Source organism: Heteronotia binoei, chromosome 8 (genome assembly GCF_032191835.1).
Source record: "Heteronotia binoei isolate CCM8104 ecotype False Entrance Well chromosome 8, APGP_CSIRO_Hbin_v1, whole genome shotgun sequence".
NCBI classification, from domain to species: Eukaryota; Metazoa; Chordata; class Lepidosauria; order Squamata; family Gekkonidae; genus Heteronotia; species Heteronotia binoei.
The window spans coordinates 60,938,588-61,082,766 of record NC_083230.1 but is presented as its reverse complement, the minus strand read 5'-3'; the positions used below and the strand labels follow the sequence as shown (position 1 = coordinate 61,082,766).

Genomic DNA, 144,179 nt, shown 5'->3' with positions numbered 1-144,179 from the left:
ACAAGAGGAATACAGAGATTAGCTGAATAAGCATGGATGGGGGAAGGTGATACAATACCTAGATCTTGTAGGGTAGGCTGAGTCAGAAGAAATGCAAGGCCTCTGGAGGGAGATTTCTCTTGAGAAGGAGGGGGAGGGTTGAGGGTAGGAAGGGGTGGAGAGAGGCGAGGATGGAGGAATTCCCTTTTCTTTTCTTTCCTTTTTTTCCCCTTTCCTTCTCTCTTCTCTAACCTGACAGGTAGGGCTGCCTGCTTTCTAGGGTAAATTACGTCACATTAAGTGATTCAATTACCCAATGAGGAGGCAGAGTGTCACACCAATGGAAAATCAGAGTGTCAAATGTGGAATATCCAATCAGGGATCATTCGTGTCATAGATCCATACTCCAACATAGGAATTTTAATTACACTGGCCAAATGACTTTTTATGGCCCTGTTTTCCCAAACTGATTCCTTTGAAGCTCCCCAAAAGTGATAGATTTCTCCCTTATTGTCAAACATGGATAGGCATCCATCAAGTGTTCAGGAGACTGGTTGACTTTGATGGCCTTAGCAGTAATTAAAGAAAAATAGAAACTTTGTTAAAAGTCAAAAATGTGAGATCAGTTTACAGGTATACCACACATTCACAACAAGATGAGCACTTAACCTTTAACCTTTGTGTTTCTGCTGTCTTGCCCCGAAGAATAACAGAACGAATATATATACATATATATATATATATATATATATATATATATATATATATATATATATATACACACACCGTTCAGCATTTGGCCACCATGTCCAGCCTGTGAATCAGACTTGACATCATTCCAGCCTGCCTGGGGCCAAGAAGGAATTGGATTTTTCTCCCTTATGTGCAAGAAAGACCATTCCAATTCAAATGGGCATTGCTGTGTCATATTAATATTCTAGGGTTACATTGCAATATCACATTCCAGGGGTGCATGGCTTGGGAATCAGTACAGCGTCTTTCTGGATATCAGTGGGGCCTGGAGCTCTCCAGGAATTGCAACTGATCTCCAGGTGACAGAGATCAGTTCACCTGGAGAAGATGGCCACTTGAAGTCCCTCCCCATACCCAGTCATCCTAAGGCTCCACCCCCCCCCCCCAAATCTCCAGGTATTTCCCTACCCAGAACTGGCAACCCTATTTGTTCTGCAGCAAGGGTGAACTGGGAGAATAGACTAGCTCTGAAGCAAACCAAGCTGGGCTGTTTGGCTGAGTACTGGCCAGTGATGGTGATGATGACCATGGATGCAGGCTTATTTTCTGCTTCTTCCCTTCATGGGGATTGGCTCAGACCAATATATTAATATATATAAAACTAGTGTGTATATATATATATATATATATAAAGCTAGTCAATTCAGCTGTGGAAGAAAAGGGTAAGGAATCACTATCCTCCTTGTCAAATGAATTCTGCCAATCTACTGCTTGAAGGTAGTTAAAACATTTGTGGAAAGATTATTTGACTGGCAGCAACTTTTTAAAAAGAATTTCACTAGCTCAAAGGACTGGAATGTTTGTCTGCATTTCTAAAGATGTTAGGAGCAGATGAGGCAGATGAGAAAAAGACAAGGCCATCATTTAGCACATAGAACTGCAATGTGTCACACTTTGATATGTTTCAGACATGTTCACTATCTCAAAATGTGTAAAAAGTAATAGATGCTTAAAGCCACTTGAAATCACTATAATGTTAAAAAGTGTACTGAAGTTCTTATTCAGAATCGCATTCTACCATCTTCTAATCTGATAAAAAAAATTTCCTGGTCCAGTCCTTGAATTTGGAAGGTGGTTTCATAAAGCAACAGATGGCCTCATTTTCTTCTAGTAAGTGAACAACTAGCACCTATGTACGCTCCTTTTGAGAAACCAGTTAAGTACTGCAACCACGACATGTGACTTAATGGAGAAATGGAGAAGTACCATTCATACGGAGTTCTTACTAAATAATAATAATAATAAAAAAAACCCCTTTTTGAACCCAGCCAATACCCAGGTGCTGTAAAGCCCACTCTTGAGATACGTCTGGACCAATACTCCCTCTAAGCTATGGAGTCTTGTGAGCAAAAATTCAACTTTGTGAGCTACTGGCATTATAGTTGTGAGCTACTGCATAAATTAGCTTGCTCTGGGGCCATTTTTCCTGAGCTAAGACAAAAATGAGTGAGCCAGAGGATATCCCCCCCCCCCCGCAAGTTAGTTCACACTACCTCAGCTTAGAGGGAACACTGGTCTGGACCCCAGCCTTGTAGCAGGAGGGGGGGATGTGTGCTTCCTGCATTGGGATATATATACAAGTGAGACTTGTATCCAAAGGCCCCACACCATCCCTGGCTAGTTACTAAAGGTAAAGGTAAAAGGTAAAGGTAGTCCCCTGTGCAAGCACGAGTCGTTTTCGACTCTGGGGTGACGTTGCTTTTCCAACGTTTTCATGGCAGACTTTTTACAGGGTGGTTTGCCATTGCCTTCCCCAGTCATCTACACTCCCCCCCCCCCCCCCACACACCAGCAAGCTGGGTACTCATTTTACCAACCTCGGAAGGATGGAAGGCTGAGTCAACCTCGAGCCGGCAACCTGAACCAGCTTTCACTGGGATCGAACTCAGGTTGTGAGCAGAAGGCTCCGACTGCAGTACTGCAGCTTTACCACTCTGTGCCATGGGGCTGGTTACTAGAGAGAGCTAGTTTGGTATAGTGGTTAAGTGTGGAGACTCTTATCTGGGAGAACCGGGTTTGATTCCTCACTCCTCCACTTGCACCTGCTGGAATGGCCTTGGGTTAGTCATAGCTCTGGCAGAGGTTGTCCTTGAAAGGGCAGCTGCTGTGAGAGCACTCTCAGCCCCCACCCACCTCACAGGGTGTCTGTTGTGGGGGGAGAAGATATAGGAGATTGTAAGCTGCTCTGATTCAGAGAGAAGGACGGGGTATAAATCTGCAATTCTTCTTTCCTGCTTCTAATGTATTTGAAGAAAATTTTATTATTGGGTTTTATGTTTTTTACATTATGCTCCTCATAGTCCCTTTTTGCCTGCCTGATCACAGATTTGCATTTGATTTGCCACAGCCTGTGTTCCCTTTTATTAACCTCACTTGGACTAGTTTTCCACCACTAGAATCCTTCTTACCTTTTACAGCTTCCAACAAACTTTGTTAACCATGTGGGCTTTTAAAAATACCTATTTGTGGCTTTCCTGACTTGCGGTATATATTTTATCTGAGCTTCTTGGATTGTAGTTTTAAATAGCCTCCAAACTTCCTCAAAGGTTTGGACCCTGTTTACCTTTCCTTTCAATTTCCTCTTCACATGCTTTCTCATCTCAGAGAATTGACCCCTTTTAAAGTTAAAAGTGGCTGTGTTGGTCTTTTGGAGCAACTCCCTATTTATACAAATGGTGAAATCAACAACATTATGATCACTGCTACCAAACAGTGCAATCACTTTTACATTTCTCACCAGATCTTGGGCATTACTTAGGACTAAGTCCAGAATTGCCCCACCCCTGGTAGGTTCTGCTCCATAGCACAGTCATTGTCTAGAAACTCAATCTCTTTCTCCTGACCAGAACAAATATTGCCGCAATCAATGTGTGGGTAGTTAAAATCACCTATTATGACACAGTTTTTACAGTTAGCTGCTATCTTTAATTCTTTCATCATTTTATAATCTTTTGATCTGGTGGGCGATAACTAACTCCCAAAGTTAAACTTCCTTTTATATGTCCCAGTGTTCAGTTTTTCCTCCTTTCCTCTCCTTGGCAGCCTCTTCCTGGTAAAACTCTGTGCAGTGATGGCTGCAGGGTCCAGTTGCATGATGGAGAACCCACAATGACTTATGCGGCCACCTTACTTTCTCCAGATTTCAGATTCCAGAAACCTTTATTGGCATAACACCTTACTTTCTCATGCTTCACAGTCCCCTCTCTATTCCTTGTTTTTTTCTCCTACCAACACCCAGATCTTTACTTTTCCATGCTTGCTTTTCTCTCTCTCACCCACCAGCTAATCATTTATGTGTCCCTCCATCTTCAACAATTTTTATTATTAATTTTATACTTGCCTTTCTCTACAATGGAGACCTAATGCATCTTATATCATTCTCCTCTCCTTCACAACAACCCATGGTGGAGTAAGGATGCAAACCTGAGTCTCCAGAGCCTAGTCCAGCTCTAACCACTATACATCACTGGCTTTCATAGGGTGGCTACTGTTGAACAATCACCAACATCTAGGCCTGGGTAAGTCATGCAAGTTGTGTGGTAGCTAGTTGTCTGGGGTTGCTGATGGATCTAGCCCTCATGAGTAGTCCATCAAAGGACAAAATAGCCTGGAAAAGTCTCTACCCCACAACCTGCCTTTTACTGACAGAAACCAAGGCTGGAGGACTGGCAATAATCTTATGGTTGCCTAGCAATGGCCACTGAGGGCATTCATTTCTTAAAGCTGCTTCCACTGTGTTTAAGGGTGATAATCCTACAAAGGTTTTTTTTTTATTTATTTCAGATTTTTTGCATACCTTGCACATTTTTCAGGATTGTAGAAAGATTTTTCTTGTCTGTTCATGGCTCCAGTCATCTGATTTAAGTATCCATAGATTTTGCCATGTTGAGAATTAGATACATCAATAATAGATATATACATACTTTAATGCACCTTAAATATATACTGTAACAGCATGGTGTAGTAGTTAAGAGCTGCAGACTCTAATCTAGAGAACCAAGCATGATTCTCCACTTGCCCATGTGAACCCCACTGGGTGATCTTGGGCCATTCACAGTTCTCAGAACTCTTTCAGCTACACCTACCTCACAAGGTGCCTGCTGTGGGGAAAGGAAAGCAATGTGATTGTAAGATGCTTTGAGATTCCTTAAGGCAGAGACTTCTTAAGGTAAAGTGGGGTATAAAACAGGGGCATAGGCAGGATTTTTTTAGGTTGAGGGGGCTTTTTAAAAAAGGCGGGCACTCTTTTTTTTTTTTAAACCACCTAAAAATTCCTGGCTAGGCCTCTGAGAGGCCTACCACCTCTCACTCTCCCATCCTGCTTGGCTGAGCAGGAGGAGACAGAGAGTTTGGGTCAGCAGGCTGGTTCTCTATGCTTGCAGCCAGCCGGCTGCAAGAAGCATGGAGAACTGCTGCCTCTTGCTCTCTCATTCTGCTCAGCCAAAAAGGAGGGGAGAGAAAGTGGGGCTGGCAGGGCCTCAACAGGAAGTCAAGCTGGGGGCCTCAAGGGGAAATCGGGGGTGGGGCCACCAGGGGCCCCCGCATAGCTATGGGCCTGGTATAAAAACCTACTCTCCTTCTGTTATATAAAAAGCATCTGTTGTTTTAATTTCCAAGCAGCAAATATCTGCATTTCTTATCGTGTTGTTCAGTCTTCAGTATTCTAATATTCACAGTTTTCAAACTCATTGTCCTTTCCTTTACATGTCACTCATAAGTTTCTATAAGTTCAGCTGGACTCACCAAGCAATTGTGCATAGGTTGCAGGCTTTAATACTATAGTCAGTGACTGGATCCTGCACTCCTCATGACCATTATGTTGAAGCTAAGATTACCTCACTGATCCAGAGCAAGCAGATTCCCCCTTATAGGATTTCTCTAACCAGACTGTCCCAGTGATTACAGGGCATTTCTCAACTATGTGGATATGAGTTTGAGCCAAGCATAGCAAACATTTCTAAGGCAATGAATCCACATTGATTCTCTTACTAACAGTGAGTGTTCCCCCAGTTCCTACCATAAAAACTCTGAATCCATTCTACAGGAAGTACTGAAATATTAAACAGAATTGATAGGATTTATAAATTGGTTCCCAGCCATGAGATGACATCCACCAGGTAGTTTTATGCAATGAGTTCACCATCACATGTGGGATATTGAACGTATTAGCATTAGTTTCTGTGATGAGTGGCTAACTAATGTTGAGCCCCCGAATCAGTTTCTGAAAAGTTGTAAGATTCTGGAATTCTTTTCTTCTATAACAAGCATATTTTTCTCTGGCTGCACAAACCTGTGAGAGAAGAATGCATGCAGATTATTTTCCTTAATTCTTCAGAACCAGCCCTCTCATATCTAAGATCCTCCTTGCCATATGTGGTGTTGTCTGAATTCCAGCACCATTTTAGAAATTAAGTGTAGCACCCATTCAAATATTACTACATTCTTTAATGTCTGTTTTTTAAAAAATGTTCAATTGGTTAAGTGAGACAGTTCAATCAAAAAGATATCTAGGCTTGCAGCTGCTTAAAGTATCTTTTCCAAAATTGTATTCTACCTTTGGGTAAAAGTATATGTATTTTAAAGATGGTTGTTCTCTTCTTCTGATAAAGATAGAAACATAAAATAAATCTTGTACAATAGGAACCAAAGGCAGTAGATAGAAGGGCCTCAGTCCCTGGTATCTCCAGTTGAAGTCCTACAACATCAAGCAACTGGAGAGCACTCTACTGTGACCTTTCAGATATGCATGTCCACCATTTTGTATGAATAGTGCAATGAATGGGTCATTCTCCACCTTTGGTATAAATACATAAAAAGGTAAAGTTAGTCCCCTTGTATGTAGTCTAAAAAATCTAGGTTTCTTATTACCTATCCATACAGAATGGTGGTTGTGCATATCTGAAGGGTCACAGTAGTGTGCTTCAACTGGAGATGCCAGGGACTGAACCACTGAACCAGAGGCTTTTCTGTCTACTGCCTTTGGTTCATATTGCACAAGATTTACATGAGGTCAGAGTGCCAAATCATAATAACTGAACAACGGGACACAAAAGATCTGAAGCAACAGGAGCTGAGAGTGTCTGAGTCTCTGGAAAGCCATTGCCTAACAGAAGACACAATACTACATAGGCTAATGTTCTGTATATAAGGCAGCATTATATAGTCTTACACAGTGCTTTTTTTGGTAGAAGCCCAGCAGGAACTCATTTGCATATTAGGCCATACCCCCTCACATCACTATTGTTTCACACAGGGCTTTTTTTCCCTGACTGTATACAAGGCAGCATAATATAATCTTATACAGGGCTTTTTTTGGTAGGAAAAGCCCAGCAGGTACTCATTACCTTATTAGGCCACACCCCCTGATGCCAAGCCATCCAGAACTGAGTTCCTGTGCATTCCTACTTTTTAAAAAAATCCTGGTCTTATATATACCAGACAGCCAGTATGGTATAGTGGTTAAGAATGCTGGACTAGTATCTGGGAAACTCTGCCATGGAAGCTTGCTGGGTGATGTTGAGTCAATCACAGCTTCTCAGCCTAAGCTGCCTCACAGGACTGTTATGAGTAGGGTTGCCAAGTCCAGTTTAAGAAATATCTGGGGACTTTGGGGGTGGAGCCAGGAGACTTTGGGGGTGGAGCCAGGAGACATTAGGGGTGGAGCCAAGATCAAGGCTGTGACAAGCATAATTGAACTCCAAAGGGAGTTCTGGCCATCACATTTAAAGGGACAGCACACCTTTTCAATGCCTTCCTTCCATAGGAAATAATGAAGGATAGGGGCACCTTCTTATGGGGCTCATAGAATTGGACCCCCTGGTCCAATCTTTTTGAAACTTGGGGGGTATTTTGGGGACAGGCACTAGATGCTATACTGAAAATTTGGTGCCTCTACCCCAAAAAACAGCCCCCCCAGAGCCCCAGATACCCACAGATCAATTCTCCATGATTTTCTATGGGAATAAATCTCCATAGGGAATAACAGAGTTTCCAGCAGACATTTCCCTCCCCTCCCCCCGTTTTCTGATGACCCTGAAGCGGGGGGAGGGCCTCCAAACCGGGGGATCCCCTGCCCCCACCTGGGGATTGGCAACCCTAGTTATGAGGGTAAAATGGAGGAGAGGAGAATGATATATGTTGCTTTGAGTCTTCACTGGGGAAATGAAGTAAATAAATACCCAAGGTGTTCTGTTAATCACAATGTTTAAATTAAGAAACAGCACAATTTTAAAGAATTCTTGCATGTATACAACATTGAAAGAGCAGTGTGTCTAAAAAGAAAGGTTTCCTGACCAGATTTACTCCAGTGGACTGTATTTTTCCTATATAGATGGATGTGAATCACCCACATCATTTATATATAGTAACATTTCACTTCTAACATTCATCTGCCTTTCTTATTATTAAAGTTGAAATGCTACAAAGATGTAATTAGGCTTCCCAACACTCCCGCCCTGGCTGGGGACCCCAGGATTTCCACCCTCTTCCCCCGCCCCCCCCAATGCAAGCGGGGGGAAGGGGGGAGGGGGGAAACGGCACCAAGGAGCTCGCTTGGCTTCTGGAGGCGGCGGCGAAGGGGCCATGGCGGCTACCGAGATTGCGCGCCAGGTGGTGAGTGCCAGGCAGGCGGGAGGGCGCGCACGGGACCGGGGTGGGCCTCCCTTGGGTGGCTGAGCTCGGCCATCTCGCCTCCTCCGTTGTCTACCTCACCAAGGCTGCCGGAGCCGGGGCAGCCTGGCATGCGTCCGCCTGGCAAGCAAGGGGAGGCAACGGCAGATGATGCCTGCTCTCCAGCGGGCAAGCGAGGAGGAGGTGGCTGGAATGTGCGGGGATGAGGCTGGGTGGGCTGCTCCGAGGGCGCGGGGCTTCGCCTTTCGGAGCCGGGAGGAGGGGGGATGGGGCAGCCTCTGGGCACCCTGCAAGGACCCCGCGAGGACCTAGCTGTCCAGAATGAATGCCCATGTCCTCAACACACACTTCCTAGGTCACACTGTGACAGTTCCCCCCTCCCCGTTCTTAGGATATGGCTGAGAAGTGTTTCAATAACACTTCCTTTGAAAAATAATCCATCCCACTCTGTTTTTTTTTTAAAACTGGGCTGTGGACAGAACAGGAAGAAGTTAATTACTGTCCAGGGGTGTGTGGTTGTGAGTTCCCAAAAGTTTGAAAAAAATGTTTAATTTTTCATGAAAGAGAAAAGGGCTCTGATCTCCATTGGAATCCCTCCCTGTTTACACAGAGAGTTTCTATTAGCAGAGTCAACAGCGAGACTCCTGATAGCTCCCTGTCTCTGGGGGAGCTGTTTTTTGAGGTAGAGGCACCAAATTTTTAATATAGTATCTAGTGTCTCTCCTCAAAGTACCCCCCAAGTTTCAAAACGATTGGAGCAGGGGGTCCAATTCTATGAGCCCCAAAAGAAGGTGCCCCTATCCATTATTTTCTATGGAAGGAAGACATTTAAAAAAGTGTGCTGTCCCTTTAAATGTGATGGCCAGAACTGATTGGAGTTCAATTATGCTTGTCACACCCTTGTTCCTGGCTCCGCCCCCAGTGTCTCCTGGCTCCACCCCCAAAGTCCCCAGATATTTCTTGAATTGGACTTGGCAACCCTAGATGTAATAGGTATTTCTACTGTGTTGAAACATACCCTGTATTCCTTTCAGAGAGCCAGTGAACATAAGTAATAATGTGCAACCTAGAAGAATAAGAACAGTTGTTTCTATATATCCCACTTTTCTCTACTCTAAGGAGTCTCAGTGGCTTACAGTAGGCTTCCCTTCCTCTTCTCTTAGCAAGCACTTTGTGAAGTAGGTGGGGCTGAGAGAACCCTGACTGTCCATAGTGTTAGGAAATTCTGTTTGAAATTCTATTTCTTTATCTCAAACAGTGCCATGGATCACTGGATCAAATAATCATTGAGAGGAATTTAACATGAAAAAGCAAAAACATATTTATTTCTACAGGGAAAAGGCACTGGGAGGTGAAAATAACAAACACTAAAGAACTACATGCTTACACAAGAAGATCATGTGTTTAATGGAGACTACTTCCTCCTTCTTCTTGACCTCTCTGCCTGAACAAAGGAAGTCACCTGACTAACTGACCAAACAAACAAAACAGGATTTCCCGCTTCTAGACCTTGATTGACAGCAGTCAGTATCTTCTTCCTAGGTCATGCAGACAATAGGGAATCAGGCACAGTGTTAACCCTATAATGACTGGAACTTTAGAACATTGCAAAGGACATGCAGAATAGATACATATTTCCAACACATAAGTCACCCAATGGGCTTTGTGTGGAGGAGTAGGTAATCAAACCCAGTTCTTCAGGTTAGAGTCTTCAGCTCTTAACAACTGCAGCACACTGGCTCCCTAGTCTACCCATCTACCCATAATATGCTATGGAATCTACACTGTATAACAAAATGTGCTTACGCATTTCACATTTTGTTTACACACAGATGGACAGATAGATAGAACACTGATGTTCATGGTTGCAGTCTCATATTGTTAAGTAAAAAAGAAGATAAAAATGTGTAGTTATGGTTCCTGAGAAACATATGAAAAGCAACTTTTCAATGAGCTTAGGCAGAAAACATTGTGTTGAACTGCCATTGGATACAAAACTGACCCCCCCTTTATTTATTTATTGGATTTATAACCCACCCTCCCTAGCATAACAGGACTTAGGGCAGGTAACAAGAATAAATTAGGTTAAAAACCTTTAACAATAAATTAGGTTAAAAACTGACCCCCCCCCTTTATTTATTTATTGGATTTATAACCCACCCTCCCTAGCATAACAGGACTCAGGGCAGGTAACAAGAATAAATTAGGTTAAAAACCTTTAACACATATTTAAGTCAATTGTAAAATTTACAACAATTAATAAGCTGGTACATAGACAGAGCACAGATAGTGCCTCATTTCCTGGCAGTAAGGAGGCGGGAGGAGGAAAGGAAGATGGAAGGGGAAAGGGAAGAGAAGGAAGTCAGCCTAGCTAGAAATTATCACTGTCCTCAGCCATAGGCCAGGTAGAACATCTTCTTGCAGGCCCTACAGAATTGCATCGGGTGGTTTAAAAATATTTAAAAGTTTGATGTTCTTTCACCAGTGCTGGAGCATGAGTTTATATCTGCCCAAATGCACCATATTGTTGTTATCAGCAGTTGTTATCAGCAGAAGCAAGGCAGTTTATCAAGGGCAAGCTAGCATATCAAGTAGCTGCCATTTTGCATTCTGAGTCCTATCTTGTCATGCCAAAGACAGAAGAAAAGAGAATTAGGATTCACAGAAGGAGATTTCTTAATATCAATCTGCTAATTATCAGGGAATGTTACTATCAATGTTACTATCAGCATGAAAAGGTTCAGCTACCCATTTTTGCATACTAAACCTCTGTTAAAAGGACAGTATTTTTTCTTGGCCAGCTGGCAACTCTGTGTGAGTGAAAAAATAATTGGGTGAATTAGGTGGAAAGAAAAGCTAGATATTTCTTTATTGGGGTGGGCAGAGGAAAAATTAGTGATTATAAGATTAATTAATGGAAAATTAATTTGGGAGGAATCTGGTTACAAAACAAATTTAGGATTTAGCTGAAATGGATTTTGGATCAGACTACCTTTGTCTGAATGGGCTTGTCATTTAGCTGCACTTGTTCCCATCCTGTAAAATAGACGTTGCAGAACAAGTCTTGGAATCAAAGGAGTGTCTGGGGGTCAGTCCCTGCTGCTTTGTAGAGGCATAGTCAGAATTTTGGGGTCCTGGAACAAGGCACATTACCTGCCTTCAGCTCTCCTTTTTGAATGGGTACAAACCTAGTACATTATTTCATAATAAATGCATGCACAACTAGTACATTGTTCCAAAAATAACTCAGAATTGTTTTTGCCAAACAGGCTGAATTGTAGAATGTAAGTTAGCAGAAAGGGAGAATCTGTTTGGTGTGGAACTATGGGCTAATCAATTTGTATAAGGTAATTAGATAACTACGTGAGTAAAAAGATAATTAGAAATGGGGACAACTATAATTAATACTATTGTTGTAATTATATTATTTTAGAGCTATGTCTCCCAAGCAGACTGTACTCTGGTTTCTGCAATGTCCAATTTGTTAAAACCCAATACAAGATGAGCACATTGGAAAAATCCAGCATTTAAGTGTCTGGATAAGTTGAACTTCACCAATTTCAACTATAATCTACTTTCAGATAAACATAAATCGGATCAGAGTAATATGGATTGATTGGAAGTATATCGTGTTCAACAAGGTAAGTAACTATAATTGCAGTCATGAACCTTTAAAAATATTATACCGTTTTATCGACATATTACGTTTGTGGTAAAAAAAATTGGTTCACCACAAAAATATATTCAAATAGGTAGCCGTGCTGGTCTGAAGCAATAGAACAAAGTTTGAGTCCAGTGGCACCTTTAAGACCAACAAAGTTGAATTCTGAGAAATTGATTTGCTTTGCAAGTTCTGTTTCTGATAAAACCTATGCATACATAGGTTATACAATGGACCCTCATCATTGGTGGGGGTTTGTTCCTGAGATCACCTCCAATGGTGCAATCTGCAAATACTGGGAGGCAGCAGTCTGCAGCAGTCTCCCAGTAGCAAAGCAACCATATTTCATGTAAAAGATAAAATGATTAAGCTGAGGGTGTGATATGTGTAAAATCATGCTGATTGCATCATGTCATCAGATCTCAGACTGCAAGTAAGTGAAATCACATGTCACAAATCCATGGATGATGATGATCTACTGTATTAATATAACTAAATATATCCACAGTACATACTATACAATACTTACACTTCTGGTGTGCAGTGATGTCTTTTCTGCACCCCAGATACATAACCTGATCTAGGTCTCAGAATGTAAGCCTGTGTTTCCAGGATCTGCCTTAGTTACTCCACCAGACCTATTTGCTGTTGCTCCTGCTTTGAGGATCACCTCTGCTTTCTAAGACAGTCAGGGCTGGACCTAAAGTTTGGGTCCCTAACTTTTCCTTTAGTGGAAAACATGCTACCAGAACACTGCTGCTATAATCAAGGAAGGATTACCCTAAGAAACCTAGATTCAGGTGGGGTAGCTGTCTTGGTCTGAAGCAGCAGAACAAAGTTTGAGTCCAGTGACACCTCATTAAGATCAACAAAGTTTTATTCACGGTATAAGCTGGAGTCGGATTCAAACTTTGTCCTAAGAAACCTACTTCAACAGTGGGCAGCAAAATGCTTCGGCAACTGCCATGCTAGGGAGAGGCCTAGGAAGATGTGGTTGGTGTATCCTGGCAGGTGCCTGGAATGTGTACCACTTTCTATTTAATAAACACAAAGGTAGGTGCAACTATGGTAAAAAAGGGTAACTTAGGGTTGCTAAGTCTTATCTTGGCTCTGGCAGGGGATGAATTTCACACACACAAAGTGAGCGTGGTATGATGACATCACCCAGAAGTGACATCGTGCTGGGCATATTCTGCCAGGGATGCTCTAGCATTTGAGGTAAAAACTCTATAGTACCATAGAGTTTTGTTGTTGTGTGATGTGCCCAGTGCAATGATGTCACCCGAAAGTGTTGTCCTTGCTCTGGGCACGTCATGCCAGGGACATTCTAGCATTCAGGTAAAAACTCTATGGTACCATAGAGTTTTAACCTGAATGCTAGACTGTCCCTGGCATGACATGCCCAGAGCAATGACATCACTTTTGGGTGACATCATTGTATTGGAGCAGTTTGGGGATGGGGATCCCCCAGTGGCCCACTCCATGATGCCAGGTTGGGGGCCTCCAAACTAGGGGAAAACCCACCCCTGGCAGGAGCTTGGCAGCCCTAGGGTATCCAGTCATACAGGTAATTTACGGGCACAACACAGCAATTTTAAAATGTAAGAAACCAATGAATAAAATATACAAACATGCAACTAAAGTGTTTCTATATTTATCCCAAATCACTTTAAAAAGGCCTAAAATACATTTTTGTAATACATTTATGAAATATTGAAAAACACCAAAACTTTAGATGAATATCCAAACAGAAAAACAGTTTGAACCTAGGATTCACCCAGCTTGACTTTTTGGTTCCTCTTTACTCAGCCATAATATTCTTAGTGCAACTCAAAATTATACCTAACATCTTATCACTTTTAGAAATCCTTAGAAGAAAAAGAGTTGGTTTTTATACCCTGCTTTTCTCTACATTATGGAGTCTCAAAGAGGCTTACGATCACCTTCCCTTCCTTTCCCCACAACAGGCACCTTGAGAGGCAGGTGGGGCTGGGAGAACTGTGACTGGCCTAGGATCACCCAGCAGGCTTCATGTGGACAAGTGGGGAATCAATTCTCCAGATAAGAGTCTGCTGATCTTAATCACTACATCAAGCTGGCTCTCTTAAGTGTGTTGTCATTCAATGTTCAACTGAATTGCTTTATGTAGCAATGAAATCAAAACAATCAGCTTTGGAATTAGCTGATACATTTAGTTGGTCACCATCATGAGTCAGGTTTTATTTTGAAATTATATTAGTTGCCATTCATAGAAGGTCTGCTTAATAGTTTACTTTGTGTTAATTTAGTAGCATCTAAATTCAGGAACTCTTCATGTGATTTATAATCTTTGATGAATTTCAAGTTTTCTATTTAAATTGTCTATGAAGTCTAAATAAGATTTTGATAGGCAAACAGCATTGTATCCTTTATCAACATGATTTTCCCATCTGAAATGCTAGGGGAAGTTCTTTTTTAAAAGTACAGGGACAAGTTCTAAACAACAAAAGGTCTTAACTGTGTTTCTATAGTAAATGGCTAAGAAATCTGGCTCCTTCTGGATTGCAAATAACAGCTGAGAGGTGTAAAGTGTTACCATTTCTTGTAGGAAAACTTCTGTAATCTTTTTTCCTCTCTTTTAATCTCAGTAACACATGAAAAGAAACCTTTGATTTTTTCCATCTGTAGCTTTTATAGGGTATAAGGTAGATGTGGGCTGTATGCATACCTTTAACTCTTATATAAACCATGTGTACATCTACAACTGAATGAGCATGGAGAATTACTTAAGAACTGATCCAAATGCATGTAAAGTTCTGTAAAAATTTAAATTAACATCATTGCTACAGGGCAAGCCTGAAGGCCAGATCCATTCAACACAGTGCCAACATAGAAGCGGTCAGGTTGAGGTCCAGTGACCACTTCTTCAGTTCAATGTCATGAATTGAGGCACTGGAAAAGGTTGGGTTGGCACTATTTTACTGGCACATTTGTTATTGCCATATATGGTGTTTGACACTTCCCTTCCCAAAGAAGTGAGACATCCAAAGCAACCTCTGCAACATCAGACTCTTTTTGAGAAGAGAACATCTGAAGGGAGAATATTTGAGACTACGTGTTTCTTTGTAATAACATTTTCAAGTACAATCACATTGGTTGAACATTGTGCCCCAGAAATAAGCACATGAGCCAGGCTGCCAAGAGCCATCAAGGGCCCTCAAATAAAGACACATTTTGGTGACAAGATTCAGCACCCCTCATGTTCAGAAAAAAGCTCACAATTATGCAACAACCTCCCCAGGGAGGTGACCTAGCTGGCCCCCTTATTGTTGACCTTCAGGAGGTAATTGGAGTAGGCTACACATTTGATTAGCAGCCCTGTGGTGCAGAGTGGGAAGCTGCAGTACCTAAGTTTGATCTCAGCGGAAGCTGGATTCAGGTAGCTAGCTCAAGGTTGACTCAGCCTTCCATCCTTCCGAGGTCAGTAAAATGAGTACCCAGCTTGCTGGGGGGAAAGTGCAGATGACTGGGGAAAGCAATGGCAAACCACCTCGTAAAAAGTCTGCCATGAAAATGTTGTGATGCAATGTCACCCCAGAATCAGAAACAAATGGTGCTTGCATAGGGGACTATCTTTACCTTCTTCTTTTTTTTTTTTTTTTACAAATTTGACAGTTTTATTTATTAGCAGTCCCAACTAAAATTTTAAAATTGTGAATTTGCATGGGTTTTTATAATTGTTTTGTTTATATTGTTACTGTTCTCTTTTTATTATTGTTTTATTTATATTGTGATCTGCCTTGAGTTCCACGTGGCAGAAAGGTAGCTAATAAACATTTTAAACAAATAAAGATGTTTGATTAGAAGAGGTATGTTGCTAATATTCCCTGAGTTACTCTGCACAGCTCCCAGATTAAAAGGCAACCAGAGCTCCTGGAATGTATTCAATGCCTCCAGCCTAGCACACAGGTAGCAATATCCAGTTTTCTCCACAACCCAAATCATTTCGTCCCAACCGGCCTGCAGCCTTGCTGTCAGGCTGGAGGGACACATTTGCCACCCTTTGGGGGAGGAGGAAGATTGACAGCTTGGGACCGGAGCTCGCTGCGTTGGCAGCATGCTCTCCTCACTTGTGCCAGTCCTTGTCACACGATCGGCCCTCCCTCTCACCCTGATTGGTATGTAGGCTTTTGCTGGTTGCCTCCTTTGTTGAGGGGCCAGGTAGGAATTTTTTGACCCCCAGCAGATTGGCTGAAATGTTGGGGTGTTTTTTCGCCTACCCTGCATAACTGTTCAGTGGAATGGGGATTTGGCTAAAGGGAGGTGCTGTTAAATAGGTTGGTCACTTTGGTTATGGCAGGTTTTGTGGTTAAGGGGAGGGCCAGAAAGCATCCCCCATTGTGGGGTTAGGGATCTGTCATGATCAACCTTTGGGTTTGCCGGCCCGGGGTGGGAGAATGCAGACCAGCCTTTGGGGCTTACCTGGAAGGTTCCTCTCACTGAGTTGCCCGGCTCGTGGGTGGACTTTCCAGGCTTTGCCTGTTTGTTGAGCTGGCCTGGTTGGAGCTACGGTGTGCAACTCTGGCCAGGGGCTTGGGCTCTCGCTCATTAAATGGCAGGGGAGGTGTCTGTTGAGACCCCTGGCCCTGACCAGGCCACTTGCGATATGTAGCCCTTGCCGATTTTGAGTTAAATTCAATAAAGTGGCCCTTAGTTTTATCCAATTTATTGTGTCTGACTCTTCATTCCAACTTTGGGGGACAAACAGAAACACTTCAAACAGGCTTAGACATCCTGATCTCTCTTTCCGTCTGACAGATCAGGTAAAATTGGTTTCCAGGCTCTCTCCCAGACCAGAGTGGGTGATCAATATTTCAAATAGTAGTAGAGAAAGAACACTGAGCCACGTTGAGGCTAGGAAGATAATATGGCAATATGGCCCACAATATTTCTTGACATGGCGTAGCAATAGCAGGGTGTCAAGGCTGACCCACCTTGGTCTAAGAGTTTTGTTTCCTATCTTTGACCTGAGACCCTGGAAAAAGCTCCTTTGAGGAAGCATAGCCAAGTGTACCTCGAGTTTGGCCTGGCAACTCACAGCAAGACACCTTAGAGTAAAAAAGAATTTTATTAAGGAAGTTAACAAAAATATTTTAGAAACAATATAGTTCCGGTGGTCATTTCAAGTACGCAAAAATTAAGAAAACTATATTCCTAGATATACTTGCAAATCTTAGCAACATAGGTTGTAACTTCTCAGAGCATTAGGAAATTCTGTTCCTAGCAAACAGTGTACTTCCTTATAAGTGTAGCATAAGGCAAAGCAGGTAACACAGATAGGAGAGGGGAGATGGAATAGGGATAAGGGTTGTAGCCTACCAGCATAGACTATATTTTATCAAAATACAAGCCATAGACCTCCTGACCCTTTTCAATCTATCATTGGACTGGCTCTGAGGTAGATTCTGGATGACAGCAAACTCTCTTCCCCTCCCAACCATATTTTAGGCTTTCCAGCCCCCAGGTCTTGGTGGGGGATCTCCTGGTTTTGCAGGCTCCTCCCTGCCACTAGCTGGCGGGTTGGCAGGGGGAAGCCCTGCTCCCAACAGCCATGATGTGCCTTTCCATCTCAGCAAGTTTAGAAACTTGCAAACTGCTTGTGTTCTGGAAGGTGCCTTTAAATCTCAGCAAGGCTAAAGCTGTGGGGAGGGGAGAGCAGGCAGAGTCACATGACTCTTCCCAGTGAGTGTGAGAGAGAGGTAGAGAGAGCCTAGCCCTCTGTTGGTTTTGTATTCCCTTCAGAAGTCATTTGCATAGTAAAATGGATAGTAAAGAGTTAACTAGAACCTGATTATGGGATGGAGGAAAACTCCACCCCCTAGACTGCTCTACTCAGTACTTTCATTTTCCTGTGTTAGTCTGAAGATGGTTGAAATACAGCAGAGTGCTACATTCAGCAACTCCCATGAGTAAATTGCCCCAGTGAGATCACAGAGTGTGGGCTTACAAACTGTTTATTTTGGCTGCTTTGTGAATGTGTATGTGTGTGTTCATTTTCATTTAATGCAAGTACAACTGCTGGGGAACCCATTGAAGGCAAAAAAGAGGAGGAGGAAATGAAGACTCTATTCAGGGGAACTGAATATTTATTTGGAATGGGAAGGTCTTCCTGCTCCACTCCCAAAGTCCCCAGATATTTCTTGAATTGAACCTGGCAACCATACCACATCTAGCTGATTCAAGTGAGAGGATTAGTAAGGTCTGAGAAATGTATTTGGACAACTGATGGGGGGTGTGTGGGCGGGGAGGAATGATGCCTGTTGCTAATGTACCAGAGGGGGAAAAATAAGTCGAACTTTCCTCTGATGGCTTCTCTTTTGACATATGGGATAACAGAAACAAAAAAGGGACAATTTCTCTATGTATCTAAATGTATTTTGTATACTCTCTCTCACACACAACCAATTTCAAATAGTTATGTAAGATTCTGAGACTATTCTTAGGGGAATTTTTTGCAATGAATTTCATCCAGAAAACACAAGCTCCAGAAAAATGAGAAACATGCATTGTAGCAAGCCTGAGAAATCTCCTGTGAATATTTTCAAGGCTAAAATAAGAAATGTTTTTAACTATTATAAAAAAATGGGATTATGAAAAAATTGATTCAATTCTTTTATTGTTTAAAATTCTTGATTTATATTTGTTAACATCAAAATCAAAGCTAGTCATTATGTTAGGGAATCACTCTGTTTGTTCCAAGTGGTCAATAAAAAAATACATTCCTGGGTGTAATTACCAGCTCCCATTTGTGACGACATTCTCAGGGAATCTACCTCTTACTTTAGGAATCTATCCTGCCAAGCTGCAGTTATATTGGAGATAGTAAACTGTTTCTATTGCACAGTCCATTAACATTTTCTCCTGTAGATCAGGCACAGGAAAGTATAACAATATTGGTATGTTAGTAAATCAGTAATTCCTCTTTTCCTAGAATGTTAATGTGATGGGATTAATAAATCGGTTTTTAAACAATGATACAGTATTTAAGGCAGTTAAACTTTGAGCTCCCTAAATCTTATCTTTTGAGAGGGTTTATTTATTTATTTATTACTTCTGCTTTACATGTGAAGCGGGGAGGGGGGGATTTGTGTTGAATCAAGCCTTTTCAAATGCTGCAGTTGTGTGGGCCTAGCCACTGTAAGCTTACCAACTGTACATGTCAGGAATATAAGCTATCCACAATCCTCTTGATATGTGCAGCAGTTGCCATGTCCTGTGGACAGGAAAATACATGCCATACATGCACAATCATGGCAACTGAATGTATTGTCAGGGTGTACACAGTTGATAAGCTCTCAATAAGCATCACTATAGCATTTATAAAGTGCCAGTAAACTACTTTTAAATATGAAAACGATTTCTACATTTGGTTTCTTAGTTATTGGTTCTCAGTCACACACACACAGATGATCTAATCATTCTTCATTACTCATCTCATATATCTTCTGAGTGATTGTGTGTTTTATTCTCACATGAGAAAGTCATAAATGGCTGCATCTATCCCAGATTCATTTGCAGGACAGGGAGGTTGTATAAGGCCAGGATTAGGGAAGTGAAACCTTCGTATCTTTCCTTCAAGGGACAGGTAGCTTGCCTGTCTATCATGGGAAGGAATCCTTAGCAACTGCTTTCCTCATCCAGTATGGTGAAGAGAGAGTCTACTTCTGTTTTCCCCATGTACCATTCTTTCTGGTTTAACATTTTTATTAAGTTTCATTCAGGAGGGAAGGGGATAAGGAGAAAGGGGAAAAGTTTATGGGAAAGGGAAATAAAAATATACATTTCAGTTTCTTTGTTTCTCCATTAAAATGTCAATTTAACACACATAGTTTAATCCTTAATTCCATTAATAATCTCTATCCTAATATAGACATTATACCATTCTTGTTTGTATGTACAAGCAAATCCTTTGACTTCATCTAGCACCCATAAACCCAGAGAACAAAGCAGTTCTCATAAATACAGAACCAGGAAGACTTCCCAGTTTCTGAGATGGTGCAACAACTGGCAATCTAGGAATGCTGTAGGGGGGAAAACTCTCCCATCTAGTTTTGTATCCGCATCTCTGTTGAATTGAAATTAAAAGAGAGAATGTGAGAGTTGTGGGGCCAGAGCGCAGCATTCTAGCTCAGTGCTCATAGTTGTTTTCTCATAACTTTCAGTAGAAATTCTATGATGTGGCTGCTATTATAATAGTCAGGTCAAAGCCACATGATTCCATTTTCCTGTGAAAAAGATTAAACACATGATACTGGATGGCTGATTACAGACCGGCACTTTGGGCTGACTCAGAGACAGCTCTGAAGTCGGCCCAAAAAATCCCTCCATACGCAAACATCTGCCAGGCGTCCCCGTCCCACACTCACCCCGTCCTTCCGGCCAGTCCACCTGGCTAAAAAAGCTACCACTTTGAAAGTGGTAGCAAATATTTGAGCCGGCCGTCAGTCGCCAGATTGCCGTCTGGACGGGGAAGGGCGCATGCCAGGCAACTTGGCAGTCTGGAGCTGTCAAGCTGCCCCAAGCTGTCCCAGTTTTTTTTTTAACTGAAACCAAGCAGAGTGCCCCCCTCCCCCCCGGGGAAACAAAGGAATCCGGCTTCCGGGTCACCTCCCTGTGTGGCAGCGCCCAGCCACCCCATGGACGGGATGCCAGCTGCATGTGGGTGAGTGTGGGGAGGCTCTGGGATGGCTCTTTTTGGACTGTCCTACTTCGGGACGCCTTCCTGCCACCCCAAAATGCCCATCTGTTCTCAGCCTAAAAGACTTTGAATTGTTCTTGCACCATTTCTGCCCCTTGCATATGGACTGGATAAGTGGGTGGAAAATAGAAGAGAGCCATTTTAAATCCCAATTATTCATCCTAGTCAATTAAGGTTTTGAATTCAGTTTTGAGATGAAAATCATCATCAACAACATCCCTTTGGATTACATTTATAAAAAATGCCAAATCTATATGGGTTTTTGCAGCCAATTCACCTTTCAAAAAGCAAGGCAGGAACTGTAGTCATTGAGCAAAGGATATGCCATTCGGCACACCAAATGAAGCCAATGGCAGTGTTCTTGAAAAATACATCCATGAAGGGCCACTAGAATATTCCTGGAAGTGCTGGACAAAATATTATGAATCTGTAATGTGATGCAGCTGCTGGTACAATGAAAAACAAATGGCAGGAACCAGGTGGAATTTATTGGGACTGGAAAGTGCATTTTGGAGGCAGAGCCTTCCACATGTAAAAAATCAGATGGGTGACTGAGGAGTAGGTAGGCTTAGTTTCCAAAACCATTCTGCTAATCAGAATTCATTTATAATACAATCCTTAGGACTACACTGTTAGTCACAGAGTTTAGCTAACATTTTGCCTTTTACAACTGAAATTACATGACAGGCCTATGAAGGTACAATGCTTTCCCTGGTTAATTTATGGCTGTTGTGACAGGCTGCACTTTTAAAAGCTTAGAAATGTGGTGTAAAGAGAAAAGGAACTGTAAAGGGTTAATTTTTCACAGAGTCAGAGAGCCTTGAATGACAAACTATTCCAAGAGATCTGATTGGTTAGCATCAGCTGAGCAGAGAAAGACTTCTAAACTAGATGCTGAGGGGCAGGACCATTGCATCCCAGTAGGCCAGGTAGGTGGCTAGCTAGGGTGCCATTGGGCACAGGGGTGGGCAGCAGGTGCCCCCTCCTCTCCCCGTGCATGTCATGCCAGCAGGGAAAGAGACCAAGTTCCAAGCAGGGGTCTGAGTTGAAAAGCAGAAAGGGAACCACCAGGGCAAGTCCAAAGCACAGAGTCCAAATCCAGTCCGAGGTCAGAATCAATAGAGCAGAATAGGAACCAATAAAAAGCAAAACACAAACCAAGAGCAGAGTCGTTTGTAGCCAGAAGTCAGGGAACCGAAGGATCAGGTTTCAAAGCCAGCCGAGGTGGACGCACATAACAAGATAGATGCGTTGCTTCCATGGAGACCCCAGGCCTGAGCAGGGACTAAATGGGCCTCCTGTGGTGCTCCAATTAACTGCAGAGAAGCTCCTGCTAATACTCAGGGCTCATCGAATGCCTTCCACTTTGGTATGCATCCTTTCTCCTAGCTACTAAGTCACGGTGCAGCCATTCCCTTAATTGCAACACTGGCAGGGGAGAGTCAACTGGGCTCCTTGCTTGCAGCTGTGTTTGCTCCTCCTCCTCCTCTGCTGCTGGATTAGGGGTGGGGGCTAGCAGGCTCTCAGCCTCCTCCTTGAGGAGCCAGTCATAAGCTCTGATGCCAGCCCATCCTCATCTCCCATAACTGTGCACATCCCATCTTCCCTGGTGCCCCTTTCCTGCTACCATCATGCTTGCCCTTGCCTCCTGCCTCTCTGCTACCCTCCTCTGCCTCACTGTCTACCAAGAGTGCTGCCAGTGGGCAGGTGGCAGCGGGGAAGGGGCACCAGGAGTGGTGCAGCAGGGGATGCACTTTGATGGAAGTACAGACCTGGGAAGGCTGAGCAGGAGTGGCACAGTGGCAGGAGCGCTCAGAGGTGCTCAGACCTTGCTGTGCTGCCCTGCTGCTGTTGCACTTGTCCTCACTGCCACATGCATGGGTGGTGGTGGGGGGCTGGGAGCCTAATGTGCCAAAAAACCCAGTGCTGGTCCTGCTGAGGGAAGAGGCAATCATATTTCAGCCTTAGCTGAGAAGAGTCAAGTACTGACAGTTTTGGAATGACTGACACCAGTTTTAGCACAGACAGGAGAACTGGGGGGAAGTTGGCAAGGAAGTTTGAGAAATAGACAAAAACTTCCATTTGGAACGAAATGGGATAGATCTTCTAGAGAGAGAAGAAAATTCCCTACCCAGTCAAACAGAGAGTTTGCTCTGAAGAGTGCAGAGATTCCTGATCTGGTGTGATTAGAAACTGCCTGTAGTCAGTTAAGTACTCAAGATGAGTACTGGTGTTTCAAGAGAAGGGGTATGGGTACTAGAAAGAGTGTACCAGCCTTCTAGAAACAAAAACAGTCAGACAATGCTCAAAGAAAGTCTACTAGAAATACTGGAGGAAAAGCCTCTCAAGATAAGGATTCTAAGTGGCTCTGAATAGCTTTAAAAACTCTCATTAGTTTGAAACATAAGAACTAAAGTCAGTTCATGTACTGATTTTACCTAATTGTTATCTATATTGAATCACCATAGAAATTTTACCCTGATTTCATCAGACCTTTCCCTTCTATGTTGAATAAAATATTTTATTAATTTGAAATATAAAAACTTCTCAAGTGCTATTTAAGTTGTAAAGGGGGCTCCCATTGCTTCCCTTGGGTTCCTAAGCTGAGCAAACAGTCATAATATTATACTGTGACAGAACGGAACAGCCAGAATTCTTCAGGAAATAAAAAAAACAGACAACTAAGGTGGCTCAGTCACAAAAGGAGAAGAAAAATGGAGGGAAAATTTTGCCTCTGAGCAAGGCTGTAGCCAGGATTTTAAAAGTTGGGGGGCTCTTTAAAAAGTCAGTGGGCACCCTTTCCCATCCACTGCAGGGCTTGCTGCTTCTCAGAAGCATTCGGGGCGGGGGTGGTGGAAACTGAAGGCTTGGAAATTGGCCAAGTCAAGGCAGCCAACCCTAAAAATTTGGGGTCAAGAAGGGACTGCACCTTGTGTGCAAGCAGGGGGGTTTCCTTCCACCTCCCTCTCCCCCACCCTGACATGTTGCAGCCAGCAGCTCCATCCAACCCCTTCCCCAGCCCATTCTACATGACTTCCTCCATCTCCCACTCCTCTGCCTCCCTCCTCTCTGCCTGCTACCTTTGCTGCTACAGTGCACTGTGCCCTGCTCAGCTCTCCCTGCTCTGGCTGCTGTTGATGGTACTTCACCAGCTCAGCCCTGGCAAAAAAGGGGGGGGAGGAAAGCAGGCTGCCCCCCAGAAGACCCCTTGGAAGTCAGGGGGCCTTGCCTGGAAGTCAGTAGCAGTGCCCACACAAGCCCCCCCCCCCCTATGGCTACAGGCCTGCCTCTGAAGGAGGGAAGTGGATGGGCTGTTGTTATCATAGCTATCTTATAGCTGAATGTCATTTGTATGAGTACAAAATAACATACAATAAAGGGCAAATGTGGATATGTGTGATACTGGTATTGTATAACTGAAAGCTTTGCAGATTACCTGTTGCCTTCACCAAACTTAAGAGCCCTGATGAATCAAACCAGAGGTCCATCTAGCCCAGTATCCTGTCTTACACAGTGGCCAACCAATTCTTCTGGAAAGCCAGTAAGAGGGCATAGAGGCAAAGACCTTCCCCTGAAGTTGACTCCTAGCACTGAAGGTTACCATGGCTAGTACTGAAATTAGCAGCAAATTGTTTTAATTTAATGTTTAACTTACCAAATGTTTTATTGTTTTTATTATGAATTGTGAACTGCTCTGAGCCTGCTTCAGTGGGGAGGGTGGGATATAAATCAAATAAACCTAAACCTAGTAGCTACTGGTAGACTTATCCTCCATGAATCTGTCTAACCCCCAATTAAAACTGTCTATTTCTGTGGCGATCACTATATCCTCTGGCAGCAAATTCCACATTTTAAACTTTCTATGTTACCAATTTCTCACTAGTGTTTTCCCCCAGCACAAGAGGTCAATTTTCTACCAGTTGGTCATGGGCACTGTGATGGACTGCAAGGCTTTAGCTAAGCAGCAAGGAATCAAGAGCGCTGCTAGGTCACATGACTAAGAGTTGTGATGTCAGACTGTTTAGAATTCTGAGGAAATAAAAGAAGAAGAAGCAGACAGTTTATTGAGTTGGTCAGACAGAGTGTTCAGACCTAGAGAGCAGATCTGTGAAGAAGCAGCCAGTTTGAGGGAAACTGTTGCTAGAGTCTGAATTCTTCTGGTTAGAAATAGAGGGTAGTTAAATAAAAAGAGCCTCAAACAGGAAAGCTCCTTGGTGTCAAAAGAGTCACTCACACGTCTCAGAAAAAGTTTTTACCTTGTTGAAAAAAAGACTAGGAGTCTGGAAAGGCAGCTTGCCAAAGGGCCTGGGTAGAGGCAAGTCTCATAGGCCAGTCGAAACTGAGGTAATTCTCATGATATAGAACAGGGATGGCCAACAGTAGCTCTCAAGATGTTTTTTACCTACAACTCCCATCAGTCCCAGCCATTGGCCATGCTGGCTGGGGCTGATGGGAGTTATAGGCAAAAAAATCTGGAGAGCTACCATTGACCATCCCTGGTATAGAGATTACTAGGAAGTCCAGACTAAGGAACAACAAGAGATATTAGCAGGAGAAGTGGAATAACATCTCAAACCAACCAAGAAAGTAACTGCATAAGCCATACCAGTGTAGCATCTGCCTAGAGTGAATTAAAGTGAAGCATTTTGAACTAAACAAGAAGTCTATCCTGTGTAAATATCCCAACCTCACCTCTGTTTGTGTGAATAAAAATCTGTTCTGTTTGCTGTTCAAAAGCTGTGGTGCCTGAATTTCTGAGGAGAATTTATGAACTATAGACATCAACCCACACAGAAACAGTGCCAACCCCAAAAGGGTATAAGCCAGCCTGAAGGAATTTTGAAATAAAGCTTTGTTTTTATTTTGGCAGTGAGCTACCACAAAATAGTCCAATCCAGAGAACCACCATGTAGCTGCGTTCGAATGCAGAACTAGTGTAGGCGGACGCAGTCGGCTTCCAAAGGGGAGATGTGGAGGGGGAGCAGCGGACCGATGAGCGAGAGAGAACTCGCCACCATGGTGATTCCACCCATGTGCATGCCATTGGCCAAGGCAGGGGAAGCACAGGCTTGCGTGGGATCATGGGATTGGCCAGCCTGTTGCATGTGACCGGGAGAGGGGGTGGAAAGCCCACACCTGAGAGGCTGTCAATCCCCTCACACCCTCCTGCTGTCAGAGACTCTGCCAATGGCAGACAGATGGGCAGAGGCATGCACAGACAAACAAGAACCACAAAATGCAGGAGTTAGCTGCCCTAAACAGTGGCTGAAATCTGTGTCTGAGAGCAGGCAGACCACCAAGTCCAAAAGACACCCCCACCACCACCTAGAGCCCCCCCCCCCGGTGTTGCCCTGCCACCACCCCCCGCTATGTGCAAGGAACACCTCCCCTGAGGGCCACAGAATTCAGAGTGAGAGCCACTGGGCATGCATCCATTTCATCAGCCCCCCCCCTGTACCCTGTAGGGTCATACAACAGCCCTGTGGGGTTGGGAAGGCCGTCAGCCCGAGCAGGCTGAGGAGTGGCACCCCTCTTCCCCTGTCCAGCCATGCGAGAGCAGCATGCTGGCTCATAGCCCGCTCCCCCCCCCCAAGAACCAAATCTGCCTACCCTCCCAGGCATTCCCTCAGAGAGGCCATTGACAGAGTGGGGGGGAGGTTGCCCAGGGAACATGCAGCGGATGCCAAACAGGAGAGACAGAAGAGGGCACAGCTCAGACTTTATTTTTCCGGAACAAAGTGCAACAGTTTCCCTGGTGCGTGCTGGGCAGTCTCGCCGTGGGCGGGGCTCCATTCAGAGTGGCAGGCAGAAACAGCTGAGGGAGTGGAGGGGAGGTGGAGCAACAGACACGGAAGTCTCTGTGTTGGATTCCCACCTGTAAAACGGAGACAGAGATCAAGAGCACCTGAAGGGGTGGCAGCTGGAGGAGCAGGCTGCCGGAGCCCACTGCCTGGTTCAAGTGCCAGAGACACTCGCACACTGAGTGGTCCAGGGTGAGGGGAGGGGGAGGACAGTGGAGGTGCACAGTGGAACTTACCCAGCCATGGCTGACAGTCCTCACATGCAGAGCCTCTGGGAGCCCGGAACCTGTGGAAACCTGGAAACAAGAGCAGTTAGCCCCAGGGAAGAGACCTCATTCCCCCCCTTGCAAGTCAAAGATACTGTCAAAGCAACCACGCAGTGAAAAACCTGTCACCAATGTGCCTGCCTGTCCCTCGCTCTAAGTCCATATGGCAGGGAGCTCCCCGGCAGAACTTCCCGCCATGCGAAGCTGTCCCTAACAACTGAGTTGTGCGAGGTCAGAGCGGAAGTATTTCTAGGAGGGGGGGACTGTGATTGGGTGCTGGAGAGGGGGCTCATCAGCTCGAGGCACAAGGGGATTGGTGAGGCATTCACACTGCTCTCTAAGAGGTTTGCGAGCTTCCACAGCGGTGGAGTCGACCTTTGTGTTTGGTTTCAATGAGTGCCTATGGGACATGCTGCTGTTTTTGCAGATGTAATGTTGCACCTTTCGGGGGTGTGTGTCATGGCCCAAACTACTCAGGGAGCCACCTAAGCCTGGCCATGCCCCCAACTCCAGCCCCTCACTTCCACCAACGCTTGGGTGTAGCTCTCAGGCGCCGCTGCTCTTGGGCGGAGTGGTGCTCTGGCAGCCCCATGCTCACGTAACTCCCCTCCACTGTGGCGGAGCCGGCCGTATGTGGGCACAAGTGCTTCTTGCACCCACGTAGCAGATTGTCTGCTCCCAAAAGACTTTTCGCCCCCCCCCTTAGGATTGTGCTCTTAGTCTCATTCACTACATCTACAGTACAGCTGAAGGAAAGAGGTGGGGAAAAGAAAGTGGATGTCACTGTAAAAAAGGCAGTCAGGAAACCAGACAAACACTGACCAAGTCTTTAATCAGGAAACGGTCAACATCATAGGCACATTTTGAGGCACAGCTCCCTCCAGTTCCCCTTGCAGTTTCTTAATTCTTAAAAGACAGCATCACAAAACCGCGGGGAGAGCTGGAGGGAGCCACGCATCAAAATACTCACACGGAACAACTGGTGGAAAATCGATTGCTTGTACCGAGGAAAACAGAAGCCTAGGAGCAGAGCAAAGCTAGTGAGAAACAAGCGTGAGTAAAGAAGTATTTCCTTTTATCTGTCCTGAATCTATTGCCCAACAGCTTAATTTGCTGCCCTCAAGTTGTAGGATTTTGAGAGAGGGAGAAAAAAAATTAATTAAATTGGCAGAACTAATTTAAATTTGGGTGATAGTTACCTTTAATTCACAATACTAGCAGAATGATTCTCTCAGTAGTACAGCAAATGAGTAAAGAAATGGAAAGATATGTATGGCTAAAAAATGAGCTAAGTTCATTGTTAAAATATGAATCCTGTTCCTTGTGTTCAACACCAAGCTAATATAAAATGGACACTAATTATATCTGCAAAATGCACAGAGTCAAAGATCATACATTTATAAGATTAATGAGATAGTTCTGGAATTGCAACAGTCTTGAATATTCAGACAGAGGCCAGTACTTAAATCACAGCCCTTTTTATTGAGGCTCATAAGGTCATTTACCATTCCCCATTTGCAGGCTAAAGATTATAGTCCCTTTCAGATAAGCAATCCACCATTTCTGAATGTGTGTGGGAGGGTGGGAAGGCATGCAATTGTAGTGGCAGGATGCTCCCTGATCTACATGTGTGCAGCTACAAACAGCATGCATATACAGGCTGTAGTACACTTTGTCAGGAATGCAGCACAAAACTAGTATGTTGCTCAAGTGGCCAAGCCTATGTGTATACAATTTGTATATATCTCTATTGAAAGCTGCCTTGAGTGCTGCAAGGTAGAAAGGTGGCCAATAAATATTTTAAATAAAATATATGTAAGGCTTGTTTTGAATCAGCTAAGCACATGTAGATGGGGATGGGGCATGCTGCTGAATTCCTTTGCTCCCCTTTATTGTACATTCAGTATTCATGGATTGATTGCCCCCCTACCCTTGGCACTCCACTACCCCCTACTCTCTCCTTTGGATAGTAGACCACACCCCCTGAAATCACCATTGTTTAACACAGGGCTTTTCTGAAGAAAAAGCCCAGCATGAACACATTTGCATATTAGGCCACATCCCTGATGCAAAGCCAGCTGGAACTGCATTCCTGCTCCAAAAAAGCCCTGTCTATTCCCATCTACCCCCCAGTCTTGACACTCTACTACTCCCTCCATCTTGGCATTCTTTCATTCCTCACCTTTGCTCTCTTCCCACCTACCCTGCATCCTTAGCATTCCACTATGCCTGCACTCTTGACATTCATTCACCCCACCCTTGGTCTCTTCCCACCTACCCCCACACATTCTTGTTGCTCTCCCCACCTACCTTCCAGCAAACCAGCAGTAGGCTGCTGACTTCGGGGTGTGTGTGAAAGTCTCAGGAGGAGGAGCAGAGGAGCATTCTGGCTCAGCAGTGCTGACAGAGGAAACCAGCTGCTGCTCCAACCTGGCCATAGAGGACATCAACTGCTGTGGTGACAAAGGACATCAGCTGCTGCTCCAATCCATCCACAGAGGATGCCAGCTGGCCCAGGGCAGCAGCCGGTATGCTCCGCCACCGTGTCCAGACCTGAAGCAGCAGCTAGCGTGTTCTGCTGTTGTGGCTGGACCCACTGCATCTAGGTCAGAGCTGCCACCAGGGCTACTTGGCTGAGCCACCACTGAACTCAGCATGGCCTACTAACAAGGTAAGTATTACTTTAAATTTAAAGCCCCCTGTATTCTTTTTAATTTTCAGATTTTTCTATGCAACTGGGGAGTGCCCCAGGCATGCAGAAAAACCTTTTTAGCCTCCACATGGCCCTGATCTGCAGATTTAGATATCTGCAGATTGCAGCCATGGGTGGCTAAATAGTATATACATGCTGCCTGCCCAGATATCTGCTTGATTTAGCTCACAGATTTTTTTAAAAAAAAGTCTTTAAAAAATCATAACGTAGCTGCATAAGAATTATAAATCATAAACAAGCTCTAAACATGAGTCAGACTAAAACAATATTCACAAAACAGTCCTCAGGCTAAAAGTTTTTAAAAGATGAAACCTCTGAGTTTGCAGACATGGAATAAAGAAGTCTAAATTCTGTGATTAATACAAGTTTTAAACTTGTATACTGTAGTCAGCAGGGCTTTGTTTGTAGAACAAGCCCATCAGGAACTCATTTGCATATTAGGCCACACCCCCTGACATCACCATTGTTTTGCATGGGGCTTTTTTGTACAAAAATCCCAGCAGGGACCAATTTGCATATTAGGCCATACTCCCTGACACCAAGCCAGCCAGAACTGCATTCCTGTGCATTTCTGCTTTAAAAAAGCCCTGGTCGTCAGTCACAAAGGATCAATAGCATGGGAGTTCAGGGTGTATCTTATTGTGGGAATTTGGGTCAGTTCTGAGTTATATCAAAGCAAAGGAACCATCTCATGACAAAAAATAATTTTTGCCAGATGCACTGGCAGGCAAATAATAAGATGCAGATTGAAAAAGCAGATTGGCTGCATTTAACTGACAATGACAAAGTTCATAGTAGTAAAGGGGACTGTTTCCAGAAACTTCTCATTGGAAAACCTACATGTAAATCTTCCAAATATAATCATTGTAGATGCAGGACAGAGATCCTTCTCACTTAAGACATGGAGAAAGGATGTTGGATCAATGGAACATCCATCTTTGAAAATATCATGAAAGTCATGCATAGCACTCTATTGTTTGTTTCATTAAGCTGAAAGAGCCTCCTTTTTCATTTCTGATTTGACAGTGCAGGACATATGTAGGCTGTGCTCTAAATAGAGGTTGCCAATTTTAACCTTATTCTTTCCCTTTTTTCCTTTTTGCACTTATCCTCCCTATTTTCTTTTTTGCTGCATTTCCTTGAATATTTGTGAACTATATCACAGTTTAGCAGTATCTTGTGTTTGTGCGGGTTGATCACCACTGTCCTTCACCAGTTTCACAGATAACAAATTGGCATTCTCAATAGGCTGCTGAAGATTCAGACAAAATGTAGATGTATTACCCATAGTCCCTTCACAGAAGAGGATAAAAACCTACCTAGAATTAGCTGGCAGAATGGTTAGTTGGGGCTGAAGATACAGTGGAAAATATGATACAAGCAAGAGGCATTACAATTGATATTCACAGACACTTTCACACTTTGGGTCATTTTTTAAATTTAATTTTAATATTTAATATTGCAATGGCATTTGATTAATCAAGTTTATAATGCATGATAAACATTTAAACCTGTAACTTCCTTTTCCCCATTGGAATAAAAATCTTAGGAATTGTTCAAGGGATTCTCCTTCCCAAATTTCAGGCAAATAGGACAAAGCATTCCTATTCTAAGGGCAATGAAAGGTATGGCACATTACTGGGGCTAATGCTCCCTGCTCTCATTTACTTAGGATAAATTTTTCAGTCTTTTCCTGACAATCCTTCCAACCAAACTGGAGACAGAAGAAAGAGACCCTCAGCACTATAGGATCTTAATGTTCTCTCTTACAAAGTAAGCGCCCAGACACAAAGTTTCCTTCATCCTTTCTCACTGCTGGAATCCTGATATAGGCAGGGAATGGTGATCAGAGCCTACTTTTTTAGAAATGATGAGGGGATGAACAAGGAAAACTGCTTAAGTCATTGTTTCAGAAAGAAGTCAACCATTGCTGTTTAAAAACAAACAGCAAATTGCAAATGGTTAACTATATGCTATAGTTCCATCTATAAATGGAAAAGATCATTTAATTTTTGCTCAGTTCAGTGCTGGTGACGCCTGCTCTCTAACAGTAATTTAGTTACCCAGCTGAAGTTAATTAATGGTGTATATTTGGATCAGTTTTTTGACTAGTTACATTCCAAATGCACATGTGTAATTGCATCTATTGTGAGTGGTTTACCAACAAGGACAGTACGACAGCATGCCCAGGTGGCAGTGTGCATGCCGGTTTTAGAAAGTTGGGACCACAATGTGGAAATTTATATAGCAACCATATCAAGGAAAGCATGATGGCTGAGGGTTCCCTGGTTGCCTCTGAAATGTCCTGAGACAGATTCCAGAATATAAAAACCTGAATGGGAGAGAAATAGGACATGGATGTTTTTAAAGGGCTGATTTGATCACACTTCTAGTACAGTCATTCACATGTCAGGATATTTCTACTGAATATGTATCTAAGAACTGAGAAGGAAAGAAGGGGGAACATATTAGAGAATTTGGGTTGTGAGATTACTATTTCTTGCAGCTAGGGAGGAAAATTAGCGCTTTTAAAATTACATAGGAAGTGACAAGCAGCAACCATTTAAAATTATAATGCTTCCCAGGGTTGAAAGAGGTAAGATTTATTCTTTGATTATTCAGTGCTGCAGTGGTCCTGGTCTTATTAACACCATCTAGGAGGCAGCCATGAATGCTATGACAAAAAAAAAAAAATTCCAATAAGGGATGTGTAGCACTTTCCTGATAAACTATCTTTTGTTTTATCAAAAACTGGACAAACTAGTTCAGCAGTCTCATAGTGCTTTGGTTTGTTAAATAGCAATACCCATGCTGAACCCTGCCCTCAGTATCTAGGGGCTATGGGGTTCAGGGGATACCCTCACCCTAACACCATGCTTCTTAAAATGGGTCACTGACCATCTCTAATGAACTATAGTCATCCAAATGCTGTCTAAAACTGCTAAAGCCTTGCAAAAGAGAAGGAAAGAATTCTCAGGAGATAAAATTTTGATCTAGAGAACTTCATCTTTCTTTAATAATGGGTTCATTTTCTTAGAGTAGCATTTTCCTCTCTCTCTTCCTCACAATAACCATACAGTAGGGCAAGTTTCCAAGTTTGTTGACTATAGCAAATGGTGACCTCTACTGGTAGTTTTTTTTTTTGTTCAATTCTGAAATGTAGTACGTTCATGTACATAGTTATAACTGTTTGAACAAGAGAGATTTTTTTCAGCCTAATTCTAGTTAGAAGCAATCTGTTTTAGCCAAATGCTAAAATGCAAACAAAACAATCTCCTTTAAAAATGTCACCATAAGGCACTATTTGTATGTGTATGGGTAATCTCTTCTATCAGAGAAAACACAAACATTATCATTAACTAGTGATGTCTCCAAAATGTGTAATTACATTGTTCAGCATACAATTTTCTCTGGTTTACAGTGTTTGCCTGTGTCATAAATTCAGTGCCACTTCCACAAAAAACATAGAATCTTAAATGAAATTCTGTAGTGAATGTTCAATAGACCAGACTCTCAAATTATTTTGCACTTGGGTACACATAAATTCTCTAATGCTCATGATTTATTCTGGATTAATCTCTTCTTGATTCCTTTTAAGTAAATGCTCAGACCATCCGGGAAACATGTCTTTTGTTTCTTGAGCTCTGCAGGTTAGCTGAACCATTTTAAAAATATTTCTTACAACTAAGGAGTCATGACAAATCTGTTTTCAGAGACAAACATGGCTTGCATGCCAGGCTCATATGCTCCCCTCCATCCTCCTTTCTATCCCGTGAGAAACATAAATGAAAGCTTCCTGGACTGGAAACCTGTCAAAGAGCAGAGGTTATGACATCAGTCTCCTTTTCTCCTTGGCACTTCACAGTGCCAAACCTGTGGTGCTTGAGGCCCAGAAGAATTTTCATATACAGGAAACTTTAAATCCAGTACCAACTGAGATTTCTCTTTGTTACTGTTTTCCAGTAGTTACTTGTTTGTGCAAATTTCCACTAAATGTGGAAGAAATGTGTATTGTTTAATCTACTACACCTGCAATTTCCTAGTTTTACAGAGTTTGCTAAGTTTGAGGATAATGCCATTGAATGTCCATTTTAAAAATATTTTCCTAGTTTCTAAACCTACTGAGAATGTAAACTTCATAAATAAATATACAAACAATGTAAATGATTTCATGGTCAAAATCCTTATGCCAGGTTTTCATGGATCCCATTTCAGGTTTACAATATTGTTCTAATACAAAGATAAAGGTAGTGCTCAGTGCAAGCACCAGTCATTTCTGACTCTGGGATGACATTGCATCATGACATTTTCATGGCAGACTTTTTATGGGGTGGTTTGCTATTGCCTTTCCCAGTCATCTACTCTTTGCCCCCAGCAAGCTGGGTACTTATTTTACTGACCTCAGAAGGACAGAATGCTGAGTCAACCTTGAGCCAGCTAGCTACCTGAACCCAGCTTCCACCAGAATCTAATTCAGGTTGTGAGCAGAGTTTGGACAGCCGTACCGCAACTTACCACTCTGTGCCATGGGGCTGTGTAATTTTTCTAATAGTACATAGTAAATACTTGAAGTTAGCCCCTTATTTTTTTACTCATCAACATTTTTCCAAGTTCATTAGAGATCTTAATTTTTTTTCTTTTTGCATTTGGACAATTCAATAACTTTTCTGTCACAGATCTTGGTAGACAGTCTCATATGAAGCAGATGTATTACTAACCACGATTATATTTTGAGCATACAATTCACCCGTCCTGTTTTAAAACGGGGTGGATCCAACTATCTTCCAAAGAGCCTTCTTCCAACTTTGAGGAAGGAGTACTGAAGCTGAAGCCCTTTGGTTAGGTTGGGTTCTCATTGTGCCTCACCTGTGCATTTATGATGGCCAGCTGGGCTGCAGGGGCATGATTGACAAAACTTTGCCTTCCAGCCAAATCTCTACAGGCCAGTTGAGCCATAGGAAAAGCACCAACCTCTGGCTTTTGTCATGTTGGCAGTGTCTCTGATGCTCTGGGATGGTCCACTGGATGTTGGTCCACATCAGTGGCATCCCTATGGTTAAGTGGGGGGCATCAACTGGGATGGGTGGAGTGTCTTGCCTGCTCCTGGACATCTCTGTATTTAATGTGGATTTTAAGTTGAATTAGATACCATCAATTGAATCACAATGTTTTTGGAAATTGGTTATAGAAAACTGCAGACGACCACTATTCACCTCCATGGTTCTGAACTTGTCAAAATTCTTGACACACTCAACAGCATCATTGGATAACACTGTGCAGACACAAATAATTTTTTTTCCTGCCATCACAGTCATACTTGTCAGCCCTAGCAATACTGAAGCTGTCAGAAAACCTTTTGGATTCTTACCTTACATATCACTTCCTGGTAATATTTTATTTGGTTCAAGCCTTATCATGTACGTTATATGTTGGCATCAATGCAGTTGCTTTAAACTCATTCATTACCATATCATCATCTCCAGGGGTCACTTTGTAGAAAAATAGGTGGTGGATCTCATCCAGGGATTGTTATGCAGCTGCACATACTATTCAATGGACAAGGAGGTGGAACTCTCAGGAGGAGGAGGTGAAAGTCTCAGAAAGGTCCAGGAGCTATGCTCCTGTGAGCTCCCACTAAATCCGAGGCCTGATCATCTTCTATTCATAACATAAAATTAAGAACATGTCTTGCTACATGTGTACCGTGCCATGCTAACCAAGGCAGATTCATGGTAGTCATGAAATCCCAAACGCTGTCTGACTGTACAATCTCAGTCTTTGTATGAGTGTCAAAGTTCCCCAGCACGATTCACCTAAGGACCTCCAACATCAGTGCTGGACATACTCAGTGTGTTGGTTCACTAAAGATACTGCAATGGGGATACAAAAACTGCCCTTTCCCATTGGACTGCTTACTGCAAGGATTACTGCAGTAACGTGAAATGCTTTTAAACAATATAAATTGCTGAATTATTATCATTATTCTTAATTAAAGAGTGTACAAAGATCATGTATGAAGACCATAGGGGGAAAAACCCCTGTAATTTCAAGACAGAATAGTCTGCCCACTGTAACACATTGATTATTGTGAAAACTGTAACATGAAATGAATGCCTACAGAAAAAATATTGCTATTTCCTTTTTTTCTACTTATCTCTTTATATTATTTTTCCAGAAAAATAAATGAGAATGATTCATTACTGAGAGACAGGGGCTGTCTTCAAAATACTAATTTTAATCCTGCTTTATTTGGGCCAGATAAAAAAAATTATGATATGGAAAATTATTCTAATAAAATGTCAGAACTACAAATATAGCAAATGAGTGCTAAAGTTCAAATGCATTAAGACTGAGAGAGAATTTATTGTTTCACCTGCATAAAACATTCTGAAAGCTCCCCACAAAAATATATCCTCTATACTAAAGGAAATTTAAGTGTTCTAACAGGTACATCATGTATCATTAAATAGTTCAGATATTGAAAGAATTAAATTCAGTTGAATGTGTGGAAAACTGGAACAAGTTATATCCTGGCACAGTATATTGCACGAGGAGTCTCGACTGGAAAACAAAGTCCTGAGTTTTACCTCAGAAGCTGAGTGGATTCGGTACATTTTCATTTTCCTTACTGTTTTGTTCTAAATAAGCACAGTTCCTAACTCAAGAAAAAACAAAGAAAAAGCTTAGTAAAACCAAGATGATGTCTAAACTAATTTGCAATCAGGAATAAAGCAATCCAAATCACACTAAAGAATTCATACAATCCCACAAAGTCAGTAGAACCTCCATATTAATTTGTACAATCTAGTTTTGGGGGTGGGAGGGTAGAGTCCTGAAAAAGATATTTTGTTGACGTCAGGGTTCATGTTATTTATATGAAAAAGGTAGTGTGGAGGGCAAAACACAGAGAAACATTTGGCATAATTGCTTCGGCTACTTCTTGCTTGCCTTTGTTACTGTACTCTTTCTGTCCGTGAAGAAGTCTCTCATCATCACTTGATAGACTAGCCTTAAACTTTAGCCTGGAAAAGGTGCCTGCACCAGATGCTAATTGGCTTAATTAACTTCAAGTCATTCTCTAACAAAAGCACTCCCTATCTCTGTGATTTGCATTTGAACTCTGTGCAGCAGATACTTAGTTTATGAAAAAGGTTAATGGTCCATGCATCTTGTGCTCACAAATCAGGTACTGGTATACGGAGACCAACAAGGAACTCAACAGAAGAAAATAAGAGATTTTGTTACTAATTTCATATTAAATCTAGACTAACGCTGATCCAAACTCCGTGATTTAGAATTGTGCAACTCAAAAATGACGGGATCCTGAGGCTCCCTGGAACCAACCTTGAGCCGTACAGCTTAGGTCACCCCAGGGATGCCCTACACCCCAAAGGTGCGTTGCCATGGGAGCTCACCAATACCCCAAAAGAACATGTTACCAACAGTAAAACTGCCACAGACAGGGTCAAGCCTCAGCTTAGGCCCCTGACCCCACTAAACGAGAACATGTTCCAGCCCCACCCGTAAATCAGCCAAAAAAGCCTCATTGCCCTCTATCAAAAGATGCACCCCATCAGGCCTATACAAATTAGCACAACTGGCTCTGATGGATGGGTGGGGCACATAAACACCCAATCCCGACTCCATAGCAATACACAAGGCTCTGTTAGCCTTCTTACAGGCCCACTCCAAGCCTGCTGGATCCCAAGCTGCCCGCCACTTATGGCACGGCAGCATGGCTGACCACAGGACAAGGACACCTGGCCATCTCTTTCTGATCAAAGTGATATCATCCCGGGCCTGAAGTGAAAGGGCCTTACGCTTCGTTAAGCCCAAATCATTCTCCCCCAGATGAATCACCAAGATGTGCGGCGCCGAGCCCCTCCTTTCCTTAAACAAAAGCGAAAGGAGTCCCACCCATTTCATACCACGTCGGCCTTGCCATTCAATGGCGGCCCACTCACTCAGGCCCAACTGAGTTCCGACTGGCATCCGACTGGCCTGATGTGCCGCCTAGAAAACAATACTGTGGCCGCAGATGAGGATCCTCCTCCTTTCTGAGCCAGCCACAGCATCTAAAAAAGAGAAACCATTAGAACTTATAACTTGTAATAACAATAATACAAAAAAACAGGAAGCTTACCACTGCTACCCCTTTAAGTTGGCAGAGGCCGTATATAAGTCTGAAAAACCCTAGACTTCCAACGACCTACACGGCGAATAGCATTGCCCTCGTATCCCATTGCTGCCGCTGTGGACGCAGCACCTATACAAAAAGAATGGGTGCCGAACTTTACACCCCCAAGTCCCAACTTTTCAAGGGCCCGACAGGTAACTGCCCAAAATTGAAACTTGGACAGCGGGGATGAGTCCTCATGTCTTCCGATGGCTCCCACATATCCAAATAGTTCACAAGGGCTTGCACTGGACATAACCCCTTATCAGAGCAGGGGCCCAAAGTAATTGAGCAACCCCTCTGACTTTGATCCGTCTTGGACCGACGTACATGAATGACAGCTTGCCCGTTCACCAACTTAACGTCCCTAACCTGAAGGGCCCTATCAGAATCGTCATTACGGTAAAGTACCACTAACTCAGACACCCTTAACGCCCCAAAAAACGCCGTCAACGCAGCAGCATGAAATAATGCCTGCTCAAAACTAGAAGCACAAACTGAGGCCCAGGTGTCATGAAGCCCACATAGGATGGAAGGAGAAATAGGGCATCTACCGTCAACCTGTCGCCCAGCCTCCCGCGACCAACCCTCCAACATCTTAGAAATTCGGAAATCCTTGGTCACTTCCGAATACCCCTTGGCCTTACTAACAAAAGACAACCCAGCTAACTGACCCTTAATAGATTTAACAGAGAGGCCTCGTTTCCTTTGCCACACACAAAATTCCTGCAAATGCTCTACCGGAACAATGCTCTACCGCAAATGCTCTGTCGTCCATGTAAAAACTCCCTTCAAAACAAAAACCCAACAATTCAAAATCATCGGGGTGCACGGGAAGCAAGCGAAAAGCTGACTTAATGTCACATTTCGCAAGCTCCGCACCTACCCCACAGTTGTGCACTATTCTCACAGCCCGGTCAAAAGATGTATACTTAACAGAGCTCAATTCAACAGGAATGACGTAATTAATGGACCTACCCCTCGGATACGATAAATGGTGGATCAATCGGTACTCCCCCACTGCTTTTTTAGGCACTACCCCCAAAGGGGAGACCAGCAAATTAGGCACTGGAGGCACCGCAAAGGGGCCTAAAACTTGACCTTCCGCACATTCCTTTTTTATTTTATCCCTCATGACCTGCTCTAACCCTTTCACTGACTTCAGGTTGGAACACTCAAACGGGATCCGCGGACCCTGGTAAGGAATCCTAAACCCAAACGCAAACCCCTCTAACAAAAAACTCTTATCCTCGCAACGCGGATAAAAATGTAACAAATCTCTAAGTACCATCATTTTGATGGGGCTGGGGCCCTTTGCCAAGTTGTTGGTTAGAGCCGCTGGTCCGCTTGATACCCCCTTTTGGCCTCGACCTATTGCATGATGTAAAGGCATGAGGGCCCCCACACAACGGGCATTCATGCTTGTATCGACAAGCTTTTCTGGCACATGCTCCTTGGGAGGCACTGTATGCGCGATAAATAATATTGCAGTATTGAAAAAGGGGGGCGGCCCTCCAAGGCTGTGCTCTAGCAATTACGCCAGCATATATGAGGAACCCCGGCAACCAATTTGACCAGGATCTATCCACCTTTCTCTTCCTGAGCTTTTCTTTATCCTTTTTGTCCATTTCCTCCTTGGGCTTTTTTTTCAACTCCCTGTATAACAAACTGAATACGTCAACGTATTCGCCCTTCAAAATCTTTTCCCTGGTTGCAGCCGTAAGATGGTCACCCAACGGCATAGCTGGATCACCAAATGGGATGGCATGAAAAGCCACTGAACTAAACGGAACCGTTGGGTGTGGCAGGAACCCCCAACAACCCCACTGTTGCGGGGACCATGATGTAGGCAAAGAAGCCTGCTGAAGTCCCCAAGGGAGCCCACCACCAACCATGGGATTCGCTGCCCCACCTGCATTACCAGACTGTCCAACTACTGAAGAAGAGGAAGACCATGGTGGCCATGTCCCCATCTGCCCCGACATAGCGGGTAGCATAGGTGGCCATCCAGCCAGAGCCTGCTGACTCATAGGCATGCCACCAACTGCATAATGGGAACCCATCGACTGAGATGATCCAGTTGCGCCCAAACCGGGTCCCACAATCGGGCCCCAAGGCCACACTGTCCCCCACTGCTGAACAGATGACTTACCTTCCTGATCCTGGGGCACCATGACAACCTCCTCAGGCTCCTGCCTGTGTTCTTCCTCCAGCGTCACCGAGTCTGACGCATTGCCGTCTGCCCCGCCCTGTAAGGCAGAAAGGCGCGCAAGAACCTCTTTTTGAAATGCAATAGTGGCGGCCCTACTGGCATCCGTGAGCCCCGTGACTCTACGTGAAGGGCCAGCCACCCCTCTTTTGCCCTCCAAAGCCGCCAATCGATCCAAAATGGCTTGGCGAGTGCCAGCGTCATCCCACTCCTCCACAGGAGGCTCAGCAGGAGTGGGCCTCTTGACGGGTTTTTTAGCTGGCTGTTTGCCTTTTGAAGGGCCCTGACCTTTCTTCGGACCCATGGCTGTTAAATTACTTGGTGGGAGGTTGGCCACAAAGCACTCCTACCCTATTCAGGCACCAAACAAGGACCAAAGCGAACAAGCCTGTTCACTTAACCAAACCCTCAATTCAGCACACCCAAGCACCCACAGAGCAGCCAACAAAACTGGCTCAACAAAACTGCCCCTTGTTTACCACCTGCCTGTCAAACAGGCCACCAATGTGTGGAAGATGAGAGGGGAGGGGGTAAACAACCCCCACCCTCTGTGCTCAGCCCACCCTATGACCCCAACAAAAAACATTCCCCTGGGCAACAGGGCTCCGCAGCCAAATAAACAAGAAAAACAAAGAAAGCGGCAGCAGCCGCCAAACCACGCACAAATGGCCGACGCCCAGCAACGCTCCAATCAGGATGCCTCCAAGCCGTCACTCTCCCGAAGCCCCGAGACTCGGTCAGTCAGCCTCGCAAGGCCCACACAGCTCGCCGCTCAGCTGTAACAGCCGAGCTGCACCATCCGAAGACCCTGAATTCAAGCTGCAACACAAGGGGCTGGGCTAGCCTATATAAGGCCGCCCAGCCCCCGCAGCTCAGGAACAATCCATTGTCTCTTTTCCAGCAGGGGAGGCAATGGACGGCCCCCAGCCTAAGGTGGCCAATCGGCCGCTCGGCTGGGTGGGGCCGAATAGTTGTTGGTAGTAATTTTGAGGGGTTCTGCATTATTTAAAAAGGAACAGAATAAAATACTAATAATAATTTAGAGACATCATTAGAAAAACCTCAGTTTAGCATTTACTGGCATATATAATGTTGAAAGATGACCAAGTGAATGAGCCTGAGATGGTGTATTTAATGCTGTTAGATCCAGTGATGGTGTTGTCTGAGTATATGTGGCAACAAAGTTGGCACTTGGGTTTGTTGCAAACTGTGGTACCAGTTTCCATGCTCAGATGAGATATTGTATTGTTGTAGGTGAGGAGTTGCTTGAGATTAGGGGGCTATCTGTGTGCAAGAAAAGGTTTACCCCCTAATGTTTTTGAAAGAGAGCTGTCACTATCCAACAGATAGATCCAAGTGGGCAGCATGTTGGTCTGAAGTAATAGTTGCACCTTTAAGACCAACAAAATTTTATTCAGAATATAAGCTTTTGTGCGCTAGAAGCACACTTCATCAGACAAGAGGATGGAATGGCAAACATTCCTAAATATAGAGAAAGTGGGCAGTGAATTAGTACGCAAAATCATGGAAATGTTTGTTAGCAGATTAAAAGAATCACAATTTGGGGTCTGGTGATTGTTAATTTATGTTAACTGGGCTGCATCAACAAGGGGATAATATAGGTCAGAATAGCAGATTGGTGTCTATGTCATTAGGTGTGAAATGCCATAAATAAGAGTCTGTTGTAAGGTTACCTCTTATCATTGAAGTAATCCATTTTGAAAACTGTTGTGAGGATATTCTGCTGCCACGATTGGGGTTGCCGTAAGCAATAAAAAGTCTTTGATCCTTGCGGCAGGAATGAGCCCTGTCCAAATAGTAAGCAAGGGCACGTTGAACATCCAGAGTATGCAACGTCTGTTGCACAGAATCTGTAGGGTGAGGATAGAAGGTCAGCAATACCGTAGGTTGTGGAAGATGAAAGGGTGAGACAACTTTAGGCAAAAAGGCAGGGTCTGGGCATAGAACAATCTTGTTCTTATGGAAAATTGTGTACAGGGAGTCAGAGCGAAATGCACAAATTTTACTGACTCTTTTAGCTGATGTTATAGCCACTAGAAAAGCCATTTTCCAGGTGAGCAAATGCAAGTTAGTAGTTGTTAAAGGTTCGGATGGTTTGCCCGTTAATTGTGAGAGCGCTAATGAGAGTTTCCAAGATGGAATGAAGGGTTTGATTGAAGGTTTTAAGTTCAGCATTCCCTTCAGAAAGGCCTTGGACATTGGGTGAGAGAAAATGGTAGTAGAATCAATCATCGAGTGGAACAATGAAATTGCAGACAGGTGCTCTTTTAAGGATGCTGTGCTAATACCTAAGTCTGATAAGGAAAGAAGGTAAGATAAGATGACTTGCAAAGGTGCCATGAAGGGGTTTAGAGAGCGTTCGTTGGCATAAATAGAAAAACATTTCCATTTTGACAGGTAAGTATGATGTGTGGAAACTTTCTTAAGTGTGAAGGATTACATTCTGGACACCAGGTGAAAAGTCCAAAGTGGTCAAGTGGAAGAGACTCGGATTGTGGTGGAGAACTGCTCTTTCCTGTTGAGTCAGAATGTCGATCTCTAATGAGATATGTCTGTATGAACTTTGAGACAAGAGAAGGAGAGTGGCCAGCCAGGGCTGGCATGGCCACCAAGGTGTTACAAGAATGCAAGAAGTCTGATCTTGTCAAATTTTCTGGATTGTTTGAGCTATCAAGGGAAAGGGAGGGAACATGTAAAACATTGTTCCTGATCAATGGCGGAAAAAGGCGTCTCCCAGTGACCCCTGGGTCAGAGATCCCCGACTGAAAAATATGCGGCATTTCGTGTTGAGTTGTGTCACAAAGGCATCGATGTGTGGACATCCCCATAGTAATAAAAATAGGTTCCAGGTAGACTGATTTCAAAGACCACTCATGGTTGTTTGTCCTGGTCTGGCTGAGTCCGGCTGAGTGTGTCTGAGTGTCTGAGTCAAAGGGACTGCTTCAATTGGGGAGAAGGACATTTTGATTGTTATGGCTTTGACTTAGAATTATAAAAGGTCTTTGAAGAAGAGAAAGAAGACTTCCGCTTTCAAGAGTCGGAAATACAAGGGAGGTATGGTTTGCGCTGCCTGGAAGTTGACCATTGGCGAGGTTTGTATGGTCTATTTGTGGTATTGGTATTCACCCCTAAACATTTCACTTTCTTTTGACTATCATTGACCAAAGAAAGGACTTGGTCCATTGTTGAATGGAATAAGCCCTCTGCATCAGAAGGCAAATCTTCAATTTTTGATGCAAGGTCTTGTTGTAGGGTGGTTGTGCACAACCAAGAATGCCAATGTAAAGCCACAGATGTGGCCATTGCTCTTGAGAAACATGAAATTAATCTGTTGTCTTGCCAGGTGAGACATCTCTTGGACAATTGCATTTACTTGCTGTTGTGCTGAATCAGGAAGCTGTGGTACTAAGATAATAAAGTGATTCGCTAGGCTGTGTAAGCTGCAAAATAAGCCAAATAATTGTGTAGCTAAGTTAAGGTCGTTACAGTAGAATAAAATTTCCTCCCCAGAGTGTCGAGCTTGTAGCCTTCATGGTCTGGGGGGGGGGGGGGGGCGGGGGCGGATGTCATGATGGTTTAGATTTGGTGATGGATTGTACAATCATTGAGTTGGTGCTGGATGTGCAAAGAGAAATTTTGCATCAGATGACTGAACTCTATAAAGTGATTCTAGCCGACGAGGTGTTGGCGGAATGGAAGCGGGCTTGTCCCAGGCTTCTTTTAAGGTTGCTAAATGAACCGGGACCATGGGGAGCAAAGTAGATGGGGGTAATTCAGATTGTACAAGTTGGTATACAAAATCAGTGATTTCTAGTGTGTCGGTGTTTATAGGAATGTTACAAGCATCTGACATTCTATTGATCAGCTCAAAACAGGTATTCGCCCCTTCTGATGGTGAGAGTGCTCCTGGTGGTGTAAGATCCGGAGTAGGATCAGGAATTAGTGGATCTTCTTGCTCAGAGTCAAAAGCTGGTGACCCTGAAGATGATGGATCTGGAGATTTTGAAGCTTTGTTTGCAGTACGTGGAAAGGGGTCCTCAGGCATGTAGAGAGGTGCATCTTGTTCTAAAGGCAATTGGCTAGGTGCACCAGCTGCAGCTGAAGATTTTGATGAAGAGCCCTGAAGAGAGATGTTTGGTAGTCTCACAGAGGCAAGAGGAGCTGATGGACCGGAGGCATTAGCAGAAGGTTGATGTTGAGTCAGAGCCTGAACATCCTCTCGATTAGAAAGAGAATAATGTAATTGTTGGTACCAGCGTTCATACGTTCTTGGTGAAGGAGATCTAGAGCCGTATGAAGAATGGTGCCACTTCCATCATATATGCCTAGAAGGGGATGGTGAATAGGAAGAGGTAGTAGGGTAGTGATGGGATCACGAATGGCTTCGACGATAAGACCAACTATGGTGATGCCTAGATGAACTACGGCGACGAGAACGACTTCTGTGTTGCCTAGAGGAACTACGGCATCGAGAGTGACTCCTGCATTTTGAATGGGACCGAGACTGGCTACAACATTGAGATTGGCTGTGTCGTGCAGAGTGAGAACAAGATTGATGCCTAGAATGAGACGTACTGCGGTGATGGGATTGCGAATGGCGAGAATGATGAGATCGACTTTGATGAACAAGTGTACGAGGTTGAACAATATCCAAAGGTCGGGAGGAATCTACAGGGCGAGATGGAGTCTGTCTTAGAAGAGGAGATTGTCGTTGAAGATTCGGAGGTGGAACCATGGAACCATGTAGAACCATGGAACCATGGAATGGTCACCGGTATTATCTCTAGTGTTTTGTGCCAATTGAGAAGTTGTCGAACGATTGTCGAAGACACAATCTAACAGCAGATGGATCAAAAAGGTCAGTATCCAGGACGATGATCACCGTCAAAGTTGAGGAATCCAAAAGTGCAATTATGTTAGTTGTAGATGTTAACAAAGAGGAAGTAGGTGCCAAAGTCGAAGATGGTTCTTGTTGGGACATGAGTGGCAGTGTCTGCTGCTGCAAATGAGGAGCAGGCATAGATGTAACTGCTGTTGACGTCAAAGAGGCTGAGAGAGGTCTCGGTGACGATAGGGAGGATTGCATTCCAGTAGACTTAGAAGTCGAGGAGTTTGATGAGTCAGAAGGCATCATTTGTCGATGTTTCTTTTTGTCAGACTTGTGCTTTTTCTTATTCAAAGCTGCTGATGAAGCCGAATCTCCCTACTCTTTATGGGGAGGAGGCAGCGAAAGTCTCAGAGGTTCCGAATAGGGTATAAGCGAAGACTTGATGAGGTAACATCACAATCGAGCGGCCCTATTCTTCCTGGTCTGCTTTCCAAATTCTTAGCAGTGGACACAGGAATCTACTTTGTGGCCCTCACCCAAGCAAAATAAGCAATGGGAATGGCCATCAGAGGAAGGAAGTTTTGTGCAACAGTGTAAACATCTTTTTAAAAAGATTTCTCTTTTCCCTTTCCCACCAGGATTTTTTTTTGGGGAGGGGGGTAAGAAAGAAGGAAAGATAGAAAGTAACTCACAAAAGTCTTTTTTTTTTTAAAGACAGACGAGAAGAATCCAAAGAGGTTGTAGAAATTCTGAAGATTTGAAGAGGAAATAACGGCGAAGAAAAGCTGAGGTAAGTAAGGAGGAAATGCAACAAGATTCCGACAGGGTGTCAGTAAAGCAGAAACTGAATGTGAGCGGAACTTTCCTCTCAGTTCTAGGCATGCTTAGTAGCTGCCTGCTCCACAAAACTGGGAGAAAAGCCCGCTCAAAAAAACTCTGATGCTGCTATAGGAGTCTCCGAGGCTGGATTCAAGCAGGGCTCAGAACCCAAGTGTGGGACTGCACAGGGACCATGAAGAAGATCTTGTAGACACAGTAGGTTTAGAACAGATTCTTCATCCAAAGGATAATTAACATGTGGAATTCACTGCTGCAGGAAGTGGTGGTGATTACAAGCATAGACAGCTTCAAAAGGGGACTGGGTAAACATACAGAGCAGTGTTCCATCAGTAGCTATTAGCCACAAGGTATAAATGGAATGCTATCTGGGGCCATCAGTGATGCTCCATATTCCTGGCATTTGGGGTGTGCAGGAGGGCTTCTAGAGTTCTAGCCCTGCCGGTGGACCTCCTGATGGCACCTGGGTTTTCGTCACAGTGTGGCATTGAGTGTTGGACTGGATGGGCCATGTTTTTTTTCCCAACATGGCTTCTTTTATGTTCTCTTCCCCTCCAGCTGGAAATGGAACTATCCTTATATTCTGCTTCTTTCTCTTCTATGCACCCACCTTTTACCTGCTCCCTTGTAACCAGCCCACCTTGCTTCACTATGGGGACCCAAAACTTACAAGATTTTCCTTTCTTCCATTTTATCCTCAGAATAGGTTTGCTGGTGGGGCAATCCTTGGTCCTCTCCAGGATTTTCTGCTATGCACACAAAGCACGCAGGGCACAATGGCATCATTCTGAAGTGATATCATCATGATGCCAATGTCAGGGGTGATGCTCTAGGTTTTGGACAAAACTCTATGATTTGCAGCCAATTTTACCAGAGAGTTTTGCCCAGAAACTAGAGCATTGGTGATGTGATGATGATACTTCTGGGTAATGTTGCCTTTCAGCCAGTGTGGGGGTGAGATTTCCCGCTGCTGTTCAGCTGGCCAGCAGTGGGGAAGTGCCCTACAAAAGCAGGGGTTCACCTACTCCCGGTGGGAGTCTGGCAGAACAATCTTGCAATCAGAGAAATAAAACACTCTGGAAAAGGGCCCCTCCCCCAGCCTACCCTGGTCCACCCTCCCAAAGGAGGGAGAAAGAGGCAGCAAATAGCCAGGCCTATGTTAGTCACATGAGGCATGGTAGCAAGCTATTGGTGGTTGCTGCTGAGCCTGGCCCCAATGAGTCCTCCTTCAAAGGCCCTCTCCCTTCCACCTGCCTTTTACTGACATAAACCAAGCCTGTTGTGGTCACCCAGCAACAGCACTGAGGGAATCCATTTCTTAAAGCCACAGGCACTCCGATTATTATTTTGGGTTTTATAACTTCCTTTTCTGCAGATCTGGGATGCTTTTCAGGTTTGTAGAAAGATCTGTCTTAACCATTCATGGGCCCACTCTCTGGATTTAAGTATTCTCAGATTTAGCCCATTTGACTATTAGAATATAGAATGATATGATACTGTATAATAAATAACCTTACTTTGGGTCATTATACAAAAAACACTGTACAGTGTTCTCATCTGAAAGCATTTCTACTCCTAGAAGAGAGAATTTCTGTATTCAGCAATTAAAGGCAAAGTATATATAAGGGTTGTGAAAATTCTATATAAGGAATAGTCTTTGCTAACAAGTAATTGAAACCTCTAATACCGATGTAGGGGGCATGAAGTTTTTCAATTGGAAAAGAACAGCAAAGAAAACACAGTGCATGTGTAGAATTTCTAGCAAGCAGATTCATTAACTGGTAGTGATTATCATTTTTATTCTCTTCCCCCTCCCCCCCAAACCAGTTATGGTCACTGCTGGCATTTTTTCCCAATGGTTGCCATCTGGTTTGCATTAATTAATTATATTGGCTCTGCTATTGTTCTCTGCTCTTGTTAAGTTTAACATTATTGCAGTGTTTCCAAAACATCTCTCAGTACATCAAATCCACTATGGTTTTGGCTATTTTTCATATGTGTGGGAATACTTATGCATCACTGCAACTATTTTCTGTATTTGCGTCACACTCTTTCTTCAGTATAATATCAAAGTTTCCCTTAGTTATTAGAACAATATATAAAAAGGCACATGACCTTATTGCAGGTATCTATGGGCAGAATCAGTGCACGTGTTGAGAACCATATACTGGAAAAATGGGCATGTGGTTCAAACTTTGCATCTACAGAATCCCAATACGGTCTTTTTGCACTTTTAATGGGAAGTATAATAATTAATTACCCCATCAAGCAAACTGTTTGGGCACATGAACGATAATGGGGGAAGCCTACACTGCTTGGAACAGATCCCCTAGAGATTTTCAATAAGGAGAGCTGACTCAGTTGTCCACTGGAATGGGGTGACTTGAATAAGAGATGCAATATATGCAAGGCATACAGAAGTTGCCACTTAGGGATGGGGGAATAAATTCTTAATAACTCGAAACATCAGTGTGCTTTTTAGTTTAATAGTAATCTTGGCTGAGCCATTTATTTTAAACTCTGGGATTTTGTGGCTGATCACTTAAATTCACATTGCAGTATTATTCTGTGTTCATTGTAGCCAATGCAAAGCAGAAATAACAGAAAGAGTATGTGGAACAATGCTCACTTGCTCACATTCAGGTTCTTTGTGTATTAGCATTTTAACACCATTTTTGTTTTGTTTTCCCAATTATCTAAATAAATCAGCATATACTCACATAAGTTGTAAAACAGAATATTAAAGCTGTGCAACACCTCCCTTTAGATCTATTGTCAAAAAACTTCAAAATATAGTTTATTGGAGACAGGAAAGCACATGCGAATTAAGCATGAAAGATAATAGACTTTTAAAAAGGGGAGCCACTGGAAGGAAATAATTGTGATTTACAACCCTTAAGTGAATCTTCCTCCATTAAGAACCCACAGTTTGGTTGGTTTGGTTCTTTTTAAAGATATACTGCCATAATCCACTAAACTTTCTTTACTCCTTTATTTGTTGTATTATTAAAATATTTATAACTTGCCTTTTCTCATGGCTCAAGGAACACAACACAAGAGCTCAACCCAATCAGCTAGGTCTGAAGATGTTAGAAGCTAGAGGGCTCTTTTTTTTTGTAGCAGGAACTCCTTTACATATTAGGTTTCACCCCCTTGATGTAACGAATCCTCCAAGAACTTACAGGGCTCTTCTTACAGGGCCTACTGTAAGCTCTTGGAGGAGTGGCTACATCAGGGGGGTGTAGCCTAATATGCAAAGGAGTTCCTGCTACAATAAAAGCCTTGAGAAGCTGTGTAAAGAATTGTAAACTGCTCCATCTCCTTTCAGCTTCCAAAAACTGCAGACAGTTCATTTGCACTGAGGGTGGAAAGGTGCTCTAGAAATGCTAAATACACAAAATTAATAAGCCTCCTTTCAACAGCCATGCACATGCTGTTGCACATTACACTAGGAATAACTTCCAAAGTTTAAAGGGAGGAAGGATCTTAGGATTTAACTTTAGCTGGCTATTTCCTATATCCAGTTCCCAAGATTTGCCATCCAATGAATGTCTCATGTCTTTTTACACTTTAACATCTTTACCATATCCAAAACACTTCATGTGCATCAGATCAATAATCCTTATAGGTAAGCATTCACCAGAATTACTCAGATACATGTTAACAATGGCAAGAACACAGTTTTCATCTATTTGGAAGACAGAAGATTGTCCAACAAGAGAAGCCTGATGTGACAAACTACCTGAATATGCTATAATGGCAAAGTTAACTAATCTAGTAAATAAAAGAACAATTGAAGAATTTCAGCAGAAATTGAAAAAAAACACCCTTTTATTATGGTCAAGGTTAATAACTGATTACTAGTGTGTACTATTTGATACAAAAAATTGTCACTTCCTGGAATAATCATAGAAAGAGGGAGAAATTATAAATTATACTCACTATTAATGTACAATGTTTTCTTAATAGTTGTGTGTGTGTATAAAACCAAGTAAGCAATATGCAGAGTATATTTTAAGAAAAAAGAATCATACTTGTTACTTTGAAATCCTTCTTTTAATCTGTTAATAATTTGACATGCTTGGGTATTCTTTAAAAAAAAACTCCAAGAAATTATTGTTGAGAAATTAAGTTGAAAAGATATTAGACCTTTGTTATATGCAACAATATCAGAACTGTGTCCTCAGCAAAGGCAGAATGTAATAACTGTTGATGATTAATGACTTTCTGATCTCAATACCCCCCTCTCCTCCCTGTATCCTATTACCTATATATTAACAACAACAACATTCAGTTAGCAAAAAAAAAGATAAGTCAGCATTTTATCATAATACAAATGTGATGGGAAGATTGAAGCTGAGAGAAAACGTAACAAAGACAACTCAACCTTCCTAGTTCACAGCTCACCTTCTCAAATCACCTGTGTTATACATGGTATTGGGACATAATGAATTATCCCTTTTGATAAAGTATAACCTATTACATCATTATTTAGAGCAGGAGTGGCCAAACTTGCTTAACATAAGAACCACACAGAATAAACATCAGATGTTTGAGAGCCGCAAGACATGAACATCAAATATTTGAGAGCTGCAAGGAAGGAAGGAAGGAAAATAGATGAGGGAGGAGGGAGAGGTGGAAAGAAAGCAACTTTAAATTTAAATGCATTCTCCAAGCCACCAACTGGCTTGACTTGGAGAAGTGGTTTAAAAAGAGAAATGTCTTCTCCAATCTGTCTGATGAGGTGGTGGTGGCTTTGAGAGACACACAAAATGTGTGAAAGAGCCACATATGGCTCCTGAGGTGCAGTTTGGCCACTGCTGTTCTAGATAATCCTGAAGATCCAAGGTTGCCTACTGGATTATTGGTCCTGGCTGGATTTATTGATCTTCCTAAAGGCAAGCATCCACAAGTGGTGATGAGGATTGCCAGTGTATCCAATCATGGCAGTGCAGTAAAGCCAAACCAAAAGGTGGCAGACCTGTTTGAAGCTGTTTCTGTGGAAACAAGTAGACTTAGACCTCCTGAGTTAAAATTGGACCTAGATGTAATTGACTTTGAGGATTCACTCATTCCTGAGGCATGGAAGGAACACCTGAGGCTGAAACTCTGCCACAGAACCCAGGTATTCTCACTTCATGAATGGGATCTTGGGAAGTCAGTGGTGAGAACACCGATTTAGAGTAATCAAACTTTTAGTGCAAGCAGCTAAGCAAATGAAAGCAACAGTTTCCACTAGAGCTCTTTGATTGCACAGTCCATGATGGCACATTAAGCATGATCAGCTTTCCCTAGCTTCAAGATCACCAATTCAGAAATAATTCTATTATTCATTGTCTACATGGAAGGGTCCCATGTTCCAGAACTGTGTTGGCATAGAAATTGAACAGCTGATGTACACTTGCAAACCCCTCATATTTTCAGGCAGATTCTTTTTATTTCCTATCTTTAAGGCATGAACAACAAATACACATTACAAATGCATCTCAGCCAGACTGAAAAGGGAGGGAAAAACTAAGCTGAGTTTTGCCAAGGATATTAAAAGGGCTCTGATCAACAATGGAAAAAAATACTAGATGAAATCTACCTTTGTGTACAGCTGTTGTAGATAATTGATTTTGATTGCTGCAAACTAAAATACACCAATATAATAAAAAGATCCTGTTTGCTTCATTCTGCCAATCTGAAATATTGTTTTCATTGTTCCAACATTTCCCTGAAAACTTGCCCTCTGGTCTGTAACATTCAAGTCTCAATGGAAATAATTTTCAGTGAGCCAATCTTTCAGAAATATTTTCCATGGCAATCTCTTCTGAGCTATGCTATCTAAAATGGAATTTTAAAATTAATCAAAATTTATGGGTCATATTCTATATTTATGACTTTTGGACTGAATTTCTATACAGTGCATAAAGTAGGCATTATTTAATGTATTTTTCTTTATAACAATAATGTAACACAAAGAAAATACAATATATATTGTGTTCTAACAGCTGACAGAGTTAGTTACATGTGGTAGAAAACACAGCATTGATATAAACTGGAACTCAGTTCTGTTTTATTATGTTTGACAATATGCCTGCTGCACTCAGTATAAACTGTATGAAAAGAAGCCTGACAAAAAGACTTATTATGTGGCATAGAAGAAGTACCCTTTACAAACTAAAGAAAGGGAGGTGCTTTGTGTCATCTGCAAGGCCATTTTCAGTGAGGGCAAAGTTAATGTTGCAATTAATGTACTCCAATCCAACTGACATGTGTAGGACTCAGTAAAAAATATTTTGAATAGCGTCAGTATCCATGCACAGAATCTTCTGGATAGCATCAGTATCTGTGTAGACGTTATCTAATGCATTCATTATTATCAGGGCTTTTTTTCTAGCAGGAACTCCTTTGCATATTAGGCCATACACCCTTGATGCAGCCAGCCCTCCAAAAGCTTACAGGGAGGCCCGGTGCATCCATTGTGCCGCAGTAGGCAGCTGCCGGGAGTGCCAAGCTGGGGAGAGGGCGCTGAAATAGTCTGTTTAGAAGCAAAAGTGAGGCTCCTGGTGTCAGTATGCATGCTGCCACTGCCCACCATCGCTCTGCCTCTCACATCACAGATGCAAGAGACAGAGCATAAAGACAGAGCATTTCTCACAATACAAGAACTCATGAACATTCAATGAAATTGCTGAGCAGTCAGGTTAAAACGGATAAAAGGAAGTACTTCTTTACCCAAAGGGTGATTAACATGTGGAATTCACTGCCACAGGAGGTGGTGGCGGCTGCAAGCATAGCCGGCTTTAAGGGGATTGGATAAAAATATGGAGCAGAGGTCCATCAGTGTCTATTAGCCACAGTATATATGTGTATGTGTGTATATGTATGTATGTGTGTGTGTGTGTTCTAGCGCCACTGCTGCTTACAGAGCTTAGTACAGGGCCTACTGTAAGCTCCAGGAGGATTGGCTACATCAGGAGTTTGCAGCCTAATATGCAAAGGAGTTCCTGCTACCAAAAAACCCCCCTAATTATACTTTTTAATCTTGCCCTTCATCCACAGAGCTCAGGTCAGTTGATATAATTTTTAAGGTTCTAAGAGAAGTCCAAGCAAACCAATATGCTTGTTGAAGTCAGTGGATGTAGAAGGATGTAACCCAGTTTAGGACTGTACTGTTAAGCATTGTAATCTAATTTCTAATTTAATCTAATTGAAATCTGCAATTAGATTACAATTCTCCTGTACTGTACTGTATTGTATCCATGAAAAACTCACTTGAATGGAAACAAATTCAAGTCTGTATGTTACATGCACTTCAAGACCTCAGATTCTCTTATTTGAACAAGGGAGTTAATGATTTATGGTCAAACAACATCTTGCTGTCAGCTTTCATTCATGATATCAAGAAAGACAAACTCCTGAACAATGTAGGGTTAACACATTTATATTTTACAAGGCTTCAAGACATCAACAACTGCATCTTATGATTTGGAATTTCCTCTCTGGATGCTTAATAATAAGTGCCATTAAGTCACAACTGATTTACGGCACCCCTTTATGGGGCAAGAGATTAGCAGAGGTGGTTTGCTATTACATAGCAACCCAGGTCTTCCTTGGTGGTCTCCCATCCAAATATTAACCGTGGTCAGTTCTGGAAAGCTATGCAGGAGTTGCCTTGATTAGTACTTGGTTATGAAGCAGGTAACTCATACCAATTCTTCTTAGACTCATGGAAGAGATAACACTTGGAATTAAAACAACTACAGTATAAATAGTTGACTAGTTGTATCACATCTTGGTTTTTTTTTTCTTGAGAAACCTTGAGCAATCCGAAATTGTACCACTTATTTTTTTTCCTTGAGAAATTCCATGAAAAGGAAGGATTAGTTAATTCTGTATTCACTAATAAAGTATCTGGGAAAGCAGAAAAGCTTTTGGGAGCACCACAATTTTAGTTGTAATCTAGAAAGACAGGTTGCTTACCTGTAACTGTAGATCTTCAAGTGCTCATCTGTGCATTCACACTCATGGGATAGAGTGCCTGCGCCGATCCCCGAATCGGCACCTAAAAAGCCCGGGATTTTTTCGCACTCAGCACCAACGGGCATGCGCAGGCGTCCCAGTGCGCATGCTCACTGGCGCCAGCGCGAGGATCCCGCCAGTTCCTTCCTGACCGCTGGAAGCCCTTACTGGAGGGAGACTGTCAGCAGTGGGGAAAAAGAGCGGGTAGTGTGAATGCACAGATGACCACTCGAAGATCTACAGTTACAGGTAAGCAACCTGTCTATCTTCTTCGTGGTCTCTGTGCTTCACACTCATGGGAGATTGACAAGCAAGACATTCCTGGAGGTGGGAAGATGGTCAACCAGAAGAAACAGCTTGCAGCACCGCAGCTCCCAGAGAGTCGTCTGCTGAGCATGCACATCCAGCGTGTAGTGCTTCATAAAGGCATGCGGAGAGGACCAGGTGGCAGCCTTGCAAACGTCCATCAGGGAAATGCCTTTCAGGAATGCCACCGATGTCGCCATCGCTCTTGTAGAGTGTCCGCGAATAGGCCCAGGTAACGGCTTCTTTGCCAACAAATAACACAGTTTAATAGTCCCAGTGAGCCATTTTGAAAGCCGCTGAGACGAGATTCTGGAACCTAACTTAGGAGTAACATAAGACACAAAAAGATGCTGGTCCTTACGAAAAGTCTTGGAGCGACTCAAATAAAACAATAAGGCACGCTTAACATCTAGAGCATGCAACCGACGTTCCTCATCCGAGGAAGGTGTAGGATAAAACATGGGCAACCGAACTTCTAAGTTAAGATGGAACTGAGAAACCACCTTGGGGAGAAAGGAAATATCAGGAGCTAAGGACACTCCAGACTCCTGAAAAGCTAGATATGGGTAGTCACAATGCATAGCTGTGAGGTCCCCTGCACGGCGTGCTAATGTGATGGCGACCAAAAAAGCAGTCTTCCAAGATAGAAGCTGTAACAAGCATGTGGCCATTGGCTCAAAAGGACGCCGAGTCAGCCTGTCCAACACTAAAGTCAAATCCTACAACTGTGGGGGTGATCTCGATGGAGGATGAAGCCTAAGCAAACCCTTCAAAAATCTCTTAGAATGAGGGTGTGCAAAAACTGAATGCCCCTCAACTGGTTCATGGAACGCAGATATTGCTGCCAGATAAACTTTAATGGAAGAAAAAACAAGGCCAGCATCCACCAGAGATAACAAAAATTCAAAAATCACTGATAGTCCCACCCTTTGGGGTGAAACTGTAGCATCAACTAAAAACTGAAGAAACTTTCGCCACTTCCTATCATAGGAAGCGCAGGTAGACAGCTTCCTGCTATTCAGGAAAACGTATTGGACTCTGCTGGAGAACTCACAGGGTCGATGAACCACGCTGTCAGCTTCAGGTGGGGCACGTTGTGATGGAATACATGACCATCCTGAGCTGACAGAAGGTCCGGTTCTGCCGGAAACTGGTAGAAAACCCCCCTCGCCAGTTGGAGCAAGATCGGGAACCAGTTCTGCCGAGGCCATCAGGGAGTCACCAGGATGCAGCATCGTCTCTCTCTTGCGATCTTGTTGACAACTCTTGTCAACAGTGGCAGAGGTGGGAACAGATATAGGAACCGACCTTCCCACGGGAACAGTAGACCGTCTCCCAACGACTCTGGATCCATGCCCCCTCTGGAACAAAACAGAGGACACTTCTGGTTCTCGGCTGCGGCAAACACGTTTACCTGAGGATACCCCCAGAGCTGAAACATGGGTTGAAGAAAGCGCCACTGTATCTCCCACTCGTGCGGGGAAGCTGCACCCCTGCTCAGCGAGTCTGCTTGCAGACTGAGCACCCCTGGGAGGTGCGCAGCCTTCACAAAGATGTCATGGTCCAGGAACTCCGACCACAGTTCCAGTGCCAGCACACAGAGCCTTCAAGAGACTGTCCCACCCTGCCTGTTGATGTAACACAGGGCAGTAGTATTGTTTGTTAGCAGAGCAACAACTTTCCCCGCCACCATGGGGCGGAAGGATCGAAGAGCAAAGTGAACTGCCAGCAGTTCCAGGTAATTTATATGACAGTGAGTCAATGGTGAAGGCCAAGGGCCCCCCACACACAGAGCGTCCATGTGAGCCCCCCAACCCCACAAAGATGCATCTGTTGTGATTGTCACTGTTGGTGCAGGTAGGTGGAAGGGAGCTCCCTGACAAATGTTGTCCTTTGATTTCCACCACTGCAGTGTTTGAAGTGTCACAGGTGGAATTACAAACCTCTTTTGAGGTGAGTCTCTTAATGACCGAAACTGATGAAGAAACCAAAGTTACAACTACAGGCCTCTCATCCTCAACTTCGCAAAGAGCAGCACGCTTGTAGTCGCTGCCATCAGCCCCAGCATCCGCTGCAGCTGCTGTGCCGTGCCCCACTTTCGACTTTGTAGAAGTTTGACAAGGTTGACAATGTCCACCGCTCTCTGCTGAGGCAGAAAAGCGCGATGAAGGTTCATATCCAGCAAAGCCCCTATGAACTGAACTGTCCGTGATGGAGTGAGATGTGATTTCTCCAAATTGACCTTCAGACCTAAGGTGTGAAGAAGACAAAGAGTGGTGGCAATATGGTCTGACAAACTCTCTTTCGACTCCACCACAAGGAGCCAATCGTCGATGTATGGAAAAACGACTATCCCTTGAATCCAGAGGTGAGCAGCCACAATGCTTATCATCTTTGTGAACACCCGAGGTGCAATGGACAGACCGAACGGAAGGGCTTTGAACTGGAAGTGTTGAGAATCTACTGCAAACTGAAGGAAACGTCTGAATGCAGGATGGATGCTGACATGGAAGTAGGCATCCTTGAGGTCCAGCATTGCCATCCAGTCCCCTCGGTTGATGAGGGGCAGAATTGTTTGCAGAGTGGACATTCTGAAATTCTGGTACAGAATAAACTTGTTCAGATTTCGAAGGTCCATGATGGGTCTCAGACCCCCATCCCGCTTGGGAACCAGGAAGTAACGAGAGTAGAAGCCTCCCGTCCTGGCCTCCACCAGGACTCGTTCTATGGCTTGTTTCTGCAGGAGGTTGCTCACCTCCGCCAGCAGAGGTGGGGAAGAGGGTGTGGTGATTACCACAGATTGGTTCGGAATCTGAGCGAAGTCTATTTTGTAGCCTTCCGCGACGATGGAAAGTGCCCACCTGTCCGTAGAGATGGACTCCCAGGCCGACAGGAATGGGCAGAGGCGGATAGACGAAAAAGTGGGGATGGTGACGTGTGCTACTAGAAAGTCAAAGGCCCTGCTTTTGGGGGCGAGCGCCCTTGGACTTGCCAGTGGTCTGTGCTGAAGCGTATCATTTTCTATTGTTCCCCCTGTATGGGGACCTACTCTCAGGTTGGGCAGAGCAAGGTCTCCACTGCTGTTCCGGGGAGAACTTTTGATATGGTTTCTTGGACCAAGGTTTGTGCCACTGTTTTGGTTTAACAGTTCTGGAAGACGCCGGGACACCCAGGTTCCCGGAAGTTTTTATGCTCTTATCCATTTCCTGGAGAGCATTGTCAGTGGTCGAGCTGAAGAGGCCTTTGCCCTCGAAGGGCAGATCTTCCACGAAAGCCCAGGTATCTTGCTGGAGGGCCGTTGACCTAAGCCAGGAGTGGCGGCGGAGGCAGACGGCTGATGTGATCGTCTTTGCTGACACATCTACCATGTGCTTTGCTGCAGCCAGTTGTTGCTTGGCTACAGCAAAGCCTTCCTTCTGCAGCTTCTTCAAAGCAGACCTCTTCTCCTCGCTCAGGAAAGACAGGAGGGGGGTGAGTTGTTCCCACACCGAGTATTGGTATCTAGCCATGCAAGCAGCATAGTTAGATACCTTTACCCCTAGCGCTCCGGCAGAGTAAAACTTCCTCCCCACTTTGTCCAACTTCTTTCCCTCCTTTTCTGGTGGGGAAGAGTGAGTTTTGCGGGCCTTTGATGAGGAGGATATGACCACCGAATTTGGCTTCGGGTGCGTGAAAAGGAATTCGGCACCAGCCTCTTGGACACGGTACATGTGGTCCAATCTTCTGCAAAATCACAAGGAGGGTACCATTGGTACGGCGGGTAAGGGTAAGCGTAGGGAGAGGGCCACTGACGCTGATCCCACGGTGGCAGCGGTGGGAAGTGGTGAGCTATGGTAGATGGCTCCAGCTCTCTTCAACCCCTTGCCTGATCCAGTGGTGCCGATGGCTCCATTGGTGCTGACACCTCTACCTCCGCTCTCACTCCGATGCCTCGACCCGGAAGAGTGAGATCGCTGAGTAAGGTCGATCTCTTGCTCCGATGCTGGTAGATGCAACTGCTGCGAAGCACTGCCTCTCGACGCCGAAGGGCTACGATGCAGGGACACTAGGTGGAGTGGCCGACATCAATGTCGAGGCATCCTGAGAAGGGGAAGGAGTGCAGGACGATCTCTTCTTCCACTTCACCTTGGACTTTACCTTCTTCGGTGTGGATGATCGGGTCCCCGAGTCATCCCGATGCTTCTTAGCTGGGGTGTCCACTGACCCTTCAGATGGTCGTTTTGTGGAATGCCCGCGCTCGACCAGCATCTCGGTCCTGATCGGCAATGTATCGGCCGATGTGACCGTCGGGGCTGTGGCCTCTCCCATCGGTACCGATGGGCCTGATGCCATCTTCTGAGGATGATGTGCCGATTCCACCAACGCGGCCGAAAGTCTCGCCGCACGATTCTTGCGCGTTTGTTTGGAGAAACTCAGGCAGCAAGAATCGACATGATGGCCCTTGCCCAAACAGAGGAGACAGAGGGAGTGGCCATCAGGAGGGGCAATTTTCTTTCCACAGGAACGGCACCTCTTAAAAAAACCCCAAAGCCTTTCCATAGACGCCAAGGAAAAACCCACGCAGGAATAACTAACTACACTAAGAAGACAACAAACGGGCTATATACAACAAGAATAATAATCCGAAGATTACTTTACCGACCGGGGACACGAAAGGAGATCCTCTCAGCGCTGATCCCCGAATCGGTACCTAAAAAGCCCAGGATTTTTTTGAGCTCGGCACCAATGGGCATGCGCGGGCGTCCAGTGCGCATGCTTGCCGGCGCCAGCATGAGGATCCCGCCAGTTCCTTTCTGACCACTGCACTGCGAGGATCTCCTTTCATGTCCCCAGTCAGTAAAGTAATTCTTCTTGTTGTATATAGCCCGTTTGTTGTTTTCTTAGTGTAGTTAGTTAGTTGTTAGTGTTGTTAAAAAAAAATTGTTGGACTTTTGCCTGGTGCTGGCGAGCATGCGCACTGGGACGCCCGCACATGCCTGTTGGTGCCGAGCTCGAAAAAATCCTGTGCTTTTTAGGTACTGATTCGGGGATCGGCGCAGGCGCTCTATCCCATGAGTGTGAAGCACAGAGACCACGAAGAAGATTGCCAAATATTCCATACTCTGAATTTCTGAAAATATTTTTTCCTCAGCTGCTGTGTCATGGAATTGTAAAACTTCAAATTGAAATCCCTTGAGTTTAGACAGCAGTTTTGGATTTGGCACAAAAAATGAGTTAAGAGAAAACAGAAGGGGAGAGCTAAACATTAGCCGCTTCTATTTAAACTGCTGAAAAATGGTATGGTAGAACTAGACACAAGGACCGTATCAATTTATATAGAACTGGTGTTTGATGAGGATCCCCAAAAAGAAATGTTTTGTGTTATGCAACACCTCCTTAATTCTACTTTGGCTATTCCCACAAATCATTGCCTCTTGAAGTGAAAGAGCAGAAAAGCCTAGAGTACTCCATTTTAATTGGCTTAAACTATATCTCACAAAACTACTGAGCAGAGAAAGAAAGCTTGCACCTGTAAATTTCATTATTTCCTGCTCTCTCTCAAAGGATCTGAACTTAACCATTTCTTCTTTTTGCTAAAGTGACAAAGTAGATAAAGAGAACATTTCTAATATCTTAACAAACAGCGACATCTGTTCTCTCTTCATTCCCTCTATAGCAGGGGTGGCCAAACTTGCTTAATGTAAGAGCCACAAAGAACAAATGTCAGATGCTTGAGAGCCACAAGACATAAACATCAGATATTTGAGAGCAGGCAGGCAGGCAGGCAGGCAAATAAATAGATGGGGGAGGGAGGTGGAGGTGTTAAGGAAGCAACTTTAAGTTTAAATGCTGGCCTACAGAATGGTGGGGGCTTCGAGAACCACACAATATGTGTGAAAGAGCCACATGTCACTCCCGAGCCACAGTTTGGTCACCTTTGCCCTATAGCGAATCTGGTTCCTGGGCCAAACAGTAAAGCCCATAAAGTAAGATCAGACACGGATAAGGTAGGGGTTTCTGTATACTCACTGGGTTCATAGGTATACATTAAAATATTACTACATATCTATGTGGTATACATTAAAATATTACTACATATTCCCACCCACCCCCAGCCTTCTCTGTGCAACATTATCCCAAGAACACAGGCTAGACAGTGACAAAGGTTAGGGAAAGGAACTGGTCCTGTTCAACAAAGGCAACATACGGGTATTATCAGAGAAAGCAAGGTAGAAGGGGTGACTGTATTGTTCAGATTGAAGTCTTATACATACTTCCTTTCCTGACAGTACTTTAATGGATCACATTTTAAGCTTGCGGTAGAATATGGTATTGCTTCCGTGGAAAAGAGAAGCTGTCTCCCTGTCAAGTCCTGGGCAGTCGTTTATTCCTGCCTATGAATGCTTCTGCCTTGATTTTCTTCTTGCCTTAAGAATCAGAACTATAGAGTGGGAATGGGCTTTCATTCTGGGACCTCTCACAATCTGGTTTAGTTAATTTCTGAGCACATATAATTGAAACCATGACAAAAGAATCTACAATCAATCTAGTGGAAAAATATATATTTTTTTAATTTAAGAAAATTCAATATATGCTATTAGAAGGTCTGATTGTTCTTGATAAGTATAGTTCTTAGGATTAATACAATTCAGTAAATAAATGGAATTAGATAGCAATGTATTGCACAGAAAGCTACTGTAAAAAATTGGAAACTATCACACAAACAGTAATGATTTCTACCAAGTTACTTACATTACTTTCTAATAATTCATGCTTCTGTTATACATGCTATTATTATAATAGGTATCATAAGCTTAATGTATGGGAGCACAGCATTCTTGATCCACATAATATCCTGAAAAATTCTAAAAGTCAGTACAATCTAAAATACCAGCCTCTCAATTACTTCCCATTGACAGAACATCTGCAGATATAATGAGGCAACACATAAAAATAAATACATCAACAAAAATCCTCTGCCATGTAGCCAGTAGCAACAGCCTTTGCCACCTACAGGTTCTGGGGACATTTAAAGCTAGACATAAAGCTCACTCCCTAGTCCCTACCAGTTTTGCATGAAATTATGACTTGCAGTACTGTTACAAGTCCCAATCTGTTTCCGTGCAGGATGCCATGCTGGACAGTGAAGATACATAAAGTTGAAACTCCTTTGCTCAGAGCTGCCCTATGGAATAAGTAATACTTGATGCCCAAAATACATTGATTTTTAAAAAGCCCACAGTTTAACCAAAAAGGGTTGCAAACAGCGGACTGATAGGTATTCATTCCTTGGGATGGCTTGTGTTAATGTGGTAGCACATGCATTAGCTCCATTTACAAGAACTGCTGCTATGGATTAACATTCTCTACATGACCATACTACATGAATGGTTTTTGAACATATTAACCATCCCCTCCCCTACCCAGAATGAAGTACTTGCTACAAAGAGGCCCTTGAAAAATCCAATTTGTTTCAGTAGTTGTGCAGGAAGCATTTCTAGTAGAATGAGACCAGTTTCTTACATAAAACAGATAGACATTTCTTCTTCTTTTTACTCTTTTGTTCATTTGTATAGCACTACAGCAATAACAAATGTTTCCTTCAATACATTACTGAAGTGTCAGGATACTTCAAGAACTATTCAGATTCCAAACTTTTTTCATGCTGTGCAGTGACATGGTTCTTGAAGAGTGTCAGCCAATTTTATAACGGCAATAACTGACAAAATAAACTCTAACAGTTCCCAATGACAGTCACCAGCCCAAAGATAATCCCAGCATAATTCAAGCCTGAATGTAATTACAGACCAACCTGCCAATTTAATATCTCTCAGCATTTTATGAAATAACATTGAAGTCAATATTTTAAAAATATTTTACTTCAAAGTGTCATATAAATCCAGGCAAAAAGAAATTATTCCATACATGGTATCAAAAGCCATAGCCATTAGGATGATTTGAGATATATAAAAGCAGAGTGAAGTAAATGAAACAAGAAAAGACTACTGTGCATCATTTCTTAAATTATGACATCAAAGAATGCATTAGGTTAATGTGAAGGAAAAAAACCATTTTATATGTACATGGAAAGAATAAAATGAGCTGTTTACATTTCTGCCATAAACTTATGCCTACCTACTACAGTTGAACTTGGCCACAGTTCCCTGCTATAAATATATGATTAGTATAACACATATTATGTTAATCACTTTTGGAACATCCTTCTTCCAAGAAACTCAGTGCAACACTCACAAGAACCCTACGAGACAGAAGAAGTTGACAAAGGCTGGATATAATAAACAAACTACAGGTATGCACTTATTATGCCACTGATTCAAGACATACTGAGCAGCTGTGACTGGCCTTTGATGAGATCATAAACGAGGGAGTAACATAATGCATCACTAAAGCTTTGCCAGCCTACCGTCCCTTTCTCTAGTATCCCCTGCTGTGCCTCCAGTCCCTTGTGGCCCAGCATGTGCTCGTGTGTTAAGGAGAACAAAAGACACCATGACTCCTGTTTTTCCTCATAAATCAACACTGTCATTTGAAAAAAATAATAATTTTGCAGCAGGCCACATTAAACACTAGTCCCTGTCTGTTTAGTGTTGAAAAGCCAGACGGGGTGGCGGTGATCTGCCTCCCAAGAGGTCAAAAGGTGGCACCATCCTAAGCAGTTACACTCTTTTAAGTCCACTGATTTCAGCGGGTGTTGGTATAAAGTGTGACTGTGGGGTTTTCAAGGCAAGAGACAAACAGAAGTGGTTTGCCATTGCCTGCTGCTGTGTGGCAAGCATGGACTTTCATGATGGTTTCCTGTCCAAGTACTAACTAGAGCTAACCCTGCTTAGCTTCCAAGATCTTGATCAGATAGGGCTAGGCTAGCCAGGACCCTCCAGGTCAAGGTTCAATGGATTTAGGATATAATTTTGATGGCCACAAACCTAAATTCTCAATGAAAATCACCTGTTTTGTGGCTCTTGAGCTGAGGTTTGTGTGGTCTTAGCTGCAACAAACCTCCCATGACCCTTCATGTAGTCTTCGGAGGTTCAGGCAGTTTGTGGTGGTGGTGTCCATGCAGACACAGATCAGTTACAATCATCAAAGCAATGGGGGTCACTTCTGCTGCTCTGGAAACACCAATAGTGGCCCTCCAAAACTCAACAGGTAGTGCTGCCCACCAATATGAGAGCCCCCATTTTGCTCTATCGGCAGAGGCAGAGAGGGTAGGGAATTGGAAGTCATTCCTCAGTGTGAAAATAGTGGGGCTGGGAGTGTTTAGTGCTTATTCAGGGCTCTCAGATACCTGTCCTTCTGCTCATGCCAAGCAGGAGGGCTTACATTCATTGTTTCCTCGGCTTTGTGACAAACACTTTCCTGGGGGCACCTAAATTACAGACCCCCTAAATCCAATTCTCACCAAACTTGGAGGGCTGATAGAGGAGAGTCAGCTGGAGACTTGCTGCAAGTTTGGTGTCTCTAGTACACAGGTTCTACCACATCATGAAACTCACAAAGCATACCAATTTGGTAAATGGGAAGGTTTGTGTGGTCCCACAAACCAAAACAAACCTTGATTTTCTCAGTATGTGCCCATCCCTAATTGTAAGTTTGCTCCTTTTATGAGGAAGTAATGAAACCCAATCAAGTTATCCTAGGAAGAAGGCAAAAGGACTGACAGTTTGTATTTTATTTTTCTGATTCATCTACCATGATTAACTTAACATATCAATGGAATGCTTAATAACCATAAAACTGAACAGAATGTAAAGTACAGCAGCAGCAGTTCAGAGTTTTGCTAGCAATTTAGTTGTGTGTGAAATGTCTGTTTCTTCATAGCCACAACTGCATAGCACCTGGGGGATTTTATGGGATCAAATAACTTCACCAGTCCAAACCAGGCAAGGTTGTCCTATAAAACAATATACAAACAGATTAAAACATTTGACCCAAAATCTCTGAATCTGCAGTATGTTTGAATTTTGTAATTTTAAAATACCCCAACTTTCTGCAGTTATATGTAATAAATAAAAGAACTATTCTTCAGGCTCATGCAACTGTCCATCTATTGTATTTGATCACTATCACTAACTGATCACTATCTCCATATGGAGAGATCTTGTTTCACCAGTTTCTAACCAGTAGCCCAGCAACCAAGAATTCCTTTTCCCTGCCCTGCCTCATCTATTTTTCCTTGTGAATATGATATGAACAGGTACTTTTTGGTTTTTTGTAAATAATCTATTCAAATAGTATTTTTAATGCCAACTAGCTTTAAATCATGACTCTTACAACTGAATGACCCCTTTCAGCAAGTGCATATATGAGCATGCTGTTCCAGCAGCAAATTATAGAACTTCTAATGTGTGTTTGGTAGGCAGAAAGGATTTGTACATTACCTTCCATTACCTTCCCAGATAGTCCAAAGAATGATAGCATTAAGTAGGTGAGGTAACACCTGCATTTTTGAAAAAGGCAACAAAACTGGAAATTCTTCCGTTCTACTTTTACATTTTTAATACCATGGGAAGAATAATTTGTGCTTTGGGGCCTAAAATGCATTGGGATAGCTGTGATAGAAGGATGTGGTATAGCATTAAGTACACCAGCACAACAGATCAAAAATGTTATAAAAGCATCATAGGCCAGAATTCTAAAATTACTGCTTAATGTCAGGGATACACAGTTTTCAGTTGGACAAATAACAAAGATAAGTGCAGAACCCCCCTCCCCCTTTTGGAAATCCTGAAAATCCCTGGGCACAATTCAGACAACTGTATAGTGAACACTCCATGTGCAATGAGGCTTATGACTTATCCTTTTTCTCCTGCTCCACTTGATACTCCACCTTTGAAATCGGGGGTGGGGGGGAGGAGAAAACAGTCAGAAGTCCTGCTGTGTCCATGAGCAAGACCTTGCACTTGCTGAAAGGTTCATGACTTAAAGACAGCTTTTAAAAATACTATTTGAATAGATGATTTTACAAAGACCAAAGGGTACTTTATTATATATCATTTATTCCAATTTGACTTTAGATAGAATAAAGGATTTTTCTTTCCTCCTTTCAGAAAAAAATTGAATCCTTCAGATATAAATATCAGGAGTGCAAAAAAGCCATTCGCATCAATGGGTTCAGTATGAAAAAGGCTGTAAAACTGGTTTCAACTTCAGCCCAGAAAGGGGGATGAAAAATCACTTAAAAATGTTACTTGATCATTAATTCCATGTCAATATTGATACATTCTGCATAGGCTCACTACAATCAACTTTACATGCATGATGTTTCCATGGATGGAAGAGTGCAAAACAAGTGCCTGGGTTGCAAGAGGACTACTCTCCATTCAGTGTAAGAATCCCTGATCAGTGTGTGCTGTTTCAAAGTGCAGTAGATTTCCCATTCAATACCTTTTCTATGAACAAGTAGGTTTGCTTACATTGCATAAATTCATTCCTCCCCCCCCCCCCCTTTTAAAGTGCATACCATTTTTGGTGCAGGGTTGTATATGTGGTCAGCAACTGGGACACTGAGGGATTGTAAAGTTTTCTAAAATAATCCTGCATACTCTCCCGGACATTGATATGGGCAGTGTATGTGTGTGTGGGGGGAGGGGGGTCATCACCAAATACATGAACACAGACAATACTTAGAATTATTTTCAGGTATCTCCTTTTGTTGGATCACAACTGATAGCTATCTTTATATATTTAATTAAGATATTTCCAACTCCTATTTCCAAAAGGTCAAGGAAATCAACAATAAACAGATAAAATCACATTTTCACAACAAAAAATGAATCCAGAGAAAAACAACCTATTTAACTAATATAACACCACATGTAGAAAGTTTGAATAACTACTTTTCTGCCCACTTGTACATTCCCAGGCTTCCTCAGAAACAGCACATGTGCAATGTGTGAAGCAAATAATTGTGGAGATAGACAGCAGTATGGATAATGAAGCATTGATTCTCCAATCAATCTGGATCACATTTTTTTTCTGCCCACATGGTTAGGAAGGATTGGGTGGTTAAACACTATGCCAACAACACCTCCTCTCTATTGGATATGGATTATCAGCATGGTGTTTATGCAGACAATGTCTTAACCACATGGACGCGGATGTAAATGTTATTCCAAGCAATGTTGGAGTGATCATTGTGCTGAAAGTAAAGTGTATCCTAGGCAACATTTATCTTTAAGTATACCTGAGAAAGGCACAGACTATTGCTCATGCTTATACCAGACAAAATGATTTTGCATTGAACAAAACAGGCAGATTATAATATCAAAGTTACCAATAACACCTTTAAACACAATTCAAAACTAACAGTATATGAAATGTTTTGTAAGTGTGAATGTGTGGCCTTACTGAAAGCAGTAGTCAGCACAATGTGAAGGTTGTTTAGCACTTCAAGTATTAACAATTAAAATATCAGTTGGGGCTATGCAGTTTCTTTATTACTAGTAATTTACCAGGCAATTAAAAGAACATAAAAACTTTACTGCAACAGATTTGCCCAAAGTAAAAACATCTGCTGAACAATGTTTGGAGTGATTAAACATTTTAAAACTTTGGCTAATATATGTGATCTCTTTTAAAAAATGAAACCTAGACTAAAGAAGAAATGACTTTATCTGCTATTGAGTGAACAATTTACAGTATACCCATACAGTTTACATCACCTCACTCTAGTATCATACATCCAAGAATTACCTGTTCTGTGAGATAGCACAGACGATCCAGAAGTATCAATGCCTCTATGCAAGGTCCCAGAACAACTTTCAACTAAAAAAAAGGTTTAAACACCTATTAGGTCTAATGAAACTAATGCATTTTGCTATTGAAAATTGGTAAAAAAAAAAAAAGCCCTCTATCTCAAATCTTGGTTTCATTTTTTAAAATCTAGCTGAAACAGAAAGTTTACTTGAAAAGACAAATTATACAAACTGCAAATTTATTTTATCTTTAATGTCTCAATATTTTTAGTGGCACAAGAAAGTACATGGGCAACACTGCCCAATTCCTCTCTTGACTTCAGACTTATTCTGGGTTTTGGTCACCATGTGTATCCAGGATAGTTTTTTTTAGAGTCAAAAAGAACCATGCCTTTTATCTTATGCGGGCAGAACCATATGGTAAGACCAGGGCTTTTTTCCTAGGGGAACACAGCAGAACAGAGTTCTGGAATCTCTTCATGGAAACAAAATTCTCAAAAAACAAAATGTTTAGAAGATCATGAGGGGCATCCATATGTTTCTCCTTCATTTCCCTCTTGAGAGTTCTGGCACCACTTTTTCCAGAAAAAAAGCCCTGAGTAAGACTGAATTTGTTCATAATACACTGATGCAAATGTGATGCAAATCAAGTTATAATGTATCTATTAGCTACATTTTTTTGTCTCAAGATAGGTTTCCAGAGTGGCTCTTGGCACTGATACTGTATTATAGGGCAGACACTTTTCAGTTGTTTTTCACAAAAAGCAATTAAAGAAGTGGGTCATATTCTTGAGGAAAAACCAGCCCTTGCCAATTCTACTCTACTGGACATCTTCAGAAAATTAAGACAATAAAGATCAAAGATCAAAGACAGGGCAGCTATTACTCAGTAGCTTTGAGGTAGAACACAGAATGTAATACACATTACAAGTGGCAGAAGTCTTGTTAAAAAGGAATTAACAATGGAAGGTATTAAAAAGAACACTGGCAAAATAAATGCACAGAGACCAATATGGGTTCAAAAGAAGCCCGACATTTCCTCCAACATTTATTATATTTGAAAAATGGAACTCTGTATGTTCAATTTTTTATTTTACTGACACCTCATATAATTCTGAAGAGTATGCTCTGAATTCAGCTTTCATTTCTTTCTATTGAGAATATACCTCAACATAAACTGATCCACCCCTTCACAAGAGGTTTAACTTGGTTCAACTGTGGCCTAACATCAACATAAAGAACAACTCTTCCTGTGACTGTGGTTTTTACCATATTAAAAGCTTCCAGCTCATTCATTCTGTGCTTGTATTTTCCAAAGTACTCCATTATGAGGCTGTCAGAAATCTGCAACAGCAAGAAAATTGATGACAGCAATTACAACGTACCTGAGGCAAATGCTGGAATTATATTTCTATAATTAAAAAATACTTCAAAACTAACACATTTCATTTCACAATCAATATTTTTCTAAGTTACTGTAATGACTTTCAGTATAAATGTATTCACTTCAAAAATTGTTCATTTCTTACTTAACCTATGGTTTCTCTAGCTATATGTCTACTAAAAGCATGGCAAGCCCAAGAACTCTACTCAGTGAGACACACTACTCAATAAACATGTTTGAAATCAAACTATAAAAACATACAGAAGGTAAAATGGAGAATCTAGGCTATCTTCCTAGATTAGAGAACTTTTTATATCTGCTAAGGAGTTACACTGAAGACGCTTCCAATTTAGGCTAATATTTAGGCTGCTGGGATTGAGGCACAGAGTCCTATTTAAGTTCCAAAACTATAATGAAGCCTGCATGTTGTGGTTATTCCCAATGTTAAGACTCCCAGCTCATGTGGCATACTGGTTAGATTGTCAAGCAATGGCTTGGGATACCTGGGCTTTGGGCCTATCCAGGCCTTGACAAATCTTTGGATCTAGGAGCCAGCCCAAAAATTGAAGAACCAGATTTATTTTCACCAACCAAGACATTACCAGGTCTCTCTCCCTAATGTCACTAGAGCCCACCTTGTACTGGGTGAAAGTTTTTTCTGGAATTGCTGAGGTCTGTGAGTTCATTTTCATACTTGATTCCAACTTCCAGCCAGTGTTCTCCCTCAACTTTGTACTTAACTTCTCTTTCACGTATAATATGAATAAATGTTCCAAATAAAAAGTTGCAGGCTGCAATTCTATGCATATTTACCTCTGGGCTCAGTAACCTCCAAGTAAACAAGCAAATGATTGCTCTGGCAAGTCAAAAGAGGCTGGGGGTTGGGAGAATCCCTTCTGGCAGTGCAACCATATAGAGAGATACTTGAGTCTGATGCCATTAACTTCAGCAGACTTAGACTGGAGCAATTCTGCACAGGAATGTACTGTAAGCATCCTATATCTTCTGGAAATGTTCTAACCAAAGAAATCAGCTTTTTAAAAAACCTTTGCATGTTAAAAAGGTAGGCCCTCCCACTGGAAATATAAAAGCTGATAATTGGTTAAACTGCTGTCTTTCCTGACATCAGAGTTCACGGGTCACTTTTAGAAGGACTTTGTTGTCTCTGCGTTTGTCCTCTATTATTCATTTAGTGCATTTTATCCCACCGTTTTCTCTGAAGAATGCAAGGTCACATACATTTTTCCCTTCCTCCATGTTATCCTCATAACAAGGCTGCAAAGGAAATCAAACTGAGAGAGACCTACTCTCTACACATGCCTTCTACTCCTTTCAGTAGGGCTGCAAACACAGAGGTTTGGTACACATAGAAAATCTAGCAGCAACAGTCCAGTCTTCAGTCCTCTGGAGGGGGAGAAATGATGTTTTTGTCCCCTTTCCTCTTCCCCAATGCAGCTTCCCGACCAAGGAAAGGACTGTTTCCTCCAGCTCTCTGAATGCTGAAGGCTGCATGATCAATGAGCTCTTGGATGATAAAAAAACTCTTCAGGGCTTTTGATAATCAAGAGCTAAATGATCAGGAAGTTCCAGGCCTGTCAACTAAGGCTGAGCCTGCTGATTCGCCCACTTGCCCAGCAGATCTTTTAGTTGCCAGACTGCTGGGGGGGACATCCAAGCGGGAGCCAGAAGACATTTTCAAGCCACAATTGCAACCTGGTCAAGGCTTAGGCTAATCACTCTTTTTTTCAGCCTAAGCTACCACACAGGGCTGTTGTGAAGATAAAATGGAAGAGAAAACCCAGTATCTCACCTTCACATCCTTGGTAAGGGCAGGATTAAAATATGAGAGGAAGATAAATAGATACCACAGGATCAAGTGAAACTTCCTTATACTGAGTCAGACCACAGATCTATCAAGGTCAGTAATGCCTGCTCTGACTGGAAGTGGCTTTCCAAGGTCTCAGGTCAAGATCTTTCCACATCACTGTTTCTTTTAGTTAGAGATTAAACCTGAGACCTTCTGAATGCAAAACAGATGCTCTATCACTAAACCCTGGCTTAACAAGCAACAGACAAATATAGGCAGCTGGTGGGACATCACTCCTCTGAATGAAATGCAGAGTCTTAGAGAGAAGGGTAAGGGCTGGGAGCATGTGTAGATGTCTGTGTGTCCAGATCTCAAAACTTCTTTACAATGAAGATCATTTTAATGAAACTTTAAAAAGCAGAATACATGTTGGTTATCCAAGGAAAGGAAGGTTTCTAGTAGTCCTGCAACCACTTAAGTGCAACTGAAGGAGACTCATTCCCCTAAATTCTGACATCTTTAGAACACAGATACTTCTGAATATCTTGATCACAGTCTGGCAATGCAATGCTCACAGAAAAGAGGCTGCGGAAAATTGACTCTGACAGTGATGAAATGCCTGAAACAAAATCCCATATTTGACTCTGTATGCTTATCTGCCAGAGATGTTTTCCATCTCTTCCAACACCTTGATGATGCTGGGGATTTTCTGTTTGCTTATTCTAAAAAGCAGTCTGTAGTTTGTCAGGTGATTCTTGCAGACTTTACAGCTGTTAAAACTCCTTGTCAGATTAAACTGGAATTTGGCACTGTCATCACGCAAATTGTAGGTTGGTTTATATTTAAAGTACAGTTATCCTTTAAAGACAGCATTAATATACATGTTTATATAGCTATCATCATTAGCTTTGTGTAATCCCATTTTGACATCTGAACTGTATCTGCCTTTTTGCAGTTGGCTGGCAAATGTTCTTACTGCTTGATAATGCTTAAGATGGAGCTAACCATTTTCAAGTTAATAAAAAGTGGTGAAACTGAACCTTGAACAAAAAAAAATCCGACTGAAGTGTACAGTTTCTTTGGAATAGGCCTCAATGAACAAGGTAAGACTTACGTATGAGTCTCTGCTTTCACTTTTAAGAGCTTTCACCAATACAAATGGCATAATTCCCATCCACAAATTTGTTTCTGGTTCATTAATTGAGCAAATGTGTCAGATGACTTGAAATAAATGAGGCAGACGCTGCATGCACAGAACTACTTGATCAAAGTAATTAATGGTTCCATGTGTAGTTCTGTCCCAGCTGCAGGGACAGTAGCAGATGCAGTTAATCAGGTATCCACCTAAAGGCAACTGTCACTTCTCCACAAGAGCACATGCCAACAAAAGGTCACTTTCTTCTAAATTTTGAGTTTAGTGTCACCTTTAAGACCAAGGTATGAATAATCATACCTTGAATAAAACTTTTGCAGTCTTAAAGGTGCCACTGAACTCAAACTTTGTTCTATTGCTCCAGACCAACATGGCTGCCCACCTGGATCTTTCTTCTAAATTGTCTGCTTTCCTTAAATGCTCCTTTTCCAGCTTGGAAACTAAATCAAATTGTCCCCAAACTTTCAAGTGAAGCCCTACTTTATGTTTTTATCTCTCAAATTCTTCAGCAACCTACCTTAAACTTTGTTTATAAGAACATAAGAGAAGCCATTTTGGACCAGCTCTATGGCCCATCCAATCCAATACTCTGTGTTGCACAGCAGCCAAAACTCAGGCACTGTCAGGAGGTCCACCAGGAGAGAGAGTTCTATTTACTCCATTTTAGTAGCCTTCATCACTTCCTTATTATTTTAGCTGTTAAGTTGCCTTTTATAGTCTTAATTATTTTACTGCTTAACTTTGCTAGCATCTTCTGAGTGGTGCTGAATCAGTGGGATGGATCCAACCATCTTCCAAAGAGCTCTCCTCCAACCTGCGGCTCTCCCTTCAAGAGAAGAGCCACTTAGGTTGGAAGAAGGCTCCTGAGGCTGTAGAACCATGGCGAAAGGCAGGACATAAATGTTTTAATAAACAATAGAAGTAAATAAATAGAAGGCTTTGCACTTTGCTCAGTGGAGTGGTAGGATGGAGGTAGGATCCACCCAACTGTTTCTGATACATATCCAATGCAAGTCTTTGTTTTTAAATAGCCTTTTAGGTGCTCCTTTTTAGTTTCCATATAACTAGTCCCTTAATTTTTTAAAGTAACTTCTCTACACAAATTAAATTGGCTTATATCCAAGCTCACTCTGTGAAGTGGTTTTCAGATCACAACCACTGGGCTTCCTTCTATGTAAAAGTAAACTGATTAAAAGAATAACTCTTGCATATTTCTTTAGAAATGGAAGCTGGTTAAAACAAAATGCCAGCACTAACAAGCACACATATAGTCACAATACAAATAGGAAGATATTCTATATTAGTCAAAAAAGTGGAAAGAATATAAAGATACATTTCAGACAACAGGATGATCTAGTGTGAGAACCAGTGTGGTGTGGTGTAATGGTTAGAAGTGCTGGACTAGTATCTGGGAGATTTGGGTTCAAATCCCCACTTGTGCCATGGAAGTTTGCTGGGTGACCTTGGGTCAGTTATACTCTCTCATCCTAACCTACCTCAGAGGGTTGTTGTGAAGATAAAATGGAGGCAAAGAGAACAGTGTAGGCCGTTGTGGATCCTCATTGGGGAGAAAGGTGGGGTACAAATGAAGAAAATAAATAAATAATCCCCAGATCTCCCTACAGCATTACCTGTGAAAATCAGCTGAGTTTTATTTTTCAGAAATGAAATATTTTGGAGAACAGCAAGGTTACATAATCAATTACATCTGTCCTTGACCCCTTCCAGTCCAGCTTCCGCCCGGGTCACAGGACGGAGACTACCCTGGTCACCCTCACAGATGACCTCAAAAGACACCTGGATCAAGGCAGGTCAGTGCTGCTAATAATTTAGATCTTTCAGCAGCATTTGACACGGTCAATTACGATCTAATGACCCACCACCTTGCCAACGCTAGAGTCCAGGGGGTGGCCTTACAGTGGTTTTCCTCCTTTCTCCATGGTCGGGAACAAAGGGTGGCAGTCGGTGAGCAGACCTCCCTGCATCATCTTCTAGAGCGTGGTGTGCCGCAGGGAGCTGGTCTCTCAACAACAAAGTTTAACATCTATATGTGCCCCCTTGGCCAGATTGCCAGAGGTTTTGGGCTGGGTTGTCACCAGTATGCAGATGACACCCAGCTCTACCTGTTGATGGATGGCCACCCAGACTCTACCCCAGATCTTCTAACCAGGGCGTTGGAAGCAGTGGCTTGTTGGTTGCAACTGAGCCGGCTGAAGCTTAATCCAACCAAGACGGAGGTCCTGTACATGAACAGTGGGGGGCTAAGATCGGGCATCCGGCTCCCCACCCTGGATGCTGCATCTCTTGTGCCAGCCCAGGAGGTGAGGAATTTGGGTGTGATACTGGATGCCTCCCTCTCTATGGAGGCCCAGATCACAGCTACTGCATGATCCGCCTTTTACCATCTTTGGCAGGTCAAGCAACTAGCACTCTATCTGGCTCCTTGGGACTTCGCTACAGTGATCCATGCAACAGTCACTTCCAGGCTGGACTTCTGTAACTCGCTCTACGAAGGCTTGCCCTTGAGGCTGACCCAGAAACTTCAGCTGGGGCAGAATGCGGCAGCACAATTGCTGACTGAATCGCCTGTATGGGCAAGCAGTCAGCTGATGTTGTGCAGTTTTCACTGGCTACCAATTGAGTACTGGATCCACTTCAAGGTTTTAGTATTGACATTCGAAGCCTTGTGCAGCCTGGGACCAACATACCTGCGGGACTGTCTCTCCCCATATGAGCCCCGGAGGCCATTACGATTGGCCAGCCAATACCTTCTGACCATCCCTGGCCCAAAGGACGTCCGTTTTGCCTTGATCAGGGCCAGGGCTTTTTTGGCCCTGGCCCCACCCTGGTGGAACCAGCTCCCTATAGAGGTTCAGGCTGTGCTGGATCTGTTAGCATTCCGGAGGGCCTGTAAGACAGAGCTGTTCCGCCAGGCCTATGGCTGAGGCAGGCGGATGTCCTTATCTTATCTTATTATACCATCAAACTGGCCTCCCAGCACTGCTTTTTAAATCGGGCCAATGCAGTTGACATCTTTGGACACCTAAAATTGCACTTAAATGATGTGTCCACACCATTCCATGCCTCTCTAAATCTAAATCTACCCTGAGCTAATGGCTTAACAAGTTTAAATTTTAATCTGTTTTAATTGTTTGATTGCTCTACTATTTATTTGTTGGCTGTTTTACTGTTGGTTTGATTGTTTTATTGTGCTGGAACCCGCCCTGATCCCATTACGGGAAAGGGAAAGCTATAAATTAACAGAAATAAATAAATAAATTTACCTAATGAAGGCAACAGTGCTAATTATGTGTTCACACCATTAAACAGCGCAACATTTAAGGATGCTTACACAGTGTCATGATATCTAGCATACCAAGTATACTTGGAAATTGTGAAAACCTGGTTCTGTTTTATAATGCAAATCTATGCTGGATTATTACATTTAAACAGGGCTTTCTTTGTAGAAAAAGCCCAGCAGGAACTAATTTGCATATTAGACCACACCCACTGACATCATCATTGTTTCCCAAGGGGTTTTTTGGTAGTAAAAGCCCAACAGGAACTCATTTGTATATCAAGCCACACACCCTGCTACCAAGCCAGCCGGAACTGCGTTTCTGTGTATTCCTGCTCAAAAAAAGCCCTGTATTTTAAAAAGAATCTCTTTCCAATGATAAAATGCAAATTAATCTAACAAAAGATACACATTACCTATTCTGCAAACAAGAGATGAGATCAGATCAATCAAAAAGAAATAAAATTAGATTAAAGCAAGGAGTTAGATTCCCAGAGATCATAGTAAAATTGGCATGTTAGGTCAAACATACTAGTAGATCAGATTGTGAACTGCTACAAACTGCCTTTTTAAACTCCAGTTTGCACAGGAATATGTAATCAGAGCATAGAGGCGCTACCCTATTGTTGGTTTCCCTTCACAACTGGTAATTCAGAGGTACAACATGCCAATGAGAGACAAACTGTGCTGAATCAGACAGAGCATGTTGTACAGCCCACCTGCAGGTCTATAAAGAGGCAGTGATGAAAGTGGCAGAGGAGAAAGTTTTCTTCACCACATCAGCAGAGTCTCATCCAGCAAAATTGTTCAGGGTGGTTTGAGGTCAGTAAAGATGTAGATGCAAAACACTGGATGATGACAAGAATTCTGATCGTCATTGTGATGCTTTAGCTACATTAACTGCTGATTTGTCCTGGTTCAGTGTTTCAGGTATTGGGCGCTTACTGTTGCCAGTATTGTTTGGACAGGTTATGACTGCTTTCTCTAGACTGATGTAGATATGGTTTGCGGTACTGTGAGCCCTTAAATCGAAAAACAGATTCGTTCACTTCCAGGCTACATTGGGATTGTCAGTATCTTGGCAGGGGAATTTCCCTAAACTCAAGTTTGTGATAATAAAACCTTTATTTAAAAAGCTTTCCCTTGTAAAGGATGATTTGGCCAGTTACACATTGAAATTAAACCTATAATTGTACGGCAAGGTCATGAACTGGATAGTGGCAGAACAACTCAAGGTATACCATCTCCCTTGGACCTTTTTCATTCTGGCTTTAAGCCTGATTAAGGGATGGTGATAGCATTAGTCACACCTAACAAGGATCTCAGAACACAGATGGACAAGGTCCTATCCTGTCAATTTTCTTAGGTCAGTCAATGGCCTTTGGCATCTGTGGACCCATCCATTTTATTACACTGATTTAAGAAGAGGACAGGGATTACATCCATTGTACTCTGATGATTTCGATTTTTCTTTTTATCTTTTAGGACATAGTTTATATTGGAGATGCAAAACCAGTTGCCTTTAGTAGGGGAGTGATCTTGTTGTTAATGGTCTGAAATTGTCAATGCCTGAGCATGTAAAAAAGGCTTGGTTTGTTTTCAGACCCCCTGTTGTATTCTTACACTTTTATATCTATTACACTGAACTGGTTACAGGTCTGCTTCTGGATTCAGTTCAAGGTTTCTATAACTTGTGGTCTGCATATCTAAAGTGCAACCTCTCTTAGTATGATCTCATGTGTTGTCTTACATTTGGCCATCAAACCTTTACAACTGTCCCACTATCAAGGGTAGTCCAAGTAGAATAAATCAGAAATCAGACAATTTTCAGTAGCTGCTCTCTCATTATGGAACAGCACCTGATATTGTCATATCTCTTAAATTCTGGCCTTGTTAAGAGTCTTGTAAGGATCAGTTATTTTGGATGGGTTTTTCTTAAATTATTACTGGAAAATCTCTGGATATTGTTGAAATTTTCTTGTTTCAGCAACAGAGCTCCATTAGCAAATAATCCGTTCAAATGTATGTGTAGTTTACAAATATGAGTTATATGGATCAATATATGTTGAGCAATCAGCTACATACCTTTAACTCATCAAGTTCAAGCTTTTTTAAGGATTTTCTAACATAATCAAGGAACGAAGATGATTTAGAAAATACTTTTCCAATATTTCGGTCACTGAAACAATAAATAAATCTTGTTATAGTAAATGACTAAAAATATTAACAGCTCACAGAACACATATCTTCCAAAAGACATTAGTGACAAGTTGAGGCCATAAGATAACTTTTACTTAACATTTATAAATTATTTCATTATGTTTTAGCACAAATCAAATAAGATACACACAATAAACACCCAAAGCTGAAAACATAGTAGACATGTTTTACCTAAATATTATATTTGCATTTTGAAAATATATGATCAAATAATACGCTGATGTGTTTTGAAAAAGTTGTACATCTATAAATGCTCTTTCCAATTACCATTTTTCAAATTATCAAGTTTATATATCACATTTCTGCTAAGTAACATCTTAGACAGCTTTCAAGACAAAAAAGCCAATATAGAAACATAAACAGCAATGAAAAGCAGTAGCAATTGAAACAGTAATTAAACTAAAACTAGGAAGAACTGCAGCACAGGGTGAACATGGAAGGAAGCATAGGTACCAGGGGCTTAGGGAGATAAGAAGACTGCCAGAGAGGAATGCCCTGTTTCAAAGTAAATGTCATCTAACTGACAAAGCCAAAAAAACCACCTGGAAAAGGAACTCCAATCATTATCTTGACTAGGGAGCAAGCTCACATGGAACATGATAGTCCTTCAGATACCAGGGTCACATAATGTTCAGGGCTTCAAAAGGTCAAACTTTGAATTGTTTTCACAAACTAGAAGCTGATGAAGAACAGATACCAAAGTGCAGGATTTCCAGCATTACTTTCTGGAATTAATCTGCGCAGTAGGAGTGTACCTAGTTCTCAATCTGGACAGGAAGATATCCTGTTTTAGCTGAGGGCCTCCTCTCACAAGCTGAATGCTTGTGAGAGGAGGCCCTACAGAGACGGGTAAAAAGGTAAAGGTAGTCCCCTGTGCAAGCATCAGTTGTTTCCAACTCTGGAATGACGTTGCTCTCACAACGTTTTCACAGCAGACTTTTTATGGGGTGGTTTGCCACTGCCTTCCCCAGTCATCTACACTTTCCCCCCAGCAAGGTGGGTACTCATTTTACTGACCTTGGAAGGAAGGTTGAGTCAACCTGAGCCGGCCACCTGAAACCAGTTTCTGCCGGGATCGAACTCAGGTCATGAGCAGAGCTTAGGACTGCAGTACTGCAGCTTTACCACACTGCGCCACGGGGCTCTTAACAGAGACCGGTAGCCAGAGAAAATGTATAGCTTAGATTACACAAATGTCATATATACTTGGGTGCATTTGTATCTGAATTAAAGTGAATAGAAAGAGCTGAGGATTGGTAGATCTAGCAGAGGTCTGTGCCAAGTCTACCTCAGACATGAAATACTTTGGTGATTTTGTCTAAGTCTCTTTCTCTCCAACATAATTCTTTGTTTACAACAAACGAACAATAATGACGTATCTTACTATTGCAAAGAAATACATTAACTGCTGTTATCATTTATATGAAGATGACACCCAGCTCTATCTGCTGATGAATGGCTGCCTGGATTCGGCCCCAAAGGAACTGGGTAGGACATTGCAAGCCGTGGCCGGTTGGTTGTAACAGAGCTGGCTGAAATTGAATCCATCGAAGACGGAGGTTCTGTGCCTAGGTTACAGTGGGCTGGGATCAGAGATCAGGCTCCCATCCTTTGATGGCGCTCCATTGAAGCCCACGTTGAGGGTGAAGAGCTTGGGGGTATTTCTGGATGCCTCTCTGACTATGGAGGCCCAGGTTACCACCACTGCCAGATCGGCCTTCTTCCATCTAAGGTGGGTCAGACAGTTGGTTCCGTATCTTGCCCCCCATGACCTGTCCACAGTGACCCATGCGATGGTCACTTCCAGGCTAGATTATTGTAACTCTCTCTATGTGGGGCTGCCCTTGACCCTCCTCTGGAAACTCCAGCTGGTGCAGAATGCTGTGCAGATGTTGACATTGTCACCTATATGGGCATGGATCTATTCTGTGCTGCATGAACTGCACTGGCTACCCACTGAGTACTGGATCCAGTTCAAAGTGTTGGTAGTTACATTTAAAGCCTTATACGGCCAGTGGCCAGAATACCCACGTGACCGCTTCTCCCTGGATGAGCCCCGTAGATCTTTATGATCAGCAACCCAAGAACTTCAGATGATACCCAGCCCCAGGGACATCCATATGGGCTTGATGAGGGCCAGGTAGAATGAGCTCCCCCAGGAGATCCAGGCCCTGCGGGATCTGTTTCAATTCCACAGAGCGTGTAAAACAGAGCTCTTTTGGCAGGCTTTCAGCTGAGGCAGTGGACGTCACTTGTTACCGGCCTCCCCCCTTCATTCCATCCCAGTGCTATAAGACCTGCTGGACCTGGACAACGGGCCATGTCTGTGAGGCAGTTTGCCATTTTAGTACCTATTATTACTCTGTAATTTTAGATTTTATCTATTTTAAATTGGGTTTTTTGCTGTTGATTGTTTTTATGATGCAACCCACTCTGAGCCTGTTCTTTGGGAAGGGCAGGCTAAAAAAAAATCAAATAAATAAATAAATAAATAAAATACTTAGTCACAATAGATATCATCATTCATGGTTTTGCTTGATTTCAGCTGCTTTTCAAGCACTATTACACATACCATTTTCAAGAATGAAGGACTCTGCTTCCTAAGCTTTGTACAGAAAAAACACCATATAATTCACTGAATGTTATTTTGAATCAGATTTTTTGGCTCTTAAGAAATATTATAAGAAACTGACCAGATTATGGAAAACTGAAGAACTGCATAATGCATGGATCCAACAAATAGCAGCTGCCAATTCTAATGACAGCTCAGCATTCTGGCCTATTATAAAACAGGGTCTCAAAAATCATTTATATTCCTTTGTACATTTCCCCACAGATCTTGGAAGCATATTTTAAGAACCTGCTTTCCACTAACAAAAAAAATTTTTTTCATTACACCATTGGTTAAAAATGATTGTTTACCAAACTGGTCAGCTATTATTTCCCTGGAAATAGATGATTTAATAGTTACTCTTTGCTCAGGGAAAGCCCCCTAGTATTGATCTTATTCCAAATGAGTCACTAAACATTAATTTGTGTTGGTGGGCAAAAACTCTAGCTCCGTTGTTTACTTGGATACAACCAGATTTTGGTTATCCCAAAATCATGGAGGCACACAATAATTGTACTAGTTTTTAAAAAGGGTTCCCAAGCTGACCCTGGATGCTGTCAGCCAATCAGTTTATTGTTATGTTAAGGCAAACTGTATTCTCCTAATTTTATTTATTTATTTGGTGAGTATCTGTGAGTGCCTGGAAGTCATAGCTGACTTTTGGCACCCCCTAGTGAGGCTTGGACATTTCAGGCTTGCTTGCCCTCCTCTGCATTCTGGCCCTGGTATTTCTTGAAGGTCTCCCATACACATACTTGCCAGGGTCATCCCTGCTTAGCTTCCAAGGTCTGATGTGATCAAGCTTGCCTGGACTATCCAGGTCAGGACTGTATTCTCCTAATTTTTGAAGATTCTTGTGGAGTGGCTAAAGCAACAGAATATTTTAGGATGGGCTTCAGGCAAGGTAGCTCAGCCCTGGATCATTGTCTTCTTTTAGCCTACTTGACAGAAAAATATACATTTTTCAGATGTAGTGTTTATGGACCCAAAGGGAGTTTTAGATTTTGCTGCAAGGTACCTTCGAATCTGCGAGGTACCTCAATTGATACAAGGTTTTTATGGTTAATATATTGTTTGCATTCTGATGCTACTGATCACGTAAGTTGTGGACGGGGAAATGAGCTATCTGACCCAGTCATCCTTAAACATGGTGTCAAGACAAGGCTGCCTGCTGACTCCATATCTATTTAATTTATACTTAAATGATCTGTCAAGCCATTTTGATCAATCCTGTCATCCTCCTTGTCTAGCAAACCATAGTATTCCTATTCTGTTCTATGCAGATGATGCAGTTTTGTTATTCCACACTCATATTGGTTTACAGAGATCCTTAAAGTTTTCTTCTGACTACTGTTGCTCCTCTTTCCACACACTGTTTCTATTAAGGTAGCATCACTACAAAACAAGATTTAGGCTGCAAATCCTAAGGATATTTTCTGTGGAGTAAGCCCAATTAAATGAGACTAAATTCCAAGCAGACCTGCTTAGTATTGCTCTCTAACAGAAACAGAAGTGGCTTTTCAGGAATGATATGTGAAATCACAGCCTCCTACCTTCTGTTGACTCCATAAAATTCTTCTATAATAACCTGTAGAACAGCTCGATAAAACAATGATTCTGTAGGCAGCTGCAAGGAATCAAAGAACAGCAGGAAGTTGAAGTTGGAACCAGATACTACAACAGTGAAAAATAGTTGGCAGCTTTCAACTAATTACTGGTTTGTATTCATTCTGTGTTAGTAATAATTCTCTTGTTCCCAAGTTAAAGCAATGTTCTTTAGACATACAACGATGTAACCATAATTGTTGGAAAAAATAAACACAGGAAACTGCAAACACTGAATGGAAGCGAGAAGAGAGTTAGAGGAAAAAGAAAAGCCCCATAGGCTAAATTATGCTATTTGTTATGCTGGCTTTATTGCAGAAATGTACCCAATAGAGTTCAATCTCTTTCTTTAAAGACAAAGAAAATATTCCACAAGTGTTATATGTGCTCCTTTCCATCCAACAATTTCATTTTCCTTCCCTGATGTATACAGAAAGCACTAGATTTCTAAAAACTGTGCATGTGTTGAACTACATACCTTTACGAATGATCTATGTTTACATAAGAAGAAAAATAATGTTTGCTTCTTTAAAATGTAGGGCCAAATTCATTCCTGTGTAAACTCCACAGAGGCCAGTGGGTTTACAGCAGGAGTACACAAGTCTGTAAATCTGGTGTGCCAAACACACCAAAAGAGATAAATTATGAAGGAATGATTTAAAGTATCCACAGAAAGAACTGAGACAGGGATTTAAAAATAAAGAATACTGAGAGTGCTGTCAGAAGCAAGCATTTACAATAAATCAAAGCAAATCTTTGCAATACATTCATATTTTTATATTGTTAGCTATGTATAACTCACATTAAGAGGGGAAATTATTGCTGATTGTTCATTAGACTAGGTTAGGAAGCTGTCTGAATCTTACCAGTGTGTTCTGGTTAAATGACAGGAAGTTAAATTGTATGATGTAATTTCTGGTTTTATGTCCTTTCAATATAAGGCTTTAAACAGAAATAACATCTCAGTAATAAGATAGATTCAGGTGGGTAGCAATGTTGGTCTGAAGCAGCAGAACAAAGTTTGAGTCCAGTGGCACCTTTAAGACCAGATATCTGAAGAAGACCTGGTATCTGAAAAAGTGTATGTGCACACAAAAGTTTATACCCAGAATAAAACTTTATACATTTGAAGGTGCCATTTGACTCAAACTTTTATCTCAAAAATAATTCTTAAGAAAAATCTGAATGTGTAGCAATACATCATGAGAAACTATAGGTAGCTACATAATTGTAAAAAACTCAAGGGAGAGAAGAACATTAATTTAACATTTATAAACTTTATGTTGCTTGGAAAGGTCAGCCAGATCCTCAACAGCAATAAGACACCAACTTTGTGAGATAGCCTATTAAAGGGAAAAAAATCATTAAAACTTACCACAACAGGCCACAAAGAATCAGTTTATACCTCCAAATTCAACCACATGACTTGGCTATGAAAAGAAACACTATCTATGCAGGGAGCTGGCATTCAGTTCCACAACCTGCACTTTTTGAAGCAGCTGCTGTCGAGGTGTATTAGTACTTTGGGGTTGGGCCATGCCTCAGTGGTAGAGCATCTGCTTGGTGTGCAGCAGGTTCCAAGTAGGCATCTCCAGGTAAAAGCATCTAGAGGTGGTGATGTATAAGGCTCCATTTGAGACCCATTGGAGAGCCACTGTCAGTCAGAGTACACATCAGTGACCATGATATATCAGTGGTCTCATTCAATATTAGACAATTTTATGTGTAATCCTGAACTTGCACATTTCCTCATATGGCTGTGCACCTTGTACATGACTAAATAGCACAATTAATTGATCAGATTAATAATATGCGAGTCACTGACTACCTAATGATTTTCATGAAAATATGAATTCCTTTTCCAGACATCTGTGGCTGAAAAAACTGTTTCATTACTATCTTGACATGCATAATTTACAAAGACATGCATCAGATTCAAGAATCCTAAGTGGAATTCAGTAATCTACTTGGAAAGACCTATATTAGAATGAGCAAACAGTGATAAGATTGCCACAGAAACAGAAATTCAAGCAGGGTGTCACCAGGTGTGAGCACCATTGTGTCATTTTTTTAGTAGTTGGTGGTCAATTTTTTAATTTTAAATTTGCATGAAGCAACACAAAAGAAATCACCTTACAGAAAGACTGAAATCCTCAGTCCACTTATTCACTAGTCTTGAAGAATTCCTCTTGACTTAAAATGAACCTAAAATAATGAATTACATAGATGGAAGACTGAACCTCAAAAATCTAGAGTACTTTTAATGTGTTTCTATTTCCATCATTCTTTATTAACTGAAGAAAATTATGCTTTATCATTGGTCCATGAAGACCAGGCAATAAAGGTGCAATTTCATGGTGGTAAAGTAGAATATTAATCTGCCTCCAATTCAAGTTTTGCTATTTGCTAACTCTTTGATTTCAGCAAACGACAAGTTCAATGTAAGGTCATGCATTCAAAGTATTCAGAGACAGAAAATAGCTTTGTCATTAGATGGGTTAAATAAACAACATTACTCACCACTTGGCCAACTGCAACTCGTTCCAGAGCCTTTAAAGATTAAAAAAAAAAATCACTGGTGTGTTTACTCCTGTAGCTGAACATTCAATAAACAGGCTACACAGAAGAAAATAGCATACTAACAGATAACATGATAAAAATTAGAACTGTTGGCTGAAAGCATTCTCATCACTTTTTTAACGGTATGTTAAAATTATAATGAAACATATACATACTTATTTTTATAAATATCTGAGATTATATGAAGCTGTACATTTTTTAAAAATCTGATCCACAATACAATAAATGTTCAGATTTCAATGAATTTTCTAGTTCCTACTGAATAAAGAAGAAGGGGGGGAGGATAAGTGTAAAAAAGAAAAAGCCAAGAATGTAAAAAGTATAACTTCCTGCAAAACAAATGACCAACACTGCCACATTTTAACATAACTTCAATAAAAAGGAGGTCCCCCCAATGTCTCTAGCATACGCAACGTAATCTAAAACCTAACTTTTTTTCATTTTGTCATTCTTGAGGCAAATATAGACTTATTTATTTAAAACATTTCTGTATGGCTTTCCCCAGTTTTCAAAGTGGCTTCCCTCACAATTAAGGTATTACACATAAAATAAATTATTTAAAACCAAGAAACTGAGGCATTAAAACCAAGGCAGCAGCAAATTCCAGCAATTTTATATGCCAGAACTTGAGGAGGTAAAATTCAAAAGGAAACAATAAACTACAACGTAAATCATAACCAAAATCATTACCAACAACACAATCAAAAACTATATGAATCAACTGGGTTTTTACCTGTTGCCTCAACAAAGAAAGAGAAGCATCTGGTGTACCTCAAGAGGTAGAGAATTCCATAGTTGTGATTTAACTACAGAGAAACTCTTAGTCTATGTTACCAGCTTCCTCACTCAGGAACAGGGCCATGAGGCGCTCCCTCTCCCCGCACCCACTGCCTCCTCTGCCTGCAGCTGCCGCCTCCTGTGCCCGCCGCCGCTCCCTGTGCTTGCCGCTGCCTTAGTCTATGTTACCAGCTTCCTCACTCAGGAACAAGTCCAGCGCATGGGAGCAGGCCATGAGGTACTCCCTCTCCCTGCACCCACTGCCTCCCCTGCCTGCAGCCGCCTGTGTCTGCCACTGCTCCCTGCTCTCACTGCCGCCTCCCCGCACTCGCCTCCCCCCCCCAACTCTTCTGAAGCTTCCCGAGGCTTGGGAGGCTTCAGAAGAGTCCAAGCCAACTGGCTTGGCGTATGCCTGCCTCCCTGACTCTTCCAAAGCTTCCCAAGGCTTGGGAGGCTTTGGAAGAGTCCGAGTCCGTGCCCGTCCCCCCTCTTCCAAAGCCTTCCGATGCTTTGGAAGAGTCTGGTGGGGGGGGGGCGCAGCAGGGAGGTCATTGTGACATCATCTGGGTGCACACTTTGCACGTGCAATCACAAACACTGGGGGGGGGCGGGAATTAGAGGCTCAGCCTAGGGGCGCGGACACCCCTAGCCCCAGTCCTGCTCAGGAAGCAGAGGCACTTGGAGAGCGGCCTCCAAGAAAGATCTTAAATGGATGGGCAGGTTTACAAAGGAGTAATGTTTCCTTTAGGTACTCTGTGCACAAATTATGTAATATTTTAAAGGGCAAAATTAGGACTCTGAACAGAGACCAGAAACAATTTGTTACTAATGTCTTTGGCTGAAGGCAATAATAACAGACACTTTCAATCTCAATTTGATACGGGTGGTTGCTAGATTCAGAAACACCTTTACAATGGAGATACTTTAACACATAACTATATCTAACACATGACTGAACTGTTGAGTCGATTAGTATTTTTCAAATTCATCCACTAAAAAGCCACTTGACTGGCCACCCTGCTTCAGTTTTGTTACTCTTGAGAAGCAACTTGAATTGTGGCAGAAAAATGTACACAAAACCAGTATTCAGGGTTTTTTTTTCTAACCTGATTCCCAGAACCAAGACTTGCCTCTGGTGGTCATTAGAAAGTTAACCTCAGCCATATTTTTGCTAAATATATCACAACGTACACAGAAGTATCTATGCCAGTATAGGAATGTTCGTTTACATGGGACCAGAATTTTATGCAGGACTTAGGCAAACATACAGAAATACGGCTTCCAAAAGTAAGCTCCTAGTGAATAACAGGCAAAAGAAAAAATGTACAGTGATGTGATGGGAGAAGAAAAAGAGATGTAGTCCACCATTAGCCTACTGAAGAAAGGGGCTAAGGTGCAGGAAAAACAAGAATCTGTCTGAATGTACTTGAAGGGATTATGGAAGCTGAGGCAAAGAACGAAGAAGTCAAAGGGGCAAGGACTGAGGGAAACAGGTATATAAGAGGATCAGAAAAGGATTACAGAAGCATTTGGTTTAGAGCAAAGATATGTGTTCTGGCATTGGGATAGCACTGCATCCAGAAGCAGTGGTGCAGCTCTAATACTCTGATCTTCATTAAACTTGGCAGACATGGCTATGCTCTGATTCATAGCTAGCATCTGCACAAATATGAGAAGGCACATATGAGTATACAGGGAAGCGGAAAGGAGGGAAAGACAATAAATGGTTAACATATTGGTACCCAATGCAATGGAAATCTGAGTGCACATTTGCTATTTTCACCATGCATTGGAAGCATGAGTGGGATATCCAGAGGAATTGAAGGACTGTTCTGGGTTTGTAGCCAGAAGACTGCTGCATTTGCTGAGCACAGTTAAAACGCCCAGGAAAAAACTAATAAAGTCAATGATGGTGCTAACACTGCTATCATATATTCCTTTCCATAGACAATTGCCAAGACTTTCTATCTTTTAAGTTCAATACAGTTGCAGCTAAATTTTCTTCTGTGCCTACTCTTATGGTTACATAAAATGTGTCAATACATTTTCTGTTACAATTTATTTCCTTATAATTTATCATGAATATATTATTGACATTCTGTACAGATCTGTTTTTGCAAGCCAAAAATAGTTAATTCTATAACATGTGAATTGAACTCTGAGTATGGAACTTTAAAAAAAACACACAAACACACACACAAAAAACTCCACTGTACCAAACAGGCTGCCATTCTGGCATTACGACCACAGAAACAAGCATCTTCCTTTAAGTACTGGCACATGGGAAAACCCCAGGTTCCTTGAATTTCACCTGCAGAGAATAGAGGAACAACACTGTTACTTTTTTCAAAAAAAGAGAGTAAGCGAGAGACTAAAATTAAAATTAAGAAAAGTTTACAGTAAGAGCATTGCAAGAGATGTTCAAATGGTATTTAGTCTTAACAACAGACACCAGAAGTATTAAAAAGATAATTTAACTGATTAAAACCATTTGCCTTGGGGCTCATGTTTAAAAATTATTTGTCAAGCTTAGTTATTATTTCAGCACTAAATGAGACCCCTTGCACAACAGGATGCTAAAACCAGCTACACCATTGGCAGTATACAGTGTAAACATTTATAGAGAGGTTTCAAAAGATTAGTCTATAATAACTGCTTTTTAAAATGTATTTTTAAACATATTTAGAGCTAAGTGCAAACCTTTAAACTGTCATCAAACATTGCCGGAGGCAGTGTCAGGATGAAGCATGTTGATGGGCCCAATATTTTGTTCACATGTGTGTGTGTATATATATATATAGTGCTGATGTGTTTTGAATGATGGCCTGCAAAGGACAATGAATTTACTTTCATCCCCAGTAACCAAGTCCACAGCTATGGGGGGCCTGTCCCCTGACAAGCCCCCCTGACTCAGGGCTCCTGTTCTGGCAGAGCAGGAAGAGAGGTCGAGAAGTGGCCATGGCAGATCTTCCTGCTCTTGCAGCTGATTTCAAGGTCAGCTGCAAAAACAGGCACACCCAGCCCATGGAGGCCACCTCTTGTCCTCTGCTCCTACTCAGCCCTTGTGCTTTCACAGCCAGTTTCAAAGCCAGCTGCAAAAGCAGGAAGACCTTGTCTGCCGGCCCTGTCTCTCTCTCCCCTCCTGCTTGACTAACCAGGATAGGAGAGTAAGAGGTGGTGGGTATTTTCCAAGCCCGGCCTGTTGGTCCTGCCTCTCTCCCCTCTTGGTCCGCTGAGCAGGACACAGGGCCAGCCCTAGGACACAGGGCACCCCAGGCAGACTCGCCGCCCCCCTTGGCGGCACTCCGTCCTGCCACCCCCCCCCTCGGCAGAGCCTTCTCCTCCTCCCTCAGCATTTGAATGCCCAGGAAGAGGCAGTGGAGCACTGCGCTCCCCAGGCTATTTAAAGGTCCTCCATCAATCAGCTAATTGGTGGGTATAACGGCGCTGGAGGTTAGCAACTCTTATGCTGGCCCTCCAGCGTGATCACTATCAGCATGGGGTTGAGGGGGCAGTAGCAGCGGAAAGGACGAGCAAGGTGCCAAAAGAGTGGCCACCACCCTCCTCCCCCCTTCCTTTGCACACAATCCAGGAAAGAAGGGGGGAGGAGGCAGCGGCCATTCTTTCAGTAGCTCACTCATCCTTCCTGCTGCTGCTGCCCCCTCAACCCCACACTGATAGTGATCACGCTGGAGGGCCAGCATAGGAGCTGCTAGCCTCCAGCACCATTTTACCCACCGATCAACTGCCTGGGGTTCCTGAATTCGGCACCCCCACCTTGCTGACATCCTAAGCAAATGCCTAATTTGCCTAGTGGGTGAGACAGCCCTGGCAGGGTAGGAAGGCAAGAGGTGGAGGGTCTTTGCGTGGTTCTAGCAGCCAGCTTCTGTTTGAGTCCCTCAAACTTTCAGCAACCATTAGATCAAGTAAAATTTCATATGCCAACTTGAACATTCCCTTGATTAATCAAAGCAGTGAACTTATGAATTCTCTCGTGCCACAAGGTAAGCAAAATGGATGAGGCATGTGAAGAAGCAATGGGTTAGAGACAAAATTATACAAAGGAACTACATTAAGATTTATGGAAGGACTGCCAGAGGCTTTAGGTATTAGGGGTAAAGTCCACTGCTCATTCTTACCACAGATATTTCAGTGCGTGGGGGCATGCTTTCCTCTTTCCCACATACCTCATGTTAGGAGAGAAGAATGCAAATGAAAGCATGTTTTTTAAAAAATATGTTACAGGGAAAGGACAATTTATACACAAATCCTTCTTTGTAGTTCTAAAAACAAGGCACCTAGAAGAATTTATGCTTTACTAAAATGATTAGAAGTTGCATTGGCTTTTAAAGAGGAAAAAATATGCTGTTCCCTTTACCACAAGCTAATTACAACGTGAATCAATAGGCTAGCCACAAAGGAGTTGGGGGAAATGAAGCTTGTTCCTAAGTGTGAGTTCAATATATATTGATGTATTCAAATTCAACATTCAAGAAACCTTCTAAAATAGATTTTTACCAGCATTTAGAAGAAAATTATAAAAACTGTTCTAGCTCACTGAAGAACCACTATAGATACACTTATTAAAGTTATACCATCAAACATTACAATGCACAGGATTCCACAAACCACTTTATACAAACTGAAATGTATAGAGTCTTTTATAGTATTAGGAAAATAAAAATGCTTGACATATTGTTCAAAAATCTAATTCAACACAATCATCAACTAAAGACAAGCTTGGGTACCTAATAGCATCTATTTCATTCAAGTTCAATGACATGATTGCCGTTCTGAGAGACAATCTACCTGAAACAAACTAGGGACTTAATGTGGTACAAACTGAATATTATTGCTCCAGTATCCACTAGCACTTCATACAACAAATGTTTGTAACAGTTGTAACAGTAATTAATTCCCTATGAGAGGGAAGATGTTTTTTCTGGGATACCATAACAGAAGTTGCATTCTACAGCTTCATCATGTATCACTTTATTATTAAAGGTGAAATCAGACACAGGATTGTTAACAAATTACTCCTTGAATATCTAGTTTTGTCCCTTCCATTTTCTTTCTCAATGTCTTCTCCCGAAAAACTTTTGATTTAGTGAAGAACAGAAACTTGTCGTTACCTATGCTACAGTTCTATTACTTCACTAGTGCTGTCCCAATCTTGAGACAACAGATCAGCCAATTTTGTACTTCTGATTCTGTATTTGCAAGCTGCAGGTGATGATTGTTTGAATATTGACTGTTGGAATATCAGAGGATTCTCTATCTGCCCCACTTGTTGTTTTTAGATAACAGTATCAGTTATCTTCCTTAAAAACCAGTTATTGTCCTCAAAAAACAACTAATATTAAGTATAATGTTACCCAACCTCTATACTTCTCATGATGGATATATTTTGATGCTAAAACCTACCAAACACTTGAACACTATACAGTAGCAAAGCATGTCTGATTACTTTATTTTACTTAACAGTGCCATGGTACTAGTTTCCTTTCTACTTTAAGAAAAATCTCTCCAGTTCACAGGAACCACTAACTTGCAGCACTGGGAGAAGTGACTGTTCAAGTGTAGATGGCATGTAGTTCCACCAGCTGCAGAAGATTGTTTCCCCCTTTTTCTTGGTGAAGGAAGTAGAGAAGAACAGCTTCCAGGCTCCTCCACAGCATCAGCAGGAGTTTGGTTTTTGTGGGTCTGGACTTTGCAAGTTAAGGCTGACATCCTTGTGTGGCAACATATTTGCTTGCTTGCTCCGAAGCACAACGTAGTGAGATACCCTTCTCCCCTCAGACAAACTGATGGGAGGTTTCTCAAGTACTACTGAGTTGTGAAGGACTGCTTCTACTAACTCAAAAGGTCAGCCTGATATGACTCCTCCTCCTCCTCCATGCTCTCCAGCGGTAGAAAAAAACTGCAAGCAGCAACTAACCTACTTTTGCAAATAGACTTCTGCAGGCCTGTACATTCTAGATTGTATTTTGAGGCATATATTTTATAATCTTTGCTAAAGATTCAGAGTGAATTACTAAAATTTATGATATAGCTTAATGCAACAGGGATATTCTTAATTGGTTTGAAGAAGTTCAGTTCTGCTATCTATAATGTTACTTAGTACTAAAGGCAGGTTTTGGAAAGCCCTAGGGTTGCTTGGTCTGTGTTGGAAAATACCTGGAGACTTCGGGGGTGGAACCAGGAGAGGGTGAGGTTTGGGAAGGGGCCTCAGCATGGTACAAAGCTTAACAATCCGCCCTTCAAAGCAGTTATTTTCTGGCTGATCTCTTCCAGCTGGTGATCAGTTGTATAAGTGGGAGATCTCCAGGACCCACCTGGAGGCTGGCAACCCAACTTCACATAAATATAATAATTCATTTGGACTGAAAGCATCATGCAATTTTGTGTAAATAAATAAGAAATACAAATATGCAATTTGAAAAAAATGTTCACTTTTTGTTAGAAAAACTAACAAAAAAGAAAAACAGATTTAAATGTTTTTGCATTCTTTGAAGGTCCAAGTTGACTTAAATCTTGTCAGAGGACTGCCCACCATAGTTTATATACAATATATAACCATACTGAACAAAAATAGAGTGTGGAACTCTCCCTCACTTTTCCTTCCTCACTTTCAAAGCTATCCAAACCTTCAGTTCAGCTCACATCCTTGATTGCTTTTTTGTAACTTTAAAGTTCCACTGTGCACAAATGTTTACAGTCCTTTTGTTCATATAAGTGAAACAAAAATTAAGGAAGAATCTCCTTTCCTAATCAGTTCTGGGAAGTGACAGAGTACCTCAAGGAAAAAATAAAACTTGTGCCAAGTTTGCCAAAAACATATAACTGACGGAAGATCAGATACAGCTGTCAGTGTGAGGTAATTACCCTGGACCTGCCAAGCACATCGAGAAATCTCTGTATTAATCACACATTTATTGGCAGGGATTACTATGGGATTCAAGCCAAAGATAAACAGTGAAGGGTAACTTATATCTCATTCATAGCTGAATTCACAAGACTGGCACTAACAGCTTATCAGCTATTTAATTATAAAGATTACTACCTGGGAGGTAGCCACCAAAACTGTGTTCAAGCTTGGTTGGTTTATATTATATTAATGATCAAACTCAAAATCTATAATGGATGGAGAATAACTCTTATCACCTAAATCTGTATTTGAGGAAGGGTGCTTGCACACAAAAGCTTATACCTTAAATAAAACTCTGTAGGTCTTTAAGGTACCTCTGGACTGAAATTTTGTTCTTATCACCTAAGTTTTTAACACTTTCATACATGTAGATTTAACATCAGTAGTTCACTAACATCAGCAATCCAGGGACACTTAGAGAAATAACATTTCCAGCATTTTTTCCCCCTAGGAAACACTGGACTGGGGGTGGGGGAGGAATGAAATACCTTCTTTTATAAAATAATTTTCCAGTCCATCTGTGGCACATGTAACTCACCATAAAATGAAGCTAGAAGTCTCAAAATTGACCACAGTTCAGGATGGTCATGGGAGATGTACTGCCAAACATGAAGGAAATTGGAATATCCTGGCCCATTTTTTGTACTGGCATTGTTGTCTGCAGAAAGCAAAACTCATCAAAAAATAGAGCTAGGTATATGAAATTTGGCCATCCAGTTTAGGATGATGAGTAGCATTTCAGTGCAAAAATGAAGGAACCTAGGGCATCCTAGCCCAGATTATCTGCAAAAGCCTTCCAGTACTATTTCCAATGAAAGCTAAGGTTTCCTCATGAGAAGCCAGAAAGGGCAAGCAGCACAGGGAGGGAGGGTGGAAAAATATTCCCTCTCTGACAAAATAAAGGGGTTTAATAGTTTCCCTGACCTATCTGAGCCTGTGTGGTGTAGTGGTTAGAATGTCAAATTAAGATGAAAGAGATTCAGACAGGAATTCCCATTCTGTTGTGAAAGATTGCTAGCTGACTTTGGGTTACTGACGCCCTTTCAGTCAGAGCTGTTGTTGTAAGGATGAAATGGGGTAACAAAGAATGGGTATCAAAGAATGAGGTAAACCACTTTGGATACCTATTGGGGAGAAAAGCAGGGTAGGATATTAGATATAAATCTAATTTTGCCTCACCAACAAAAGGTTGTAACTTGCTGTTGCTTCATCTAGTGTTGCTGAAGCGCTTTTGGGTGGTAAAGGACCTGAAAATACTTCCAAAGCTGCTTATAAAAACAGAAGAAGAAGAAAAAAACGCATCAAAACAAAATCTAAACTTCCGGTATTCAATTAAAATAATTGTAACTAGGATAGTGAGATGCTGGCCTGTGGGGGCAACTATGCAGCTTCAAGACTGTTTTGAACGAACGAACTGGGACATCTTTGAACATCCAGACCTAGAGTGTTATGCAGATACAGTCTTGGGGTATATGGCCCACTGTATTGATACTGTTACGACAAACAAGTGTATTCGTACCTATCCAAATCAAAAACCATGGATGACTACCACTGTTAGGTCTCTTTTGCATAGGAGATATAAGGCTTTTAAGTCTGGGGATGCCTCACTTTACAGTGTGGCTAGAGCAAATTTGAAGCGGGGTATTAAACAGGCCAAAGTTACATATAAGGGCAGGATAGAAGAATGGCTTTCTCAGAATAACTTGAGACAAGCTTGGCAGGGGATTCAGCAGTTAACTAATTTCAAGGCACTAAAGGCTAGCATGAATGGAAAGCAGGAGCTAGCAGAGGAGTTAAACATTTTTTATGCCCGGTTCGAAGTGGATCGAAAGGAAGCGGAATTACGAGCGACATCTCCGCTGGGGACCGAGCAAGGTGCCCCTTTTGCTGTGAGGGAGCACGATGTTAGGTGTATAATGAAAGCAGTAAATTCTAGAAAGGCTGCAGGTCCCGATAATATCCCTGGTTGTGTAGTAAAGGAATGTGCAGGGCAGTTAGCTGGGGTGTGGACTGAGATTTTCAATCGTTCTTTGTCACAATCTATTGTTCCCACTTGTTTGAAGGCTTCTCTTATTGTCCCAATACCAAAGAGGACGCCAGCAAAAGTTTTAAATGGCTATAGGCCAGTGGCCTTGACTTCTGTGATAATGAAGTGTTTTGAGCAATTAGTTCGAAAATATATTATTTCCTGCCTTCCTGTTACCTTCGACGAACATCAGTTTGCTTACAGGAAAAATAGATCTACTGAGGATGCTGTTAATACTGTCCTTTATACTGCCTTATCGCATTTGGATAAAAGGGGGACGTATGTTAGAATGTTGTTTGTGGATTTTAGCTCTGCTTTTAATACAATATCACCCCATAGATTTAAGCTTAAGGATTTGAAGCTGTCGGACTCTATATGTGAGTGGATTTTGAACTTTTTATCAGGTCGTTCACAAAGGGTTAAAATGGATGGATATACTTCTTCCGTGAAGATCTTAAACACTGGCACTCCCCAGGGATGTGTCTTGAGTCCACTTCTTTTCACTATTTACACGTCTGATTGTGTTTCTAGTAGTCTGAGCAATAAAATCATTAAGTATGCAGATGATACAACATTAGTGGGGCTCATCTCTGAGAATGATGAGTCTGCGTATAGGAGGGAAGTTCATCAGCTGTCCCTCTGGAGTAAAGCAAATAATCTTATTTTTAATGTAAATAAGACAAAGGAAATTATAGTGGATTATAGGAAGAGTAGTCTGGACATTCAGCCGTTGTTTATTGATGGGGTTATGGTAGAACAGGTGACAGAATGGAAGTTTTTGGGAATTACTATGAAACAGGATCTAACATGGGGAGCAAATACTTTAGCTCTAGAGAAAAAGGCCCAGCAACGACTATACTATTTAAGACTCTTAAGATCACAACAACTGTCAGGGAGTCTGCTGGTTGCCTTTTATCGTAGTTCCATTGAGAGCATTTTATCTTATTGCCTCTGCGTGTGGTTTGGGAGCTGCACGGAAGCAGAGAGAAGGGTGCTCCAAAGAGTGATGGTGAGAGCATAGAAGATTTGTGGATGTTCTCTCCCCTCATTGGTGGATCTGTATGATATGGGATGTAGAAGGAAGATACAAATGATCTTAAGGGACCCTTCACATCCGGGCCACTTGCTATTTGAGATTTTACCGTCAGGTAGGCGATATAGAGTGTTGAAGGCAAAGACAAATAAATTCAAGGGCAGCTTCTATCCAAGTGTCGTGGTTAAGCTAAATGCAGGGTTATGAATGGTTATGTGTTTTTAGATGCATTTAAATGGTTTATGTATATGTCCTTTTGTGGGTGTTGATGTGTTGGTATGTTTGTGGAAGAGCACCTCATTTCGTTGCTCTCATTTTCTTTTTTGAGAACAATGACAATAAATTTATCTATCTATCTATCTATCTATCTATCTATCTATCTATCTATCTATCTATCTATCTATCTATCTATCTATCTATCTAAAAAAACTTGTAAGCAGCTGTTACTGCCTATGGATGAAGTGTGCCATCTCTCACGCTCTCTTTCTCTGGTGACATTGGAAACCAGAATATAAATCAATTAACATTTATACTCAAATTAACTATGATAACTGAATTTAAACTGCTCTTCTAGGTGCCATTCAGTCAACTACAGATGAGGTGACACAGTGGGCTGCATCATTTCAGACTGAAAGTGGTAAGTAGCAGTCTTGAAATATGCCTCTATGTAAAGCAAAAGTCCTTGCACAGAGGAATACAGGAACAAAAACTAGCATAGCTGGGAGAAAGCTTTTGGCTTGCTATGCTAGTTTTCCACTTTCAAGGGTAGTGTAATGTAGGACAGTGTTAGCCATCTTGGTGGTTCTCACATGCGCAAAAAAGTGGGGTATAATTTGTAAATAACAACAACAATAACAGCAACAGCAATAATAATTTCTTGTCTGTGGTATAAAGAGGTACAGTCCATTCTACTGCGTCTACCATGTCATTCCCATCTCCTCCTACTGCCTGTCTAAACCAGAGCTTATAATACTGAGTCAGATGCAATGGTTCTGATCTGCTGCGTGTGGAATCTTGCACTCGAGGAAGACTCCTTCTCATTGATGGAAAGAGGATACTTCCATTGGTGGAAGAATTCTTCCTCCAACAAGAAATGCTGTAGTTTATAATTTCCAAAAAACATTTAGCCATAATCTTTTATTTCAAGTAGTTTAATTTCCAAGAAATTAAACTACTTGAAATAAAGCTTAGTATTCTTATATTAAAAAAACTTTTAAAATGTATATGCATATAAATCAGGGTTTAGAAATTAAAACATTTTGCAGTTGTTTGGAAGACATAAAAATCTAGCATTTATTCCTCTCTCCCCAAAACACCCCTAAAATAAGAAAGGCTTGGCATTAGTTCTTGCATACTAAACATATGCAATTAATCATTTTAATTAACTGCTTTGACAGAAAAGATGGCTACTTATTGTTCAAATATCAAGAATTACATATAAAGTCATGAGGACTTTGGATATTCAAACCATCGATATCATAGCGCATACACTTCTGAAATTTAACAGAATGTAAAAAGCTAAATGTGCAGTTTCCTATATTATTGTGCAAAAACCATATGCTCAAGATATAAATCAGATCCTCATTATTACATAACAAGACATTTGGCAAAATGTGTCAAAGACAGATGGCAAATAGTCATGAAGATTAAAGGATTTTCATATGATTCTGAACATGCTTACTTTGAACCAATATCTGATTTTAAACAGTAGTTCAAAAGAAATGAGAAAAATTAAAAAAAACATTTTACATTCATTTGCAAGCAAGGGCCAAATCTTCAGAGACGGCTGAGCAGCCAGTCTCCTCGGTTTCAAGTCATTGTGAGGACAAAACTAAATGTGTCAATATACTCATGGTCACCATGAGGATAATGATACTATTTTAAAGACATTTTAAAATGTTGTGAGGCCTCAACTCTCTTCTCCCCATGCCCTGGCAACTTTTCAAATGCTGAAATAGCCAAATTAGCCCTGCAGTTGTAATCATTATGTTAAGGCAGGGCAGACTTAATGGTTATCAGAACTACTTAATTTTTTTCAAGAGCCTTGGGTGCTACTGGTAACAAAACAGTGGTTTCATGGGTCAGAACAGTCACATAATGGGGCCTCAGCAAGGGAGGGGACTCAACTCATCATGGGCCCCATTTGTGGTCCTGTGTGGTGGAGAGAGCAAACGAGGCAATGAGTGGGCATAGTGGCTGTGTCCCTCAAGGTGGGGAGGCTATGCGGGCAGCTTGAAGGCTTCAAGGCAGCAGTGGCAGGAAAACCTTGTCCTCCCCTTCCTCAGTGGGCCTATGATGGGCGCCATATTGGGCAGACCATCATGGGAGGATATAGCACACTTTGCCAGCCTCCTCACCTTGCTGTGTGTGACCATCTGCCCAGCCATCCCTCCCTATGTTCTGTGCTGGAAGGTAAGAAGTTTTCTGGGGCTTGTAGGTGGCCTTGCTGGGGGGGGGGTGATCACATTATTGGAATTGCAGTTATGTTTTGTTCACAAAGATTGCTGCTTTATTCTTTGTTGCAACTTAAGGCAGTATCAGCCCATTTTCCTGGTGTATGGGGATCCCCTTAAGGCAGGGTGTCAAACTCATGAGGGCCGGATCTGACATAAATGAGACCTTTTTGAGCTGGGCTATATATGTCATAAAATGCAATGCCAGGTAGTGGAGATATAAACTTTATAAAGAACACAATTAAATATTTTGTAAAAACTTAAAACATGCTTAAAAGATCAGCACCCTTTCAATGTTTTGTTTATTTAACAGTTTCTGATAACTGACACCTCTTGCACTGAAGTATTGCGTCAAAATCTGGAAACAATGTTGGTGCTGTAGCAATCTTGAGTATGCTGTTCAGGTATTGTTCAGGTGTTTGTCTGTAACTCGCAAACCTACTTTTGATTTATTGACATCCATTACAGAAATCTCATGGTCAATACTTCGAGTCTAAGACCCAGAGGAAAACATGAAATGGCTGGGCATTGTGAGCATTTGAACATAAGTTGCTTCATGTCCTAGTCAGCCATAATGGAGAAAATAGAGGTTTTGCTCTGTAGCTCCTGTGCAACTGAGCAAGCCCATCAAAGCAAGCTGTGATGTAGAAGGAAATAAGAGAGAGAGAAGGAAGAAGATGACAGTGAGTTGCTAGCAGGACTGATAGGAGCGCTCTGGGGGCCTGATCCAGTCCTCGGACCACATGTTTGACACCCTTGCCTGAAGGGATCTTGGGGTGAGAGCTTTCAAGGGGCATGACCAGATCGGGGCTGCCAATGGTTTATGGGGCATGCCCAGCTTGGGGGCTGCCAACAGGTTACCCTCACACCCAGGTGGCAGGGGTCACCACTTAGTGCAACCCATCATTGTAGAATCCAGTAACTGCCATCCCATCATTGTCCCCACATCAGCAAATAGGCTGGATGAGACTGAGTACATTGACTGGCAGGTGTGTCAGTCAATGCCAAGATCCAGTGCACTCATGTTGTGGCATGGCTTCTTACAGCTGTAACCAATAAAAAAGCTGTGGCCAATTTATTCCAAATTCTATTCCACAAATGCTGTATGTGTTGTGCTACTGGTAAGTAGATGTAAAGGGGTCCTTGTCATCTCTGCCATCTCCCCAGCTTTAGGCACTGGGGAGTCTGTACAAAAAATTAGAACATTACAGAGCAGGTGTGAAAACCTTTCCTCTATTGTTTTCCCAAAGCAAACACTCCACCCTCAATTGTAACTGACCCTGCAAGGAAAAAATATACTGCTACTTAAATGTTTCTCATGGAAGAAGCAAACAGCAGCTTTGATACAGGGGTTGGTAAGGAAGAGTCAATAGCATGCTCCTTTTCTGTCCATGCATGAAGGAGCAAGAGAAGTGGATGGGAAAGTTTGTTGGACTGTTTTTCCACCCAGAGCCAAGGTATGCCTCCTTTTCCTTCACATTTAAGAGAAAAAAGTAGAGAGGCTGCTATGGTAGCTTTACAGTGAAGGATAAGAAAATGATTACAGCAGCACCAGATGAGGAGTAGAGAGCTACTTTTAATTGCTTTGGAGAGTGATGGACACCCTTAAGTGACCACATATAAAAAAGGCCAAGAGCAATTTAGGAAATGGAAAAGAATAAAACAAAAATCCTTTTTATTTTTACCTCTTCTGAAAACTCCTCCCCGAAGCGGAACAGGAATGTTATCTAGTGTTCCAGTATTCCTATTCCAAACAGACAAGAGCCATGAACAGGAACATTTCCTCTAGGGAGCTGGGGGATATACTATAATGTTTTGTTTCCAGTTCTGATACTGTGAATTATCTTCCATTTGAATATTCTTATTAATGTTTTATAGGAACAGTTTGTCTGGCATAAGGACAATTGTTGCATTTTATATACCTGTGCATAGTCCATTATTTATTTAAATGCCTTAATTAAACAAGGCTGAAACAAAATCATTTTTCAAACTACGTCCTTGCTGTAAATGAGATGAACTCTGAAGCAAATGAAACTGTTTCAAATTCAATTCAGCTTAAGGCCTATCTCATATTGAACACTATGGATAGAACTGAAAGTGCGAAATGAACTGTATATTTATTTTCATTCATATGAGAGGTCTTACTAATAACAAATGGGAATTACAACCAAGAAGCACTAAGTGCTGTTACACTTGGGTGAAAATCATTCTGAAATTTTAGCTAAATCAATCACATATATGCTACAAATTCTGTGTGCACAGTTCTACAGAAAAGTGAGAGGAATACAATATTCAATTATGGTGTTGGGAGCTGAGCAGTCACTGGACTATACAAGCTGTGTTTACACAAGGGCTTGCATACACAAGCATATATGTCTTTTTCCTACTTCTGTACAAAAATAAATTACTTATTTAAAAGCTATGTAAAAATACAAAAGCAACTGTCTTAACACCTTGCTCACTGGAATATTTAAGACCTTTTTTGTTTTTCTAAAAATGGGCCAGTAGATAGACAAATAGTCAGAAATGTTTTTTCTGATAAATTATTACAGCAGCAAGGCAACACAGTTGTTCCCCTGATTCCAACTAGAATAGTTATTCAGCTATTATATTGTAGTCTACATTTTTCTCATAAAAAAGAATGCGAAAAATGGATTGCACCTAAAGAAGTACTTCTGAACAATTTGTATGCAAGAGTGACAATAGAGACGAGATTATCATCATCATCTTTTCCAAGGTGCCTCAGCTATAAAAGATGCTGATGTTTTCAGGGAATGAACCAATATATGTTCAGTGAAAGACTGAAAGGTACTGTGGAACAGTAGAAGAGAACTGAGAAACCATCCAAAGCTTCACTAAATTTGTCCTTCATCAAGGGGGAGATAGAAAATGTATTCTTATAAGACACTTAATCCTGAATGATCACTTGAAAAATAGCCATTTTTATACAGTTTCACACAATAATAGTTTCTGATTGTCTTTCAAACATATTTTTGCTTTCCAATGCTGTTGTATTCTTTGAAGATTTTGAAAACCAATACAATCCAGCACCCATCCATAAACATGTACAGGGTAAACTAATGACACAATGATTTTATGTGCATATACTGCCTACATACACAAGTTATCAGCATATCTATCAGCATGAAGATATCTGAATATAATTACAAGTTACTTAAATATAACTGTTTGACATACAAATTTCAGTAAGAAATCCCTAATGACACTACAGTGAATTAGAAAGCCAGCACTCAATTATATTTCTGGCTAGCCAATGGAATGAAATATCTATGTGGTTCTAGAGTACAGGTTCTAGAGTACAGTTTATGAATCTCTTCAAGATACAATAATGGAGCAATCCAAAGCAGGTATACTCAGAAGTAAACCACACAGAATTCAATAGATTTACTCCCTGGAAAATGCCCATAGGACTGCAGCCAAAACATAACACTTTTCATTTCTTCAGTGAAGAAACACTTCTGTTGTATTGTGTGTCTCAGGCGAAACACACAGAGATTAAAACCAGAACTCTGAATTTCTTCTGAACAATTTTTACAATAAAAACTCTGTGTATTTTGAACTGGTCACTTAGCATGGATATTGTCAAACAGCCACAAAACTGTCAGTGAAATTTAATAAGATAATGAATTTTAAAGATTGCAGAATATATGTTGGTTAAAAATATGTTATTTTCTTTACAATCATGCATCAATTTATCTCACACGAACTGATTCAAACACAGCAAACATGTCCCAAGCTTTAAAGACAGTATGGAAAGCAAATCAACTGCTCTTATCTTTTGTTTGGAGCATTCATGAGTTGCCATGGTACCAAAGGGACTGGTTTTTGCGCAAAGATTATGGGAGATGGAACAAGGATTTTCATCGCTCAGAAAGGGCAAATATGAAAAACTCAAGTTTTCAGTCATACAGTACTGATTATATTGAATGCATCTTTAGAATTATATGGTACATATTCTAAAGGAATGAACAATCATTTTACATGTGAACAGCTGAACTGCCTTTCCAAGCAAGAATCACAATTCAAAAATAACTGAGGTTAAATTAATTGATTAGAACTGGCTCATGTGCGTGTAACTCTGTTCTACTTGGCAAAACAGCTTTCCAATATTCCATGCTAATTCATTTAAGAATTTTTGCCTGGTTATTGAAGTTGATAGAACTCAAGGTTTTCAAGAGAGCAGGGTAAGCAGAGCGGAACCTCAAAACCAACCACTGCACTGAAATCTCAAGGCATATTTAAATAATATACCAAATAGTCACCAAGCCACAGCAGCCAGTGAAACAGCTCATCTGTAGAGATACATAGTATCATCACTGAATGGAAAGGATGCTCAAGCACCCTTACTAGAGGGCATCTAGGCCTTGGTGGAATTGGTATACAAAGATTGAATCGCTACCGGAAGGTAGGACCAGAACCAATGGGTTGAAATTAAATCATGAGTTTCCGGTGCAACATTAGGAAAAAGTTCCTGACCGTTAGAGCGATTCCTCAGTGGAACAGGCTTTCTCGGGAGGTGGTGGGCTCTCCTTCCTTGGAGGTTTTTAAACAAGAGGCTAGATGGCCATCTGACAGCAATGAAGATCCTGTGGATTTAGGGGGAGGTATTTGTGGGTTTCCTGCATTGTGCAGGGGGTTGGACTAGATGACCCTGGAGATTCCTTCCAACTCTATGATTCTATGATTCTATACTGCCAATTTTACTGCCTTGATTTCATGGATATATCTGTCTTATATTTTGCTACTTGATTGCTAATATAAGCATTGCCACAACATGGTTGTAATGTTTGTTTCAGTCTTTGTTTCCTTTACATTTATGGAACCTTCCAAAGACTAATACATTTACTGTGGCCCAAACTCTTGCCAGTTAGAGCCAGTTTGGTGTAGTGGTTAAGTGTGCGGACTCTTATCTGGGAGAACCGGGTTTGATTCCCCACTCCTCCACTTGCACCTGCTAGCATGGCCTTGGGTCAGCCATAGCTCTGGCAGAGGTTGTCCTTGAAAGGGCAGCTGCTGTGAGAGCCCTCTCCAGCCCCACCCACCTCACAGGGTGTCTGTTGTGGGGGGGGGAAGGTAAAGGAGATTGTGAGCCGCTCTGAGACTCTTCGGAGTGGAGGGCGGGATATAAATCCAATATCTTCTTCTTCTTCATCTTCTTCTTGACTGCACAACATATTTAATAAAGTAGGTGGTAAACCATGAAAGTTTATGCTGTAATGAATGTGGTAACATTGAAGGTGCCACAGAGTTCATTCTTAGTTTTGCTGCAACATATTAACATTTCTGGAATTTATACTTATGGTCCTATGTAGTATGTCTGAGAGTATAATGATTTACAGTGCAAGTGTAAGACCACTTTCCTGGGAGTAATCTAACCAAATAGGGCTGAGTTTGATTCTGAAAGACTGTTAAGAGCAAATGGTGAACTTCTTCCTCACAAACCCATGATATGAACACTTTCCTAGAATTAAATTATTTGAAACATTACATTTGCTCCCCTATAAACTGATGTACATATATTTATGCTCACCTGGTTCCTATGGTGCTAAACCACTATAAGTAATATGCAGATTGCAGGTATAATCTTCTAGTGCTAGCCTCAAAATGCCCCTCTCTAAATTTAAGTAGCTGGTTTCTAAAGGAATGACCATATGAGACCAAAATGTTCTCAAAGACATACATATGCATTTAACTGTATCATAAATTAGTGTTCTGCTGTTATATGTACACTGCCAAGGGCAAAATCTGATATAAATTTTATAAGGCTGAAAATATAATGATGAGCGAAACACATATTTCTAACTGAAACAGAGTGAAGGCAGCTGTTTTTATAACCACATGAAAGCATTCTCCATTAATAGGCCTACAATCAGTACAGATATTGAAAGGAGTGGCAGAACAGGAAAGCCACAGGGCATTCAGAAGAAAACCTTCAACAAAGTGTAATTAAAACCAGCAAGAAATGACTCCACGAAAAGAATAAAAGCTATTTGTTAAATAACGATTTTTAAAAATCACACTGGCTACTTATCTGGAATAGAAGAAATTTTGTTGTACCTTTCTCATTTTCAAGTTCCTCTGACAGAAGATGGTAGCAGCAGCCCACACTGCAAACTGCCTTAATCTCAGGTTGAGCAGTAAAAATCCGGAGAGTGCTTGGCGCAAGATCACCACATGTGTGTAGACCTACCATTATGCAGTCCTAAAATAAGGAAGACCCCCCCCCCAAAAAAACCCCAACAGAATTTAGAAGTAAGGCACATGATACACCAAGCACTAATAATGTGTGTCATCCAGTGTTCTCTCTAAACTGAGTCAGCGTGAGCTAGCTCACAGATTTTTAGCCTCCAGCTCACACATTTTTGTCTTAGCTCAGGAAGGATGACCGCAGAGCACAATAATTTATGCAGTAGCTCACAACTTTAATGCCAGTAGCTCATAAAGTAGAATTTTTGCTCACAAGACTCTGCAGCTTAGAGGGAACATGCCATCATCATCAGAATTTTTCCTTCACCTCACTCCTCCCTATAAATCAATAAGCATTAAAGTCACTTTGGATTAAGTAGGAAGGGGCAAAGAAATATGCACAATGGTGATGGAGAGGGTGGGAATGTTCCAGCTTTGTATGATTTATTAAAGAGATCACCATTTTCAAGTACCTTAAGGGCTGTCATATAGAGGATGGTGCAGAATTGTTTTCTGTTTACCCAGAAGGTAAGACTAGAACCAATAGGTTGAAATTACATCAAAAGAATTTCCAGCTCAACATTAGGAAGAACTTCCTGACAGTCAGAGTGGTTCCTCAGTGGAACAAGCTTCCTTGGGAGGTGGTGGGCTCTCCTTCTAGACTAAATGGACTAGATGACCCTGGAGGTCCCTTAAGATTCTATGATTCCAACCAAACAAGGGGCTATAGGACAAAGTGACCCAAATCAGTAAATGCCATTTAATCGGTATATAATACATTCTTGAGATGGGGGTGGGGAAATCACAAGCTTTTCTTTCTTTATTCAGGTTTGGGGGTCAACGATTCACAACTTCTGATTCTGATTTTTCTTTTGGATCATAATGAAATTTCAGCAAATTCAACATTTGCACAGGGGTTTAGACAAAAGACTACAAAGAGAGAACAGAAAACATTTGGGAGGAGAAGCCTAGAAGATAGAAAGGAAAATGGAGGATAGCTTGAAAAGAGAGAAGAGGCTGGGTCCATTGTGGAGTGATAAGAATTCCCTGCCCTGCGTGTTTTGCTCATCCCGAGCTTGTTTTAGCCTACTTTTCAAGGTCCCAAAGCTGCTTATGCAACTCAAAATGCACTTGAAAATGTTTCTTGGGCAAGATATTCTCAGCTGAGCTCAACAGAGGCATGATGGAAGGGTGACCTGCTTACTGCCTTGCCTCTAGTAGCCTCAAAGATGGCAGCTGGTAGGGAAAAAAAATATTCTCAGATGTTTCAATCTAGGCACAGATAATGGATGCCTGGCTGCTTTCTGCTCTTCCTGATGGCACCACTAAGAGCACCTGGAGGAAAAGGTATTCTCAGCTAGAACTGAATGCTCTCAGCTAGAACTGGATGCAGCTGGAGTGCCCAGCTGACTCCTCTCCTCCTACTAATGACTTCATTGAGGACCTCATTGGTTAACCTTGCATCCTATTGGTTTTCCTCTTGCTTCTGCCTAACCTTAACTAGATGCCTCTTTGGCTTACATTACCATGAAAAAAGTTGGATACTACTGGTATTAAAGGTAACAACAAAGGAAACATATATTTTAAGATTAAAATTTGCATATTGTAATGTAATCCTATATGCATGGCTAAAATGAAATAATAGAGACATTTTGGAAACAACAGAAATTTAAACAAAGGGCAAGTTTACTCAAAATAGGTTTCTGAAGCCTGAAAGAATCCTGCTTTATATATAGGCTGAAGTGTTCAATACTTTTTCAAAAACAGAGAACAGTGAGTAAGAGAAATGCTTTATGTAACATACCACTTAACTGAACCTGTATGTATGAGATGACATTTAGCATGCTATTTCTAATGGTGTCATTTCAAAACATTCTCCGTGTTTTCATTTACACCATGCTGTTTAAGAAAAGCAAATGTTACAGAGATTTGATTCATGAATTCAAAACTCATACACTTGTTTTTCTTAACAAAGCTTGAAACATTCCTCTAGTGTAAGGAGCCTTCCCCTGATGGAAGTGAATCTTTTGCTGCAGGAAGAGTCATGTTCACCAAAGGAAGGCTCCTTAGGCTGGAAGGCTTCAAACTTGGCTGAGAGAAGCAGTAGAATAAAGTAAAGATTTCAAGCATCAAATTTTAGTAAGTATGAACTAGGATAACAAATTCAATAACCTCCAGATCTGCAACAATATCACTTAGCTCTGTTTCTGCAGTGATATAGGACGTTAATGGAGAATATATGTTGGCTTCCTTTGACCTGCTTGCTTTGGCTTTAAGAGATGCCATCTTCCTTTGTTCTTTCTCCTCTTCACAGAGCTCCCTGCATTTACTTTTGTGTGAACTGTCCACTTCCACAGCGTCACCAGGCAAAATATTTAGAAACACATTTTCTGAAATGTTGTTCTCATCGAGCTGCAGCTGAGCCCCAGAGGAAAGTACATGTTGTTTGCTAGTAATAGATGTATTGGAGTCTGTGTAAACATCAGCTGTTTCAAAAAGAATAGCATCTGGAGTAGCCACAAGGGTCTGCCTTAGAAGACTGTTATTAGTACTTAAGAGCTGTTCATTGATATTTGCTTTACATTTCTCTTTATCTTGCTCTGGTCTTTCTTTTTCTTTTTCCAACACTTGGCCTCTGACATTTGCTCTTGCTTGACTTTGATAGGCTCTCCAGTGTTTTTTCAATTTCTTGTTCCTTTCATTAGCTCCGTGGGTGTTTGTATTTGAAGAATCAATTCCATAAACCTTCAGATTATATTGCATTGACAAGAAGGAGCTCAAGTAGCCTTTTCCAGAGCCCAGGTCAATCACCTAGAAGTGTGGATAACAACAAGAATCAAAAAGTAGCAAATACTCCTATTAGAAAAATAGCAACCATTAGCAGTGTAATTACAATAAACATATGGATCATATAATATACTTAATATACTGATGTTTCCCTTCCTATTTTTCATACAAGCAATTAGGTTAAAACTCACTCCAGAATTGCAATAATTTTAAATGCGTTAGTTGAAAGGTAGCTATGTTGGGAGATTGGTGTAGCAAAGTGATATCTAGGCCATATTGCACCATATTATTAATAATGTTTCAAAGCACATAAGATACCATCAGGAATTTCAAATTATGTAAATGCACCTGGAAGCAATGTTATAATCTGTCTGTAATTTCCTTTATAAAAGAGTAACATACTGAGATGTCTATAAAGATAGAACCATAAAACAGAGATGCAGTCCATCCTGTCCAGTGTCTTATGACAGTTCAAAAACTTGAATGTTTTAGCTTAGGCTACTACTTAATTTTGTACTACTGGAGAGGCGGTTCAGGAGACACTCCACTCTTTGGATTCAGTCTGGGCTAAGATCAGAAACAGGGCCAAGGTTCGTATGTTCCCTCTCACTACCCCATTCACTGCAGGGAGAAGTGGGAAAAAAGAGAGCCTCATGGCAAAAGAAACACAGAATAACAGTAACTGCTGTTCAGAATGTACACAGCACATTCCCACTGTTCCTAGACCTGCATAGATATCATCTCAGACTCAGTAACTCTTATTTTTTTTTGTTTAAACCAATTTTATTGTTCTGCAATATATTGTAATAATATCACCTATTATTAAAAAGTTAATACAAATGCATTGCATTTTTCTCCCCCCCCTTTTCATGACCCCCAAAGGTGTATTTTAATTAAATTGCTAAAAAAATAAAAGGTAATTTTATCAATTAAAGAACCTTTATAATAAAAACAAATAAAAAATCTTAAAACAAGAAAAGAAAAAAAACATGTGTTAGTTATAATCCATGTTCATTATAATCTTTTAGTCCTTATCAAAAAAAGGTTGAAAAAGATATGTTCATATAGTCTTGTTTTTTGACTTCAGTCCGTTTATTATTCCTCAAAAGTTCAACTGTTATCAAAAATCACCAAGTATTTTACCTTCCATTGCTTTTCAACATATTTTTTAAATTTTCCCCACTCAATTTCTCTAAATCATATTCTTTTAAGATTCTTGTAAGCTTGTCCATTTCACTCCAATGCATAACTTTTAGAATCCAGTCCCACTTTTCTGGTATTTTATTTTGCCTCCACATCTGCGCATATAATGTCTGTGCAGCTGAAAGCATGTACCAAATTATCGTTCTATCTTGTTTCGGAAATTTTTCCATTTGTAATCCCAACAAAAAGATGTCTGGTGCCTTCTTAATGTCATAACCCAAAATTTTTGAAATCTCTTGCTGAATCATTTGCCAAAATTGTTTTGCCTTTTCACAAGTTCACCACATATGGTAGAAAGATCCTTCATGTTTTTTACATTTCCAACATCTCTCTGACACCTGATTGTTCACTTTTACCAATTTCTTAGGTGTCATATACCACCTATATAACATTTTGAAACAGGTTTTTTTTTAATATTATAACATGTCGATATCTTCATAGAGTTCTTCCATAAGTACTCCCATGACTCCATCTGTATTTCCTTATTTATATTTATCGCCCATTTTATCATTTGAGATTTAACTACTTCTTCTTCCGTAGACCATTTCAATAATAATGTGTACGTTCTTGAAATCAATTTTTCGTTATCGCCGAACAGCATTCTCTCCAATTTTATTTGTTCTTGTCTTATTCCATCATTTTTAATGTCCTGTTCAAGCAAACTCTTAATTTGTTGCAATTGAAACCAATTATATTTGTATTGTAGTTCTTTAGCTGATTTTAATTCCACCTTTCCTCCATGTATTTTTAAAAGTTGTTTATATGATAACCACTTCTCTTCTTTAATATCTGAATATAGTTTTATTACTTCTGCTGGCACAATCCAATGCGGTTTCCTCTCATCCCCATATCTTTTATATTTTGACCAGGTATCTAACAAATTGCTTCTTATATAGTGATGCGAGAAAAAACCATCCATCTTACTTTTCCCATAACACATATATGCATGCAAACCAAAGACATTTCCATGACCTTCTAGTGCTAATAGTTTTCTATTTAATAACGTCATCCATTCCTTGATCCACACCAAACATAATGCATCATGGTACAACTTTAAATCAGGCAGTTGGAAGCCTCCCTTTTCTTTTGCATCAGTCAAAATTTTCATTTTAATTCTTGTTTTTTTCCCGGTCCATACAAATTCTGAAATTTTCCTTTGCCATTTATTAAATTGTTTATTATCTTTCACTATTGGAATTGTTTGAAACAGGAACATAATTCTTGGTAAAACATTCATTTTTATTGCAGAAATTCTGCCCAGTATAGACAAGTTCAGTTTGTTCCATTTTATCAGATCTCCATCAATCTTATGCCAAAGCTTTTCATAGTTATTTTTATACAAGTCAACATTTTTTGTTGTGATTTCCACACCTAGATATTTTACTTTGGAGGTAACTTCACATTCCGTTAAGCTTTGTAGTTCTTTCTGTTTACTCGTTGGCATGTTTTTGCACAAAATTTTTGATTCTTGTTTATATAAAAACCTGCCAATTCTCCATATTCTTGTATCTTACAAAGCCATAATGGTGCTACATAATGGAGAGCCAGTTTGGTATAGTGGTTAAATATGTGGACTCTTATCTGGGAGAACCGGGTTTGATTCCCCACTCTTCCACTTGCACCTGCAAGAATGGCCTTGGGTCAGCCATAGCTCTGGCAGAGGTTGTCCTTGAAAGGGCAGCTGCTGTGAGAGCCCTCTGCAGCCCCACCCACCTCACAGGGTGTCTGTTCTGGGGGAGGAAGGTAAAGGAGATTGTGAGCCGCTCTGAGACTCTTCGGAGTGGAGGGCGGAATATAAATCCAATCTTCTTCTACATGAGTGGGATTTTCATTTATAAACATTACATCATCTGCAAATGCTCTGTATTTATAAGAAAAACCTCTCAATTTCAGTCCCTCTATCTCTTTATCTTCTTGAATTTGCATAAGCAAAACCTCTAAAGTCATTATAAATATCCATGGAGATAGAGGGCAACCTTGTCTTGTTCCTTTACTAATTATCATTTTTTCTGTCAACTCTGAATTTATACAGAGTCTTGCTTGTTGTTCAGTATATATTGCTTTCACCATTCTTATAAAATCTTCTCCCAATCTCAGTTTCTCCATCACTGCAAGCATAAACTCCCAATTCACATTATCAAATGTTTTCTCTGCGTCTGCAAAAAATAATACTACTTCTTTTTCAGGATGTTTCTCATAATATTCAATAATGTCTATAACTCCTGGGAAGAAATCCTGCTTGCTCTTCTTTAATAAAATTATTCAAATGCTGTTTAAGGTGTTCTGCTAAAATTCTAGCATATATTTTATAGTCGTTGTTAAGTAATGAAATTGGTCTATAATTTTTTACATTCGTGGGGTGTCTGTCTTCTTTCGGTATCAATGAAATTACTGCTTCTTTCCATGTATTAGGTATTTCTCCCTCTATTCTTATAATATTCATCAATTTCTGAAGTTTTGGTAATAGCGCCTCCGCGAGGACTTTGTAAAATTTTGCTGTAAAACCGTCTGGACCAGGTGCCTTCCCTAATTTCATTGAATTAATTGCCGCTTCTATTTCTTCTTTTTCAATTGGTTCATTTAAAACCTTCTCCATATTTCCTGTTAAGGGGTTTACTTTGATTTTCTCTAAATATGCGTTTATTTGTCCCTTATCCGCCTTTTGACATTTAAACAACTTGGCATAATATTTATAAAATTCTCTTTTAATTCCTTCTTGGGCAACAATGTCCTTACCTCCCGATACAATTTTATTTATAACTTTATTCTCCCCCCTTTTTTTTCATTTGCCAGGCCAAGTATTTTCCAGGCTTATTCGCCCCTTCAAAAGATTTCTGTTGAAGTCTTTTTAAATTCCATTCCACTTCTTTGTTTAACAAATGTCTCAATTGACTTTGTAGTATTGTAATCTCCCTTATAATTTTCTTTTCCCTAGGTCTCTTTTTAAGCTCCTTCTCCTTTTTTCCAATCTCTTTTTGAATATCCAGCATTTGTCTTTGGTTCTTTATCTTTATTGTTCAGTGTAATTAGGATGCCCCTCATTACCGCTTTATATGCGTCCCACACAGTTTGAAACTGAATGTCCTCTTTTTCATTTATTTGAAATAAAAATTTAGTCTCCTTTTCCAGAGACACCACTACTTCCTTTTTCTGTAGCAAATCTTCATTTATCCGCCATCTGAGGGTCTTTTTCACGGGTTTTGCAGACCACATTAATGGATTGTGGTCTGCCCCTATTTAAGGAAGAATCTCTATTTTTTTTTGTTATGTCCAAGATCTTTTGCAATCCATAACATATCAATTCTTGAGAAAGAATTATGCCTTGCTGAAAAGAAAGTATAATCGCGTTCTTTGGGGTTAAGTTCCCGCCATATAGCTTCCAGACTTTCTTGTTTCACTAAATAAAACAAAAATGACTTTGGTAGTTTTCCTTCATTTTTTCCCCCAGATCTATCCAAAATATTTTTAACGGTTCCATTAAAATCTCCCATTATCATGATTTGCTCATATGTTACTTGGTCTAATTGTTGCATAATGTCTTTAAAGAAAGAGTCTTTTGCTCCATTTGGGGCATACAATCCCAATAACAAAGTTCTTTTGTAGTTCAACATCACTTCCACCATATAGTTTACTTTGGGAGAACATAGAGAAGAAATATTGGTACCAGACATTGGGGGAAATGGCAGACATAGAAGGGGCATCAACTCTATGGGCACCTGATACAATAGACCAGAATTTTTTAGAGTTCTTTAAGATTATGGCCTGGTATAGCTCCTCCCCTTGAAGTTTAACATAATCATTCTTTTTGCTTATAATAACCTGGGACAGCTGATTTTTAAGATCAAAGTACTCTGATGGTAAAGACAAAGCCCCAGAGTCACAGTAACATCTGTAGGTGTTACGCAACAGAGTTTTAACGGCTCTACATTCTTCATCAAACCAGGGCTGCAGAGATTTTATGTTTCTTTCCTTTTTTACATTTTTAGGTTTAACATTTAGTGAACTAAGAATGTTACATACTAGAGAATCATAGGCTATTGTTAGCACTGAAGAATTCGTTGCGGTGGTTAAAACCCTTCTAAGATTCAAAAGGGAATGAGAATTTAAAGTAACTGAGCTGCTTTTTAGTCTGACTATTCCAGCAGATTTTTGGTAAGGACGTAGACTCCAACAAGTGTATAGAGGGATTAAGGGAAGAGTCTGGGGAAGACTCTGTATGAAGGATCAAGATAAATGGAAGGTGATCACTAATAATGAGATCACATATACAGAAATCTTTTATGTAAAATTCTAGTGAGAAAGGGACAGTAATATAATCAATTATACTGAAACCTTTCTTAGAAATGAACGTAAAATCCCCCGAATGAGAAAATCTTTCCAAACCATTTAACCAGACCCTATTGTGTTGGATACAAAATTTGGCAAAGCAAATGCCTGCCAAATTTGAATAGCTATCTTTAGATTGCCTCCTATAGGAAAAAAAAAGGTGGTAAGGTATCATCTAGCATATTTTAAGGATGTCACAGTTGACAGCTAAAGGAATTTCAAAGCATCACTTCCACCGCAATATATCTACCATTATCATCCTTAAAAATCAATTTTGAGTCTAATACTTGTTTAACATAAAAAACAACACCCCCTTTTTTTTTCTCCTTAGCCAATGAACAAAATTCCAGGCCCAGTTGTTTATTCCATAAAAAATTGTAATCCATTTGTTTAATGTGTACTTCTAGTAGGCAAATTATATTACATTTTTGTTTCCTAATCCAATGAAAAGTTGCCCTTCTTTTTTGTGGTGAATTTAGTCCATTTACATTCCAAGGTATTAATTTGTAATCCATCATGATTTTTTATTTTTATTCTGTAGCTCCAAATTTCTTATATTCATCCAAAAACTTCGTCATTTCTTAACTGCTTGTAATTGTAAATCTCTTTCCTTTGTATTCAAAACTTAAACCCTCTGGAAGTATCCATCTATATCTCATTTCATTTTCTCTCAGCTTTTCAGTCAATTTTTTATACAGTCTCCTGTCATTTATGACTTTTCTTGGCAATTCTTTCATGATTCTTACACTACTGCCATCCACCTCCAGTGTATTTTCAAATTGTTTACTTAGAATCTTTCCCACCATATCTCTTGACACAAATATTACTACCACATCTCTTGGTAATTTGTTTTTTTCTGGCATAGTCTGAGTCAACCCTGTAGATATAGTCATAAAAATAACTGGTTTCATCAGGGTCATCCCCCAAAAACTCAGCAATGATTCTTATTATATATGTCCTTAAATCAGTCTCAACAGATTCAGGTACCCCTCTCAAACGTATCTGATTTTCCATTAGTTTACATTCTTGTGGTACTGCTTTCTCCTGCATTTTTTATAGTGGAATCCACTGTATCAATCCTTGAGTCTTTCACCTTTTCTTCTACCTCCTTCTTCTACCTTCTACCTTTCTTTAACGCTGCTTGGGAGTCTTTCCTGAGATCCTCAATTTTTTTTATTTCTTTCTTAACCGCCTCTGCACTGGATTCAATGTTTTTTTTTATTCTTTCTTACTCTCTGTTATTGAATCTTTTATTACTTTTGCCAGTCTTGCCTCCATGGCTTCTATTGCCTCCTGTCATTTAGCCATTTTTGCTTCTTCAAGTGACCTAGCCCTCGTACGAATCTGCTTTGCTCCTGATTTATGCACAGACATCACTGCCTGCCCATTGCTAAAATAGCCTCTGAGGTTGCCATCACCACATTGAATTTCAGTTACACAGTCGTACAGATTAAAGCATGCCCTTTTAGATGAGCCCAAAATCACCATTCCCAGAAGCTCCTAAGTCGAGATAGTATTTTCTTCAAAATGGTGTCCGTGGCTTTTCTGCCCCCTTTTAAAAAAAATTTCCTTTTTCTCCTGGAGTGCTCCAAAATTAGTTCAAAGCATATAATCTAATAGATTTCACCTTTTAATGATGATTTCTGCCGGCTCCACTATTTTTTAAAGTCCCGTTTTCTTTTAATTTTTTTTAAACTTTTGACCTTCTTTTAATGGCCGCCAGTACTTCTCTATGATTTATGGTCCAAGAGAGGGCTAGGAGGCTTGAAGTTTTCCCTTCTCTTAATGGCAGTTTTCCCTTCTCTTAATGGCTACTTCCTTGTCTGGCCCGATCACAGGTATTCAAAACAGAAGTTGTTTTTCCTCTTTTAACCTTGTTTCTCAAACTTCATTAGTCCCAAATTTACCCCCTCCTTTATCTTTTTTACTTTAAAATAACGTATTTGGATCCAGACCCTTGTCTTTATTTCAAATAAGTCTTATTTTAGGCCCGGAGTGATAGATAAAGATCTTTTACCTTTAAAGTCGCTATCCTTTTGAACACCGTTCTCTTCAAAGATAGATGTTAAACAGTTCCAAAGAAGCTTTGAATCCTGGTGAATTTAAGTCAATTTAATGACCCCAGAAGTCCTCTGTAGACATTGGAATGTAATCCTTCTCTGGGAACTCTTCAAAGCCAAAAAGGAACCCCACTGGAATTCCTCGTCAGCCAAAGTAAATCCCCTCAGAATTTAATATGCATGTCTTGGCCTTCTCCCTGCCTGGGAGAAGTAGGCAGCAGGTGTTAGGATCACCTTCTCTGCCCCGAACAGAGGCTCTGGTCTGCTCCTCTCCTGAGAAGCAGCTCACTCCTCCATGACCCAAACCAGGAAGCCAGACTCAGTAACTCTTATGACCACCTGTAAAGTATGTCAGTTCTGCAGGTAGGGAGACCATGCAGAGAAAACAGAGGCTTGCCTCAAGATACAAGGTGAGCCAACAGCCAACGTGGGATCTGAATTGCACCCTTCCCTGAAAACAGCTAACACTTTTTTGTTCTTATGCTACACCAGTTCTCCAGATCTGTCAGTTCATTCACTCACTGAGAAGGTACAGAAGGAAAGAAATGAGCCTGGAGCCAATCCTGATCTCTCCCTGGGTCACATCCTAAGAGCAAAGTACTGCCTGAAATGGTTCAGGGTATCTCATTTACTTGTTTTTCTCTTACTTGGAGATGCAATACCCATTTCCAAACTTTCAAGGCCTTGATGGTTAAAACTGCATTCTTCACTTAGAAAATCCCCTCTCTGCCAATAAGTTAATACTTCTGCCCCAGTACTTCCCTTTCACTGAGAAGTTACTATTAGCAATCTGCTTGAATGACTGTTAACAATCTGCCCATATAATGGGCAGAGTTCTAGTTTCTTGTTGCCATTGGTTAATTAAAACCACCATAACCCTACTAAATAATCAAGAGCAAGTTAAACAGTCCACAAATGCAGCCATTTTTTCATACATTTTAAAACTTCATACACTGCACATATCCTCTAAGTGCAGCTAACATGTTTTGACTGTTCAGAAAGTCATATAAAACATCCATTTTTGTGTTATTAAAAACAATCCCTGGATCTAAATAAGCCCTAATTTCAGTATCAAGAACAACATTAGTCTGAGAAGCCTTAGAGATAAAACTGTTTTGGTTCAAATGATAAAAATAATAATTATTTACCTATAACCCATTTTTCTCACAACACTCAATTTCAAAATACACATAAAAAAAAAGGACAGCAAAGTGAGATACCATTAAATTGTTTCAGGTATGAAAGCAAGTCAAGTCAAGTTTATTGCATTAGCTCAAAGCCATAGCAAACAACATAAAGAAAAAGTACAACAAAATATAAAACAATCACATTAGATTCCATAAAATATCCATTAAAAAGATCTAAGACCATAATATATCATTAACAAACATGAATCCTAGTAACAAAGGGCAAGGTGACTGATCCCATAATACCCAATGTGAGCATTTCCCCAAACAAAGATAAAAGGAAAAGTGAAGAAGTGAGCAGTGACTCCAAAGAAGTGAGCAGTGACTCACAAAAACTCATACCCTGCCACCAATCTTGCTAAACTTTGAGGAGTTACTGGGCTCTTGCTTTTTTCTACTGCTATGGACAGACTAATGTGGTCATCTTGATCTAAAGCTAATTCCTGAAATCGTTCTCCAAATACTAATGAAAATGTGCCATCATATATTAATGCAGTTTATAGTATTTCTCTTCTTTCAGCCTTTTCATCACTGTGTTTTATGCTGCTCGGAGTCCTGTGCATCAAGCTAAGTATAGGCTTGAAAGTCAAATTGGCTCTGCTTTGCTCTACTGACATCTAGTGGCTATCAACTTGCCAGTATTACCTTGGCAAACTACTTTTATTGACTTTTTAATCAAAGGGGGAAAAACATCCACACCATACATATGTAATGAATATTTGTGTTCACTTTTGAAAAGAGCAGTGAAAGTTATGTTAAGCACACTGAAATAAAACATACTGGAAAAAGCTAATCCCTGCTGACATACCACTGACTCAACTTGGAAAAGCAATGCCAAGTATAAACTATTAAAATGAAATTTCCAAGACATAATGAAAGTTTTATTGGGTTAAGCATTATGGCCAAACACTGTTTTTGAAAGCAACAAGACAAAAAACATGTATGCAACCAGGCTAAGCTCTTTAAGTGGCAATAAATCTTCAGTCCTTAAAAAAAAAAACCCTGTCTGTTCAACTGATATCAAAGAATGTTTTTAAAAATTATTTTGGAAAAAAGGAATGTTATGGTTTATTATTATAAACTTCAAGAATGAAATAATATACAAGGACTGAGTCTTCAGTCTTTCGTCTCACATTCTAATTCAAATAGCCTTGTAAGAATCCACCTTTTAAAATTAAGGTTTATCTATATCACTTGCTTTTAAAATTAAGCAGATCCTAGATACTTGTTCCAGGTTCCAAAAAGCTTAGTAAAGTACAAATGAATGTTTGCTAATATGAATTTATACATGCTTAGGCTTCTGAAATGTAAAGAAAAAAAGAACAGGAAAAAAATCTGCAAGAGCGCGTCCCTGCTGTTTTATCCCCTGCAGAGAAAGAAAGATTAACTGATGTTTCCTAAATAGAAATCAAGTTTTCCTACTAGTGGAAAACATCACAATGCAAAAACATTGAACTACTTGTGACTTATTCAATCACTGAGGCAAGAAGGCTTACCAGAGGACTTTCAAGTCATATGTATAAAGATGCATGTATATGTTGCCCATCGGGAAAAGCCTATCATCATTTTGCAGTTTCTGTGTTATTCCCAGTAACGGAAGCAACATCTGCCCACATAGGTAATGTGGAATGCATACTTACATATCATGCTGATACCTATCCCACAGAGAGCCAGTTTGGTGTCGTGATTAAATATGTGGACTCTAATGTGGGAGAACGGGGTTTGATTCTGCACGCCTCCACATGCAGCTGCTGGGTGACCTTGGGTCAGTCATAATTCTCTCAGAGCTGTTCCTCTCAAGAGCAGTTCTCATAGAGATCTCTCAGCCCCACCTACCTCACAGGGTGTCTGTTAGGGAAAGGAGATATGTAAACTTTTCTGAGACTCCAAGTGAAGTGCAAGGTATAAATGTAATCTCTTCTTCATCGAGGAAAGTTGCATCTAAGCCTGTGATTCATCTTCACCACATGACAGAAAGGTGCAGATGCTACCAGGAGTGGAACAGCTGAAGGCAACAACATGATCTGTCTTCTGGGAGGAGTCTGCAGAAGCCAAACTGTACAGTGCTTTCTAATTCCACAATAGCTCAAAATGTGGTTCAATTAAACCACAGCTTGTTGCAAACATCTATCGGACATATACAACAAAATATAGTTTGTTCAATGAATGCCAGCTACTATCCTGCTCGTGTCCTTTTTTGATTCCAAACTGAATCCCCGGGTTTGGATGATGACAGTCTTACTATGCATGACATCCATTCATTGTCAATGCGGCTTAAAGACCTAGACCGCTGTGTATAAACTGGCAGAACTAGCGTCAAACATCACCAGCACTGTCAGACTAAACTATCTAATTGTATTGACTGGTTTTTAATGTTGTTAAATAATGTTTTATATTGTTAAATTTAAAGGTTTTATTATTACTGTATGTTATTAAGAAATGTTGTTAGCCGCCCTGAGCCTGCCGAGGCGGGGAGGGCGGGATACAAATCAAATTTATTATTATTATTATTATTATGGTCAGCTGTAAGAAAAGGCAGGGCCACTCAACTACCCCTCCTTCTCACAAAAATAATCTTTTATACCCCAACTCCCCTTTCCCTCTCATTCAGCTGCTTCATTGCATTACTAAACTGTACTCTGACAAGGAGAGTACATGAGAGACCATCCTGTATCTCACAAATTATTCACAGAACCCACATGGGAAATGCTGAACTACCTGAGTTTTCAGTGAGTTCCATTTTGAAGATCTTTTACTCTAGCAGCCAAATAGAATACTTACTTTCTCTTTCACTTTTATTCATAGGAATTTACTTTCAAATGTGTGCATAAAATTATAACCTTAATCTTCAATTAGTGACTGGATTAATATTCTTGCACGTGTACACAGTGGAGAAGTCTGTTTCCTTTTGTTGAAGCAGACACAATTCTGTAGTGCAAAAAAGCATGGAGACTACATGACCGCAGGTTTTGAAATGTGCTGTTAAATTATAGAAGGCTCCATTTAGCTGCAAACCAATCTGCTATTTGTTTCAGCACATGGTTCACACACATACTAACTAGGAGCATAGGATTTGAACCTGCACCTCTCAGTTCTTAGTCCAACTCTCTAATCACTATGCCATTCTGGCTCACATAAAGAATACAAGCGATTATTTCCCTGAAATTCTTAGGGTTGATCTGAAAACAAACAAATAAAACCTGCATATCACAACTGAACACAAAGGTCCTAAATCACATTTACACCTGTGATTCTACTTCTTTGTTGTAAAACTTCTGCCTAAGTAATGATTTTTTAAAAAAGTATATATATTCAAGATTCTCAGAGATAAGAAAAGCTAAAAGATGCCAAGGGTCCCAAGAAACAGTACCATCTGCTCTAGATCAGTTTGAGTTACACTAGAGAATGTACTCAGATTCCTCCACTAAAGTAGAAATGGTATCACCTATGCATGCATTCATGGTGATGCCCTCTCACTGTCTCCTGTCTCTCTTCCAGTACACTCAGGCCACTGATTCCACTCTAAAAGCCATTACAGCCTCTAGAATCCTCATCAAACCACCATACTATGCCCCAAGGTGCAATGACAAAGGAATAGAACACATAGTTCAAGACAAAGCAGTAATAGCCTAACTATAAAATACGTTTTGATAGATACTCAGGCCCTGCCATAAACCACTGTACAGCAGTATTCCAGAGCTCAAACAGGCTCTTGACTAAAGCTGGAGCAATATTGAAAGCTACCTTAGTGGCCAGCCTTAGTTCTAAATTGTACTCTGTCCATGGTTCTGACTCTGAAACTATTTAATCCATCATCAAAGGTACTCTCCTTAGCCATAGCTGCTTGAAACTGCCAGCAGTTTTCATGGGTCTTGCCCTGGAGACAGACAAGTATTGTGTTACCCAAAGGGGCCATCTCCTTTTTGATTGGGGGTATCAGAGAAGGAGACAGAGCTGGCGGGGGGAGGGGGTAATGAGTGAAATCTCCAACTTTGTTTATGGGGCTTTTTTCTGGTAACTGGAAAAAAGCCCACAGGAAAAAAGCTCAAAGAAAAAACAAGGTCATAAACACTCACAGGAAAAAAGCTCATATGGAAAAATGCCCACACAGAAAATAGCCAACATGAAAAAATACCATGTAAAGCACCATAAATATATATGTGGTTCTTTAAATGGTATTTTTTCACGTGGGCTTCATTCGGTACGGGCACCATTCCATGTGGGCTTTTTTCCATGTGGGCATTTTTTCCTGTGAGCATTTATGACCCTGGGTTTTTTTTGTGAACTTTTTTCCTTTGGGCTTTTTTCATGGAACCCTTTTTCCCTTTGAGAAAGAAATAAACCAGCCTGCAGCTTAATCAAGAAAGGTTATTTCATTGAAAGAGGAAATACCAGAAATACAGGAGGAGCAGGAATAAAAGAAGAGGTTTGGGAGAATTATAGTTACCATCCAGGAGAGGAGTAATCTTTGGAGAAGGCTGTGAAATGAACCAGCATTTCACAGAGACGGAAGGAATCAAAACATGTGATACAAAGTGAGCACCCAAGACACACATACTGCATGGGGTAGAGCATGTCCAATAATTGGATAAATTGTTACCTGAGGTCATTGTAACGTGACTGCCCCCTAAAACAATACCTGATGGGATTACACAGAACAGGGGTGTTAAATGTCCGGCCCATGGGCCAGAACCCAGGGCTTTAAAAAGGCTTTTCTCCCCACTCCCCCTTCCTGTCCTCACCCTTTGATGCTCCGAAACTGTCGAAGTTACTAGCTCTTTCTTCCTTGTTTTTGCAGGCTGATACAGGAACTTTGTGGAGTTGTTTCCTTGCAAATAAAGGGTTGATGCTTTGAGCCAGCTTGTCTCTGCTCAATGGATGTGAGAGCTGGTGCCTAGTGAATACTCTAACCTGGGAACCCACAAGGGAGATATTATACTGGAGAGCCATAGCTAATCTAAGCAGACTTGAAGGGGGGCGGAGAGAATCTTGCAATGCCATTTTAATGTTTGCCCAGACTCAGAGAATTTTATATTTTTAGTTACTGCTGTGTTCCTTGTGCTTTTTCTTGATGTTTTATTTTTAAAATTGTATTTCCAAATCCCACTATCCCCCCACCTTTACATTTTAAACAAAATATTGCTAGAGTTTTAAGCACGTTTGTATTTTAAGTTAAAACATAGTATCTTTAATTGTGTTTGTCTGTGTCCTTTATAAAGTTTATATCTCTGCTACCTCACTTTACATTTTATGACACACATGGCCCGGCCCCCCAAAGTCCCATTTGTGTCAGAACCATCCTCCTAACAAATGAGTTTGACACCCCTAACCTAGAGGTAAAACAATGTATGGGGAAAGACTGAATAGTGTTCCCAAGAATAGACAAAGACCTAGGGAAACTTGTGATATTTTTGTATAAATCTAGCTTAATGGTTGCTTGATGACTCGCTGCTGCAGGATGGTGAAGTTACCAGGGATGACTGAAAAGTGTTAAGTTTTTTCAAAATTATGATACAGAGGTCTGGAAAGGTCAGGCCAGGTGAGGAAATGACTAGTTTGATGTAGTGGTTAAGTGTGCGGATTCTTATCTGGCAAAACCCGGTTTGATTCCCCACTCCTCCACGTGCAACTGCTGATGTAACCTTGAGTGAGTCACAAGTCCTTGCAGAGCTGCTCATCTAAAGAGCAGTTTCTGTCAGAGCTCTCTCAACTCCCCCTACCTCACAGGGTGTCTGTTGTGGGGAGGGGACGGGAAAGGTGATTGTAAGCCACTCTGAGACTTCTTTGAATAGTGAAGGGCATAAATCCAATCTCCTCTTCTTCTTTTCCTGAAGACCCATCATTGCCATTGTGCATGGTTTCAAGGTGCGGACAGGGTCATTAGCAGACAAACCATTTCTTTACATCTTCCAGAACTGCTGGCCAGATATGTCTCTAACCTGTGTTTGCTGGCATCCATTTCATGTGATAATGGAACCATTTTGGTTTCATTTGCAGACCAGGTGAGATTTTGCAGTGCTGTTAAAATGAAGGGTGCTTTGACTTATTCCTTTCAGAAACCAAACTGTACCTTCAGTGAGAGGAGACCTCTGAGGCTAACAACTGAACAAACATTGCTATTTTAAAAGCATATAATATTAATTATTCATACCAATTCTTACCTGATTTAAGCCATTATACTTTGCAATGGCATCCACCAGTGTGGACATCAACAGCACTTCATGTGACTTCTTATTATTCATGAAGTCATCCGTTTTCATTTCTACATCTGATCAGGGGGGAAACAGGACTAATTTCAGATTGCATGAACTTTATAATTTCAAAACAAATACATTACTAGCCATCTACCAGTTCTCAAAAGTTAATTTTACTGCTCCCCCCCAATAAAATATATTTTTCCAGTAATGCTTTATCTTGATATTTGTTTTCAGTAAACAAATAACATTCGCATCAATTGACTGCTGAATTATTTAAAAAAAATATATTTCAGGTTCCAAAACATCCCTGAAGAGTCATAATGAAATAAATATGTTTAGAGGAGGGATGGCCAAACTATGGCTCGGGAGCCACATGTGGCTCTTTCATACATATTGTGTGGCTCTTGAAGCCCTCATCAGCCAGCTTGGAGAAGGCATGTGTATCTTTAGATCATTCTCCAAGGCAAGCCAGCTGGCGGCTTGGAGAATGCATTTAAAGTTGCTTTCTTTCCACTTCTCCCTCCCCCATCTATTTGCCTTCCTTCCTTGCAGCTCTCAACCATCTGACATTCATATCCTGCAGCTCTCAAACATCTGACATTCATGTCTTGTGGCTCTCAAACATCTGACATTTATTTTATGTGGCTCTTACATTAAGCAAGTTTGGCCATCCCTGGTTTAGTGGCATTTTACAGAGTATGTTCTCTCATTTACAAGACCTGACCATCCATAGTTCCTGGTGGGGGATCCTCCTTGTTCGCCATGACATGCCTGGTGTGATGACATCATGCAAAAGTGCCATTATCGCACCAGGTATGTTGCTGGGGGACACTCTATACAGGCTTCATGTGATGCAAGTGACTTGTATCCTACTACTTCACACTGCAAAGTTTAAAGCCTTCTTCCAACTTAAGTGGCTCTTCCACCAGGGGAAACTTTGCCAAGTGATGTGGAAGGATATGGGCTGATGTTTCAAATGTCATGTTCAGGATACTGGCTATTTTCTACAGCCCCCTATTTCTTTACCTGGCTTGCTTTTGAGGTTCCATTTCCCCATCCAGTTTTCTGCTAAACCAAATGCCTTGCCCATATGTGGATGTACATTTCTGTTCTGCAGTGAAATCTCGAATCCATACTAGGGATGGGCACGAATCAACGGACGAACTGCAATTCATGCTTAAAATGGCCAATTTGTGATTCATCATGAATCGGTTTGGCAAATGGTGTTGTGCGCAAAATAAAAACAAAACAGCTTTTCTGGGTAGTTCATCTGTGTTGTAATTAGTTCATTTTTAGCAGACAGGCTGGTGTCAAATCAATTAATTTCCAGGCAGCAGGTCTCTAGCCTAGGGTTGCCAGGTCCTACCTGGTTCCTGGTGGGGGATCCTCCTTGTGCGCCATGACATGCCTGTGTGATGACATCATGCAAAAGTGCCATTATCGCACCAGGTATGTTGCTGGGGGAAACTCTATCACTTGGGGAAAACTCTAGGGCTATGTTTTTCCCCAAATGATAGAGCGTCCCTTTGGCAATGTGCCCAGCATGATAATATCAGGTGGTGTCATCGCACAGGGCATGTTGTGGCATGCCAGCACTTTCTAGCCCTCTCGGGGGCCATTTCACACCTTCCTGAACCAAACTAACCAGTGAGCCACAATTTGTTCAGAAAATTAAAAAAAAATGAAACAAATATGAACCACCAAATTGGGCAAACCAACAAACCACAAAGTTAAATGCACCACCATTTTTGCATTCTGTGCCCATCCCTACTCCACACACTTCTAAATCATTTATTTTCAAATAACCTAGATATAGTAGTATAAACATTCAAACACTCAAGCCTATTGATGTTTCATTGGACCCGTGCTTTACATAAAGAGAATCCAGAAGCAGAACCAACTTAAATTTTAAGAGAAAAAGATACTTTTGAAAATGTAACCTAGATGTAGATGATAAGCTTCTATGTTATTTTGGCCATTTCTAACACAAACTGCATAGCTCTTCAAAGTAATCTTTCAGGACTATTTTTCTTTTGTGATAAGGAAAATAATTTTAAAAAACATACAAAATAGTTCTCAGCACAACATGTTTGAATGTTGTAACATTCTTCATTGTGTATAAGTTCCTTTTAAATACAATTTGTTCAAGCACTTTTCACTTAACAGATTGCCTGTTTTCTGAAATACAGAATCAAAAACAAGGAAAGTCTGAAAAGCACTCAACATTTAAAGATCCAAGTGATCATACTAAAAGATTCACACAACAGCTCTATAGTTTGGTCTTTGCCCTGATCAGATGACTGCTAAGAAACTACATTGTAATTAATAAGCACTCTTTCACACTGCAGTCCTAAATCCAGTCATTTGCTTGGGCTTAGAAAGGTAAAATTGCTCTGGATTGTACTATTAATGTAATTAAAGGAGATAAACCTTTTAAAATTTAGTTTATATAATTGCAGTATAATCAAAAACTACATTAAAAATTGTATGCAGTTTTAGAATATACCAGAATTATGTGTTTCATTTGTAATACATATTTATTTCATCTACCATGTAAATTTCCAGTCTACAGTAGAAACAAATATAGCAGGTGTAAAAATAAATAATTTGATCCCTAATGCCACAGAAACCTTAAAATTGAGTGTGAAACTGAGAATGGAGACCCCACATTTTCAAAACATTTAAATATGACACCACTGCAGCCATGATTCAGAACAACATGACTAACCACTGTTTCGGTGGTTTTTTTTAGAAAAAAATTATAAGTGGCCCATTACTATGTGCACAGAGAGCCATTGTAACTGCATTCAGACATAATGACAATTCCATTTATCTAAGATGGTCATGAAAACAGCTTGCCCCTCTGTTCAAACACTCCCCCCTTCCTCTGTTGCATGCAGAGTGCAATTAAAGATGTCTATATCTGGGAGGCCTTTGATCAAGCTTCAGTTTTCTGTAACATATAATCATGCAGGTGCCTGAGTTAAACGGAGTTTCTGTCCTCTCCATAAACCATAGCTATAGTTTTGTGAAGAGGAATTAAGCTCTAATTTGTTTTAGATATCTGTTTTAGATATATTTAAATGGTTTAAATGGTTTTAATGGTTTTATGAATGTTTATCTGTTTTAGATGTATTTAAATGGTTTTAATGGTTTAAATGGTTTTAGATGTATTTAAATGGTATGAATATGTGTGTTTGATGTGTTGGTATGTTTTGTGGAAGAGCACCTCATTTCGTTGCTCTCTTTTTGTTGAAAACAATGACAATAAATTTATCTATCTATCTATCTATCTATCTATCTATCTATCTATCTATCTATCTATCTATCTATCTATCTATCTAATTTGCTCTAGCACCCACCTTTGAATGGCATGGCACAGAAGAGCTTGATTCAAGGATTCCCAAACCCAGAAAACTTTTAATCATGCTCTGCATATATTTGGGAGGAGTGTAGAAGCGAGGAGAGGTGGGCACAAGAATAAACTCAGTTTGGACATATTACAGAAAAACAGAAATTTGTCAAGGCAGCTGTGTGACCTTTTTCATGCAGATTTTTTTTTTTGGGGGGGGCAACATCTACAGAATTTCCTATGTAGATTACACCAAGTGATTCCACATAGGGCCAGCCCTGCCACTAGGCAATTTAGGCAACTGCCTAGAACGCTGGCCTCCCAAGGACACCCAATTGGCTGTCACCCATGTGACTGCGAATGTAGTCTCACAAGCAGCATGCTGCAGCGGATCCCAGAGACTGTGAGGCCCAATCTGGTCACTCTCCCTCCTGCTGCCAGCAAAGGGTGGCCATACTAATGCAAAGAACGTGCTGCTGGCCATTGCTGGAGCCAAGTCATGTCAACTGCAGCTCTCCTGTGGAGAGCTGCTATGGCAAAGGTGCCCGAGAGCTCGCTTGCCTGCCTGCCGCCCTTCTCCTCCGTGAGCACGGGGCAACAGGGAGAGCTACCTGGCTGGCCTCCTTCCCCACCCCTGGTCCCTCCCCTCCTGCCTCTTTGGCCCCAGACTCCCTGCGCCTCCATCAGTAGGAGTCATGTCAATTGTGTCTGAGAGCTCGCTTGCCTGCCCACTGCCGTCACTTCTCCTCAAGTGTGGGTCAGCAGGGAGAGTTGCCTGGCTGATCTCCTTTCCCACCCCTGGTCCCTCCCCCTTCTGCCTGTGAGGACAGAACAGTGTTGAGGCTATTCCCTCATCTTACAAAAAAAATTCCTTGAAAAAGGAAAAAAAATCTGAATTCAGAGAGCCCTTTCTTCCTTTCTCCTGCAAACTAAGTGCTCCAGTCTCCACAAAAGCAGCAAGAGTATTTGCTTGCCTTGTCCAAACTGCACCATGAAGTACATATGCCCAATTTTTTTCTGAATGTAGGGTTTTTCCCCCAAAAGGGGGGGGCCTCAGAGCACTCGATATAGCCAAGAGAGGGGGCTCTGACTGCAACCGCACAAAAGCTGAAAGGGTGCACCAGACATTTCTTGCCATTATGCTGCACCGCTGTAGCTCACCTGCTAGTTGCTTTCTGCTTGACACAGTTCAGAAAGCCCCTCTTTCTCAGTGGAAGCCTTGGGGGGGGGGGGTGTCTCTGCTAAGCCAGCAGCCACAGAAGTTTCAAGTGGATGACTGAGCCAAAGCCACCCTGGAAACAAGTGGAAGAAGCAGCAGCAACTGGCTTCAATTAGCTGGGGGTTGTTCCTATTCAGGAAGGCTTTCTGGGGCGCTTTGGGGAAACGAAGGATCTGGCAGACAAATATACACACACCCTGGCAAAATTGTACTCCAAGCTATGCCTCTGGCATCATGAGAGCTAAGATAAAAAATGTTTGGAATGGGAGGCAGCCAAAAAACTCATCCAAGAAGCATGCATTTTCTCCCTTGAAGTGGAGCACTTGTTTGAAGTGTACAAAAGCCATGGAGGCGCCTAGCCTCCTTCCTCGCCTCCTCTACAGTTGTGCACCTCCAGGTGGATCCTGGCCCCTTGTCCCTGGCCCGCTGTTCTTGCCTAAGCTCCATTGACACCATGCCTGCTGCCCAACTCCTAATTGCTTATTTATTTATTTATTATTTATTTATTTCATTTATATCCCACCCTCCCCCACCACGGCAGGCTCAGGGCGGCTAACAACATTCTACAATCATACAATAACAAGTAAAACCTTAAAATTACAATATAGAGCAATAAAACATTAAAATATTAACTTAAAACCAATCCAGTAATACAGTTGTGATGCGGTATAGATCTTTAGACCGCATTGGCGGACCCTTGGTTACCGTTTTTCCTAGCAGTCCGAGTATGCTAATTTAAAAAGGGTGGTCTTGCAGGCCCTGCGGTCATTAGGTTTTTCCCGGTTGACCTCAGTGCTCTCTGGGGTTCGTATGGGGAAAGACGGTCCCTCAGGTAGACAGGTCCTCGGCCATATAAGGCTTTAAAGGTAACGACCAACACTTTGTACTGGACCCGGTATATAATCGGCAGCCAGTGCAGTTCACGTAGCCCCGGCTGTATATGTTCCCGTTTTGGGAGTCCCAACAACAGCCTGGCCGCCGCGTTCTGCACTAGCTGCAATCTCCGGGTCCGGCACAGAGGTAGCCCCAAGTAGAGGGCATTACAGTAGTCTAGTCTTGAGGTGACCGTTGCGTGGATCACTGTTGCGAGGTCCCGGCGCTCAAGGAAAGGGGCCAGCTGCCTTGCCCGCTTCAGATGGAAGAATGCTGACTTGGCAGTGGCTGCTATCTGGGCCTCCATCGATAGTGAAGGCTCCAGTAAAACACCCAGACTCTTTACCTGGTGCGCTGCTTTCAATGGCGCACCATCAAAGGTCGGGAGAGCTATTTCCCTTCCCAGAGCGCCGCGACCCACGCATAGGACCTCTGTCTTCGCTGGATTCAACTTCAGCCCACTCAGCCTGAGCCATGTCGCAACAGCCTGTAATGCCCGGTCGAGGTTCCCTGGGGCGGAGTCGGGCCAGCCATCCACTAGTAGATAGAGCTGGGTGTCATCTGCATATTGATGGCAACCCTGCCCAAACCGCCGGGCAATCTGGGCAATGGGGCGCATATAGATGTTAAACAACATCGGGGAGAGAACTGCTCCCTGAGGCACCCCACAATCCAGTGTGCGCCTCCGGGACCGCTCGCTCCCGATAGCCACCCTCTGTCCCCGACCTAGGAGAAAGGAGGAAAGCCACTGCAAGGCCGACCCCTCAACCCCAATGTCGGCGAGGCGGCGCGTCAGTAACCGATGGTCGACTGTATCAAATGCAGCCGACAGGTCTAACAACATCAGTACCGCAACGCCGCCCCGATCCAGTTGCCGTTGGAGGTCATCCACTAAGGCGACCAGCACCGTCTCCGTCCCATGGCCCGGCCGGAAACCAGACTGACATGGGTCTAGGACAGAAGCGTCATCCAGAAACCCCTGTAGCTGCTGCGCCACGGCCCTCTCAATAATTTTACCTAAAAACGGTAAATTGGACACCGGCCGGTAATTCGCCAATTCAGCCGGGTCTGCTGTAACTTTTTTCAGGAGAGGGCGGACCAAAGCCTCTTTCAGAGGTGTTGGAAAATGCCCCTCTAAAAGGGATCTATTTATGATGTCCCGTAAAGGACATCTAAGCTCCCCTTGGCAGGATTTAATCAGCCAAGAGGGGCAAGGGTCCAGATCACATGTTGTCGGGCGAGCAGCAGAGAGGATTCTGTCGACTTCCTCCAGGCTGAGTGGGTCGAAGTGGTCCAGCACTAAACCCGAAGACAGGCACGGAGCCTCAATTTCACTCACTGTATCTAATGTGGTAGGCAGGTCTTGGCGGAGCAGCGAGATTTTATCTGCAAAATATTTCGCAAATGCCTCGCAGCCTATTTCTAATTCTCTAACATTTGGTTTGCCTTGTGGCAGCGTTGTAAGATCCCCAATTATTCTAAATAATTGTGCTGGGCGCGAATTTGCAGATGCAATCTTGGTTGCAAGTAATCTTTCTTTGCAGCCTTGACTGCCATCTCATAAGACTTCATAAACGTTCTATAGGATGTTCTGGCTCACGCCGGGGGGGGGGGGGGGCGCAAGGGTGCCAGGCCGTCTAGGGATGGCCCTGATTCCACATTCACCTATTTAATCCAGTAGGACTCTTCCACAAACAAGAAGGAAATGTCAGTCCATGTAGTTGAAATTTTAGGATAACAAATAAGAAAAGTATGAACTGAAAGCCTAACCATGCAAACAGGGATGCAAAATCCAGATGCCCAGGAGTCACTAGCACCGAGCATACTGAACCTGGTCGCCAGGTTTGCTTCAGAGTGTAGGGAGCAGGTGTTTCCTCCTACCTGTCTCATAAGTTTTCAAATATATTGTACTCTGCATATAAAGCGTATGGGGATGAAAGAACAATGCTTAGAAATATAAGCCAGCACGAACAGTGAATATGACTCATCATTATGCAAAGCATTAGAATAAATGGTAGTGTAAATTAAATTATTACTTACCAGATCTTGGCTGCTGTTGGCTGTTCAATGCTTTAAGCATGTCTTCTAAAGAGATACACACTCCAAGATTTGGCATGGAGTAGTACTTAGCAGCCAGAGCAAAAGCATGCACGTTAACCAGCTTCTGAGAATTTTCACAGAAGATGTTGGAAAAATCACAGCCATCTGTATGGAAAGGAGGAAAGTTATTTATTAATAGCAACAAGAGTGTGACACAGTTCAAGAGAACTATCACCAATATAGGGAAATATACATGTAAAAAGATATATCTTCATGAACTGATTAAGCATGGCTTCATATTGTAATTTTAATCACAGAATCTGCACAATAAGCTAATTCAAATGTCCCTTAAAGATGTGTGGCAAACAGGAAGAAATAGCTGTCATTATTTATTTATTTTAAACATGTCTATGCTGTTTTCCCACCCAAATAAGATTCCCAAGGCAGTGCGAATCAAACATTTAAAACATTTCAGCATTAAAAACATTTAGAATAAAGTATATATACAATAATAAAAGCATATAAACAGACATAATCCTATGGATGGTATGTGTGTGTGGAACCTACTTTTCCCATTCAATATATAACAAGCACATAATTGTCTTATCTACTGCTCACTTGGGGAACTTACTTCCCACATACAAAGGAAAATTTAAGTGTTCATCCTGTTCCCAAACTCTCATCACAAGGAGGGTGAGATAAAATGTATTCTCTGTCATATACTGTACTACTCAGTTTTGGAGCTAGATAATTGGTTTCCAAAGTTCTGCAGTAAGCACCACAAGTGAATTTTGGTATGGTGCAGATTGCTGGTGTTCAATATAAGTTGAGTGGGAGTATCCCTGAATCTCAACAAGTCTTGCACCATGGATATAAATCTCTAATTGCATATCGCCCTACAATCCTGTCAGTTTAGATAACTTAGCTATTTACCCAACTTTACATACCACAGCCTTAATGGTTAATCTTTTAACATTTTAGCAACTTATAGAAATGATCTTCTTTATTGCTTTCCTATATATTGCTGTTATAGCTTAAATGCCTTTTTACTTTCATCTAAAAATGCAAGGCAGCAAACTTAAGAAACAGGGGAAGGGTAAACACCAAAATAAGGCATGAGGAGAGCCTAAAAAAATTAATCTTACATAAAAGGAACATAAACCCATATTTGTTAATCAGATGCATTTTGTATTTCCACATTGTGAAACATGAAATGAGAAATAATCTTTTTGCTGCCTCGTTTCTTATACTCTAAAAACAACAAAGACGGACTAACTAGGGAATAGTTAACCTGTGTGGGTAGGAAGGAAAGATCCCTTCACTTCAAAGTTGTGGGTGAACCAAGAGAAACTGGATACACACAAACAGATTTCATCACCTTTGGCATACCATGCTGTGAGTTCTGATAAGTGGAGACAGAGTCACAGCTGGAGACTGCTAGAACTTATATGTCTGTGTAAGGCAAATCTGAAACTGGCCATCACAAAACCTTAAATTTGTGGGAATAATGGACTTGCTTGTGTAAAATATCTTATGTGATTTTTAAAAAGTATACATATTTGTTTTTGCTTCTTTCATGTAAAATGAGTATTTATCTGGATTGAATGTTAAGATGTGATCTAAGAACAGAAAGGAAGAAAGTGAAGATCTTAAAAAGATTATAAATAATCATTGTGAGATTATTTTAGCCAGTACACTAAAACAAAAAATCAAAATGTCTCTCAAGAAAAAGATAATACCAAATAGAAAGTTTCAGCTCCATGATATGTTCCAGAGGCTGTCTGCGCAAACTCTGTAGGGCTCACTTTCTTTGCTAAAGCAAGTTAAGCAGTAAGGAATTTAATCAGCAACATCACTTTGTTTTAAGAAAAAGGCTACTGAAAATGAAAATAGGATACAGCAAAGAGGGAATACATTTGAGAAATTTCTTACAAAGGCAAAAATATACTGGTTAATTTATTCTACAGTTAAAGGTTTCAGAAATCAAGATTTAAATGTGTGAAGACATAATCAAATCCACCACTTGGAGTCATTGGAACAAGCACTTGTATCATGTTGCAGCATAGAGGATGGCCATCACTATGAATATAAACACTGCTGACTCCGCACTTCCTTTGCTGATCTGATGAAGGGACTAAAATTAAGACCCTTGTTCTGGTGGGAACCAAGTGGTTGCGGTTGTTTTTTGTCTCCTCCTCCTCCTCCAAGGAATGTAGACCAACTAAATTGCCCCCCCTAGGTTAAGAGTCATGGCAGAAGAAAGTGAAACTTTCCATTTTAAAAATTATATACATTTTGGTCTACAGAATTTTCCCCAAGCTATTTCATATTGTCCCTCAAACTACTTTAACTTTTTAGGTCATTGACCTCAAACTACTTTAACTTTTTAGGTCATTGACTGCCCAGAGATTTATGACCGGATGCCATCCATATGCTAACAATACCCAGCTCTAAGTTTAAATGATAAAACCTCCAGAAGCAGCTGACTCTGTGCTGACCTGATGGATGAACACTATAGCTAAGCAGAACAAGCTGAATCTTAATACAGACAAGACAGTGGTATAACAGAAAGTGTTACTGATAGATGGAAGTAATAAGCTACAATAGATGGGAACAATTTTTTTACCAACCATGTTAGGAGTTCGGGGTACTCTAGAACCTACTTTACTTTTAGAGAAACATGTCCATTCTGTTGTCAAGATGCCTTCTAAGCATGGACATGAACTGAACCCCACACGGTGATTCCTGCTCAAAATGGGCCGATTTGTGATTTGTTCCAAACTGTTTTGGTTCATTGTGTCGTGCCTGAACTGGAAAATGAACTGAGTATTTTCCTTGGTGGTTCATTTGGTTCATTATCATTTTGTTTTTCCAGACAGCCTGGTGCCGATGCAATCAATTCCTAGGCAATGCTGGAGGTGGACTTTTGGGAGCCCTAGAAACACCCATAGCAGTTGTCCATAGCTTGATTGGCAGCTCTGAGAACCCATTTATTACCGCACCCTTTGTATTTATTAACACACCCTTTATCACCTGCTTTCACTTTGCAAACAACTTCAGCATGAGTTAGCCTGCTTGTTGATTTGCCTGTTGCTCCTTGCTAGAGTTTAGGGACTCCTTTTGTCCTGCAGCCCCACAATGTGGGACAATTTTAAACACCTCTCCCAGCTGGAAAGGTGTTGCCAATTGCTCCTTTGTGGTTTAAGGGACCTTAGCCTCAGGGAGAAGTTTTATCAGAACATAAGCTTTCGTGTGCTCTCTAAGCATACTTCATCAGATGAAGGGGTCAGGTATAGTGGGCTGAGCCCCTCATCTGATGAAGTGTGCTTAGAAAGCACATGAAAGCTTACGTTCCGAATAAAACTTGGTCTCAGAGGTGCAACTTGACTCCTGCTTTGTTCAACTGCTTCAGATCAATACGGCTGTCCACTTGGCTCTATCAAGGGGAAGCTGTTTGTGCTGGGTTTGCATTTTGTTGTTGTTGCATTTTTCCCAGACTTATTTGTTATTTCTGGGGGTTTGCTTATTCACAGAAACCACTCGTTTGTGCTCTAGGGGTTTCAGGCCCCCCCCCCTCTATTTCTTGCCTTATTTCTACAATTTTATTTCAAATCCTAATTTGTTATTTTGGTGGGCTTTGTTTTCTTTTAATTACAGAGAACAAACCAGCTTCCTTGTGTCTCTGTGGTTTTCAGGGACAGAGGTTCATGTTTATTGCCTTCCTTTTTTCATAATTTAGTGATTCTGCTGGGGGTTGTTATTCTGCTCATGTCAGTGTGGCTATTTTATTTTTTGGCTTTCAAAACCAACTTGCTGAGCCATTTTGGGAAACATTTCCCTTGACTGGGATGCATCACCCTTATTATTAAATCATAAGATTTTCACGTTTGATCAGTTTACCAAGACCAACTGTGCTGGGGGCACCTGCTTTGGGAGGCTGTTATTTTGGAAATTCCTTAAAAAAAACCCCGAGTTTCAAAAAGATTGGACTAGGAGTCCAATTCTATCAACCCCAAAAGAAGATGCCCCCATCTTTCATTATTTCCAATGGAGAGAAAGCATTTAGAAGGAACATGGTCTCTTTAAATGTGATGGCCAGAACTCTCTTTGGCATTCAATCCTGTTTGTCACAACCTTGCTCCTGGTTTCACCCCCAAAGTCCCCAGATATTTCCTTAGCTGGACATGGCAACCCTCCTTTACGTAGGGCTGCAGTTAAAAGAAATCTACAAGCTACAACAAATAGAGACTGCACCTCTGTTGACTGGGTGCCAAAGCAACCAAAAATCAGTTCTGCAGCATGTCTACTGGTTGCCTTTTCATTCTTAAACTCAGTTGAAGTTGCTGGGTTTTACCAGCAAAGGCTTATGCAGTCTGAGGCTGACTTATCGAAGCAGTATCTTGCTCCACATAAAATCATATGCCACTTGCATTCTTCCCAGAAGATTCTGTTTACAGTTCTGCTCTCCAGGAGTGTTTTGCTGTTTTTCAGCTCTCTCAGTGGTTGTTCCTACCTTGCAAAATGGTGTCCCCCAAGGAAATCACCATAAGGTTTGGGTTGTTGTTGTTTTTTTTGAAAGAATACATTATTCCAAAATACTTTTGGTTTATCTGTATGGGCTCTTTGTATTGCTTTCCTGAGAATTTGTCCCTAGCAAATGAAGTGCAGCTCCTTTTAAATAGTGTCATTTTATAAAATTTAAGGCTGTCTGTTTTTAAAATGTCTTATGCATTTTATCAGCCACCATGAGGTTCTTGAGGAAAGATGAGGTATTAATGTTTTAAACAAGTATCTGAAAGACTTTACTTCAAACACCATAACAAACTGAAAAGAGGTCTGTCATCACCTGGAACAATCAAATCTTGTTTGCCTGTCATTAGATCCTAAATCGACCTGCTAAAATGCCTGAATCTATATCCTTAAAATGCTTCCAGAAATTCACCATTTGACTTACTGTTGAAAATGATGCCAGTCATAGCAGTAACTGTACAAATCTATACAGCTCAAAAAGCACAAAGTAGGACATAAGAGATTCATCAGCCATCGCAGTAGAGTTTAAGCCTCCCTATACAGAGAGCGAGATTAGCATTACTATGCTACTTTCTGTGGGGGAGCAGAACAGGGCCATAGCCAGAATTTGGAAGGTGGGGGGGGATTTACATTTTGGGGGGGGCACTGCAGGCCCGCCCAGTCCCCCAAACAACCTTCCCTCTAGTGGCTCCCTCCCTCCTTGCCTCTCTCTCTTGCTACCGCCCTCCCATCCAATCAACTTGCTTCCAGGCTGAGGGCAGAAGCAGCCCCCAGCCAGTCAAAGGGCCCGTGAATCAGTTGTTTCCAGGGCCCTTTAACCTGTGCGGGGGCTGGGGACTGCTTCTGCTTCCAGTCCATGCGCTATTTTAGTGGCAGGAAATAGAGGGCTGCGGTGAGCTCACCACTGCCCTCTCTTCCCCACCAGTAAAATAACGTGCGAGCCGGCAGCAGATACAGGTGCCTGCGTGAGTTAAGGGCCGCGAAACAGCTGATCCACAGGCTCTTTAAGTAGCGGGAGGGGCTGGGGGCTGCTTCTGCTGCCAGGAGCGGCTCCAGGGCGAATAGTCCCTACAAATGTGGCCTCCCTGTACCCCCCAGCCACTCTGCTCACCCCCACCCGCTGCCGCAGCGCTCCACCGCTGTAGCTCACCTGCTAGTTGCTTTCTGCTTGACAACTGCTGCTGGCTCGTGCACTGTTTTAGTGGCAGGGAACGGAGGGCTGCGGCGACCTCACCATTGCCCTCTCTTCCCTATCAGTAAAATAACACACGGACCAGCAGCAGAAACAGGCCCCCCACGCTAATTAAGGGCCCATGAAACAGCTGATCCACAGGCCCTTTAAGTAGCGAGGGGGCTGGGGGCTGCTTCTGCTGCCAGGAGTGGCTCTAGGGCGAATAGGCCCTAGGCAGGTGACCCTCTCCAGTGCCCCCCAGCCACTGTGCTCCATTCACCCCCACCCCCTCTGCTTGCTCGCCCCCTGCCACACACACTGCTTGCTCGCTGCCACCGTGGCATTCTCCTGCTCACTGCCCCTCCTCCCCCCACGACTGCCGCCAGCCCGCACACTGTTTTTGTGGCAGGGAACGGAGAGCTGTGGCGCACTCACCACCACCCTCTCTTCCCCATCAGTAAAATTACGTGCGGGCAGGCAGCACAAGCAGCCCCTCGCATGAGTTAAGGGCCCACGAAACATCTGATCGACGGGCCATTTAAGTAGAAGGGGAGCTGGAGCCTGCTTCTGCCGCCAGGAGTAGCTCTAGGGCAAATAAGCCCTAGGCAGGTGACCCTGCCAGCCACCACGCTCTGCTTGCCCCCACCCGCCACGGCGGCACTCTGCTCACTCACCGCCTGCTGCCACCCCCCCCCCACTGCCGCACTCTGCTCACCCACCACTGCCATGGCGCTCCCCCCCCCCCAGCTCGCCATGACTGCTGCTGGCCCACACGCTGTTTTAGTGTCAGGGAAGGGGGGTCTATGGCGAGTTCACTTCTGCCCTCTCTTCCCCACCAGTAAAATAACTTGTGGGCCGGCAGCAGGAGCAGGCCCCGTGCGAGTTAAGGATCCGTGAAACAGCAGATCCGCAGGCCCTTTAAGTTGCTGGGGGGGGGGGCTGGGAACTGTTTCTGTTGCCAGGAGAGGCTCTAGGGTGAATAGGCCCTAGGCAGGTGACCTCCCCCCCCCCCCCCGCCCCGCTGCAGCACTCCCCCACTCATCGCCCCTCCTCCCACCACTCGCTGTGACTGCTGCCAGTCCATGCACTGTTTTAGTGGCAGGGAAGGGAGGGCTGTGGCGAGTAAAATAACGCACAGGCCAGCAGCAGAAACAGTCCCCATGCCAGTTAAAGGGCCCACAGATCAGCTGTTTTGTGGGCCCTTAACTCGGGTGGGGCTGGGAGCTGCTTCTGCCACTGGCCCGTGAGTTATTTTACTGGTGGGGAAGAGAGGGCGGTGGAAAGCTTGCCATAGCCCTCCCTTCCCTGTCACTAAAACAGCACGTGAGGCTGGCAGCAGAAGGGGCCCCCAGCCCCCTCAAGCTAAAGGGTCCGTGAAACAGCTGATCGGCGGGCCCTTTAAGAATTATAAGAAGATACTGGATTTATATCCCACCTTCCACTCAGAGCAGCTCACAATCTCCTTTATCTTCCTCCTGCACAACAGACACGCTGTGAGGTGGGTGGGGCTGAGAGGACTCTCACAACAGCTGCCCTTTCAAGGACAACCTCTGCCAGAGCTATGGCTGACCCAAAGCCATTCCAGCAGGTGCAAGTGGAGGAGTGGGAAATCAAACCCGGTTCTCCCAGATAAGAGTCCACACACTTAACCACTACACCAAACTGGCTCTCTCTAACTCAGCCCCCCACCCCGTCCCAGAAGCGACCTCTCCACTGCCCAGGAGCCATGGCAGAGGCCCCAGAGTCAGGGGGCCTCGTCCAGAAGTCGGGGGGGTGGCTGTTCCCCCACAACCCCCCTCGTAGCTACTACGGACCTGGAGCAGAATAGCAATTTACTTTGCCAGAAAATCCCTGAAGAGCCACTTGCCACAAAAGTAGGACCCCCGCCCCCCCCCGCATCCCAGCCTAGCAGCTTCAGACCCTTGAAAGGTTCTTACCGGCGGCCTCCTCCAGAGTGCGCTGTGGAGGTGGCTCTTCCAGGAGTCGCTGAAGCCTCTCCCCACTTAACGCTTCCAGCACTGTCTCCGGAGGAAGCGTTACCAGCTTCTCCCACAGACCACGCGTAAAAAACTCCACGGTGTGGGCCTGGCACAGCGGCAACACCCGCCGCACAAACTGGGCCACAACCTGGACGCGCGTTCTGATTGCCTCTGCAGACGGCTTCAGAAGAAGCAGCTCGTCTGCCTTGGGGATGGCCATACACCCTTCGTGGGTACTCTGCGACATAGCAAGCCGGAAAGATGGTCTTCCTGCCAGTCCCAGAGGTGCTGCTAATTCGGCGTTTGATTGAGGTGGCCTTATCCTTACGGCGTGAGCCCATCTCTAAATGCAGAGCTTCGTTTTTCCCTCCCATTCTGGTATTTCCTACTGCGGCTTCTGCTCAGACAAAGGGAATCAAAGGCCGATAGAGGCCTTTCCCGCCTCTCCTATCAGAAGGCGAGCATAGGCCGAGCAGTGGGCGCGTGTTTGACGACGTAAGTGGGCTGCGACGTGGTTTCCTGATGGCGCCGTTAGCGAGGAAGAGAGAGTCTCCGGGCCAAAAGAAGGATGTGGGAACTCAGAATTTGCAAGTTCAGCGTAGTCGGAAACAGCCGTGGAGACGAGATCCAAGTGCGGTGAGGGGGAGCATCCAGGAGGGTATGTAATAGCTCCCAAGGGGGGCTTGGTTGTCGCTTTGATTTTCGCTGGAAACGGCTGGAATAGCCTCTTGTTCGTTTTCTGTCTCTCCCCTTTGCTGTGTACCTCCATCTTTGCATTTCGCTGGAACCGGCTGGAATAGCCTCTTGTTCGTTTTCTGACTCTCCCCATTGCTGTGTACCTCCATCTTAACCTGAGTCATTTACAAGTTTTCAGCCAGTGCCTAAACGTGGTTGAAGTAATAGAAAAGGGCAAGGATCCAGTAGCAAGTCGACTAACATGGCTACCCATCATATTCAAAGTTAATCCTAGTTGTTTTGAAAGTGGCTCTTATCGTTAGCCTGCTTGCTGAGGTTTGCCGTCCTAATTTCGTTTGCTGCCCGCTTTCTATAAATAGGTATTGAGACTCTGCTTGCTAAAGCCTGCCCTGTTAACTGGCATTTAATTATTTTCTGTGCTCTGCTTTTATATTGCTATTGCCTTTCCCAGTCATCTACACTTTACCCCCAGCAAGCTCAGTATTCATTTTACTGATCTCAGAAGGATGGAAGGCTGAGTCAACCTTGAGCTGGTTACCCAAACCCAGCTTCTGCTGGTATCGAACTCAGGTCATGAGCAGAGCTTGGACTGCAATACTGCAGCTTACTACTTTGTGCCACAGATGAGCTTTATTTTGTTAAAGGCTGGATGTGGAAGCTCCCTGGTTTTCAGCTTTATTTATAGCCATGGGAGGTTGTCTCCAATTCTTTCTCAGTATTGTTCTGCTTATGGTTCAGTTGTTGTACTTCTGAAACCAGGCCCAGCTTAGATGTAGATGTTTTAGGGAATGGTTTAGTCTAGAACTTAACTTGGCAATGATACTGCTAATGCTTCTGAGATGCTTTAAGTTAATGTTTTGTATTTTGTGAATTGTCAAACCATGTGGTTTATCACTGTTGTCTTTGATGCCTATAAAACTGCTGCATTGCTGACTGATGCCTTGGACAAGATCATATAATAGGTAGCTATACTGGATCTTACTGTAGCTTTTTTCCACTGCTGTTATTACAGACTGATACTCTGAAATTTTTAATTTTGCTAATATTGCCGTGGTCAATTAGAAAATGAGATCTTAAGAATTCTTTGTCTTCTAATTGCTGCAATGGTGCCAAAAATCCTCTGAACTCAAAGTATTATTCTATGATGTATTGATTTATTTATTTTTTCTGATTTCAGGACAAGGATTCGCCTTTTTCAGAAAGCAAAAGATTCAACGTGATTACAAGAAGTTATTGAAAAAAGAAAAGCATGCTAATTCCCAGAAGATTGTTGAGTATACAGAGAATTACCCAGAACACTTGAAGCATCTTTATTTAGCTGAAGAGGAAATGCTTAAAAAACAACATAAGCCTAAAGATAATGGCATACTTCTATTGGAAGAAACAAGTATCAGCACAACCAAGTAATTTCATTGTAATTCCATTGTCAATATAAAGCAGATGTGGTCTGGTTAGAATTTTTCAACTCGGAGTGACATTCTTAGTTTTTTAAGTTTAGTTGAGTGGACAAGACAACATATACCAAATACGCTATTCTTTTGAGCTTTATATTTTTTATTGGCTATTTGGATCAAGGTACAGCTACACAGAAAATGTACATTGTTCTGTTGCTTAAAATAAAATTTGTTTCTGTAATTTTAAGCTTTATCCAGATTTTTAATTAATGAACATAGATCTACTTTTGATACCTGACATTTGGTACAGCTTGGTTATGCTTTTATATTTGTGCATAGTATAATGATCTTGTGAATTCACTGAAATGACTTCTGCCCTTGGAGAACTGCCTTATACTGGTCATACCATTAGAGTGTCTACCTAGGTTTTGATGGTAACTACCCTTTAGGACAGACATACCCCAATTCTATTACACAATTTTTAAATGTTATTATTTTACTGAAGGTGTTGGCAATTGAATCATCAAAGCATGTGGTTTATCACTGTTGTCTTTGATGCCTATAAAATTGATGCATTAAAAACAAGTCGGGCCTTAGATATACTGCTAGGTTTGGGTTTCTTGTGTGGTTATTTCAGTTCAGCCCTATTGTTCTTCATCTGTGAAATGAGAACATTGTGAACTTCTTCACATGTGCCTTATAAGAATGAATACACAAATATTGTGAAATACAATAAGTAGCCTGTTCGTGCTATTATTTTTGACAGCTTGCAAACCTGCTGCATAATGGTGCTGAGAAACATAAGAGCCCTGTTGGATTAGATCAGTAGTCCATCTAGTGCAGCATCCTGTCTTACACAGTGGCCAACCAGTCCTGCTGGATGACCAACAACAGAGCATAGAGACTGACACCTTCCCATAATGTTGTCTCCTGGCACTAGTTAGTGTCTCTAATGTGGAGGTTCCCCTCAGTCACCATGACTAGTAACCACTTATCCTCCATGAATCTGTCTAATAGCCTTTCAAAGCTGTTTATTTCCATTATCATCACTGCATCCTCTTAACAGTGAATTCTACATTTGAATCACTGTCTGTGTAAAGTAGTATTTCCTTTTGTCTGGCCCGAACCTACTACCCATCAGCTTCATTGGATGCCCTTGAGTTCTAATATTTGGGAGAAAAGTTTCTGTTTGTCTGCTCTCTCCACTCCACAAAAAAACCCTTTAATTGTGTTTGTCTGTGTTCTTTATAAAGTTTATATATCTGCTACCTAATCTTAAATAGGAACACATATAGCCCAGCCTGACAAGTTCTCATTTATGTCAGATTTGGCCCTCATAACAAATCAGTTCGACACCCTTGCTCTAATACTTGTTTTAAAAAACCCCCTTAAGACTGCTTAAAACATTAGCACTTGTTGGTCTTAAAGGTGCTTCCTTTGTATTTCTCCCATGAGCTCCAGAGAACTGGGCAAAGGAAGCTCTGGCTCTTTCCTTCCTTCCCCAGGGGACCAGGAGGGGGAGGAGCCTCAGCCAATAGAAGGAAGAGAGGCTAGGTTCACTAGGTCTGCTGTGTGACTGAGAGAGCCTGGCAAAGCAAGCTCTAGCTCCCCCACTTCCTCCCCAAGAAAGGAGCCTCAGCCAATGGAGAAAATAGAGGCTTTGCTCTGTAGCTGATTAAGAAAGCCTTGCAAAGCTTAGACCCCACCTCTACTGAAGTTCTGAGTAGCACCATGAAATGCATTTTATTATTTTATTGTTTTTAAAATTTAAACTAACCTTAAATTGTTTTTAAATTGACTGTTAGCTGCCCTGAGTCTGCTTGTGGAGAGGGCGGAATAGAAAACTGAAGTAATAATTAATTAATAGACATTTACATTGACTTAGTGGTGTTTACTTCCAAGTAACGTGCTCAGGACTCCATTCTAAGTTTGTCTTGCTAATCAAAACCTATTAAATTTTGTCTAGATTGAGAGAATATTTTGAATCTTGAATAATACACAGTGGACTTCTGTAGTGCAACTTCCACTTCTGTACTTGGAGCTATCCTTGAAGAATGTTCAGAGGCTGTGGCTAGTGCAGAATGCTGTGGCTAAACTGCTGGTCAGGGCCAGTTAATGAGAACATGTGATCTCAATCTAACAGCAATTATAATGGCTTCCGATCCACTCCCAAGCCAATTTTTGTCAAATTCTTGTCTATCCAGGTACAACATCACAAAGAGAAGGCATAAAGCAAAAACTTCAAACCAGAAAGCAAAAGAAGAATATGAACAAATAAAGGCCAAGAGGGATGCAAAAAAAGAGGTATGTAAATCTTATGTTAAACCCTTAACCTAAGGGCAGTGTCTGGATAATATGTTAAGTGCTCTTGTTCTCTATGATGCTTTAGAAAGGGGAGAAAATTAAGCATCAGTGGCGGTTGTTTTTTCAACCAACAAATATCTTTTGGGCTCATGGCATGATTTTTAGAAGTGCAGTTTGACTTCTCAGCTCTCTGGAGTGCATATCTAACAGCAATTATGCTGGCTTCTGATCCACTCTCAAGCCAATTCAAGGTGTTGGTTTCACCCTCTTAAGCTGTATGACTTTGGACCAGGATATCTGAAGGTTGACCTTCTCCCTTACATTTGCCTGGGAGTGAAGATGTCAGCAATCAAAAAAGCTTGTCTGGTGGGTACACAAGAGACAGCCCCATTTGTATAACTCAGTAACCTTCCAGAGGGATCCGGATGCAAGTAGTCCCCCCCCACTGCCAATCTGAAGCCCCTACAGTACCAATGCTGCACTTATTCAGAGTGGCAGTGAGTGAAGTGAGAAGAGGGGGTAGATTGGAAGCCCTCAAATGGAGGGGCCATACAGATGGAAGGGGGGTTTGAATGGAGTGCCCTGGCCCCCCCTTGGGCCTCACTGTAGCTACGGGCCTGCCTATAGATAATTTATGAAGACCTATGAGCTGGTGATGAAGGCCACGGTCCGCACGTTATTTTACTGATGGGAAAGAGAGGGCAGCGGTGAGCTCGCCACAGCCCTTCTTTCCCTGCTACTAAAACAGCACACAGGCCAGCAGCAGTTGCAGCAAGTGCGGGGAGGAGGGGTGGTGAGCAGGGGGAGCTCCACGGCAGTGGCGGGTGAGCAGAGCTTAGCGGCGGTGGGTGGCAGCAGGGGACGAGTGAGCGGAACACCGCGGCAGCGGGTGGGGGCAAGCAGAGCATGGTGGCTTTGGGGGGCCGCCTGCCTAGAGTCTATTCACCCTAGAGCTGCTCCTGGCAGCATTAACAGCCCCCCGCTACTTAAAGGGCCTGTGGATCAGCTGTTTCAAGGGCCATTAACTCGCGCAGGGGCCTGCTTTTGCTGCCGGCCTGCATGTTATTTTACTGGTGGGGAAGAGGGAGGTGGTGAGCTCGCCACAGCCCTCTATTCCCTGCCACTAGAACAGTGTGGGCTGGCAGCAGAAGCAGTCCCCAGCCTCCGCTCAAGTTAAAGGGGCCTGCGAAACAGCTGATCCATGGGCCCTTTAACTCACCCGGTCTGGAGGCTACGGAGAGCCAGTTTGGTGTAGTGGTTAAGTGTACGGACTCTGACTGGGAGAACCGGGTTTGATTCCCCACTCCTGCACCTGCTGGAATGGCCTTGGGTCAGCCATAGCTCTGGCAGAGGTTGTCCTTGAAAGGGCAGCTGCTGTGAGAGCTCTCTCCAGCCCCACCCACCTCACAGGGTGTCTGTTGTGGGGGAGGAAGGTAAAGGAGATTGTGAACCGCTCTGAGACTCTTCGGAGTGGAGGGCGGGATATAAATCCAATATCTTCTTCATCATCTTCTACTTTTGCCCCCAGCAGGAAGCCAGTTTGTTGGGGGGAAGGTGAGGGCGGTGGCAAGAGAGAGAAGCAGGGAGGGAGCCACTAGAGGAAAGGTGTTTGGGGGCAATGGGCGGGGCATCAGCCCCCCCCCCCCCCCAATGTAAATGCTCCCCGACCTTCCAAATTCTGGCTATGGCCCTGATGGTAAATGCTTGAGAATTAGAATTAGGCCGTGCATCTTTTGCGAACTATTTTGCAGATAGACTTGCCACTCCATCATGATCTCTCAGCCACATTTGCTATAATATGGGAACTGGGAGCCCATTGCCTGTTTCAGGTCCAGTTTTGAATAATTTCAGCCTGCTATCCCAGGATGAAATGGACAAGACCCTAGCAACATTTGCCCCCTTGATCCATGCCTGTCATAACTGGCTAAAGCATGCAGTGATGAAGTATGGATTCTCCCCACAGGAGATTATCAACATACTACTGATTGGGACATCCCTGGGGGCTTTGAAGGAGGCAGTGGTCCATCCTTTTCTGAAGAAACCATCTTTGGACCCTGTAGTTTTGGCAAACTTCCGCTCAATCTCAAACCTGCTATTCCTGAGTAAGGTTGCAGCTCCAGACTTCCTTGGAGGATGCTGACATCCTGGATCCCATCCAGTCTGGCTTCCACCCTGTCCATGGGACAGAGATGGATGATCTCCAGAGGCATCTGGATTGAAGCAGTTTGACACTACTGATCTCTCTTGATCTGTTGGCAGTGTTCACTATGTTCAACCATGATGTATTGGCTCACCACCTTGCTGACTAACCTTGCAGACTTGCCAGCCTCCAAGTGGAGCCTGGAGTTCTTGGTTTCTGATGTAACCTGCCCCGAGGTTGCTCTGTGGGGAGGACGGGATATAAACAAATAAAATAAATATAACTGACCTAATGCAAGCTGCTGCCATGATACTTTTCTTTTCTGCTTGAGCAGCCGCTGTAGTACAAGCAGAAATTTTGCATTGGATCCAACACATTATATGGAATAGAAATTTATGCTTCTTTTAATTTACTCACTTGTTAAAAATTTCAGTCTGCCAGAAGAAGGAAGGAAGAGAGAGAGAGACTTCAGAAGCTTTACAAACAAAAGAAAATGGAAACATATGAAATATTAAGTAAAAAGACTAGAAAAGGGCAGCCAAATCTAAACCTGCAGATGGAGTACCTCCTTCAGAAGATACAGCAAAAATGATGAACATTTTTAAATGGGTGCTAATAAAAATACTGTTTAATTGTAATAATTTATTCTATCACTGCCTCTAGGTTCAGTCAAGCCTCTGTTTTTAATACAAATTGTACACAAGAGAAGTGAGAGGCCTGCTCTGAAAGTGCTTGTAGTAGACTAAGTAAATGAATTATTGTAAAGTCCACATTGGTATTGTGTTTTTTCGCTGCATTTTCTTTGTAGTTTAAGCATGTTATTGAAATAGTGCCAGTTATTCTGGTAGCTCAGTTTGCAAGGTATGTTTATATGGTCAGAGCCATACTTAGCATCTGTTTGCTAACAAGCTGCAAAAAAATTAACGTGATTGCTGCCAAAGTGTTATGTGCAGGACCTAAATGACAAGGAACTGAATGTTTACTGAATGCTTGGGCCAAAATCAATACATGTACTGTATGGTAAACTCTAACAAAAAAGAAGGAAAACAAAATATATGGACATAGCGGAGTTGGAGCGCAGACTGCCAACTCTTGATGGGGCACTACTAACACCAAAGCCGACTGTCAAGAGCTTAGGAATGACACTGGATACCTTGCTTTCAGTGGAGGCTCAGGTCACGCATATTGCCAAGGAACATTTTTCATCTCCGTCAAGCCCAGCAGCTAGCTCCCCTCCTATCTCGCTTGGACCTGGCCACAGTAATCTTATGTGACAGTCACCTCCAGATTAGACAACTGTAACTCGCTCTATGCTGGCCTGCCCCTGGATCTGACCTGGAAGCTTCAATGAGTCTAGTTCTGATGAGAGTGCCATGGACGGCACATATTCTACCTGTGCTGCACCAGCTACACTGCTTGCCAGTTGAGTACTGGGTCAGAGTCAAGGTTTTGGTTATGACCTTTAAGGCCTTGAGTGGTTTGGGACCAACGTATCTATGGGACTGCCTCCTCCACTGTGTCTCTGGAAGGGCACTATGCTCCACTGGTTGAAATCTGCTGGTGATCCCTGGCCCAAAAGAGGTCTGGCTGTCCTCAACTTTTTCAGTCCTAGTCCCAACTTGGTGGAACACTCTGCCAGAAGAGGTCAGGGCGCTGCGGAATCTTTTATAGTTCCGCAGGGCCTGTGAGGCAGAGATGTTCCGCCAAGCCTTTGCATAAGGACAGCAACAGTTGCCATGCTGGCACCTCCCCGCTCCTGCTTGGGATCCCCCACCTCGATTTAATGACAGGAAATTGAATAAAAGCTGGATTCCATCCACTACAGTGCATGCACAAACATTATATATGCCATTTTAGTAAATATTCTGCAGAATGTAGAAACTTGTAGATTGTAGTTGCACTCTGGATATATGGCCATTGTTCAGAAAAGGACAAGTGTAACTCGTTTGTTTGCCTTAAATGCAGAGTTTGGAAACTGAAGGGTCCTACTTCAGTTTGCAACAGGTTTTGCAGCTTTTTCA

At 41.9% G+C, this 144,179-nt stretch overlaps 2 protein-coding genes across 2 annotated transcripts; one reads left to right on the top strand and one right to left on the bottom strand.

Annotated features, from left to right (window-relative positions):
- Positions 1-63,578: 63,578 nt before the first annotated feature.
- METTL25 (methyltransferase like 25) lies at positions 63,579-135,871 on the bottom strand. The gene is made up of 12 exons (XM_060245142.1): positions 135,583-135,871; positions 127,945-128,109; positions 120,425-120,531; positions 104,873-105,511; positions 102,572-102,716; positions 86,270-86,364; positions 83,217-83,246; positions 80,645-80,718; positions 76,346-76,439; positions 67,888-67,962; positions 66,617-66,688; positions 63,579-63,815 (listed from the first exon to the last, which is right to left on the bottom strand). Exons 1-12 carry the CDS (start codon positions 135,869-135,871, stop codon positions 63,702-63,704), a joined length of 1,899 nt encoding a protein of 632 aa, XP_060101125.1. The 3' UTR covers positions 63,579-63,701.
- On the top strand, positions 135,649-142,926 carry CCDC59 (coiled-coil domain containing 59). Its single transcript, XM_060245143.1, has 4 exons — positions 135,649-136,282; positions 137,498-137,723; positions 139,919-140,018; positions 142,592-142,926. The coding sequence occupies exons 1-4, from the start codon at positions 136,147-136,149 to the stop codon at positions 142,748-142,750; spliced, it is 621 nt and encodes a 206-aa protein (XP_060101126.1). The 5' UTR covers positions 135,649-136,146; the 3' UTR covers positions 142,751-142,926.
- Positions 142,927-144,179: the final 1,253 nt, after the last annotated feature.

Coding starts and splice junctions, on each gene's coding strand:
- METTL25 (XM_060245142.1), bottom strand. CDS start 135,871: ATGTCGCAGAGTACCCACGAAGGGTGTATGGCCATCCCCAAGGCAGAC. Junction 83,247..86,269: donor CCAGAATGGCAGCCTGTTTG/GTACAGTGGAGT, acceptor TAATCTTTAAAG/GCTCTGGAACGAGTTGCAGT. Junction 63,816..66,616: donor TGTGCTATCTCACAGAACAG/GTAATTCTTGGA, acceptor ATTGTTTTATAG/GACAACCTTGCCTGGTTTGG.
- CCDC59 (XM_060245143.1), top strand. CDS start 136,147: ATGGCGCCGTTAGCGAGGAAGAGAGAGTCTCCGGGCCAAAAGAAGGAT. Junction 136,283..137,497: donor GAGGGGGAGCATCCAGGAGG/GTATGTAATAGC, acceptor TTCTGATTTCAG/GACAAGGATTCGCCTTTTTC. Junction 137,724..139,918: donor ACAAGTATCAGCACAACCAA/GTAATTTCATTG, acceptor TTGTCTATCCAG/GTACAACATCACAAAGAGAA.